This window comes from Mustela nivalis, assembly GCF_964662115.1.
Source record: "Mustela nivalis genome assembly, chromosome: 17".
In the NCBI taxonomy this organism is placed as follows: domain Eukaryota; kingdom Metazoa; phylum Chordata; class Mammalia; order Carnivora; family Mustelidae; genus Mustela; species Mustela nivalis.
The window spans coordinates 39890890-39992570 of record NC_139036.1 but is presented as its reverse complement, the minus strand read 5'-3'; the positions used below and the strand labels follow the sequence as shown (position 1 = coordinate 39992570).

At 53.9% G+C, this 101681-nt stretch overlaps 5 protein-coding genes and 2 long non-coding RNA genes across 14 annotated transcripts; 4 read left to right on the top strand and 3 right to left on the bottom strand.

Moving 5' to 3' along the window:
* Positions 1-438: 438 nt before the first annotated feature.
* PSMB3 (proteasome 20S subunit beta 3) lies at positions 439-15654 on the bottom strand. The gene is made up of 7 exons (XM_082704994.1): positions 15424-15654; positions 10478-11520; positions 9977-10161; positions 6826-6933; positions 3134-3311; positions 1462-1556; positions 439-529 (listed from the first exon to the last, which is right to left on the bottom strand). The coding sequence occupies exons 2-7, from the start codon at positions 10478-10480 to the stop codon at positions 481-483; spliced, it is 618 nt and encodes a 205-aa protein (XP_082561120.1). The 5' UTR covers positions 10481-11520; positions 15424-15654; the 3' UTR covers positions 439-480.
* PCGF2 (polycomb group ring finger 2) lies at positions 13981-26745 on the top strand. 3 transcript variants are annotated; one of them, XM_082704971.1, is made up of 11 exons: positions 13981-14538; positions 15003-15115; positions 21484-21633; positions 22162-22258; positions 22551-22606; positions 22691-22741; positions 22959-23067; positions 23212-23266; positions 23363-23458; positions 24465-24545; positions 25067-26745. In XM_082704971.1, exons 3-11 carry the CDS (start codon positions 21522-21524, stop codon positions 25442-25444), a joined length of 1035 nt encoding a protein of 344 aa, XP_082561097.1. In that variant the 5' UTR covers positions 13981-14538; positions 15003-15115; positions 21484-21521; the 3' UTR covers positions 25445-26745. The 3 variants fall into 3 exon arrangements, with proteins under 3 accessions (XP_082561097.1, XP_082561096.1, XP_082561098.1); XM_082704970.1 differs by lacking the exon at positions 13981-14538 and having other exon boundaries at positions 14863-15115; XM_082704972.1 differs by lacking the exons at positions 13981-14538; positions 15003-15115 and adding an exon at positions 15776-15853.
* A 223-nt stretch (positions 26746-26968) lies between these two features.
* On the bottom strand, positions 26969-29973 carry CISD3 (CDGSH iron sulfur domain 3). Of its 2 annotated transcripts, none has more exons than XM_082705008.1 (4): positions 29826-29973; positions 29471-29527; positions 28830-28949; positions 26969-27361 (listed from the first exon to the last, which is right to left on the bottom strand). In XM_082705008.1, the coding sequence occupies exons 1-4, from the start codon at positions 29865-29867 to the stop codon at positions 27182-27184; spliced, it is 399 nt and encodes a 132-aa protein (XP_082561134.1). In that variant the 5' UTR covers positions 29868-29973; the 3' UTR covers positions 26969-27181. The 2 variants fall into 2 exon arrangements, with proteins under 2 accessions (XP_082561134.1, XP_082561135.1); XM_082705009.1 differs by having other exon boundaries at positions 29471-29506; positions 29826-29940.
* Positions 29974-30501: 528 nt separating this feature from the next.
* MLLT6 (MLLT6, PHD finger containing) lies at positions 30502-53325 on the bottom strand. 5 transcript variants are annotated; one of them, XM_082704906.1, is made up of 20 exons: positions 52859-53322; positions 51580-51659; positions 51063-51117; positions 50723-50832; positions 49661-49764; positions 49347-49440; positions 46728-46889; positions 45654-45752; positions 43170-43308; positions 41953-42567; positions 41323-41510; positions 40979-41087; positions 39716-39782; positions 39372-39517; positions 38662-38859; positions 38468-38556; positions 37005-37354; positions 36476-36566; positions 34941-35288; positions 30502-34397 (listed from the first exon to the last, which is right to left on the bottom strand). In XM_082704906.1, the coding sequence occupies exons 1-20, from the start codon at positions 52965-52967 to the stop codon at positions 34356-34358; spliced, it is 3195 nt and encodes a 1064-aa protein (XP_082561032.1). In that variant the 5' UTR covers positions 52968-53322; the 3' UTR covers positions 30502-34355. The 5 variants fall into 5 exon arrangements, with proteins under 5 accessions (XP_082561032.1, XP_082561031.1, XP_082561030.1 ...); XM_082704905.1 differs by having other exon boundaries at positions 43086-43308; positions 46728-46886; XM_082704904.1 differs by having other exon boundaries at positions 43086-43308; positions 52859-53321.
* Positions 51674-55692, top strand: LOC309850722. Its single transcript, XR_014304421.1, has 2 exons — positions 51674-52547; positions 53660-55692. It is a non-coding gene; the product is annotated as an uncharacterized lncRNA (long non-coding RNA).
* Positions 55693-58265: 2573 nt separating this feature from the next.
* On the top strand, positions 58266-67126 carry LOC309850716. Its single transcript, XR_014304414.1, has 3 exons — positions 58266-59197; positions 61630-64422; positions 66301-67126. It is a non-coding gene; the product is annotated as an uncharacterized lncRNA (long non-coding RNA).
* A 7891-nt stretch (positions 67127-75017) lies between these two features.
* Positions 75018-78286, top strand: EPOP (elongin BC and polycomb repressive complex 2 associated protein). Its single transcript, XM_082704965.1, has 2 exons — positions 75018-76586; positions 76726-78286. Exons 1-2 carry the CDS (start codon positions 75485-75487, stop codon positions 76785-76787), a joined length of 1164 nt encoding a protein of 387 aa, XP_082561091.1. The 5' UTR covers positions 75018-75484; the 3' UTR covers positions 76788-78286.
* The last annotated feature ends 23395 nt before the right edge of the window (positions 78287-101681 follow it).

Sequence of the window (101681 nt, the reverse complement as noted above, 5' to 3'; positions counted from 1 at the left end):
TAGGTCAGAATCTTGAGGGAAGGAATCAAAGTATCTGTGACTAACATGCAGCCAAGGTTAAGAAACGCTTAACCACAAGGGTATTACTTGTGGCTACTTGGCCCAGTTTTTTCCTGAAACAATGAAAGATTTAAGTTTTCGAGCAGAGTACAGTGGAAAGGATTCTAGGCTTTGGGGTCAAATGGAATATGGGTTTCCATCGTTGCTCCTAAAGTGGCCTTGAGCAAATTAACTGCCTTAAGTCCCCACCATGATTAAATTCTAGGATGTGTGAAGCACTGCCAGGGCTATCACCCAGCAGGCTAGGTCTACCAGCAGAGGGCACTGCAAGTCCGTGAGAAAACCCAAGGGCTGTGCGGGGGCCCTGAGGAGCTCTTTGTAACTCCCCAGCTGGGGACAAAGATCTCTGGTAGGAGACCCAAACACAAAGAACAGAAGTGAAAGAAAAACTATTTATTAAAAAAAAAAAAAAAAAGAGGGTTAGTCCATGCGGGCCTTCAGTGTCCTGGTGGTGATTTTGTCCTTCTCACTGCAGGGGGAGAAAGTCACAAAACATCTACATGACTCTAGAATGCAGAACAAAGACCTGTGCTGCCAACTCTAGGTTTAACTGTTTTGCTCCTGTTACATTAATAGCCTGTCTGCTAAGCCTGGGATGAGAAAGGGGAGGAAAGAGAGGAAGGGGAAACAGGGAGTCGAGTGAAGGACCCCCACAGCGGGACCCAACCAGAGCCTAGGTGACTCAGGGCTTGACTGCACAGCCCTCCAGGGAAGGGCAGGAGCCCCTGCCCCCCAAGCTCAGAGAACAAGTCACAGGAAGGAGGTGTGCTGCGTTTCATCCCAAGGAATACAAAGGAGCCCAGTGGTCAATTCTCCGTATCAGCCGCAGTCTGTTCGTCATAATTAAGCAAGCTCTCCCACGACAAAAGGGTCCAAAAGCTTATTTTGGGATGTGCCCCAGAAGAGCTGTTGGGAGGACTTCCACTTCATTGGATCAGGTTCCTGGAGGCAGCTCCAGACAAGTGAGGGGCTATGGGGCATGGCAGGGAGGGAACTGGCTGGGGTTGGAAACTCTGTTGCGGAAGCTCAGAGTATCACCCTGTTGGGACTCAGGATGTCACCCAGAAACAGGAGCTGGGAGGGGAGGGAGTCGCCTGGAGCTCCCAACAATGCAGTCGCTCTGCTGTGGCTCACCCCCACACAGGCCCCTGAGATTTCGGGGATACTTAAGAAAGCAGTGTCCACTGTGAGCAGGTTGGGGGGAGGACGGAGGACTCAGGGTCATAAAGCCTCGCCTGACTGAGGCCAAGGGAACCAGGGTGGATTTCTGCTATCCCAAGCCTGCCACAAGTGCCCTCCCTCCCTCACACCTGCTCAGGGGGATGGAAGGAAGAGGTATTTGTCTGGGAAGGGAAAGGCAGGGGTCTGCAAAGCTTCTCTGGTCTTTCCAACTCTACTCACATGATGTGGACGATGACGCCCATGCCCGACACTGCGTCCCGGTCCACGGCATTCAGCATGGCTTGCGAGATGGTTTCAAACAGGTGTTCCGGATCCTGCCCACAAAACAGAAGCCTTGGCCCCAGAGCCTTGGACCCTAACTTGGCTTGACCCCTTAACTCTTTCTGGGCTCAAGGTCCCCAACTCTGATTATACCCATGCCTGAAGTGAGGGGTGGTTCCCAGGATGTGGGAAGCCCCCTCGGCTCCCCCAGAGGAAGCAGGGTGTGTAAGGCAAAGGGAAGAAGAACATAAGCCCTGAGCTTCCTTCACTAACCAGCAGTGACCTTGGGCAAGTTACACATGCCTTTACTAAGCTCAATCCCTTCTGTAAAATGAGGCAAATCCCTGTTCGACTTCCACATGCTTTACGAGCTGTCTACGGGCTCTCCTCCCGGGGCTCACCAGGTACATCAAAACTTACCTGTCCAACCATGGGCCCACTCCTTCCAAACCTGTTCCTCCTACATCCTCCATCTTAGCTGGCTTGGCCAGAAAACTCACATCCACGTTGTCTCCACCTCCCTCACTTCTGTTTGAAGCAACCCAATCCTCCAGACCAGCTACCCCGCAACCATCTTCGCTCAGGCCTCACTCAGTGCCTCCTACAAGTGACCACAATCAGCCTGCGGCATCTACCTGCGGCTCTGCATCCTGACTGCCTTTGACTTTGGGTACCAGGGAGAAGTTCAAGCTCCTTGGCACAGCATTCAAGGCCTTTGAAATCTCAGCCCACTCGTGCTCTCCACCATGATCTCACCCACACTCGGCGACGTTCCAGCAGCCACGCAAACGCTCTCTCACCACTGAACACACCTGACTCCTCACACACCTTCGCAGAGGCTATTGCTTCTGCCAGCCAGGCCTTCCGCTTCCTCGCTTCCTGACAAACTGCATTCTAACACGCATCAGGAGTCTGTCCTGCTTTGTGAGACTGCACTAAGCCAGTGACGACAGATTGCCTGGTCTCCCAGGACCCAGCGGAGCTGGCAGAACGGCCAGTCCCCACTGTGGGGCACCGATCGGTCTTCACGCGTTTTCCTCCCACTGCCCCTCCCGAGCTGGGTCACATTATTATCCCCCACTTCCAGCTGGACCAGTTGGGGCACAAAAAGGTGAAATGTCTGACCTAAGAACAGAACTAGGTGACAGGTGGATCCAGGTTTCCGACCCAGACAGCCGGCGCCAGAGCCCATTCTGTGGAGCTGCCTCTAACCCTACCTACGCCTTGTTCAATGTTCGCTCCCTGAACGGAGGCGAGAACCCCGTAAAGCCAAGGGGAGAGCTCTCTGTCGTTAGCCAAGTATCTGGTGGGGTCTCCTAACAGAAGGTGAAGTGAGGGGTGGTTCCCTGGATGTGGGAAGCCCCCTCAGCTCCTCCGAAGGAAGCGGGGTGTGTAAGGGGAAGTAAAGAAGTCAAGCTCTGAACTTCCTCCACTAAACCAGCAGCGACACCGAGGCCCGCACCAAGGCGTGGCAGGCGGTTTCTGCACACCCTCCCGGGCCCAGCAGCTGTGGCTTTCCCTCCTACCTGAGTCCTCACTCTCCTTACACACCACGGAAACACTTTTCTCCCTGATAGCCAAGGCGGGGGGACACCTCAGAGCCCAGTCCTGCTCCGGGCTGCCGACTCACCATGTTGGGCTCCCAGAGGGACTCGCACATGCCGTACATTTGTTCGGAGCAGGTGCCGCTGACCACAAAGTCATCAGTCACCATGGGGCAGCCGATGAGGTCTAGAGAGCAAATGAAGGGCTTAAAGGTCTTCGGGTCCAACCCGGCGATGACAGGCTCCGTGTAGTAGGGGCCAAACCTGTGCAGACCAGGAGCAGAAAGAAACCACAACTCAAGAAAGTCCACTTTCCTGCTCAGGCCTACTCAGACAAGGCCCTGGCTCAGAGCCGGGGAGGAGCACAGAGGGCCTGTTTGGGAAGACCCGCTTCCCCAAGGCCAGCTATTCTGAAGCCCTATGCCCTAGGGCTCGACCTCAATGGCCCTAATATTAGGAGTCACGTGCTCTACAGACCAAGCCAGCTTTGATTCACCCTTCCCCACCTCCTGGCATCTGACAATACTGAAGACTTCTTTTCTCTGTCACTTGCCTTCCTATGCCCCTCACCCTGACCCTCTCTTCCACTTCCTTTTTATTGGGAATTCTGATTTCTTCTAATCTTCCCTATCCTAACCAAAGTCCTACCACCATTCCATTCTCTATTCATATACCTAGCTATACTTCCACTCCTTTTGATAACCGCTTTGAAGGAGTTTATAAGAAAAATACTGAAAAATAAAACGAAACCATTAAAACAGAACACAAGACACTCAGACTGAACACAAAGTTTTGTTGTGAGTCTCCCAGCAGTCAAGGCAGAAAAAGATACTCAGTGACGCGGCTATTCTCATGTCTGCCTCCAAGAAACAGGAGATTCTCCAACCTATTTTAGACCCTGAGCTTGAGGGTCTAGCTTAAGAATTAAGAATAATTAATCTCTTGGGGCGCCTGGGTAGCTCAGTCGGTTAATAATTAATCTCAGGAATCTCTATATATTAAATACTCAAAAACTAACGACCACTATTCTCAACAGAAACAATAAGTAAGATGTGGGGCGCCTGGGTGGTTCAGTTGGTTAAGCATCTGCCTTCAGTTCACGTCATGATCCCGGGGTCCTGCGAACAAGTCCCCCATCAGGCTCTGTGCTCAGCAGGGGTCTGCTTCCCCCTCTCTTTCTGCCACAATTGTGCATGCGCAGGCTCTCTCTCTCTCTCAAATAAATAAAAAAACCCAGAATCTTGAAAAAACAAACAACGAGTAAGATGTCTTGCCTTTACTTATCCATGTCTTATACTGGCTCTCAATAACTAGGAATAAAAATAAGAATATTCTAGATTATCTGGGTAACAACCTTAAAACTAAATACAACAACACAGTTCAAGATCTGCATTTATGGGGCGCCTGGGTGGCTCAGTGGGTTAAGCCTCTGCCTTCGGCTCAGGTCATGATCCCAGGATCCTGGGATCTGTCAAATATATAAATAATACCATTAAAAAAAAAAAAAAAAAAAAAAAGATCTGCATTTGTGTCTCCAGCCACACTGATGCCAAGATCCCACATGAAGGCTTACTAGCAGTGTTTCACAAAGAAAGGCACCTGGATGGATTCTCTGGAATTCAATAGAAGCTTTTTCTTTTAAAAAGGTTCCTACGGGGGCACCTGAGTGGCTCAGTTGGTTAAGCGTCTGCCTTCAGCTCGGGTCATGATCCCAGGGTCCTGGGACTGAGTCCCATGTCCGACTCTCTGCTCAGGGGGAACCTGCTCCTGCCTCTTTCTCTGTCCCTCTCTGCACTGGTTCTCTCTCAAATAATAAATAAATAAAATCTTTTTTAAAAGATTATTTATTTATTTATTTATTTATCTGACAGAGAGAGAGAGAGAGAGAGATCACAAGTAGACAAAGAGGCAGGCAGAGAGAGGGAGGGAAGCAGGCTCCCTGCTGAACAGAGAGCCCAATGCAGAATTCGATCCCAGGACCATGAGATCACGACTTGAGCCAAAGACAGCGGCTTAACCCACTGAGCCACCCAGGCGCCCTAAATAAAATCTTAAAAAAATAAAATAAAAAGGTTTTGTACATTGCTCAAGTTTGAAATCATAGCATTAGCCCATGATATCCTACTGGAAAATCACTGAATTCATTTGGTCTTGTAGAGAAAGCTCCTGCCCAGGTAAGAACTTAGAATTTTCCAAATCAGCCTCAGTGTTCTCTATTCTTCTTTTAATATTTTATTTATTTATTTAAGAGAGACAGAGATAGTGAGAGAGAGCACGATCGGGAAGGAGGAGGAGAAACAGACTCCCAGTTGAGCAGGGAGCCTGATGCCAGGCTTGATTCCAGGACCCCGGGATCATGACCTGAGCCAAAGGCAGACTCACTGAGCCACATAGGCACCCCATTCTGTATTTCTTTATTTTTAGTAGACATGACGGAGTGCTGGCTGAGTCGTAGAACATGCAACTCTGTCTGAAGTTTGTTTACTGAATCTCTGCACCGACTTGTAAGCTCAAGCCACACACTGGGTTTGAAGTTTACTTAAAACAAAAACAAAAACAGAAATAGGAACCATTACACATATATCTAAATATGAGTTAATTTTTACAAGTGTGTAAGACATTTCTCCCCTTCTATAAATCGGTTAAAAAAATCACTTAAGCCTTTCTCAATTCAGGATTTTCATAAACATGGTTACCACACATGACAGACAGTTCACAGCTGAGGATATTAACATACACCTAGAAAAAGGCAACCCTTTTATGGTTTTTAGATTATAATACTAAAAAGGTAACAGTATTGCTCCAGACATGGAAATGTCAAAAGATTTTTAGTTTTGAGAACTAAAAAGTATGTAACTTTTCCACAAGGTTTGAAATGATTTCAAAATAAAAAGTTTAAGAAGAGGGGGTGCCTGGGTGGCTCAGGTTAAGCCTGTGCCTTTGGCTCAGGTCATGATCTCAGGGTCCTGGGATCGAGCCTCTCTGTCTGCCCCTCTGCCTACTTGTGATCTCTGTCTCTGTCAAATAAATAAATAAAATCTTAAAAAAAAAAAAGTTTAAAAAGAAAAAGAGGAAACCAAGAACTCCACTTGTCTTTCTGGCACCCAGGTTAGCCCAGAGCTGAGCGGAAGTTCCCGTGGGGCTCTCCTTCAATCCCAGCTTCTGCAATGGATTCTGCAACTGGGCATCTACCTTCCTCGTCATGAAGTCTTCAAGTAAAACAGACAAAAATTCACACACCCAATTCCTAGGTCCCGAGAATTTAGTGCCAGCAGAATTTGCTCTGACTACGGATGGCTCCTGGTTGTGAGACTCCAGGCACCTTTGGAGGGGTTAATTCTTTTTTTTTTTAAGATGTTATTCATTTATTTGACAGACAGAGATTACAAGTAGGCACAGAGGCAGGCAGAGAGAGAGGAGGAAGCAGGCTCCCCGCTGAGCAGAGAGCCCGATGCAGGCCTCGTTCCCAGGACCCTGAGATCATGACCTGAGCTGAAGGCAGAGGCTTAACCCACTGAGCCACCCAGGTGCCCCTGGAGGGGTTAATTCTGTTGCTCGGAAGCACATCTGTCTGCTATTTGCTTTCCCTGAATCCTGAAGCAGCCCTTTCTGTCCTATTTGGTTGTCAGACAGGCCCACAGAAAACAGATGCAAAGAGGTTATCATCCTGCAAATAAGCAATGGCAGAAGGAGGAGGAATGGGCATCCCTCCATACTTAGACGCTTCTGCCCGTCCCAAGGTCCCAAGTCGCTAGTCCCAGGCTACACTGCCACTCACCGCTTCTCATACAGGAGGTTGGCCACCATGCTCATGAGCGTGTAGGGCTTGATCTGCCGGCCTTCCTTCAGCTCATACAGGTTCAGCCGGAACTTGAGGCGCTGGGCCCTGTGACAGAAGAAAAATGCAGGAGTGAATGTCCCCTGGTGTCCACTCTGCAGAGGTCAGGAGGTGTGGAGGGAGACACATAATCCCCACCCCTGCCAAGACTCCTGTCTTCCCCTCCTAGTGATTTTCTTGCCGGAAGTCCGGACTCACATTCACGTTTCAGACTTGTCCAACACCGACCACCTATAAACATGCCGCTCTGTGAACACTGCTTTTCTCATACTCCTCTTGAGGTTGAAAAAAGGGGAACTAAGAAATTTGTTTTTGTTTTTGTTTTTTTTTAAGATTTTATTTATTTATTTGACAGAGATCAGAAGTAAGCAGAGAGGCAGACAAAGAGAGAGGAGGAAGCAGGCTCCCGGCTAAGCAGAGAGCCCGATGCGGGGCTTGATCCCAGGACTCTGGGATCATGACCTGAGCCGAAGGCAGAGGCTTTAACCGACTGAGCCACCCAGGCGCCCTGGATTTTGCCTCTCTTTCTTGAGGAACAATTTATGTACCATAAAATGCACAGCTCCTTGGCACTCCCCGTGGGAGTCCACTTGCACACACAATGACAGGAGTGGACAGCAGAAAGAGCAGTGGGGGGAAAAAAAAGAAAAAGAATGAAAGAAAAAAAGAAAAAATAAAAAGGAAGGAAAGAAAGGAAGGAAGGAAGGAAGGAAGGAAAGAAAAAAAAAGAAAAGAAAGAGCAATGGACTGCGAGGGCTGACCTAAGCCTTCATCCTCCCAATTAATTTTTCCACCCATACGATGAGGGACACAACAAATCACCAGGCAGTAAGACAACGTATTAGACAACTAGGTGCTTGGAAAACTACAAAGTCTTCTTCAAGTTAAGAAGCAGCAGCTGCTGTACTAATGGCCTGGAAGGTGCCTAAGCAAAAAGGCCACACCTCCCCCAGCGCCACAACTCAGAGCCCAGGACAGGGCCCTGCAGGGGGCAGACCAATGCCACAGCTGCCAGAAGCAAAGCAGTGACTCAAAGGACACAGAACAAAGCCTCAGACTGAGCTTCCTCTTACAGGTGAAGAAACTGAAGCCTAACAAAATTAGCTATCACTACCCCCCAACATACATACTTGGTGAGAAACGCTCCTGCAGAAAAGGAAAATGGTGTGAGGGGACCAGCTTGGACTGGAGAGAGGATGGCTGATGGGGACCTTTGCAGGGAAGGGGACTCAAGGCTGTCACCTTGATTCCACCAGGATGTGGCTGGGTTAGACCTAGGAAGAATTTCCAAGTTATGTGCTCTTGAGACTGAGGGAGCTTCGAGGGAAATGAGAGAGAAAATTCTCTGACAAGCTTTTCACCCTCAACAGTGAACTACTCTCTTGATCTTCTAAGAACTAAGTTTAGGAACTGTTGTTCGTTGGGCCACCAGCTTCCTGCAGGACCTGCCACCTGTGACCACAGCATCCCTCTTTTTTTTTTTTTTTTAAGATTTTATTTATTTATTTGACAGAGAGAAAGATCACAAGTAGGCAGAGAGGCAGGCAGAGAGAGGGGGAAGCAGGCTCGATCCCAGGATCCTGAGATCATGACCTGAGCCGAAGGCAGCGGCCCAACCCACTGAGCCACCCAGGTGCCCCACAGCATCCCTCTTAAAACCCTATCCTAATTCTTTCCCTCTGGCCTCTCTTCTTCCCCCCACCGCTAAATACACAGTTCGGCTGTTGACAGCAGCTAATTTTTCTCCTCTACATATTCTGTCTCTCCAAAATCTGTTCCCATAGGTTTAAAAGATCACCAGTGCTTCGTCAGCCCTGAGATATGTAATTTCAAGATCCCAACTGCTTGAAAGATGTTTCTTTTTAAAAATTTTTTTAAAAAGATTTTATTTGACAGAGATCTCAAGTAGGTGGAGTGGCAGGCAGAGAGAGAGGAGGAAGTAGGCTCCCTGCTGAGCAGAGAGCCCGATGTGGGGCTCGATCCCAAGGACCCTGGGATCATGACCTGAGCCGAAGGCAGAGTCTTTAACCCACTGAGCCACCCAGGCACCCCTTGAAAGACGTTTTTACTTGGCTTGCCCCGTCCCTTTAAAATTAGGCCATCACCTTTCCCCTAAAACTAGCCCCCCCAATTTCTGTATTTCAGTCAACATGCTCAAAACAGAAATCATCTTTAAAACATTTCTGGAGAGCGCCTGGGTGGCTCAGTGGGTTAAGCCTCTGCCTTCGGCTCAGGTCATGATCGTAGGGTCCTGGGATCAAGCCCCACATCGGGCTCTCTGCTCAGCGGGGAGCCTGCTTCCTCCTCTCTCTGCCTGCCTCTCTGCCTACTTGTGATCTCTGTCAAGTAAATAAATAAAATCCTTAAAACATTTCTGGATTACCCACATGCCATCTACCGATCTAGATCCTAGTAGCAGATTAAAAAAGACACAGATTCAGCCTCAATGCATGACTAATTTTAGTCTGGCAATATCCAAGTAGCCACTAAAGCAGGTCAGCAACAACTCCCAGAAATGCCTTCCTTTCCTTTCCCACCACTACCACCCCATCAGGACAATAACCCTCATACCTGGACCAAAACAAGAGCAACCTATTTCATTTCCCAGATTCCCCCTCCTCTCAAATTACAAAGCCTCTGTCCACTAGATGACAAATCTAGCAGCTACTATGCACCAGCTCCTCATGGGTTAGTTATCTTTCTGAATGCCTTTCCCAACTAAACCTGGAGTTATTTAGGAACTGAGCACAAGCCTGAGAGAGACCAGCACTGAGATCCTGGATGACATTCGTAAGTTGCACACTGAGCAAGAAACTCTTATGACTCTCCGTATCCTGGTCTGCAAAACGGGACAGCAACTTGGTAATGTAGCTAAGAGGATTAAAGGAGGCTGCGCATGTAAGGTACTTTACGAGTCTGACACTGGGTAAATGCCGGTGTAAGTTGGTTAGGATACAGTTCTGTATGGCTTACGGTGTCCGGTCTCTGATTCACTGGGGCTGCTTGGTAGATGACTGATATCTGGGCCACTCAAGACGCCAGGCTAGCCCAAGAAGAGGCCTGCGCGTGGGCGGGGACTCACGACACTTACACAGTCTGCACATCGGTGGCGAGCCCAGCCAGGCCTATGTACAGCCGATCGCCCATGGGAAAGATCTTCTGGAAGTCCGTGGTCACCATCTGGGCCTGGATCCCGAAGCGCCTGTCGGCAGCGATGGCCACACAGTTCTTCCCCTTCATGGCCATGACGGCCCCTCCGTTATAGGACATAATAGACTGCGGTAGACAGAGCGGAGGGGCTCAGCGCCAGGGGCCAAATGCGGCCAGAGCCCCCGGCGCGGCCCCCGATTCCCGAGGCTCCTGCCCTCACCGTCCTCCACTCCCGAGGCGCCTGCATACTCCGAACTCCAGCTCTGACATTAGCGCAGTGTAGCTGCGGGGAGCCGCCTACAACCCCTTGGGCCCCACGGTAGTCAGCTTCCCTTCAAACTTCGAACGACCACCAGGCCCTCTCCGCTTCCCAAGCGTCCCATGCCGCCCTCCCCCTACCTCAATCCCCACCCCGTGCCCCTCTCCCTTCTCCCCATCTCACCATGACTGCGGTGTTTTGAGACCTCCGACCACCACAACCCCACTCAACCGGCTACAGCCCGCACCGCGCAGCCACTCCAGCTGCTTCCTCTGCGTGCGCCGAAAGGCCGACCCTTCCGGGACACTTTGACTTCCTATTGGCTGTGCCTCTCTGTCAGTCATCAGCCCCGGAGTTTGGTTGAGAAGCCAAAACCGAGGCTGGGAAAGCGGAAAGTGAAAAGTCACTGTGAGTGCGGAAGGGCCTGGCGCCGCGGTGCAAACTGGGATCGCGGCGGACCCGGACTCCCGGACGCCAAATCCCGGGGCCAGGACCTGTGTGCACGTGGGCGGGTGAAGCCCGAAATAGGGGCCGCGATCCCTGCTGAAGGGCTGTGGTGTAGCTTATGAACGTGTGCATGGGGCGTATGACTCATGCTAGCTTCTTTCACGTATTCACACCAGAAATCCCTACATCTCTTACGTGCCAGGTACTAGGCTAGGCTCTGGACATTCACTGGCCTAGAACGGTGCCTGGTATTTGGGAGGTGCGCATTCAACACTTATTTAATGTTTTGAGGAGGAGGAGCAGGAGAAGGGCGTCGCGGTTGTACTGCAGGGCTGCAGGGCCTCGGCTATAAATGGGGAGGTTTGGAGACCAAAGGTAGTTACGCTTTTTGGGACTCTCAGGAGGTCGACTTCGTGTATCCCCAAGACTCAGGTCACCCTAAAAAGGACGTTTCGGGCGTCCCCATCTTATCTTCTTCTAAGAGAGATCCAGAGGAAGCCGGCGACTACCCCTCCCAAAACCAGTGGAGGAGAGACGTGAAGGTCCCCCCTCCTTCCCTCCCTCGATCGGGACCCTTCCCTTTCTCCCCGGGTCCTGACTTCTTTCGTCTGATTGCAGGCTTTCGGTTGCGTTCTTGCGCCGTCGTAGGCTCTCTCCCATTGACTCAGCTCGCCGCCACGCTGGCGGCTGTCGTAGTCTCTGTGGCGCAATCGGTTAGCGCGTTCGGCTGTTAACCGAAAGGTTGGTGGTTCGAGCCCACCCAGGGACGCGATTCTTTTCTGTAAAAAGAAAAACCTAAACGTTATTCTCCCAACCTGCAAAGTGCTAAATTTCGCTTTGAAATGGCAGAGATTCCTTTTCTATAGCAAATCAGCGGATCATTGTAATTGAAAATTCGTTTTTGTTCGGTCAATGATGGGATAATTTCTCCAGCACTTTCCTCCATCGCCTACTTCCCACCCCGCCCCCAGGCTGGATTTCAGGAAAGGCGAAGACAGAGGGTTTTGTCTCACCGTGTGTACGTTTCAGGTTGCATTTTTCGTAGGATTAAGAATGAATTTACAGTAGAGGTTGGACAGTTTTTCCATTGTCTGCCTCAATCGATGTTACAGTGTCGAAATACTGCGTTTGGAAGGGAAGAAAGTAGCGAGAGAGACAAAGGCAGGGAGAAACTGGGGGATGAAGCGAAAAGGTGAAAAAGGGAGAACACAGCTGTGATATACAGAGACGGAAAAGGGACACGATAGAAAAGTAGGCGGGGTGAGCTGAAGGAAGAAAATGGAGGGAAAGGAGATGCAGTTAATATGAGAAGCTTCCAAAAAAAGGAAAACAACAACAAAACTATTTTTTTCTAGATGTACAGGCGGAGAAGTAGGGCAGAGGATGGAGAAGTACAAACAGAAACTGACAAAGGACATCATCTTGGGGAGAGAGGAGCCAAGGACAGCGGGAAAGATGGCCAAAGAATCACTAGAGAGACTGCCCTCTCCTACCATCGTCACTATCTTCAAGGACATCTTATCTTCACAGTAGCTCTTGGCATGTGCCAGAAATCACTGATTAGATTTACCAAGTTCCTACCCTCTGGAGGCTTCCAGTCTGTGACAGACACGGTGATTCTTCAGCTAGAGGACTATGTGAGACACTACAACTAGCGCAGAATGCAGGGGAAGCATTGGTGTCTAATGCAGTCAGGGCACATCCCAGCACCAGGGGCTAAGCAAAGAACTCTCAGGCTACCTGGCTTCTCCTCAAGATTGGGTTCAGAAGACACCTGTTCTGAAAACCTTTCCCAGGGCTCGCCACTCCCACCCACTTACCAGGCACTCACAGGGCTAGTGGGGACAAACCAGGGGGATACACAGTGCCATGGGAGCTAATGAGACATGCTAGATAGCCCCCACTGGCCTGTGAGCTCCTTGTAGCCAAAAACCCAGCTCATCAGCTTTAGGTCCCTGGTGCTAGTGCAGTATTCCACATTGGTACAGGACAGGTGCTTTTTTTTTTTTTTTTTTTGCAGGGAAACCAAAGAACTTCTGATGTGTGAAAGGTTGAGTCTTAGAAGTTCTCCTGACAAGGCAGAAAGGCCAGGGATGTGGAGACCTGCGGCCCAGGATGGAAATGATTAAATGAAGCTTTAGTGGGTAATGGGGTCTTCATCCCTCTGTCTTGTGGTTTGCTAGTGACTAGCGCTAGTAATTGAGAAATGAGTGAATGGATGCCTGGGCAGCACTGTGGGCCCCCTTGCTGCAACACTCCAGGATAAAGGACCAAAGTGGGGACTCATCAACCCTCTTCCAAGTAGCTGATATGCACCCCCCACACACACACCCTGGGTGCCCATATGGATTGTGCGTCAGAGATCTTCAGGAAGCCCCTACAGGTTTGCCTTGCCCCAGGATCATCTAGTTGGACAGGGGCGACAGACCAGGAGTCCCTGTGCGCTGCCTCTCCGCAGGGCAATTGGGGGACAGTAGAGGATGCACAAGTCTTCCCTGGAAGAGTTGGGGATGCTGGCAACAGGCTTGCCCTAGGGACAGTTGGTGTGTCCACCCCAAGAGCCCTCTTTCCAGGAGGGGCGGCAAAATCCTAGTCTTCGCGTGCAAGGACAGAGGTGTAGGTAACCAGGTTCCACCCCGGACCTTCTCCCGCGCGTTCTCAGAGACACCCACCCCCGGAGGGTATCTCTCCCGCCCATCCTCTTCCTCCCTGCCCCCATTCACCCGGTGTGGGCTGAAGGCTGCAGCTGGGGTCACTTGGCGGCCAGTGTCCTCAGGTCTCCTGGTCGCTGGCCAAAGGGTAAAAGCATTCAGTCTGGGGGGCCCAGCTTCGGGTCTGCCTGAGCTGCGAGTGCGGAGGGAAGAGGAAGAGGCAGGCACTCCGAAGCTTGCAGATTTGTCTCCTAATTTCCTCTCGAGCCACCCACCGTCAGTGCGCTTAATGGCCCGTCTGGCCGGATAATCGAGCTCTCTGGAGGGACAGAGCCAGTGACCATCTCTAATAAATCTTGAATAACGAATAAGCGAATCGACCGTCCTAATGAGGCAGGGCCCGGTCGTCGCCGTAACGTAGTATCGATTGGCTCCCCCGGCGCCAGCCTCGGCCGCTCCTCCCCGCCTTCCCAAGCCTCCCTCCCCGTTTTCCCCTCCCGGCGGGAGCCACTAGGGACGGGAGCCCGAGCGCTGGGAGGAGTCGCGAGCGACTGTCGGAGGCGGACTGGCACCAGCCGCCTCTGCGCTCGCCCGGCTCCTCCCGCCGCCGGGGCGAGGGAGGCGCACCAACCGCGCAGAGCTCCCAGCGCACCGGCGCGGCCGAGAAAAATGCGGGAACCAGCGCAAGGCAGGAGGAAAAGCGCGGGCCCACTTCCGAGTCCTGGCGCCTGATTTACTAGTCCAGCCGGACCTCTCGCGTTCGACCGGGTTATTGTGTCCCGGACCCGGAACCTGAGTCCCCGTCTTCAGCTTGTCCCCCGGCCCGGGTTGCATTGCATTCTTCTCTGCGCGAGCACGCGAGGGGCGCCAGCCTCCGCCCCAGCAAACCGACATCCCCCCACGCCTCCCGGAGGCGTGGGACCTCTCGCCTCTACCGACTGGGTCCCAGGGGACTGCCTTTTAGAGCCGGTGATCTGGCCGCTGAGCGGGGCCGAGGGGAGTGGGGAGGACACGATTTCTCCCACGGTTGCAGTTATTAATTTTAAGGGAGTGTCATTTAGAGTGAATGAAAATACCCTGAACGCGTGGCCGGAGGCGTCGTGTCCCCCACCCAAGCCCATCGTCGTTCGGTCCAGGCCGCGGCGGGTAGGACTGCAGAACGAACCACATTTCAGCCTAGTCCTCATTTCACCATTTTCCAGACGCCCCAGCTTAGGGGCGGGGATCGCAGGGTCAGGGGGTGGGGGGCGCGCACATTTTTTTGTGGGGCGGTAGGGTTCATTGCGGAGGTTAACCGAGAAGAGGATACATCTTCCAGGGTCAGGGGCTGTTTGGGAAGAGTGAGGTCGCGTCCCAGTTTAGGGGGCCCGGCACCCGGTGTGGGGGTAGCCGAGTTAGCCTCTCCCCCCCCTCCTCTTCCCGGCTCCGCAAACACCCTGAAGGAATGAGGTCACGTGGGTGAGTAGTGGGCGGGACCTACTCTTGTCTGGAGGAAAAAAGCCATTTTGTACCCCCCCAGCCCCGGTCCCTCCCCTCCCCCCGTCGTCCCCTCCCCTCCCCTCTCTCCCTCCCACCCCAAGCCGCTTTCACAAACTCCTTTCTTACCGTAGGTTTCTCCCCTCCCGCCGCCGGAGCGAGCGACACGGCTGCGGCCCCCCTCCCCTCCCTTCCCTCCCTCCCTCCCATCCCCCCCTCCCCGAGACCCACCGGACCCCGAACCCAGGTAAGTGGAGGCAGACTCCCTGTCCTTTCCCTCTCCTACCCCGCCACCAGAATGGGGTGGGGGGGCCGGTCCATCCCTCTTTACACACCCCTGTGGGAGGGGGAGACTCTGAGCCGGGCCTGCAGCTCGCGTCCCCGCCCCACCCCGCCAACCCCTGTCCTAGCTCGCCCCGTCCGCCTTTTCTTTCTCCCTTTTCTCTCCCCTTTTCCCTTTCCTCCCTTCCAAGATGGCCGAAACGGATTCCCCCTTTTAGAGATTTGGCGTCTCCCTCGACCACCACCTCTTTGTGCTGCAGCCCCCTCGCAGACCTGCTCCCGAGGTAGCGAGGGGGAGGGTCCGAGGCAGCCACGGGGGCTGTGGGCTGCGCGCTGGGCCGTATCTCTGCCCCCTTCGTCCACCCCACGGGCCAGAGCGGCCCCTGGACCTGCCCCACTACCCCCTTCGGTTTGGGGAGGGGTCGCTCTCCGCTTCTTCCGTGGGCTCCGGGGCGTCGTGGACGCGCAGGGACTTGAGGCCGGGAGCAAGGCGACGTGCCTTTCTGATTGCTCCGGGGCCGGGGGAGGGCGCTCCTCCTCGCCCGGGTCCCGGGCCTCCCGGGCACCTCCCCCCAGCGGGTCCCCCCACCCCACCCCCGGCCCAGGACCGGGCGCCCCGCCCCCTCCCCGAACCACCTCGGCAGAGCCTCTTTCTCTGGAACACCCCTCCTTGGGCCCCGCCGAAAGTTTGACTCTAGGGAAGGTAGGAGCGGCCACCGGGTAACTGGGGTCCCTGATCCTTTGACCCAGGTTCCGGGGGAAGCCCGGGAGGAGGGAGTAGAATGGAGATTGTCGGGGCTGGGGGGGAGAGTTATCGCGATATTTTCCATCGCCGGCAGAGGCCGGAGGGGTCTGACCGATTGGCCCCTTCTTCTGCTGGATAGCCGGGCCGCCCCCTCGGTGCCTGGCTCTCCTGTCTCTGGCTCTGAGAGGGTGGGACCTCTCGTCCGGCAGACACCCCTGCCGCTCCAGTCACCACAGTGGGCCCAGGCATGCGTCTCCCCCTCCCCCACTGCCCCCATCTGCCCAGAGTTGCTCCGGATGGCTTGAGGTGGGGAAGGAAGAGGCCTGGGGGTGGTGAATTTGCCTGTAAATATTGTGGAAGTGTTACTCCGCGCTTCTCCCTGGTCTTTGTCTCTTAGAGTAACCCCTCTCCCCGTATATACACATGCCTCAGTCTCTCCTGGGCTCCCTGCCGCTTGGGGAGGGGAAGGAGGGGGTTGGTCTCCGGGTTGTCTCCCGCTCTGTTCTGATGCCTCCTTCTCTGGGCCTCTTGCAGTTTGTATCTGTTCCTGAAACTCTAATTTCTCTTCCTCCCGTCTCCACTCTGTTCCAAGGTGTTAGTACTTGGAGAAGGAGCATAAAGCCAGTTCTGTTGCAGCTTTTGGGTAGGGGGGGTTTTCCCAGGGGTTCCCTGTTTGGGAGTTGGGGGTTGAGGTCTTTCAGTTGTCTTTGGAAGGAGGCCAGAAACAGACCCCAGGTGACCCCTGGGACCCAGGATCAAGACCCTGTGTAGCTATTCTCTTTTCTGGTGTCTGGGTCAAGGGTGGGGTTCAAGTTGAAGTCTTTTTGGGGGTGGGCAGGAAGGGGGGCGGTGCTCTCTGCTGCCCCTGGCCTTGCCAGAGAGATCTTGGTTGATGGAGCTGTTGCCATGGGAATGGAGAGAGCCTGAGCTGGAAGAGGCTACATCTTCGTTCAGGGCAGATGCCCACCCTGCGCCTTCAGCCTCTGGCCCCCAGAGTGGAGGTTGGAGCTGCACTGCCTTTGTTGCTGGAGGACTTATGTTATCATTTACCCTGGGTGGACTAGGGATGCACAGAAGGTTAGTGTGGATTTGCAGCTCTGGTTTCAGGCAGGCATGTCAGACTGTGTGGTTCTGGGGTGGGTGGGGATGGCTTGTGCATCTGGCCAGTGTGGGCCTGGCTCTGGTCTGGCTGTGTGTGTGTGAGCCTGGTGTGTATATGGGTGTGTGTGTGTCTGTCCAAGTGTCTGTCTGGCCTTGTGTGTTGTGTGAGAGATGGAGGGGGTGTGTCTGGCTTTGTGTGCATCTGTGTGTATTCGGCAGTGTGTAGCTCTGTGTGTATATTTTGGGGTTTTGTCTTTGTTTGGTCTTAGGAAGCTGAGTGGGGAAAGACAGAGAGGGGACAATAAGCCCAGTTTCAGGAGACTAGAGGATGTGTCGATGCTGCTGGCAGGAGGGGCAGGTCCCAGGTTCAAGGATCAGGGAACACGGAGAAGTTGTCCCTGGGCAGACCCCTCTACTCCCCCTTCCACACACAAATGTGCGTTGCTCATGCAGTTGGATACATGCAGCTAAGAGAGGAATGGACCCAGTATATTCCACAGAGCCTCAGTTTTCCTACCTGTTCCATGGAAATGGGGTAAGGTGATTAGTTTCTGCCTCTCTCTCTCTACTTCAAAGTGAGAATGTGTGCTGAAGGTCATGTTTGGGCCAGACTCTGACCACTCCCAGAAGGCTCACTGAGTGGTCTTCTAGGGTACCCTGGAGTCCTTCTGCCTTCTACCTGCCTGGATAGAGTCAGGCCAGGCTTACTAATTTCTTAAGTGAGTGGGAAGTCTGGCCTGGGTGCCAGTGTGTAGAGTACTGGAATGGGAGAAAGGCAGTTTCTGCCACTGTGTTACTGGGTGACCTTAGCCAAGTCACTTCTTTCTGAATTTCTTCATCTGGAAAGTGAAAAGACTGGACAAGATGCATGCTTGCTTTTTGTTCTTTCTTGCTTTGTTCAGATTTTTTTTTTTATTTATATGAGTGAGAGACAGAGCAAGTAGGGAAAGGGGCAGAGGGAGAGAGACAAGCATGCTTGTCCCCGCTGAGCAGGGAGCTCTATGCGGGTTTGAGCCCAGGAACCTGAGATTGTGATCTGAGCCAAAGGCAGATGCTTAAGTCATGAAGTCAACTGAGCTACCCAGGTACCCTCCTTTTTCTTTTTCTTTTTTTTGTTAAATTTATGTATTTATTATTTTAGAGAGAGCAGGGATGAGGGTAGGGGGAGGAGCAGAGGGAAAGGAAGGGAGAATCTCAAGCAGACTCCAAGCTGAGCATGGAGCCCAATGTGGGTCTCGATCTCACTACCCCAAGATTATGTCCTGAGCTGAAATCAAGATTTGGACGACTAACCCACTGAGCCACCCAGGCACCCCAGATAAGGGGCTTTCTAAGAACCCTTCTACTTCAGTTCTAGGTGTCCAGAGGTGACCCTGAGTGACTTTTCCCAAGACCTGGTGATTTTCTAATGGGGGAGTAGGGCTAATTTCATGTGGAGGGAAGCAGAGCAGAGAACCCTGCCTTAGAGCATCTGAAGGAGCAAAGACCTCTGGGTTATCAGAGACAGACTATTTCTACAGAGGAAAATGAAAAAAAAAAGAGAAAAAAAAAAACTGACAGTGGGAGAGGCCTAAATTGTGGGGAACTTCCAGAAAAAGACTAGCTAGAACAGAGAGATGGGTGGTGGTTTCTAATTAGTAGGGGCTTTGAGGCAGGGCAAAGAAAAATGCCAGGCTTGACAGGCCAGCAGGAGCTGGGATGGGTGCTGACCCAAGGTCCCTTGCTGCCACTGTCGCCGAGACCTGGATGCCCGGACACCAGAAACACGGGCTGCCCAGCAATCATGCTCTTGCCAAGATAGTGGTTTGGGGACAAAAGGTGTTAAAGGACTTGGCTGCCAGCAGTGCTCAGGTCCCTGTGGTGATATCCTTGGGAGTGACCCGGTAAACCCCCCCAGAGCTCCACGGAAGTCACTTCAGAATGGCCCATGTCCTCTTCGAGGATTTTGTCTCTTTCTCCCTGGCTGTTTCCCATCTCCCAACCTCTTCCCTAAAGTGATGACAGCTGGAGGTCCAGCCTTCTCCCCTCTTCACTGTCTTTCCCACAATACACCTGGCCAGTTGCAGCTGGGGAGGACCTGGGTGTCAGGTGTAGGGCCCTGAGGCCTGGGGTGGGGGGTGCGCAGTGGGGGAACTGAGCTCCTGTTTACCCTTCTTCTTGGCACCTGCTGGCAGGGCCCTGCAGGTAACCATGGCAATCAGGTAAAGAACCAATCAGGGCTTCTCCCCACCCCCAGCCTCAGAGGTAGCAGTCTGAGGCCCCTGGGGATAGGGTGTGGGGAGAGGGAGCACAGCCAGGGTGCCTGTTCCTGTACCAGAGGAGGAGGAAGATTTCACTCCCTAAGCACCACAGCTCCTTCCGTTACCCCTGCATCTAGAAAGGAACCCAAGGGATAATGTTGGTCTGAGTTCTCCCACTTGCTAAGGGAAGTGAGAGGGTAAAGGTCACGGCCACTTGCCTGGGAACTACTGTGAGTGGAGGTCACAGTCTGCCTGGTGGGAGCTGGATAGGAGTTCTTCAGAGGAAGTGTCTTGTTTTGAAAATGCACCCAGTGTGTGAATGAGGTGACGAGGTGACGGAGGCAGGGGAAGCACCTGTGTGTGTGTGTGTGTGTGTGTGTGTGTGTGTGTGTAGGTACTTGTGCGCACATGTGAGAGGGAGAGATGGGGGTGTGAGATGCACCGGTGGCAGTGTGGACACCCAGCGTCAACCAAAATGTTGGCTGTGTGTGAGCACGTAGATTCCGTGGAACCTAGACACGCACGGGAAGCCAGTAGCACACAGGACCTTTGTGCGCCCAGATGTCACGGCCACGGCCGATGGATATTGCACACACGCTGCTACACACTTGAAGTTTGCTCTCTCTTCTGGATGCTTGTAATAATTTTGGGGCATCTTGCCAAGGACGGGGTTACTATGGAAACGACCAAACAGTGGAGTAGCCAGCAAGCCTGCAGGATTGTGAAGGGGGAACCCTTGGGCGGGGGGCAGGGGCCACCCTCCATGGAACAGGCACCGCTTTCCTTCCTTAGGGCAGGTCTCCACTTCCTGGCCGCAGTGTCTGCCCTGGCTCTGTGGGCTCGCTCATTTCCTTCTGTCCGCCCTGCAGACTTGCTGTCTCTCCCACGTGTGGCCTTTGTGTCTCTCCATCTCTTTCGGTCTCTGGCCAGACTCTGTTGGCTGTTTGGGTCCTGGCCAAACTCATCCTGGGGTCTCTATAGAAACTGTTGATCCTGGCTGTGAATTTCTGGTCCTAGAAAACCCAGTGTGGTGGCTTTAGAAATCTTTCTGGAAAGGAGAGAAGGGTGTGTGTTGTGAAGGAGTCCTTGGGGCTTGGCCACCCTCCCGAGCCCCACCTCTTGGGCTTTTCCTCTGGGAAAGAGGGGCTGGTGGGGGGGGGGCTTCCTTTCTAGGTGCAGGTTAGATTTCTATACCAAGAACTTAAGCATGTCACCCAGTTCCGAGTTGGGCCTTAACTGACCTCCCTGGACCCTGCCAAGGCCTGGCTGCGTGCTCAGGGCTGCCATGGAGAGAGCTTTCTGCCCAGTCTTGGCAGGCATCTCAGAGTCTGAGGTCTGAGAACCTGAGGTCTGTCACTGGACAGCCTGTGGACAGGCTGCAGCCCGTGGAGACGGTGCCGGTGCCCATGTGGGTCCCTGCGTGTGTGTGGGACGGAGGTCCTGGAATGTGTGTGGGATCCGGGGGACGTGTGCAGGGGGCTGTCAGGCTGGGAAAGGTGGTAGTCCTTTTAGCCCAGGCTCTTGGCCATGACCTGCCAGGGCCGGACTCTGGGGTCCAGCTGGGGCTGTGTGTTCCCCACTGTGGGCATGGCAAGACCATCCTCGGTACTTCCTGCCTGAGCACCAGGCCTAGAACCTGCACAGCCAGCGTGCGGTGGATTCCCTGGGGAGCTGCTCCAGGGCCAGCCTGGATGCCAAGCTAGGAGGACAGGCACTGGGGTGCTCCCTCTAAACTTAAGGGCAGCCCATGCCTGCCGTGTTTCCAGGGCTGCTTTCCTGCGGGGAGAGTGATGAGCTGGCAGGGGGTGGGCTGGAGTAGAGGCGACAGGCCCACAGGCTGGGGTTGGCATCTGGGTAGAGGGGAACCTGATTTCCTCAGCTCCGTGCACTCACTTGGGAGAATATGGACGGGGACCAGAGATGTTTTTAAAAACCATTCTCTCTCACTTTCACGCTCCCTATATTTTCTGGAGACTTGGTCTAACTTTAGTCTTTGCTCCTGCCCTTGAGATGGAGGAGCCTGACCTTGTTGTTCAAGGTCGCCTAACTCTCCACAGCCCCCCTCTCCCTCCGCTCCCAGTGAGCTCCCAGTGAACACTCTGGGGCCAGGAGGAGTCAGCCCCCATGCGTGTCACCAGGCAGACAGAGCAAGCGCCTTGGGCTCAGGGACAGATGTTGGTGGCGTGGGGGGAATGTAGGAGGCGCTGTTGGGTCTCTGGGTTTCTGATTCTATTCTCCTTTCTCAAGGTGACGCCCCCCAGGCCCCTGCCCCCCGCCCCGTCATCATGCATCGGGCCACACGGATCAAAATCACGGAGCTGAACCCTCACCTCATGTGTGCCCTCTGCGGGGGGTATTTCATCGATGCCACCACCATCGTGGAGTGCCTGCATTCCTGTAAGTGGTGGGGGCACAGCCCCAAAGAGCCCCTCTGTTCGCTGGCAGCGGTCCAAGGTCGCAGAAAGACTCCCTGGGGTGGGGAGACTTGGAGGGCGCAGCCTAAAGGTCCATTTCCGTTTTCACCTGTGGGCTCAGGGGTCCCCTGGAGCCCCTGGCCACCCCAGAAGGTGCAGTGCCCCTGACGTGCACTCTGGACTTGGTGGCGAGGGGGGTCAAGGGCCCTGGGAGGTGTCCTGCATGCTGGCTCTGTGCTGTGCTCCCTCAGACTCGGGACTCACTTTCTGCTGGGTGCAGGACACCAGCCTGACACAGACATGCACGTGCTCCCCCGGGGATGGAGACGGGGCGGTTGCTGTCTGTGCAAAGCAGGACCACGCTGAGCCTCAGAAGGGGCTGAGCAGTGGGGACAAGGTGGAGAGGAGGGGCGACTTGAATGTGAGCAGAGGCCATTGGGGTGCGGGGAGCTGGTTCTGGATTACTAAGGGGGCTCTGACTCTGCTTTCTCTCTCTGTATCACCCCCCAAGTCTGCAAAACCTGCATCGTGCGCTACCTGGAGACCAACAAGTACTGTCCCATGTGCGACGTGCAGGTCCATAAAACCAGGCCGCTGCTGAGCATCAGGTGGGCCGGGCACTGTCCCTCCTGCCACACTGGTCCTCTGTCCCTCGGCCCTCCTTGCATCCTGTAGCCATGGTGGCAGGTTGAGGAAAAGCACAGGGTGTCAGCCAAGGCCCTTCCCCTCCCTCTGTCTTGTCTAGGCTGAGAAATACCAGAAGGGTAAAGACCACGCCCATGGGGACCCCGATACCTGAGCCCTGCATCAAGGAAGGGAGGCGGTAGTAGGGGTTCCTGGCTGGGGAGATTAGGGTGAAGTAGTCGTGGATAGGACTTTATATGTGGTTTTTTTTTCCAGATCTGACAAAACCCTTCAAGACATCGTCTATAAACTGGTCCCTGGGCTTTTTAAAGGTATCCATGCAGCCTTTTTCCTGCTCCCTGCGCCCCCCACTCCCCTGCCTGGCGCTCCGTCCTCACACTTCCTCCCTCTTCCAGATGAGATGAAACGGCGGCGGGATTTCTATGCAGCATATCCCCTGACTGAAGGTGAGTGTGTTCACTTGTCCGTTCACGGGAGTACACGGGGCCGCCACAGGCACGCGGGCTGGGCGTACTGGGCTTTTTGTCCTGTATGTCCCAGCTCTCTGCGCCCCAGCCCACGGGTAGGCTGGGATCACCCCACTGAGCTCCGAGATCCTGGGGTCCTTGCTGGGCCTCCTTTCCCGGTCCTAGGCCAACCCCTCAGAGCCCTCTCCTTCCACAGTCCCCAACGGTTCCAATGAGGACCGCGGTGAGGTCCTGGAGCAGGAGAAGGGGGCTCTGAGTGACAATGAGATTGTCAGCCTCTCCATCGAGTTCTACGAAGGTGTCAGGCAAGTCAGACCCATGCCTGGTCTTTTGGGGGTCCTAGGTTGGGTCGCCCCTTCTCTCCCACCCTGGCCCCCTTCTGGATGTGTGTGCTAGGGGATCCTGCCTGTTCCAGGGTCTCCCTAGCGTCATTCTTCATTCTCCCCCAGGGACCGGGAGGAGAAGAAGGGTCCTCTGGAGAATGGGGATGGGGACAAGGAGAAGGTGAGTGCTGGGGACCTGCTTAGGAGTGGGCTGTGGGCTGGGAGAGAGTGAGTGCCTGGTGTGGACCCCAGCCCTTGGGTGCCTCTCCTCCGGCAGACAGGGGTGCGATTCCTGCAATGCCCAGCGGCCATGACTGTCATGCATCTCGCCAAGTTTCTTCGCAACAAGATGGATGTGCCCAGCAAGTACAAGGTGAGTCCCCAGGACCTTTCAGAAACTCAGTGTCCGTGTGTGGCCGTGTCTGACAGTCTGGGCATCCCAGCCGTTTCTCTGAGCCGGCTGGGTGTCGTCAAGGGCCTGCGTGGTTGTGTGACTGAGTTCGAGTAGAAGAGGAGTCGAAACCAAGATTAGGGTGGGGCCATCTTCCTCGTTGAAGCCCGTGTGCAGAGGCATATGGGACCAAGATGGGGGGTGCGTGCACGCACGTGTGCACACTGCGTGCTTACACGCTCAGAACTGTGGCAGAGGTATGTGTGCAAAAATACGGGCTCTTACCTGGGGCGAACTGGCTGAAAGAGGCCAGTCTGAGATTCTAACGGTGCTCAGACGTTGCTTCTCAAATTGGAATTTGTCAGTGATTCTCTAAAGATCTTATTCAAATGTAGATTCTGATCGGTAGGTTCTGCAGGTCTAGCCAGCTCCCTAGTGCTGCCAGTACTACTGGTCTGTGAACCACACTTCGGGGGTCAAGGCCCTAGGACAGTAGATCCCAAACTTTGCCTCAGATCAGAATCACACAGGGAGCTTTAAAACCCAACTTATGTCCTGCTGTTTTTGAATCAGAATCTCTGGTGAGATCCAAGCATTGGTATTTCTTTTAAAACTGCCTGAGTGAGAGCCAGTGCTCGGCGAGATCTCTCTCACTGGGGCTTTTTTTTTTTTGCGCCCATGATCTCTGGAGGACCTGCCGGAGATGTAAGGGGCCTCAGACAGCTGTGTGGCTGGACTGTTGGCCAGGGCTGTTAATGACCTGGGTGCTTTCTCTGGATCCTTTCCCGTCTGGTGGGCAGGAGTTCTATTGGGACAAGTCCGGGAAGGAAGCCAAACCCACCATGAAACCCCAGGGAAATAAGGGAACACCTGCTAGTCCCTCCTTCCCAGTGTCCTACCTCCCACCCCTAGCTTTGAGCCTCATTGCCAAATGGATGGAGCCTTGAACCTGACCGGGATTCATGGTGTCCTCTGTCTCCTCGTCCAGGTAGAGGTTCTCTACGAGGATGAACCACTGAAGGAATACTACACCCTCATGGATATTGCCTACATCTATCCATGGCGGCGGGTGAGCTGAGCGGGTCGGGGCTGGGTGGGGACAGGGCGGGAGGGGAGCTGTGAGGGGTCTGGTGTCTTGTCCATCTGTAGGGGCTGCACAGTGACCAGTAATCCTCATTTGGGCCTCTTCCCGTGAGCTGGGCGTGTCCGGGATGGCCTGCCACAGCCAACCAGCCTCCAGGCCATATTTCGTGATGACCTACCACTCTCTGAAAAAGAGGGTCGTTTGGCAGATTACGTGCCCTAATTTGGGTCAGGAAGGAGGGTCGGGTGGCTGTGGAGGGGGAAATGTCACCCCTCAATTTTTCGGCTTCCCTCTCTCCTGTCCAGCCTCTGGCCTTACGCATTTTTTCTGTGTCTGTGGGTCTCTGGGCTGCTGTACCTCTGGCCTCACTCGGTCAGTCTGTCCCCTTCTCTCCAAGGCCTGGACCCCTTTCTTCCTATCTGGGCACCGCAGGGTGAGGGGTGGTTAGCCCTTTTCTCCTGACACCCTCCCCTTCCCCTGCCTCTCTCTGCCCCCTCTCCCTGCAGAACGGCCCTCTCCCCCTCAAGTATCGGGTCCAGCCGGCCTGCAAGCGGCTCACCTTGCCTACAGCGCCCACCCCCTCGGAGGGCACCAATACCAGCGGGGCATCTGAGTGTGAGTCAGTCAGCGACAAGGCTCCCAGCCCTGCCACCCTGCCGGCCACCTCCTCCTCCCTGCCCAGCCCAGCCACCCCCTGCCATGGCTCTCCCAGCTCCCACGGGCCCCCTGCCACCCACCCTACCTCCCCCACACCCCCTGCGTCAGCCAGTGGGGCCACCACAGCTGCCAACGGGGGGACCTCGAACTGCCTGCAGACACCATCTTCCACCAGCAGGGGGCGCAAGATGACTGTCAACGGAGCTCCTGTGCCCCCCTTAACTTGAGGAAAGGGACCCTCTCCCTCCTTTTCCAGCCATGCCTCTCCACCCCTCCACTTTTTCTGGGCCCCTTTTCCACCTCTTCTACTTTCCCCAGCTCCTCCCGCCTTAGGGGTGGGGGGCAGGTTTTATAAATAAATCTATATATATATGTACATAGGAAAAGCCAAATATACATACTTATTTTCTATGGGCCAGCCAGATTAATTTAAATGCCACAGGAAACAAACTTTATGTGTGTGTGTATGTGTGTGGGGGGGTGGAGTGTTCATTTTTTTAGGGGGTCTTGTGTAATTTGCCCTGCTCTCATTTTGGGGGTGCCTGGAGGTGGACTCAAGGGGCAGTCAAGCTCTGCTCCATCCTCCTTTCGTTTCCCAAGGCAGGTGGGGTGTTCCGGGAGCCCTACTGGCCCCCAAAGTTTTAGGCACAACTCCAGCTGGCTGTGTATGGGGTCTAGCCTCTCTCTCCCCATCTTGGCTGCTGTCCTGCCCCTGCCAGTGCCCCCCACCCCCACTGTTGAATGTCCAGAGAATCGCTAAGACAGTGCCTTTTACAAATACAGTTTATCCCCTGGTTCTGAGGAGCGAGTCATGGTAGAGATGTCATCTCCATTATCTCCTCCTCTTGCAGTGGAAACTTTGTGCAAAGAGTAGATAGTTCTGCCTCCCCCCCCCCCTCAACGTGCGTGTGGCCTTTGCATCATTTATCTTGTGGAAGAGAAGCTTTGGGCCACGGGAGGCCTCAGCTCTTGAAATCCCACTGTGGCTCCCACTGTGGCTTTAGCCAGGTGAATGCTTGGCCCAGTTCTGCCCCTGTCTGCACCCCGGAGCCCCCGACCGGCCAGGCTGGTTTATGTCCAAGTCCCACCTAGGAGCCTGGAGTGCAGTGGAGCATCTCCCACAAGCACAGACCCCAGATCGTGCCGAACGCCGGCAGCCCTCCAGTCCCCTCCCCGCTCCCAGCTGAGGCCGAGTCAGGACGCAGCCATGGAGGCAGCGAAAAGCACAAGAAGATGGAGACCTGTAAGCTCTGACCTTGGCTCCGAGAGGTCCGTGGACTGTCCCCTGCGAAGGGTGGACCCCAGCAGATCCCTGGCCACCTGTTTTTCCTCCAATGTACATAGATCCGATCGGGGAGGAGGCAAGACTCCCTTGCAACCTAGGTGTTCGGGGTCGGGACCCCCCCTCCCCATCAGGTTTGTCTGTGTTTGCACCTTGTCCTGTGTCTGAGGTGCTGTGACTGTACCCTCCTCCCGCCCTGGGACATTTGTATCTCCCGGCTTTGTAATAAATGCTGCATACTCTCCAGAAGCTGTAATTCTTTGAGGGATGGGGGACAGGGAGGGGGAGGGCGCAGCCTTCACCCTCCACCTCATGTCTCTGGTCTTTGAGCTCGACCTGCCTCAAGAAGCCCCATACGGGATAAATGTGAACTGCCCCCTCACTGCGGCCAGTCGGATGTCTCACCCCAGGTTAGGGCCCTAAGCAGGGGTAGACCGTGTGCCCCCCACCAGTGACCACAAGAGCACTGTGCCGGGCGGGTACAGAGTTTAATGCCACTTTCACCAGCAGATAATAAGCCAGGGGTGGGGTCCCCAGCTACCTGAGAGACCTCAGGTCTTGGGAGCAAGCCCTTCACAACCAGCAGATGGGACTGGGGTCCCTGGGTGGTCCCTTTTTGGCCTCAGCACTCCGTTTCCTTCCCCACAAAAGGGGTGCCCACCAGAGGCCTGGGGCTGGTCCCTCAGAGTGGGGAACCCACTTCTGCCTTCTGCACCCGCTCACTCCGGTGGGTGCCATCACAGTACGGGGCCTTCTGGGTAGCCTTACAGGTGCAGAGGGCCACTGCGCGGGTCTCCTGGGCCTTGAACTTGAGTGGGGATAGACCAGTGCGTTGGAAGAAGTGAGAGCCGTCACAGAAGGGCTGGTGAGGGAAAGAGATGTTAGAGACCCAGCCCCACCTGCTGGGGTGGGGCAGGTCTGGAAGGAAGGCCACTGGGTCTAGGGACTGGGCTCCCAAGTGAGACTGCCTGGGTCCCTAGTTGACCACTCTCATCTGTGAGAGTGTGTGAGAATGAGAGGAATTTATGAAATAAAGTGTGGTTCTTACACACTTTGCCCGCAGATAGTGTTCAGTAAGTAGGAGTCCTTACAATATTTGTCCCTGGGGACCCCAGAAGACCGGGATAAAATTTTCAAGGTGAAGTGGGACTTTTGGTATCAGCTGTGTTTACACTGATAGTTTTTGTTTTTGTTTTTGTCCTTAATGTCTCTGAGTCTCTACTGGCTCATGCAATTCATTTCCTTCCACATACTCTCAGGGTAAAAACCTCTGCGTGGGAGAGAACCTACATGCCTCACAGTGCTTTGCAAATTGGGGTATCAATTTTGTTTGGCTCCGGGGAAACAAGTGGGCTTGTTACAGGGAGTGGATATTGCAGGGAGGAAGGGTGAATCAGTGCTGGAGAACATTCCCCCATCCTCACTGGAAGCTGTTCCAGCAGAGACTGGATCATGGAAACTGAGGCCTGCCTTGACTTGCTAGTTAGCGGCAGAGCTGGAGTGGAGACCTCTTGCCTTTGAGGTCAGGGTAGGGGGGAGGAGGAGAGATGAGAGAAGTCGACAAATAAAACCCAGCAGCCTGCCCCAGAGGGCAAGAGGCAGGAAGGCAGAGTGCCAGCCCGAGCTAAGGCCGCAGGGTGGCTGGCACTCCCCGAGCGCCGCTCCACCCCCAGGACTGTTCCCAGCCAAGTCAGTGGCAAAGTAGGACTTGGGACCTGGGCTGTTGACACCACACTGCGCTGCTCAGAGGCACACAGTTCAGCCCAGCTCAGGAAGGAAAGGGACCCTGGAGGCTGGGAATACGGGTCAGGTTCCAGCTGAAAGGAAGGCTCCTGGGGCAGAAGGGAGGAGGAAGCCCGCAGCCCAGAGAGGGAGGGTCTGCAAGAGACAGTGGCAAGGGGCACTTGGGAGCAGGAGAGCCTGCGGTCTCCCCAGTGTTGGGGTCCAAGACCTGGGAACTTCCTGCTCAGGTGCTTCCTGGAAAGAGGGAGAGAAGAGGGGAGAGAAACAATTTGGTCTCTTTGGGCTTCCAGCAGAGGGCTCCAAGGAGGGCGCACCTGAAGGAGCGCAGAACCCCGGGACTCCAGCGGCCTGGCTGTGAGACTGAGTTTGTCTCCCTGGCCTCATCTCAGAGGGTGGATGCTGAGAACAGGGAGCTCAGGGCTGTGGATGGCGCTGGCCTGAGTGTTCATTCACCCCCAGCCTCCCTTTGTAGTCCTTCAGGTACTTGTGGGAAAAGAGGAGGGTCTTGGCCAGGAGCTCTCAGGAAAGACCTACTGTCCCAGCCAGGGGTGTCCCATGTCAACGAGAGGTGGGTAGGGGTCTCTCACCTGCTTCTTGCTGCGGCCACACACACACCATCTGTAGGTTTTTCCAGCTACCAACTCCACCTTGATGGGCGTTTTCTGGGCCACCACGGACTTGGCTGGGGTCTTGGGGAACCATCCGGTCTGCGGCAAGGAAGACGAAGGGCTTGGGGTCAGCTCGTGCCCTGGAAGCACTTTCCTGCCTATGGCCTTGTTCCCAGGTTCCTATGGCAGGCGTCCTCTGCAGGAGGCTGGTCTGATGCCACCCCACAAGGACATGTCCCCAGGACTCTGAGCTCTAGACAAGGGAAAAGATTTCAAGCCCACACAGGCACTCCGGTTTCTGGGCCCAGCGGCCTTCCTTTCACACCTGGACTCCCACCCCCGGGGCTAGAAAGGGGAGGGCCGGGATCGTGGCACCCTAAGTCACCTGCACCTGGGGCTGTGTTTATCAGGCACTACTATTCCCAGCAGAGATGCCTGGCTCCCTGCCCTGTGCCCTCTGTTTACCCCCACCTTCCCTGAGCCACCAGGAAGGGGGCTACAGGCAGGGGCCTTCTGACGTTAGAGTCTGGGAAGTGGGGCTGACCCTTCTGGTTCATTCTGTGGTTTCTACCTTTGGCATCTCTGGGCCTGGCAGAGGGAAGTGGAAATGGGGTACTCACCAGCCAGGAGGAGATGTACCGGCTCTGGTTGAGCTTCTGAAAGGTATGCAGGCATGACTAGACGGTGGTTTGGAAGCAGAGGGGACAAAAAAAAAAGTCAGTGGAAAGCTTTGGATTTCCAGAGGGAATCCCTCTGGAAGGGACGAGACGCCAGGGATTCAGGGGGGTGTAGGAGAAACAGGAGGGTAAGAAAAAGGGGTCACAAGATAGGAAATGGAGGTGCTGGGAGGCGCTGGCTGCCCATAGCCGGCGCTCAACGAGGGAGAGCCGCCAGGCGGCAGGCGAAGCGGGAGTTGGGGACGCTCAGCCGCGGTGGGCAGCGGGGACGGACACGCCGCGGGGTCGGGGTACTCACCCAGGCCGCAGGCCGCAAGGGCGCCCCCACGCTGCCGCCCATGCCGGTCCCCGCAGTTGCGCCGCGCCGGCTCCGCCCCGCGCCCGGGTCACCTCCCGCTCCCGCCCAACCGGCCGGCCCAACCCGCGGCCGCCCGGAAGACGCGGAGGGGCTCGGCGCGGGTGGGGGCGGGGACCTGCGCGGCCCGGGTCCTCTCCCTGCCACACCCGGCCGCCGCCGCCGCCGGCGGAAGCCCGACCAGGACACCCCCCCCCCCCCCCACTGCAGCCGGCTCGGAGACCCTCCGGGGGATGGGTGCGGAGGGGGCCGTCCGGCGTCCGCTCCGGTACATGGCCTCGGCGTTCCTGGCCCGCGCCAGGGGACCTCCCGGGAGCCCTCGGCTCAGGCCGAGGTTACCGGGGAGCGATGCGGCTCCAGCTCCTCGCCCAGGGAGGTTGCTTTTTTAACGGCTTGCCGCCCGACCGGGCACCCACATCACCTCCTTGCGGGTGGGCACAGGTATATGAGTTTTCAACAGGAGGAACCTGGGTGCCTTGGGCTTACTGGTATGTGAACTACTATTCTAAGTGCTTAAGGAAATGTAACAGACCCCCTCCCCATTCCCTCCCAGGCTTCCACAGTTGGCACCCCCCTCCCTTTCCCTTCAGTAAAGCCAGACAAAGCAGGGCACTTTGGATTTTTTTTTTTTTTTTTTGTAAAACATTCTTTTATTAAAAGAACAAGTGCTGTTTACGAACTGCCCTTCGTACAAATAACATCCGTTATACAAAGATACAAGATCAGGGTTATGCACAATTCCAGGCTTGGAAGTGAAAGGAGGGGGGCATTGCCTTTTGGGCTGAGGATATAAAGGAGGTTCTAGAAAGAATGTAAAAGGAGCCCCTGGGTTTGCAAACTCTGGCTTCCCCTCCCTGCTCCCCTAAGGAAGGGTCTGCTACATTGAGACAGGCTGGGATGGATAGGGGGGAGACTGGGGCTGGGAGTCCGGGTTTGGGTCTCCAGTCCTGCCACCTGAGTCCCAAGTTGGGCTGAAGGAAGTGAACAGAGGGCAATGAAGGCACCCCTCAGTCCCCAACTTTTCAGTAGATCAAGTCAAAGCGGTCAGGAGCTAGACACACTTTGAATCTGGATTGACGTGACCAGAAGGAGCCAGGGAATTGCATCCCACTGCCTCCACATTCCCCACTGAAGTGACCTTAATCCCTCTGGGCATCTCTCCCCAAGAAAAAGAAATTAAGATAAGGGAGAATTGGGAGCAAGCTGCCTACTCCTAACTTTGGCCCACCACACCCCAAGGAAGATGCTGGACGTGGGCAAGGGGAGCCTGTGCCTTTGAAAAGCTTGTCTGCATTTCCAGTTCAGGGAAAGGGAAATGTGGAGGTTTCCCTTTCTCAGAGCTGGTCCCTGGCTCTGGCTCCCCTCACTTGCCGAGGTCCTTCCCTGGAGCGCTTCCCTAAAACTCACTAAAAGAATGGGTGGGGACCTCTCAGCCTCAAGGTTAGGGCAGCGGTAGACCCAGGAGCCTGAGGGGAAAGACACACAAACAAAAAGGAAAAACTAAAAAAAAAAAAAGAAAAAAAAAAAGCAATCTTTAAAGTGTCATTGTCTATGGAGAGGATCCATCAGCTCTGAGCTAAGACAATCAGTGCTACATAGATGCCCTCCCACCCCGGGGCCCAGCCCAGCACTCACACACACAGGGACAGACAGACAGCCACATGGAGGTGCCGCAGTGGGGGGCGAGAGAGCCCAGGACCAGGAGGCCAGGGTCCTGAGGGCTGGTCCTGGCTCTGCCCCGAGCCCCTGCCCCTCCTAGGCTTGGAGCTATCACCTGTGAAGCAAGCAACTGGCTCCAACCATCCCTAAAGATAGGTCCCTTCCAGCTCTGACACTCATGCACCAGTTGTGACCTTAAAGCTGGACAGGGGTTCTGCACACACAGCCCTCACACCTCCACGCTGAGTGTGATGACACACGAAGCTCCTCTCATGCATTTTCAGACTCCATTTCCGCCCTGTAAACCACATCCCTTCTCTCTGCTAGGCAAAGAGAGATCTACGAATCTGTGTCTCTTCCCACTCCTCATCCAAATTCATCCTGGAAAAAGGGACAGAGGCTGGGAAAGGAGGGTGAGGTTGGTAATGCCATTCCCCCTGCACTGGGATCCTGAAGATCTCTAGAACTTTCCTATTATAAAGCTCTCTCTGAGGAAGGAAATGCACAGCCTCACTCATGCCCCAACCCCGCCCCAATTGAGGGACAGCAGCAACCCATAGCCAGCCTGGGTCCCTTCTTTGAACCTCACCTGCCTGCACCCCAGCCTGGGGAAAGCTGGAAAAACATAGGCTCTTGGAGATGAGAACCCCAGGCTCTGGGATGCTGGGAGCGAAGGAGGGGGGAGGTCTTGGTTCCAGTGCACTAAATCCTAGGGACCTCTCTCTCTCTCTCTCTGCCACAGCAGCCTCGGAGCAGACCGGCTTCTCTCAGCATCCAAAACAGAAGTTGATTTAGGCTCTTAATGGGACAGCCTTGGGCAAGGGTGTGAGTGTGAATGAGCGGCTCTTCTAAGAACCTCTGAAGGTAATTTTTTTCAGTGGTTTGGGGGCAGGGAATTAGCTTAATAGATGAAGATGAGTAAGATGCTGAGTCCTACCATTTCTAATTGATATTTAGCATTAATAAAAAGTGAGTATTTCTGAGGTCATCACAACTGCCTTCCCCCCACCCCCAAGCCCTTGCAAGTGCCTAAGAAATTGCCTCGGAAAGATTCCCGCCCACCCCCTCCTTTATCAGCTCCCTAACATCTTACAAAGTATTATCAACAGGAATATTAATATTATTTTCAGTATCAGAAAAAAACCAGTTGAGCAGCACAGGCAAAAATATATCTGCACTACGTTTCTGTCGTTGCCAAAAATATACACATCTTCTTTTCTTTATTTAAAAAAAAAAAAAAAAACCAACAATAACAAAAACCCAAACAGAAACACACACAAAAAATCCACACATGCAAAGACTGACGAGACATGAGCATCAGGGAAAGCTGGCAACGCCTTCTCCCGGCTCCAACCCCAGTGCAACTGAAACAGGCTTCATCCTCGCCCCTCTCCTGGCTGCCCTGCCCGCCCTTCTGCCTTTGCCATCAAAGGCTCTGGGCAGGTGGGGGCTCTTTAAGGTGAGAATTGCCCCCTCCACCCCGGGGGGGGGGGAATAGCTGGTGGGTGGGGACAGTTGTCAGGTCAGCTGAAGGCTCCCCTGGTTGGTGGGGGGGTAGGGGGTGGGGTGCGGGGAAGCAAGCTGGCTAATTCTGGGAGGGAGGTTTTCACCAAAGAAGTGGCACTTTACACCCCCCCTTTGCCCCATGCCCCCCAGATCCCTGGGACTCCCCCTGGGCCAGGGAAGCAGGGCCAACTCTCAGTGGGAGAAAGGGAGCTCTGAGGGGGCAGTGAAACCATGTGGAGGTCTGGGGGAGGAAAGGCAGGACATTACCCTGATTCAAAGCCCCCAGCCCCCAGTTACTCTCCAATCCTGGAGTACTGTTCTGGTTTTTGCTAACCATTCACAGCCCAGAAAGGGACCAAAGTTGGTGAGGTGGGGAGGGTGCAAACAAAAGCTGGGAACCCCCCTTCTGGTGCTGCCTCATCTGAGCACTGCTCCTATCCCTGCCCTCGGCTGCCCCAGGTCCAGGGGGAGTCAGACAGACAGACAGACACACACACACACAGACACACATGCACACACGCACAGGCACACACGCTCTCTGAGTCAGGCAGCTCCATCTTCCCACCCTCCGCACTCCTAAATCCAATAGTGCAAACAAGGGGCAGGGCACCAAGGGGGCTGGGCCGTGCCCCCCTGCCCTCCCCCATCCCGTCGGAGGGGGGGGCAGGGGGGGGGCTCCCGAGAGGTGGGGAAGCATGGGCTGAGTTTGGTGCCATCCTGCCCCTTCCTCAGCTCCCTCATCTGCGGGGCATTCACAAGCTCAGCCTGTAACCCTCGCTGGGGGGCAGGGGCAGGGGAGCGGGGAGATACAGTCCAAGAGATCTCTTCCGCCCTCTGCCCAAGTTGGGGAGAAACTGCAGGTAAAGCAGGGCCGCCCTTTCTTTTGTAAGGGATTTCCGCGGGTGGGCAGGCCCAGGGCCTGTCCCCCCACCTCTCCCCACTCAAGTGCTGATCCATTTTATGTGGGGGGGGTCCAACCAAACCCCCACTTATGCCATGGCCCATGTGGTTCTTGGAGGACCTCAAAACATTGCTGAGAGTGGGGGCTCCTAGGTGGACTTGGAGCCTGTCCTCCCTCTGAGCCCCTCACAAAGGGGTTGGGGGGAGGGAGAGGGGGCCAGTGGTGGGGGCATCCCTCTCCAGCTCAGTCCTTGGCACCAGGAGCACCCCACACTCCCCAGGCCTCAGCACGATCTCAGAGCTGGGGCTCTCCAGTGTCTGGGTGCAGGTGCCCGCTCCAGGCTAGGTAGGACCCCTCAGGCCAAGATCTGCCCCCTCCATTTGGGGGTCAGGAGGGGCTGGGTGGATTTAGCCTTTTTCCTGGTTGGCTGAGGTTCCTTTGTCAGCGGTCTGGAAAGAGAGGAAGGGAGGCTGGGGCTTTAGGAGGTGTCTGGTTCTAACACCCGGTTGGGATCAGCCGCCAGGGGCAAGGCCACTGCTGAAGGGTATAGCGAGGGAGCCCCGCTGAAGCCCCTGCCCTGGGGTCTTGGGCTAGGGGTGTTTGTGTGTGTGTGTGTTTGAGGGGGGCGGTGAAGGCAAGGTGCCCTGTGCAAGCTGAGCAAGGCTGGCTCCCTGGGCAACGACTTTATGCCCTCAGAGGAAGTGGGGGTGGGGCTTTCCCCCAAAGGCCCACCCAGAGCATCAGCTTCTTCTAACTGGTCCACTCAGAGAGGAAACAGACTTCTCTAACTGGTCTTCCCAGAGGAGCCCTTTTGCTGTTAGCCCACACTGGGAGTTTATCTCTGGCAGAGCAAGCAGAGGCCCCGGGGCCTGGGGTAGGGTGCCTGGCTGACGTCGGGGTTGCTTCCTTCCTCCTTAGGATGCTTCCCTCCCTGCCCAACCTGGAAGAGAAGGCAGACAGGACAGCCCGGGGTGGGGGTGGGGGCTACTCACCCCTCCTTTGGGGCCACTGCCATCCGCCCCCGCCAGGCTGAGGAAGGGGTTGGTCTGGGCCGTGAGGACTGGAGGTCCGCCTGCTGCTGCTACTGCTGCAGCAGCCGCCGCTGCGGCCATGAGACTCGTATTGCCCAGTGAGGGAGCCACCAGGGCCCCGGCAGGCAGCAGCGGGGGGGCGGATGCTGCGGGCAGCAGGCCAGGGGTACCCGCGGACAACAGCGGGGTGGAGCTTCCTGCCAGCAGGCTGGCCATGGGCAGCTGGGAGCCCCCGGCCATCTGCAGCCTCTGCAGCTCCCGCTTCTGCTGGATCTGCTGGATCATCTGGTAGACAACGGTCTGGTGTTCCTGCAAGGGGGCCAGACGGCTCAGGGGCCAGTGGTCCCCACAGCCAGCATGCCCTGCTCGGCCCGGGGCCCCAGCCCATCTCACTGGAGCCCTAAAGGAAGAGGCCTGGGGGACAGTCACGGTCCTGTCTCCAATTCCCCACTCGGGGCCTCAGTCTCCCCATGTGGATAAGAAAGGGGTACTTGGGTGGCTCGGGGTTAAGCCTCTGCCTTTGGCTTAGGTCATGATCTCAGGGTCCTGGGATCAATCCCCCATCAGGCTCTCTGCTCAGCAGGGAGCCTGCTTCCCCCTCTCTCTCTGCCTGCCTCTCTGCCTACTTGTGATCTTTCTCTCTGTGTCAAATAAATAAATAAAATCTTAAAAAAAAAAAGAAAGAAAGAAAGAAAGAAAGCGGTTGTGGCCCTTAGTGTCAGTCAACCCTGGTTGACAGGGCACTCCTGGCCCAATTGCAGGGAGGACCTCTGCCAGCTCTGGCCCCACCCCCTGGCTGCATCAGTTCCTCCGTTGCTATGACAACCACAAATGCCCCCAGGGGTGGTATGACCCCAAGTTGAGAGACAACTCCACTGGGTCAATAGTATTCAATTCCCCCTCTTTCTGTTTTGTTGCTTTTAAGATTCATTTATTTTTGCTTTGAACAGGCAAGGCATTGTCAGTGTTCCAAACACCAACAAAATGATTTCAAGCTTTACCTTAAGAAATCTTGCTCCTACCCCTGTTCCCATCTGGCCCCTGTAGGTAACCAACTGAATTGGTTTCTTGTGTTTCTTTTTAGGGAGACGATGATGTTTTCTGTGTTTTCCAATTCCCTCCTTTCAAAAAGGTAGAACTCCTTTTCTCCAAGAGGAAATCTTCATAGAACCCAACATACAGCACAGACCCAAAAGGGGCTGCTCTGGGTGAGGGGGTGTCCACTTGCTCGGCCACAGACCCTGCAGCTCCCCTTGAAAATCCTTGGGGCTGGGACTGAAAACGCCCGGAACTGGGGACTCACCACCCTCCAGACCATCTCACTAGGCGGTGAGCATCCCTTCTGCAATGCCTGGGCCTGAGAGCAACCCTGATCCCCTCCACGCCCCCGGCTCCAACAAGTCCCGCGGGGGTCCAGCCTCAGGTGGCCCTCCCTCCCTTCTGAGCTGGGCCCTGGCCCCCCAGGAGCTGGAGCTGCCAGGAAGGGAGGGCATTACCGGAGTCAGCTGCGGGGAGGCCAGGAGCTGCTGGAGCTGCTGGAGCTGCTGCTCTTGCTGCTGCAGGAGATGCCTCTGCTGCTCCGTGAGGCTGAGGCAGGGCGACAAGACACAGACCATGGGAAGAGGCAGGGAAACATTCCTCCCCCCACCCTGGCCCCTCCCAAGTTCCCAGACTCCCTGGTCCCAGGAGGAGAAAGAGGGCTATGCGGTTTTAGGGCAGGACTATGGAGAAACAGAGCAAGCTCAGAGACCACCCGAAAGGAGACAAGTTCGATGGAAGAACTTTCCCAGAAGGGAAATCAAGACTGGGGGTGCAAGAAAGAAACAGGATTTTGTCCCAGGAGAGCACACCCAGAGGGCACTCACATCTCACATGTAGGGAGTACCTGGGGCCAAGAGGTGACTAGATTCTACACCCTGTAAGACTGGAGAACATTCTTCCTTTTGGGGGGACTGCGGGTGTTGGGGGGAACCCCTCCCAGAGCCAGCCTCCCCATCCCCTTCCCCAGGCTGAGCTCTCCCTCACCTGTTCAGACAACCCGGCAGCTGCAGTGCGGGGGCCCCGCCAGCCTGGCTCAAGCCTGCAGGGTTGGGGGCGGCAGCCCCATTCAACCCCCCCAGGAGCCCATTGAGGGGCAGGGCCCCGCTGCCCGCCAGCCCCCCCAACAGCCCCTCAGCCATAGGCATGGCCCCCAGCCCCGCCGCCCCCGGTGCCCGGCCCAGCCCGTTCTGTGGCTGGGGCGGGAGCGGGGCAGGGGCCCCAGGCAGGGCCAGGGGCAGAGTGGCAGGGCTCTGCTGGAGCAGGGGCAGCGGTGGGGGCGTGCTGTGGAAGGACAGCGACGAGCTGCTGCGGCTGGGGCAGCCTGAGTGTGGGTCCTGGGGAGGGAGGGGGAAGGGAGGGGTCAGAGGGGCAGGGGGCCAGCGTGACCTTTCTGGCCCCCGGCCCAGCACCCACCAGCATCTCTACAGAGCCCGGCCACCCCCACCTCACTCAGGCAGAGCTACCCAGGAGGGAGAAGTAAGGCCCAGGGATAAAGGCTAAGAATCCAAATGGTCTTCATAAATCACATTTACAGATCACTTCCTGGGGGCCCAGCACCCCTCGCACTCCTTGTTAATCACCAACAGGAATGGTGGTGGTGGCCAGCTAGTGGACTAGATCCAGCCTGTACCGCTTGCCCCGAACTATCTAGTCCCAAATTTGAGTAAAGACACTGATTCTTAAACAGGCTAAGTAACTCTGCAGGCAGGAGAAGAGCAAGCAGCTGGAGGGGAAAGCTCAGGTTCAGATTCTGTGTCCACAGTTCACTGGCTTCTGGGTCTTACTTTACTCACTCATAACATGGGGGGAATAGTGGTACCTATTCCATAAGCTCATTGGAGGACTAAACAAACCGATGCTTTGAAAGTGTCAGTGCAGGACACAATCTTGAAGGGCAAGTGTGCAATTAATGCTCATCAGTGCAACGATTATTTTTGCTCAAGTATAAGCCACGTTGTTTGTTTGATTTCAACAGTAACCACGACCTAACAACAGACTGCTCCCTACTAACACCGCCAATCACAGTGCAGTTACTAGGTGCCGTTTGGTGTAATAAACCCTTCCCAAACACTTCTCAAAGTGGCCTTCTCTAACCATCCCCTAACTCCAGAAGAATCCCACCCCCATCCTGCCTCACAAATTATCCTGACCTCAAATTATTTCCATTTCCACACTTTCCCTGATTTGTAACGATTATTTTCTCGGATGGCTAGTCTAGCTTCAGGAGCAGGCCGTTTTGCTCACTGATTGCTTGGCCAATGCCCGGCATTAAGTAGACACCTATAATTATCATTTAATAAAAGAAGGAATGAACCGGTCAACCAATTGCTCAGCCAATCACTTCACTGCCCAGCCTCCACTCGCTGCAGGGTGGAAATGAGACCTGGAGGCCCTGGCGCTTCCCTTCCTGCCCCTCCCTTGTCCACCCTCCCCACCGCGGCGCCCACCTCGGAAGACGTGGACAGAGAGTTGTCCAGGCCAAGACTGTTCTTCCCCGGGGGGCTCTTGCTGGTGCTTAAGGAATCGCTGCTGCCGGCTGCGGAGGGGATCAGGGAAGGAGGTCAAGGGCTGGAGTCGGGGCCCTGTCGTGGCACCGCCCGGCAGAGGCTCCCACTCCCTGACTGGGCGGCAGTCCCCTTACCTTGGGGAGGCAGGCCATAGGGCCCAGGGACTGGGCCGTTGGCTGCAGGCAGGGCGGCAGGGAGGGCGGGGAAGGGCACAGAAAGCTGCACGTTGAGAATCTGCAGCCGCTCCTTCTTGGCTGTCAGGCTCAGGATCTGTTCCTGAAGCCGCTGGTTTTCCTTCTGCAGCGCGTGCAGGGCCTTCAGCATCTCCACGACTGCGGAGATAGAGTGAGAGCGCCTGAGCCCCGCAGGCCTGGAGAGGCGGGGCGAGGGCAGTGGGCGGGGCGAGAGAGCCGGAGGCGGGGCCTGGAGGGCGGGGCCTGGCGGAGGAAATCAGACTCTGACCTAAAAGAGAAGGCGCCTGCTAGCCAGACTCAGGTGAGCTGGGAGAGGCGGGACCCCGGGGAGGCAGAGGTGTGAGGACTAGGGGCGGGGCCTGAGGCTGGGGGGTGGAGGCTCTGACTGGAAGCGCCGAGGCGGGAGGAAGTTGGAGCTCAATAATGTAAGGGCCAGGAGGCCGCGGAGGCCGAAGGCGGGGTGCACAAGTGGCGGGTCCAAGAGCCCGGCCTAGCAGAGGTTAGAGGTAAGGCTTGGGGTAGCCAAGAGTTGAGGCTGGGGCGAGGCCAAGGGACGGAACCTTAAAGAAGTTTGGGGACCTCGGAGAGAAAGGTGACCGAGTCTGGGGGTCCTGGGGCACATCTCCCAGCCCAGCCCCACCCCTCCTCACTGTTGACACCGGCCTCGCCGTCGCCCTGCTTCTCCAACAGCTGCTCCATATTAGTCGTTCCGGGGGCCGCTGGGTCTAACTGGCCACCCCCACAGGGTGCAGAAGCTGTCTGGTCAAAGAGTGCGGGGAGGCTGCTGATGGGGGACCTGGAGTCGGGAGAAAAAATCGGGCTCAGGCTTACCTCCCGTCCCCATTCCTGTGTCCCTCCTCCCCCCTTAGGGGTTCCAGTCGTCCCCTCTTGGACCCCACCCTCTCCTGGCGCCCGACTCTCCGTCCCCTCCTCCCCTAAAGTCCCTCCAGCCCCGCTCCCTGCCCCTCCCCCAAGCCGCTGCCCCCTCCCTCACATGGAAGACAGACTCTCCTGGGGGGAGGTCCCCCGACACCGGAAGCTGCAGTCCTCCAGGTCTGGCTCTTGGAAGGAGAAGGGGAGCAGGGATCAGCGGGGAAGGGGTGCCGTCGGCCTCACGGTCCCCGCCTGGGAAGTGGGTGCAGGATCTGGGACCTCATCGCAGACCCCTTTCCCTCAGGAACTCCCCCAACCCCAGACTGGCAGTTCTAGCTTGGAAGGCGCTGGGAGCCCGGGCTTGGAAACCTGGCCCCTTGGGAGGCACAGCCATGGATGGGATCTGGTCTCTTTCCATTTCTCTAGTCAGAAGGGCGGCCGCTGCCTGGCTTCTTTCAGAACCACCTCCCAATCTCTTTCCTGGACGATTCAGGGTTATAGAGATTCAGGGTCTAGACAGTTCTCGGTTGAATGTGGATCTGATACTTGCTATGTGACCTTGGACTGGAAACTAAATCTCACTAAAATGAATGTTAGGAGGATTACAAACAAGGTAATAAATGTGGACTGTCAGCTGTCCTGCAACCTGCCCTTATTGACTGCAGCTTTTGTAATTAGTCCTGTGCAATTTCTCATACTCATAAACTCACGAGTTAGACTGCAAAACCTTGTTGGGCCACAGAATTCCAATTTGGGTTTTGGAAAAGATAGTCACCCTGAGCTGTCAGGTCATTAACTCTGGAGTCGGATTCCGCCCCTTTAAGGAGGTTTACCTGAACTGGCGGCCAGGGCGTGAGCCCCGCCCCCTAACCGGCCAGGTGGTGTCTCTGCACCAATCAGCTCTCTGGGGCTGGGTTGGCTCTCTAGGGAGGGGGAGGGGCGCCTGTGATCCTCCCCCTTAACTCCGAAATACCCGAAATACCCGGAGCGCAGGTGTCCTAGCTGGTGCACCGAAAGGCCCCATTCTGAGGACTAAGAGGCCAGCCGGGAACTATGCAAGTGACCAGAGAACTGGGCTTGGAGTGAGGACCAGAATTTGAGCCGTGGTTCTCAACTGCTTTGAGCAGATCATTAAGCCTTTTTCTTCTGTGAGATGGAGCCGTAGTAATTCTGTGCTTCCTGTCCTGTCCTCTCCACGATTTTTTTTTTAACGTGAAAGTGTACCCTGCCTTGTTATGCGTGGATTTTTTTTTACCCCAGGGCGGGAAATGGGCAGAGGGAGGGGGCAGCCAGAAAACCCTCCCATCTTTCTGGGGTGACATGCAGGTGATGGGTGCCCCTCAGGTCTTTGGGAAGAAAGGGAAATGGGGTCAGAGACACGTACCTGTGTGGCTGCTCTCGGCCTGGGTGAGGAGGGGGTTAACGGCACCCATGGGGGTTCCAAAGATGTGGGTAGAAGGGAGGCTAAAGGTAGAGCCAGCCAGAGAAAACACCTGAGGGAAAGGAGGGATAGTCCAGCCTGGTGGTTATTCTGGGATCTAGGGCACAACCATGTGTACACAGAGGGGGAGGGGATCAGATGTGCTGGGGAGGACAGGGCCATAGAGAGGGTGATATTCTGGTGGCCACCAAGCCTAATCTCTCAGTCTCTCCCATGGATAGCTGGCATCCCCAGCAGTCTGTCCCCCACCTGCCCAGGGATGGAGGAGCCCAAGGGTAAGGCCTCACCTGAGTGGTGGAGATAGAAGCAGAGGAGGAGGGGAGGGTGCTGGTGAATGGGGAACGGCTGAGACGGGGCAGGGCCGAGGTCCCTGGGGGCCCCAGCAGGCTGGAGGAGAGGGGGGTGCTGCAGACAGCACGCAGCATTCCACTACTGCCACCATGGGAGATGGGGTCCTTATTACTGGTGTAGATGCCTACAGGCACAAGAAGGACACACAGGGATGCTTAGTTACCATTTCCCCCAGAACGCTCCCTCAGTCAGGTGGCTGGGGCAGCCCCTCCCCAGAGAGAATGCTCCCCTGGATCAGTCTAACCCTCTTAGCTGCAAAGATGTCACCTCTTGCCTGTGTGTGACATCTGTTTGACATGCCTGTTTATTAGACTGCCCTGCCCAGGCCAGGAGGATTCCAGGCTTTTCTAATAGGTGAGTCCTCCTATTGGCAGTCTACTCCAATCTCTCCCACTACAACCCTGCAGAAGATGGGTATCATGGAGTGTATTAGAGGGGACTGGTTCTTCCATCCTTTATCTCTGTCCTTTGGAGCAGTTTCTATCACATTTCCTTTGGATTGCATGCTTATGCCTCTGTTCCCTCACTAGACTGGCTGGGGCCTGAGATGCCCAAGGGTCACTAACCTGCCCCTAGCAGGGGGGACTCCAGGCTCAGGCTGGGAAGGCTTCCTGAAGGCCCAAAGGTGCGGGAGGCCAGACCGCCCAGGCCAGAGCTGACCAGGGAACCTCCAGAGAAGGGTGAGGCAGCAGTGGCCGTAAAGCCAGCCAGCTGGGTATTGGGCAGGGAGGGGGCAGCTGGGCCCCCAGTCCCCTCCTTGTTCCGGCTGCCCTTGGGACGACCTGGTCCATGTCGGCTCCTCTTGCTAGCCTTGTGCTTCTTCTCCTTCAGGCCTGTCTCAGGGGTGTCCTCAGCAGGCACGGGGGCGGCACTCAGTGTGGGCATCCGCTTGTGGGTGCCTGCTGAGGCCCCGGACCCAGAGACATGGGGAGACTTGTAGTCTCCGGGGGATGGGGCCCGGGCGCGGCCTGAGCTGGAGGTGGTGGTGGAGAAGCGCATGATGGGCCCGAAGCCAGAGAAGACCACCTTCTGCTCAAAGAGATCAGCCTTGGGGGGCTCGGGGGCTGAGGGAGAGGGGGGTGCTGAAGGGGTAGGGGCTGCAGACTTGGAGTACTTGTCCTCCTCTGGCTGCTCCAGCTTGGGGAACGTCGAGAAGTCAGGGGAGCTCTGCAGGGACGAGACTGCGCAGAGGGGGAAATGGAATTACAGCTGGGCCCCAGATCTGCGCCCCCCCACCCCCCCACCTCCCCGCCCTCGCAATTGCAGTAGCTGGAGAGAGCTCTGGTCGGGGGCTGGGGAAGACTGGGTTCCTGTCCCAGCTCTGCCACTGCCTCTATGTCTTAGGATGAACGTCTCCCCCGCCCACACAGCTTTCCCATGTGTGATAAAGGGGAAAGAGAACTCCTGCCCAGCTGACCTCACCGGACTGTAGAGATTACAGGAGCTATCATTAGCGTTAGTACTTTAACAATGGCCTCTCAAGGCCCAAGTGCAGGGGACAGGCCAATACTGTCAGGGCAGTGGAGGGGTGGGGCCTGAGAGGGAGGGGCTGGAGAGGCATCGCTTGGTGGGGAGCCCCCATCTTTAACCAATTTAAGAAGCAAATGAGATGCAAAGCAGTGTGCAGAGGCCCTGGCTGGAGAAGCTCTGGGCCAAAGGCTGTCCCGCCCCCAGTTTCCTCCAGGATGCCCACACTCACCTGCAGGCTGGAAGGGCCCCCCAGAGGAGGAGGAAGAGGAGGAGGAGGAGGAGGAGGAGGAGGCCGAGGTGAAACTGCTCACACCTTTCCCACTGCTCAGTTTCTTCCCCTTGTGACTCAGGCTATGGCTGGAAGACTTTTTCCCCTTTGAGTCCCTGCTGCTCTCAGAGGTCTCCTGAGTGCTGGCCTCATGGTGGGAGGACGAGGAAGCTGAGGAGGGGACCTGAGGGAAGGAGGAGAGGGGAAGGCTCAAGGCCAGCTGTCTGGGCTCACTCTGACCTGGCCGTGTGGCAGATGCAAACGGGGCCATCTCTGCTACAAACAGAGTCCAAGTTTGCTTAGGGAAGGACCTGTGGGTGGGGACCCCAGATCAGGGAGGTGGGTGTGAGGAGAGGGGAGTCTGTCTGTCCTTCACCTGAGGCAGAGGGGAGTGAAAACAGTCCCTGAGCCCGTACACGTGTGCCCATCTGTTCAGTCATCCACCTAAGAAACGCTCAGTGGGCCCCAGAAGCCCAGATGTGCTGACCATGACATGCGCAGGGGAGAGGCACCACTGCCTGGCCCCATCCTCGAGCCCCCCAGTCACCACTCCTTCACCTGAAACCCCCTCCCCTGGCCACTCTGGGCTCTTCAGCAGTGCCAAGCCTCTGTCAGGACAGTCTCTCCTTACTCTTCCTGGGAAACTTCTCGTCATTCCAAATCCAGCTTGGAAGTCTGTGAGGCCTTAACCCACGAGGCCACCTAAATCCCTGGGACGAACCTGGTCGCTCTGTCCTCTTAGATCCAGAGCACCATGTCCCACAGAGGCCATGTCCACAGTTGCCACACTGCCTTGAAATACCAGTCCCCACATCTGAGGCCTCCAGGGAGCCCCAGAGGGCAGCATGGGCTCTGGGGTCAGGCAGAGCAGGCAGGCAGCCTGGGGGGCTCTACCATCCACGGCTGTGCTATGCTGTGTGGCCTCTCAGCCTTGCTGAGCTTCCGGGTCCTTAGAGGACCAACAAGGCCTCTTTGGAATGGCACGAGAAGCACAGGGCCAGATACAGAGTAAGGGGTCAACCAGTCAGGTGTTGGCAGCCGCTGTGAATATACTGCCGAGACCGTGGCCTGTGTGAAAGTATGGACCTTCAGGCCCGACTGCCCGTGTTCAAATCTCCGCTCCCCCACCTACCTACGAGCTGTGTACTTCTAAGGTAGGTTACTTAACCTCTCTGTGCCTGGGCTTCTGCGTTTACTAGACTAGGTTAATATAATACCTAATTCAATGGATTATTTTAAGGATGAAATGAGCTAATCCCCACAGACCCCTTCCATCTTCCTGTTCGAGAAGGGACCTGGCATGTGGTGAGGGAGAGAGTGAGGGCTTTGTGGTACCACCAGGGACAGCGCCCTTCCTCTCAGAGAAGACCAGGTACTCTGTAACCGGATAAAAGCTAGAGGAAGGTTGGATCAGGGGACAAGAATCACCCTGCGCTGCCCTTCCCTGGGCAAAGTCCTGGTCTCTGTCTTCCTCTTTGTTCTTGTCAACAGCTGGAGTTCTGAAGGGAGCCAGATGTGGTTCTGAGAGCAAGGGAGGAAAGGGCCAAGGGGGAGGGGTAGCTGAAATGCAGGGGTGGGTGGAGGGGGATGGGTAGAAGTCTCCTACATGTCCAAGGGGACACCTGGCCGCTAGGAACTCCCATATCTCCAGCCCTATTTCCACCTGCCTGCAGGCCCCAGGGAAAGGTCAGAGGGCATGAATGACAAGCTTTTCCAGGTGAGCCCTGGGAAGCAGGCCTGAAGAGGGTTACTGGGATGGTTGCCCCAACATCACCCTGGAAACCCAATACCCGAGCCTCCTGCGAAGATGATGCCCAGAGCTCTGCCTGCCTCCGAAGGCAGTGGAGGTGAGTGGGGTGGCAACAGGAAGAAGCAGTTTTTCCAGGCCCCCATGCTCCTTCTGTAAGGGGGTGGGGAGGCAGGCTGACAGGAGGGGAAGGCAGGGGCCCACTCTGGCTTGGATTAGCAGCTCCCTGGCCTCGGGGAGGGCCTGCCGGTTTCTCCTCCAGATGTTGCCCATTTCTGGAGACAGGCCTGACATAGCAGGCCTGGGAAGGATGGGATGAGTGGGGGTTTCAGGGTGCTGTTTGTGGGCCTGCCCCATGCCACCACGGCATTTGCTTGGAAAACAGGGTCGTTTCCCAAGGGGCAGATGTGGGGGGCAGAGGTGGGAAGCTAATCTCTGGGGCAATGCGCCCCAGAACTTGGAGAACCAGCCTGAGTGCTATACCCGTGGACAAGAGCCTGGTGCCGGGGCTCTCTGTCTGGACAGAGGCAGATGGAAACATCTGGCAGCCAGCAGGCAGGGCAGCAGCACCTCCCCACCCTAACCCTCCTGGTTGGTCAGTGATTGGTGGGTCTGAGGAGCACAGGGTAGAAGCAGGGAGTCGAGGGCGGGGTAGGGAACACAGGCACAGTGACCTGAAGCTGCTGGGGGGCACCCAGAGTTCCTGGCTCACTCCGACCCCTCAGGATTTGCCTCCCTCCCCTGCCTTACCCGCCCCCGTCCCAAGGTGTAGGCAGCAGTACCTTGTCAGCAGTGGGGACCACAGGCGGGGCAAGGATGCTGGGGGGTGACTCAGGCCGCTTCTTGTGCTTCTGTTTAAGGCGTTCTTTGTCCTTTCGACTCTGGGGAGGAAGAAGTGACCAGGTCTGGATAGTGAGGGACAGTCTGGGTGAGGCTACACATGCTGCAAGCATGCAGGGGGTAGGCCCCTCTCAGGGAGGGGCTTTGTGGGCATCCCCCCCAACTCCCGTGAAGAGACTGGGGGACTTAGGCTGGACAAGAATGGTTTGGGCAGGGCGCTCTGGGAACCAACAGCCCCTCCCCCTCCTCCACATGGCTCACTAAAAATAGCCTGTCCCATTAGCACTCCAGGGACACAGAGTACCACACGCAGGAGCCCACACCTGCGAGGGTGTCCACCTGGGACGTGGAGCTGTGTGTGGAGCTGGGCTGAGAACCAGGCACACAGGGGTGTATGGCATGAGGGATGCAGACAATTAGGTTGCTGCGTGGCTAGACGGTGGGGGTGTCTCCAAATGTGCAGGGCCCTGTGTCGAGGGCTTGGGAGACGTCATGTCATGAGGAGGACTCAGAGGAACCTATCTCCAAGAGCTCCAGGGAAGCCAGACCCTCATCTTACCCTCCCTGATCCTCATGTGTCACTTCCTCAATCCCCTGCTGGCCCTTAATGGCCTCAGAGGAAGGACGGGGCAGGCCCCAAGGCCTCAGGGGCACCTTGTGGTGGTTTCTTGAGTTATGTGTTGGGGTGTCTGGGTGGCTCAGTCAGTTGAATGTCTGCCTTTGGCTCCGGTCATGATCCCAGGATCCTGGGATGGAGCCCCGCATCCCCAGCTCCCTGCTCAGTGGGGGGCCTGCTTCTCCCTCTCCCTGCTGCTTGTGCTCTCTCTCAATCTCTCTCTCAAATAAATAAGTAAAATCTTAAGGAAGGAAGAAAAAGAGAAAGAAAGAAAGAAATGAAGGAAAGAAGGAAGGAAGAAAGGAAGGAAGGAATGGAAGGAAGAAAGAAAGAAAGAAAGAGAGAAAGAGTTCTGTGTTTGTGGGTGTGGGCAGGAGAAGGAAAGGGAGAAGGCACTTACCTTCTTCTGGCCCCTTTCATGGTGGGAAGGGTGCTTTTCCTGCTGAGTGGATGGAGAGGCTGACCGGCTTCTCCGGCCAGCAATAAAGCCACTGCCACCGCCCCCTGTGCCCCCTCCTCCTCCTGTTCCTCCGCCTCCCCCGCCGGTATGCCGGGATGTCTTCTGGGGAAAGAAGAGAGAAGAACTGCCAAACCATCCTTTCGCTAGGTTCAGAAAGAATTCCTGAGGGGTGCCTGGGTGGCTCAGTGGGTTAAAGCCTCTGCCTTCGGCTCAGGCCATGATCCCAGGGTCCTGGGATCAAGCCCCACATCGGGCTCTCTGCTCAGCGGAGAGCCTGCTTCCCCTGTCTCTTTCTGCTTGCCTCTCTGCCTACTTGTGATCTCTGTCTGTCAAATAAATGAATAAAATCTTAAAAAAAAAAAAAAAAAAAGAAAGGATTCCTGAAAGTCAAATGATCCTGGGGGGCCAGGCCCTCCCACCCTGCTTGTCACTAAAAGGACCTCGTGTCTTCAGTGATGCTCTGCCTGGCAGAAGCCATCCTCTAGTCTTAAATCCTGGAGTTTCCCCAGTTGGCTTATCCAATGCACAGATTCAGCAACTGAGGCCCAGAAAAGCTAGAGGCATCTTGGCCCTAGCAAGGAACCACTGAAGGTAGGACAAAGGCCTCCTGGTCCATCTCAGGCAGCCTGAGCCACAGCCCAGTTCCACCTTTCAGTGGGGTAGAGGCTACATGAGGGACCCCTGAGCAGGCCCTGCTCCCCTGTACTCCACCTCATTCTCCCCTCCAGATACTTCCTTCCAGCCATTCTCTCTTGATCCTGGCCCTCCCCCTCTATCAAACCCACAGTGGGTCCTTCTGTCCCAAAGGACCTGATGCCCTTAAGTGGAGGAAGTAAACATGCATGGCAGCAAAACCACAAATGATCCTTGTTCTGCCTCTTCTCCCAGCTAGGGCCTTCCCCCTCCTTCCCTTCACTGCTGAGGACTGCTCCCTGCCTGATAGCTTCACCTGTCCCAGACTTGCAGGTATCCCCTCTGAGGTCACCCACTGCCTCCCAGTTGCCACATCCAAGGACTAATTTCAAGCCCCATCCAAGCCAGTTGCTCCCCAGTGGTGGGTACTGCTCCTACCTTGCCAAGCACAAGACTCTCCCCTTCATGGTCCCCCTCACACCTTGCCCCACCGAATCCTGGTGGGCATCTGAGGATTCCAGCCCATCCTTCTCTCCTTAGGGCTGCCACCACCACCCCGCCTGGGGAGCTGACAGCCGCCAAACCTGAACATCCCCACGAGGCCCCTCCCGTTAGCCCCACAGAGCTCCCTACCTTGTCCTAAATTGTCATCAAACCCTGAAACCAAGGTGACCATATAATTTATGATCCAAACCAGGACACGTTTGAAAACAAAAGGGGGAACTATTAATAATTACACCAGGGTGACAGGTTCGAACTGGAACTATCCAGGGCAGAACAGGACATAGGCCACCCCTACAGAAGCCCACTGTACCCGCCTGTTCATAGCAGGCCGAGGTGCCCGAGCACTGAGAGCCCGGATGCTCTGTCCCACCCTTAAATCCTCCTTCTCAGCCACCCCCACATGCAGGCCTGTCTACCTAGAAACCGTTCAAGAGTCCAACCTTATCCCTCCAGCAACCCCCCGCCCCCTCGCAGCTGTCTCCCAGCCGCCAGCCTCGGCCCTTCGGATCTAGCCTCACAGTGCCTACCAGGGTAATCTTCCTAAAAAACAAATCTGATCAGGTTACCCTCTTGCTTACAAGCCTGTGGCCTGGCGGGGTGAGGTCCAAGCTGCATTCCCAGTCAGGCTGCAGCCTCCCTCTCAAGGATAGCCCAGAGTTTCCAGAGCAGGTGGGTCTCCCCACAACCATGGAGTAGAACCCCTCCTCCAGCCTCTCCTGGGGCCCCAGAAGCCTAGGCCAGAAGCTGGCCCTGCTTTGGCCCTGCCTGAGTATTATGGTCATCTCCTGCCTCATTCTCCCTGAGCACCCTGTTCTGTTCCCAAGTTCTTTTTCACCTCAGGACTTGGCCCATGCCAGTCCCTCTACCTAGGACTTATTTCTGTCTTTGCTTGGCACGTCCCCAAGGAGCTTTCAGATCAAATTGTGTGTTCTGAATCCCACCACCAGCTGTGGGATAAGTTACAGGACCTCGTACAAGACCTCGGGAGGTCTTCGTTTACTATCTGTAACATGGAAAATACAGTATACCCAGTTCTTAGGGTTGCGGGGAGGACACCATAAACCGACACACGTAAAGAGCTTCCTACAGAGGCCAGAGCACAGTCATCCCCACAAATGTTGGCTCTTAAGGCTTCCACTTCTACTCCACTTAAATGCTGCCTCTTCCTTGAAGCCTCCCAGACTCTGACAGGCAGGGTCTGAGCTCTGTCTTCTGGAATGGACCGCCTGACTCAGCCCTCATTCACCTCCCATGGGCTCTACTTCAATCCATTCCTTAACCAGTAGCAAAGCTCCTCACGGCAGGGCCTGGGCTCCGTCCATCTCTGTCCTCCCAGCACCCGGCTCCAGCCTGGCCCAGAGCCTGTGCCCTCTCGAAAGCAGGACTGACTGACCCCCTCACGGCCTGGTGGACAAGACTCACCATTTTGCTGAAATGGTATTTGCAATAGCCACAGTACTTGACGTTGTCCACCTCCAGCACTTCCTCCTCACACAGCAGGCCTGCCATTTGGGCGCTAAGTGAAAGAGTCAGCCTGAGAAGCGTGTGGCCGCAGACCAGAGCGGGCCACCTTCTTCCCACCCTCCCGGACTGCGGCTAGCGGGAGGCCAAGACCGTCCAAGGGAATCGCTGCCATCACCACCAACGAGACAGCTGTCCATGGCAGAACTCCGAGGGCCAACTGGCGGGGGATCCCAGGGAACCCTGGAGGGAGCGGGGACAGGCAGGGGTCTCACCAGGTGACATGGAAAGCTTGCCGACATCCGTGGCGGTTACAGGTCATGCAGGCTCCCGAGGCCGCCTTGCTCTCTCGGCCCTGCTCCTCACAGATGTAGCATGTCTGCGGGACACGGTACAGTCGTCCCCTCCTCCCTCATACCCGAGGGATCTTTGGCCTTCTCAGCTCTGTCCTCTCCCCAGGATCCTAGGCCAGTGCTATCCAATCAAAGCTTCTGCGGTGATGGAAATTTTCCATACTGCGCTGTCCAGTACAGTAGCCATAAACCACACGGGCTACTGAACACCTGAAATGTGGCTCTTGTGACCGAGGAACTAAACTTTAAGTCGTATTTCATTGTAATTAATGCACGCAGCTGCGTGGAGCTGGTAGCTACAAGGCAGGACAACAGTCTTTGGAAGGTGAGCCCTATAATGCTGAGGACTCTGTCTGCCTTACTCACAGTCAGCTTCTTCCCACCACTGGGCCTTTGCTCATGCTGTTCCTTCTCCCTGGATCCAGAAGCCCCCCACCAAGGCTGGCTTCAGCCTACATGTCTCTTTACTTGACCACTTTATCTAACGTCAGGGCCCCAGGAGGTAGTCTATATTTTTGTACCTTGTTTCTTTTCTTCACAGCACTGACCACAAACTGCATTTATTTTATTTGCCTGTTTACTGGTATTTACAGTCTTCCCACACAAAAGTATGCATTCCACGGAGCAGGGAGCACATCTGTTTTGATAAGTGACCCCATGTGCCTGGTACCTCAGCCCAGGCCTGGCACACAGTAGGCATTCCATACAACACGTTCAGTGAATGAGTAGGTGACAGGCTTGCTCAGGTCCATGACCTGGCATTACTACTGCCATGGGGCACGCTCAACCACACAAGTTCCAGAGCACAGGCGCGTGTCTGGCAGTGGAAAGCACTGACCCACCTCTTGAGTCCCCCTTTGGCTGGACAGACTCCAATTACACTAGTGGAGAGAGAGCTGGAGGGACCCCAGGACTGCTGGCTGGGGGTGGGGTGGGGCGGGGGCTGGGGCGGGGGCTGGTACAGGCCAGGCTGGGCCCACTGACCTTGTTGAAGCGGTCATGAGGCACGTACTGCAGCACGATGGGCTCCATGGTGAGCACATTGGCGAACTGCACCTCCGGGATGTAGAGGGCACACACCACGTGGGCCCAGCCTGGGGCAGTGGGGGGCCGGCCTGAGACCCTGGCACCTCACCGCCCCACACAGCACACAGCCCCCCCCCCACAGCCTTCCCATCAGATTCTAGTGCCAGCAAGGGAAGGAAAACCCAACCTCCAGCCCCACCCTGGCCACCCCATAATAGTCCACTCCTCCTTCCCAGATCTCACTCAGGGGCCCTGCTGACCTCGACCAATGAGCTCTTGGGCTCAGGGCCCCCCTCACCTCCATTATCAGTCCTCTTCAATGCCCCGTCTTTGTGTGGGCACAACTCACACCTCTGCCAAAGCAAGGAGGCACAGGGATTTTGGGGGGGCTTTCCAAGAGGGGATGGGGGATCTGCTGAGCTGGGCCCCTCCTGAACACATTCACAGGGCCCCAGGATGAAGTGAGCAGTTATGGGGGATGTGTGGGGGCATCACTCACGGGTTGGCCCTGAGTGATAATTGTCAGAGATGAGTGATGGGGACACTAGGTTCATTATAGTATTCCCTCTACTTCTGTACATTTTGAAAACTCTCCATAATAAAAAGTTCAAACAACAAACAAAATAAAAGGCCCAGTGCTGGGGGTTGGGGAGGAGTAAAGGATCAGCTGAGGGAGAGAGGGGTTGGTGAGAGATGTACAGGAAACAGGAAGTCCTGTGTGACAGTCCCACCCTAGCCTCCGCCTCTCTGAGTCCCCGAGTTCAACTGGGAGGAGACGCTCAGGTGTACAGGACCAGGGAGGGAGTCAGACTCACCACCCTGGCTGCTCGCTCCTGAGATTCACATTTCCGGCAGAACCAGGGTCCCGTTGGCACCTGGACGATGCCATAGCAAGCTGGGGGTGGAAAAATCATCAAGGAAATCTGTCAGCAGCGGCTCCTCTCAGAGCAAGCGGGGGAGGGGGTGACTCCAAAGGAGAGGGGAGCTGTTCCCGTCTGGAGTTGCTCACTAGACAGCAAGATCACAAGGAATGCCTAACAGCACATGGCCAGCCTTTGACCACACAACCAAGTAGTCCAAACCGGGATAAGAAGTCTGAGTACTTGACCTTAAACTTCTAGAAGACCCCCGCCCCCACCCCATGCTCTTTCTGGACCTGTTCCCCAAAGCCTGCCTGGAAACTGTTCTCATCATCAGGGATAGAGGAAACCAGAGGGACAACATTTACTATAATCAAACACGTTTTGTTGTTATGGGGGGGGGCATTTCTTAAAGGGCCAGTCAGGGAAGAGGTGGGGAAGAAGGGGGTCCAGGGACCATATCTCAAGCCTCTGACTATAATAGGTACAGGTCAAAAGTCAAGGCTGGAGGGCAGGTGCAGTGCAGGTAACCAATAGGAGAAGGGTGGGAAGCCCGGACAGCCATAGCATTAAGGGTTGTCCCAGGAAGGGGTTAGGGGGAAGCTGGCTGAGCCAGACAGGCGGGAGATGCCAGCCTGCGCCCTCGGCAAGACTCCTCAAGGAGTTAACTCCCGAACCATGTGCTGTTGGGGGAAACTCCAAACCTCCCTCTTCTCTATTCCCGGCCCCCTGCACAACCTCTCTCCTATCCGCAGCTCTTCCCGGAGGATTTTAGGAGTCCCCTCTCCCCTGGGACCCTTCTCCTCCCTTCCCAATTCCGCTCCTCCCAGTATCCGGAAGCGGGAGGGGGGGATGACCCCCCCTTGACCTCTCCCTCCGGGAGCTGGGACCAAAATAACCGAGCGGGAGGGGACACCTCGCAGGTAAACATTCCCCCAGCAGCCCCGACACCGGCCGTGTGGGGCGCGAAGAGTGCACTCACTGCCCCCTAGTCTGTCCCCAAACTCCCTCAACTTGGGGTGGGGGGCGCGGGACTGGAACAATAGGCAAGAAAACAATGCCTGACCCGGTCCTCCAGGACCGGGCGGGGGGAGCCCCCCGACGCCTCCCTTCCCTTCAGGTGGGGTGGGGGAGGGGCGCCCGAGCCCCGGGAGGTCTCCGGAGGGCGCGGCCCGGGGCTCCCCGCGCGCGCCGTCCCCGGGGTCCCGCCGCCCCCCCGCGGGCCACCCCGTACCTTGGTGGACAGCCACGCTGCACGCGTGCCCATCACAGTAGACCAGCGGGTTCTCGGCCCAGCCCCTCTCGTCCGAACATACGCAGCAGCCTCCTACCATCTCCTTCATACTCCCATGAGCTCCCTCCGGGGCTGGGGCGGGGGGCCGGCCGGCGGGGGTCGGGGGTCAGGGGGGGAGGGAGGGAGCGGGGGGCCGCGCGCCTCCTCGCTCCCTCCTCCTCCTCCTCCTCCGCCGCCGCCGCTTCTTTTCTTTGCCTCCTCCTTCCTCCTCCTCGGCGTCCTCCTCCTCCTCCTCCTCGCTCGCTCTGTCTGGCCGCCCCCCCCGCCGTGCTCTCGCCCTCATGCCCCGACGGGCCCCCCCCCCCCCGCCAACAATGAGACCCGTGCGCCGGGCTCGCCCCCTCCGCGCCGCGCGCCCAGCTACCAGGGCCGCCCGGCCGCCTCACAGCCCGGGCCCGGCGGGGGAGGCGCCGAGTGGCACATCGCGGGCGCCCGCCCGCCCCGCGCCCGCCCCGCGCCGCCCGCTCACGCGCCGCCCCCCCGGCCCCCCTGCCCGGCCGCGGCAGCCATGGCCGCGCGCCTCCGCTCGCTCCCGGCCCGCCCGCCGCCAGCCGCCGGGTAAAGTCTTAGGTTCAGGGAACAAAGCCTGGCTTGGTAGGGAGCTTTTCGCTCTCTCGCTCCGCGCGTATTTTCCCTCTTTCTTTTTCTTTCGGTGGCCCTCGGTTGTTACTCCTGAGCTCTCCTTCCGCTTGCCCTTCCGTCTCGGCCCCGGTTCTCCAATTCTCCATCCCCTCTGCCCAGGTCTTCTCTACTCTTCAACTCCGAAGAAACTCCCAAGAGGTGGAGATCAGAGGAAGGGGCGCTAGAACGATCGAGAACTACGTGGGCCGCTCGCCCTTCCGTGTCTGGGGGGTGCTGTTTGGGTGGTCGCTCGTGGGCTCTGTCTTCAGAGGCCCCTCTGGACGGTAGACACTCTCACATGCAGACATTTGTTCATTACGCAAATATTTATTGAATGCTTACTATGCGCAGCTGCTGGGATAGAGCAGTGAACAAAACAGGTATTGATTCCTTCCCTCAGGGAGCTTCCGATCCAGCTTATAGACTCAGGAGGGCGTGCAAAGGGACTGGGACCCTTTAAAGGCACACGGAAGCACCCACAGACACAAAATGACCCCCAGCCTCATCCAGCCACACCACCTGACTCTCCCAGAGAGACATAAACCCCAGGTCCGGCCCCCCGCAGGCACGCTTAGAGACCCACGCCAGTTAGAGACCCACGTTTACGGAAGTGCCCGCAAACAACCCAGTTACACTTGACCTCTAGGCACGTACATAACCACAGAACATACACTCACACACAGCTCCCCGAAAGGACTAAAGCCCCTGAAATTGGGTCTGGGAAGAAGTGAGGGGCGTCAGCCCGATGGCTTTATCCCAAGACCTGAGTGGGCCAGGGGGACGCAATCTGACCCCTCCTTCCTGAAGGGGGGCGGACGCCCTCAAGGACCAAAGGTCACACTCCCTCTGCGGGAGGTGAGGTGGCGGAGGGGAGAAGACAGCCCTGAGGGCTTCAGCGACACTTCAAAGACCTCGCGCCCGGGAACGCTTCCTGCGGGGGAGGGGCCCAGGGAGAGGAGAGGGGAAGACCGGCAGGGGGACTTGAGGGTGGGAGGAGGCTGCCCCCCCTTCTGCGCGCTGCCCCCCTGGCCGACTCTTCCGCCGGGACCGCCTCCTTTTCACCAGCACCTGTTCAACCGGAACATCAAGGGGCCGGGACCCGCCGCCACCCCTCCCTTCGCGTCTATTTAGTACCTTTCATCCGGGAAGGAGGGGGGTGAATCCCCGCCCAGGAGTGGGGGGGAGTTGGACTGGGGAGAACTTGTCCTTGACCTGGTCTTTGGCGTCAGGGATTTACTCCCTAATCCCAGCGACACTGGCTTTGGGGAGGTCGGGGAAGCTAAACTCCGGACTGCAGCCCTCCACCTCCCCTCGCTCCTGCAAGGGACCAGAGAATCCCGGAGGGCTGCCAGGACGTAGAAGCTCTGTCTAAACGGGCGCGGCGGGGAGGAGGCCTGTCTCCGCGGCTTCCGTGACGGGGGGAGGGGTCCGAGAGCTAGAGATTTGTCGGAGCGGGCCAGAGGACCGCGATCCTTGCGAGGACTGCCAAGTGCCGGTATCTTGGTCGGCTTTGTGAACTTCGCTCATACGAAAAGTTAAGAAACAGAAGAGAAGTGTCACTTAGGAGTTTTTAACGAATTATTTTTCCTGACAAGAATAAAACTTCAAGAAAATCAAACGCAAAAAATGTCAGCCCTAACCATGCACCAGTTTCGGAATATTTGAATATTTGCTTTCGGGACCGACCGCGGCCGAAGTGGCCGAAGTTTCGGGTTTCGCAAGATGAGGGTCACTCGAAGGCCCATCGGTCCCTGCATCCAGGGGTGGGCAACGTGGGGCGGCTGAGGCTTTGTCTCCGGTTCTCATCCCATGCGGGTGACCGCCCGAAGACTGTGAGGTGAACGCGCGATGATACTTGTGCGTTTAGTAAGTGTATTAGGAACTGTTTCGTTTAATCCTTCCCATAACCCTTTGGGATGGGTGTTAATATTCCGTTTTATAAACAAATTAGGTGAGGTTCTGGCGGATGAAGTGACTTGCCCGAAGTCACACAGCCTTGAAAACGGCAGAGCAGGGACTTGAACCCACTCTGTCCTCCGCTAAGGCTCGGGTTCCGCCACCACGCATTGGTCAAATGCCTGTGTTGAAGTCCGCCCATCACAAACGCTCCCTACTGAGGTCTGGAGAAACCCGGTTTCGCGCGGGTTGGGCTGGATTCGCGGCGGGCACTCCGAGGGCTGAACTGTAAAGCTTATTCCCGGTCTTCCAATATTTCCCTGAGAACCTACTATGTGCTTATGTACTCCCCCGCCCCCCCAAAAAAAGCAAGAGCGGGACTCAGCCAACAAGTGGTTCAAGTCCGTCTTGCTCTCCTTGGAGTAACTGTGCACTGATTTGGGGGTGTCAGGCTGATCTGGGCTGTGCAGTTTTCAGCGACTGTCTTCACCTCTCAGGCTCAGCTTGTCCTTCCTATATGGGACGTTAACTCCCTCTGGCAAGTGTCATAGTGAAAATCTAACGAAAATCCTTTTGGAAAGCGCTAAGGCACACAGTAGGCACTCAGTCCCTGCTCTCTCGCTCTCCGCCCACCCCTCTCTGCGTGCCAGGGCAGCGCGTTCCCGCTCCCGCTTCCCGCCTCCAGCATCCTCGCCCGACTCGCGCGTCCCGCGGCTAAGGGACTGGGGCAGAGAGGACCAAACAGAAAATTATTTCCGCCCGCTCGGCCCGCCCCGCCCCGCCCCGCCCCGCCCGTCCCCGGAGCCAGAAGGGGATTGTGGGGCCGCCGCGGCCGCCGCCGGAGCCGAGCGGGGCGGAAGCGCGCGTCGCGCTGCTGCTCGGGCCCGACCGCGCCGGCCCCCGCACCTCCCGGCCGGGGACCGCGGGCTGTGGTCGGGGCGGTCCCGGGGCCCGAGGCGGCTGCCGCCGCGCGCGTTTCCACGAAGCCTGGCTCTCTGGTTCCCAGAACCGAGCGGGGGAGGCTGAAGAGTGTTGAGGTTTCGCTTCTGCTAGCCGGCCGGGCGCTTGGTTTCGCGGGTCCCGGGGGCTGGGGGCGCGCCCTCCGGATTAGAAAGCCCCGGGCTCCGGGAAGGAACTGCGCCGGCGCTCGCGGGTTTGCATTGGGTTTGCGTCTCGCTTTCCCTCCCGAAAGCAAAGCTTCTGACCTTGGGGCGTTCAGAGAGGTTAAGTTACTTTCTCGAGGTAACCCAGTCTGTAAGAGGCTTCAGGTGGTTTCCTGCCGGGTAGGAGAGCCTGGCGAGGCCGAATAGAAGGAGAAAGGCTGGGCCCAGAGAGACGTGGGTTCAAGACTCCGCCTAGCCACTTACTGGCTTTGACCATCGGTTAGTAATTACTACTCCGCGACCCTCAATACCCCCATCTCAGAATGTGATCGCTACTTCCAACCTTATGGCTGATGTCAACAGTGACACTGTCAAGTGTGGGGCATAGGGAAGGGTGTTTTCCCCGTCAAAGGTTATGTCCCTGCGGTGGTCTCTCCAGCAGGCCTGCCTGGGGTGCGAGGGCGGGTGTACAGGTTCTTTCCTAAGTCAGACATCCTGTGCAAGAGGGAAAGAAGCTCGATTTAAAGGGGAACTGGTGGGAGTTAGGGGATTCCCCAGGCATTAGGCGGCCAGCCGTCACGATTATTGTAAATAGTGATTCTGCGTGGTGGGATTTTTGGCTTTTCAAATCTTTCTACGGGAACAGCACAGTACTTAGTGTCAAATCCCGCCTCTGCCATTAGCTGGCAGTGTGACACACAGTCTGGCTACCTCAGTTTGCCAATCTGGAACATGGGGATAGTTGAATGCCCTCTTCCAATCGTGGGGGCTTTGGCAGCTCCAGCCAGCTAAGATCCCGAAGGATGCTTTAAGAGCTGTGAGTGAAGTGGTCCCTTTGATTACATTAGGTTGTAAAGGAACTTCTGTTAGGGAGCTAAGATGGATAGGAAAGGAAGAGGTTCGTAGGATGAAGTAGCCATCTACTCTGTCTTTTCTCAGAGCTACCTGGAATCTAGTCCCAGCCCTGCCCCTCGCCAGCTGTGTGACCTTGGGCAAAGCACTTGTCCTCTCTGGCATTTGGTTGGGTGACCGGATCTTGAAAATCTCACTGCAGTTAACATTTTGTGGTTGATGACTTTGCTCCTGGGAAGTTTCCAGGCTGAGAGAGGACAGATGAATAGCATATTTGCCCTGCTATGTTCCCCTTTTCCTCCAGTTCCTCCTGAAGTCTAATCTCCATTCCTCCTGTTATAATTGCTGTCATAACAGAAGTTGAAAACGTTGTATTCTTCAGTCTTTTAGCAAACACTTCATTGAGTCTTCATGGATGGGCCACAGGAGAGACACAGATAACACCAAGGATGGTGGGAGTGACAGGCATATAGAGAAATAACTTAAGGGATAAAAGAGCCGTGCTGGTGCTCAGAATAGTGCTAACATGGGTAGGAAAGAAGTAATTGTGTTTAGGGAGTCAGAGAAGGTCTCAGCTGGGACCAAGTGGGTACAGGCAGATAAAAGACAGAAGAATATTCCAGGCGGGGTGGACAGCATGTTCAAAGGCACAGAGGTAAGAACCAGCAAAGTGTGTACTGAAGTTGTGTCTTGTGCCAGCCACGGGGTGGTAGGTGTGGCAGGAAAACAGTAGGGAGGGTTAGAGGGATAGCCTTAAGGCAAACGCTAGATTAAGGGGACCTTGCATATTTGCTAAGGACTTTGGACTTAATCCCAAGGGCAGTGGGGAGTCACTAAGGGCTTTTAAGAGGTGCAAACATGGCGTGTCAAGTCTGGAGTTGGTTAGGGTTGAGGGGAGGCTGGAGGGTGGGAGATTGGTTAGGATAGCAATCCTTAACCTTTAAAATGCATGGAATCCCTGGGGGGTCTTGTTAAAATGCAGATTCTGATTCAGCAAGTCTGAGATCCATCATTTTTAACAAGCTCCCAGGTGATGTTGTATTGTTGATCCAAAGAGCACACTTGAACAGCAAGTGGTAGCAGACTTGTAAGGGCCCTGCGGAGAGAAGATGGTCTGACTCCAGCAGAGCGGAGGGGATGAGTGGAGCACTGGGGATGAGGATGTCAAGAAGGTGGGATCTTAAGACCAGGACTGGGACTGCCGAGTAGGGCAAGACCCGGGAAATAACTCTCAGAGGGGCAGCTTGGGGATTTGGTTGATGGGGCTTTTCTGTCCACTCGCTGATAGACCCTAGGAGTGAGGGCGGGGGGTGGAGCTGGTTAAGGAGCCACTTTGGACCCCCTGGCATCGCGTGTTTGTGGCACACACGAGATGCTCAGTAGGCAGTGGATGGTTTCTGTCTGTATCAGCAGAGTCTGGGCTGGAGGGACTCGGAGTGAGAGGGTCAGAAGGCTGTCCAGAGAAGCTGGAGCGTTCATGGAATTCGGAGAGGGACTTTTAAGAAGGAGGAAGTGATGCCAGGGTCACATGCCATTGAGAGGTCCAGAGAGGAAAGGGTTCTGCAAGGAGGAGGTCCCTGGTGACCTCAGCCTGGAAAATTCCAGGCACTGGGGGGTGTGGGTTAAGCATGGATTGGAAGGCGAGAAGGGAGGGGTTAGTGGAGAATGTGCTAGGGGGACGGGAGGGTCAGGAGACAAGGATAGACACCTATGGTGAGTATGATGATAATGACGGCTTGCTTTTGATGGAGCTGGTGTGCCAGGCACTGTGCCAAATTTCCAATGTGCTCCTTGCAACACCACTGAGGTAGGTTCTGTTCTCGTTCCTGTTTTATGGGGAAGGGAATGAGCTTAGAGCTCAGAGAGCACACAGCCAGCAGGCGCAGAAGCAGGACTTGAACCCCGCTTTTAACCGTGGGGTGGGTCAAAATGATCAGTAAGAGGACTGTTCTGGAGCTAGTTCAGGTCTTATATCCCCTTCTCCCCAAATCTCTCCCTATCTGTGACACTAATTCACTGTCATTTATTTAACCCGCCAGCATTTGTTGACGGCTGCAACTGATGTGTGAGATAATGGGCCAGACTTCCGTGATGCAGAAAGGATTGAAACAGGTTGCAGCCCTGCAGGCATTCAAGGTGGAGAGGAAGGGCTGGCTGGTGGGCAGCAAACTACACCATACAGTGTGACGTGTTATCGGAGGTGCGGGGGCCAGACTGCTCTGCAGAGAGCCCTGGAGAAGGAGCTCCAGTGTCTGCTCGGGGAAGTCGGGCAAGGCTCTTTGGAAGAGACAGGGTCAGAGCTATGACTTGAAGGTGACCAGAAGTTTGCTGGGTCACCAGGTGAGAGAAGCACTTAAGGCAAGGCAAGGACTAGCAGGTGTCCATGCTAGCATGAGAGCACTGCTGTGTTGGGGGGGGGGCAATGTGTTCAGTGAAGGAGGAGTGGAAAGTGGAGGTGGTGGTGGGCGGAAAGGGGACATGAGGGCGGATGGGATCGGTGAGACAGAAGGCACCTCACCTGGCCCCTCCCCAGAGCAAGAGATCCCGTGGAAGATGCCGAGCACATGAAGGTGTTGCGAAGTCCAATGGCGGTAGCGAGTCGGAGGTCTGAGGGTAAAGGCAGAAGACGGAGTGACTTCTGAAATGATCACAAGTGCTGGAGTGTCAGCTCCACGGAACAGTGATTTTTATGTGTTGTGTTTGCTGATGTATCCCCAGCCCGTGGATCAGCGTCTGACACATAATGGGTGCTCAGTTAATATTTGCTGAATGAATGAATGAATGAATGAATGAATGAGTGAATGGATGAACGGTTGACCATCTCTGGGAGTGAGGAAGAGGCTGTGTACTGGAGTGTGGGGACTGAGAAACAGGATTGTAGAGGGTGAAGTAGAGAGAAGGGGGTGAGGGACAGGTGGTAGTCAGGGACCGGGAGGGTGACTCCCAGCTTTCTGTCTTAAACAGCAGAGCTCCTGAGGAAAGGAGGAGGAGGAGCAGAATTGGGAGAGTTGAAGAAATCAGATGGGGGCTTCTTGAACTGGGGGTCTGGTCGTCTGTCCCAGAGGAAGGTTGGATATGTATGTCACTTTAGAGAATATAAAGTGCTTTGGAAGCCTGCGTAATATTCTGTCAGCCTCTTCTGCCATATCCTTGATACTCTGAAAAAATATCACAGACATCTTTGAGCATTGTCAGCAATAGACGGTAACCGAAGCCCTGGTGTGCGTGAGATCACCGCGGGAGGCTGTGCAGGTCCAGAGAGCAGAAGGCCAAGGCCAGAGGCATTTAAGAAGGGGCAGAGCGAGAGAAGCCAGGCAAAGAGCATGCAAAGTGACCAGAGATGGAGGAGGACCCCACAGAAAATGGGGTCATGGAAAGGGGGGAAGAGGGATGGTAAGAGGGGCCTGTGCGGTGTAGGTGTCTCAGAGTGGGGCAGCTGGCCCAGCGGGGTGGAGGGGGTGGCAGTGGCTTGCATGAGAAGGGGGCATAGTGTGAATTTAGACAACCTTCCTAGGGGCTGGGCTGTGAGCTGACAGGAGACATGACAGCAGGGGAGGAGAATTCAAGGTCAGGGACGTGTGGCCCACAGTTTTCCGGGACAGTCTCCCACACAAGGCTTGGGTGGACCAGAGGGCACCCTGCTTCCCCATTCTTGGGGGGAGGAAGTGAAGGAGGAGACTGGTGAATGCCTGTATAAGACACTTCTGCTTGTTAGCCTCTACTCTCTGTAGAACATTTTTTAGTTCTCGGTTTGTCCCCAGTTTTATCAAGATATAATTGCTCACATTGTATTACTTTCAGGTGTACAACATGATTTGACATCTGTAGATATTGTGAAATGATCACCGTCATAAGCTTAGCTAACATCCACCATGCTCTGTTTCCTGAAATCAACTTTTTATGGAATAATTCCCATGTAATAAAATGCACACATCTTAACTGTGTAAGTGATGACTTTTGGCAAAGTAGCCACCATGCTGATAAAGATAGAGAACGTTTCTATTTCCCCAGAAAGTTCCTCCCTATCCAGTTCCTTCATATTCTCTGGCCACAGGCAAACACTGATGTGATCTCTGTCACAGTGGGTCATGGTGGATTCATTTTGCTGGTTCTAGAACTTCCTCAGAGTGGAATCTTACCATACGTACTCTTTTGTTTTTGGCTTCTCTTACCCGGCACTATGTTTTGTTTTGTTTTGTTTTTGTTTTTGTTTTTGTTTTTGTTTTTTCTCTGAAACAGGACATGAAGCCATTGCTGGCGAGGGGGCTCAGATGGAGAACAGGAGAGGGAGCCCCTTACCTCCAGTGAGCAGTGTTCCCCAAGTGTGGCCTTCCGCAGAAGCAGAGAAAGCAGCCATGTGGGTGTGGGTTCAGGTTTGAGTGTGTGCTGGGAGTGGAAGCATTTCAGGTACAATTTACCTCCCTCATGGCAGGGGCAGGGTGAGGCCCTGGGGCTCACTGGCATGACTGAGGCCTGGAATCAGAAGCAGACACTGAAGGCCTTCAAGCTGGATGGTGGAGTTGGGACTGAAAATCCTGCGGTCACGCCTGACTTCCCACTCTCCACCACTGGCCTGGCCACTTCTTCTGTTGAAATGTCTCTGGAATCCTTCTCTTTGTTCCTTGACCCTCAGCGCCTTGAGCTTAAGCCTCTGCTTGCCTGGGCTAAGCCTCTCTTGGGACCTGCCTGTCCTCCCTCTCGAGGGGGGGGTCTCTTTATCTTGACCTACCTCTCCCATATTTGCCCACCATATGTCACAGGTGTTTTCTGGAGGTTGTCATCTGTTCCGTGCCCCCATCCTGTTTCAGGGGAACGTCCCACTGGGTGATCTACCCTAGAACTCTCTACTACCTTAATCTCCCCACCCCCCAACAGCACCAACTGCTTCACCCACGGCCTTCTCCATCTCCAGTGCTCGCAGCTCGATCTTTCTAGCTGTTCGGGCCCCAAACCTGAATTTCTGATTTTGCTCCCGCCTCTGCTCTGTCAGCAGATCCTGCCAGCTCCACCTTCATGACACACACAGAGTCTGATGACTTCCCACCATCTGCACCATCGTCCTCTCCCGTGGGTGACTGTGGTGGTCTCCTAATTGCTCCTCCGCCTCCCCTCTCCCCCCTGACATCGCTTCCCTACACAGTGGCCAGAGTGGTCCAATGAAGCTGTAAGATGATCACGTGGCCCCTGAGCTCCAGAGAGCTCCCACTATACTCTGGGGGAAGCCCAGCTCCTAACAGGGGCGTGTAAGTCTTACAGAGCCCGCTGCCCTAATCGCTCTGGCTTCATCTGCGCTGTTCCCCTCGTTTCTGTTCTGTGGCCACACTGGCTTCCTTGTTGTTCCCCCGTGCGCCGTGGGCATGCCCCTGCTTTCTCAGTTAGGCTCTCATGGGCCCCCTTCCTTATACCCACCACCTGTGCCCTTTCTGCCCCGCCCCAACCTTCCTTACCCTTTTCCTTTGTCCTTGACCGTCTCATTCCTATGTTTCTATCTGTTGGTGGTGGTCAGTGTTTCCCCTCCGATGGAAGTGCCATGAAGACAAGGACCTTTTTCGGATTTGGCTGCTGTTCTCAAGGAACTAGAACTGTGCCCGGCACACCCTTGCTGTTTGATGAATATTTACTGAAAGAACAGAAGGAAGGAATTCTGAGCATCTGTCTTTGTGCCCTGGACACTAGATGCAGGCCCAGGAACCAAGCCTCGCCCATCTGATGCCTTCGTGATCTGCTCTGAGGATCCAAGTGACCAGAACAGAGGCTGGTGGGGTTCCTTCTTGATGGCTTTGCCCAGAGTGCCCTGGGGGCAGGGGGACTGTGTCCGGGGCCCATTTCTGCTGAGAGACGGCTGTACTTTTCCCTTCTTGGCCCCCAGGGCTCCAACTCTAGGTGATCCTTTCTATTCCTCTGTTTTTCCTAAGAAGCCAGAATCAGTTTTCCAGACCCCTGGCTGGTTCATCTCAGGATCACTAAAGCCAGCAGCTCCTCAATCATGGTCCAGCTTGACCTCTCCCAGGAAGAGCATAGCTATGCCTGTGGTTTCTACCCTGACCCGGGCGCCCATGACTTAGTCCTGATACTTTCCAGTCCCAGGCCTTCCCCCTGGCTCCTCAGGCCATGCCCACTTTTATTTGTGTCTGGGAACCGAGACCAAAACTGAACTGACAGCTTGTCCCTGGACCCGCCCCTCCTCTTGTCCTACTTTGGTTAATAGCCTCCCTCTCCTGAGAAAGAAACGTGAGGGTCCTTCTTAATTCTTTCTCTCTCTCTCTCCCTCCTCCTCTGAATCAGCCAGCCAGTCTCATAAAACCAGCCTTGTCAACACCTCTTAAATCACACTTTCCCGAAACATGACCCTCTTTCAGTCCTAAACATCTCTGTGGCCAATGTCAGCAGGTGCCTCCCAGCTGACTTCTCCTAACCATCATCCTCCTCACCACACCCTCCATGTGGCTCTTGGAACCAGTCTCTGGGCTATGCTTCTGCTGGGCACTGAATGTTCAGGTTCCAGAATATCACCCTCAGACAGCTCCCTATCCCGGGGGGTGCCCACACCCCTAAGCTCCCGAGACAGAGGGCACTAGCCAAGAGAAAAGACAGCCCATGCACCAACTTCAGTCTCTGACCCAGCTGAGCCAAGAGAGAGACTGGATGGCTCTGGGCTCACACCACTGTACCGCTCACAGAAAACAGGTCTCATCAGAATGAATGGAAGAGTGTCCTTGCTTTGAATGAAATGCCAATGAAGGATAACTTAAGCTAATTATCGAGTCATGCCGGAAGCCAAATTATAGGCATTGTCATGTTATAAACACCATTTCTCAAGAGAGCAGCTTGGAGACATCTGGGCAGCTGGAAGCCTGAGCTCATTATCTTCCCCTCCAACCTGCTCTGTCTCCTCCTGCATCCCACCCATGATATGCGGGAAGCCTCAGCCTTCCCTCCGCCCCATGGCCAGTCGCTCATTCTCCCTCAAATAACCATGCTTGTGGTCTCCGACTCCCATCCGGTCTTCACCATCTCTTGCAGGAACTGTGGGTGAGTGACAGAGAGTGATGCCTCTGCTTTCCTCATCTACAAAAAAGGATTTTTGTTTTAAACACAGTGAAGGTTTCACTTTAATCAAGTATGCCAGATGCAGGGCATGGAGTTGAGTTCAAGCTGAACATTTGGGAAATGCTAGTTCTCTATTCCCTTCATGCTTCCGCACCCTTCTCCTTGCCAAGTCGGACCACATGATTTCTTTCGCTTAAAAGTGGTCCTTGGGATGCCTGGGTGGCTCAGTGGGTGAAGCCTCCGCCCTCCGGCTCAGGTCATGATCTCAGGGTTCTGGGATCAAGCCCTGAGTCCGGGCTCTCTGCTCAGTGGGAGCCTTCTTCCCCCAGTCTCTCTGCCTGCCTCTCTGCCTACTTGTGATCTCTCTCTCTCTCTCTATCAAATTTTTAAAAAATGTCCTTAATTTCCCAACCTATAGGATAAAATCCAAATCTGTTTTATTTTTTAAAGATTTTATTTATTTAGGGACGCATGGGTGGCTGAGTTGTTTAAGCAGCTGCCTTCCGCTCAGGTCACAATCCCAGCATCCTGAGATCGAGTCCCACATCGGGCTCCTTGCTCAGCAGGGAAGGGAACCTGCTTCTCCCTCTGCCTCTGCCTGCCACTCTGTCTGCCCCTGCTCACTCTCTCACTCTCTCTCTCTGACAAATAAATAAATTAAATCTTTTAAAAAAGGATTTTATTTACTTATTTAGAGACAGTGTGAACGTCAGGGAGAGGGAGAGTTCAAATCTCAAACCGACTCCACGCTTAGCACAGAGAGCTCCATGCTGGGCTTGATCTCGAGACCGTAAGATCACAACCTGAGGTGAAGTCAAGAGTCAGTCACCCAACTGATTGAGCCACCCAGGCACCCCTAAAATCCGAATTTCTTATCAAGGCATTCAGCCCTTTGAGTTCCTGCCTGCGGTCCTTACCACTGTTCAGCCACACTGACCTACTTCATTCACTTATTAAAAACACAGTCATTCATGATGTGCCCGGCTGACTCAATTGGTACAGCATGCAACTCTTGATCTTGGGGTCATGAATTTGAGTTCCATGTTGGGTACAGAGCTTACTTTTTTTAAAAAAAGATTTTATTTATTTACTTGACACAGAGAGAGATCACAAGTAGGCAGAGAGGCAGGCAGAGAGAGGGGGAAGCAGGCTCCCTGCTGAGCAGAGAGCCCGATTCAGGGCTCGATCCCAGGACCCTGAGACCATGACCTGAGCTGAAGGCAGAGGCTCAACCCACTGAGCCACCCAGGCACCCCCAGAGCTTACTTTTTTAAAAAATAAATAAAAATAAATAAAACCGCAGTCATTCCAAAATATCATCCCACAGATTACTTGCTGGCCCTAAAGGAAGAAAACGCAACTTCTCAATAAAGAAATCTGCTCTCACCAATGCAGACCTGCTAGTCAGTGGTCCATCACTGAGGCTGGAACTCAGACACTGAGGATACCAGACATAGTGTGATATGAGGGAAGGATTCTTCATGAGGTGTTTTTGCTAGTCTAGTCAACCAAAATCTAATCAAGCCTGTAGATCTAATTTCCAGTTTGCAGGAAATACAGGATAAACAACACCACAAGGAAGCAATCAGAGAAATCTAGAAGGTGGGACATGATGTCTGTAATTTACTTAAAATACTTCAGCAATTCAACAACTCAATGGCATGGGGGAAAAAGTTATTCTAGATTTAAATGGGACTTAAGAGACATAGCCAATTGCAATGTGTGGACCTGATTTAGATCTTTGATGGAACAAACCAAATGTAAAACATTTTTGGGGGGACAGGGAAATATGAATATGGGCTGGGTATTGGACAATATTAAGGAATTATTATTTTTTAAAAGATTTTATTTATTTGACAGAAACAGAGTGGAACAGCGAAAGGGAGTAGCAGGGAGAGGGAGAAGCAGACTCCCCTCGAGCAGGGAGCCTGATGTGGCAGTTGATCCCAGGACCCTGGGATCATGACCTGAACTGAAGGCAGATGCGTAACCTACTGAGCCACCCAGACACCCCTCAAGGAATTATTGTTAATTTTGTAAGGTGTGATCATAATATTGTATTTTTTAAGAGATTTAATTTATATATTTGAGAGAGAGAGAGAGCAGGGGAGGAGCGAACGGGGAGGGAGAGGGAGAGACTCTCAAGCAGACCCTAAGCTGAGTGTGGAGCCTGATGAAGGACTCCATCTCAGACTCTGACCTGAGCAGACACCAATAGTCAGATGCTTAACCAACTGAGCCACCCAGGTGCCCCAGTCATAACGTATATTTAAAAAATTTCCTATTTAGGGGTGAACAGTCATGCAAACTCTAAGTCCCTTGAAAATATTTAAGCAAAAATGATAAATATGCAAAAAATGTTAATAATTATTAACATAGGGGCGCCTTGGTGGCTCAGTGGGTTAAGCCACTGCCTTCAGCTCAGGTCATGGTCTCGGGGTCCTGGAATCAAGCCCCGCATCAGGCTCTCTGCTCAGCAGGGAAACTGCTTCCTCTTCTCTCTCTGCCTGCCTCTCTGCCAACTTGTGATCTCACTCTCTCTCTGTCAAATAAATAAATAAAATCTTTAAAAAAAATTATTAACATAATTACCCATCTAGGTAATGGGTATGTAGGGTTTATTTTACTATTCTCTGCTTCTCTCTAGGTTACAGATGTGCCTGATAGAAAAGACTTTTAAAATGTATTTGCAGGGCACCTGGGTGGCTCAGTGGGTTAAGCCGCTGCCTTCGGCTCAGGTCATGATCTCAGGGTCCTGGGATGGAGTCCCGCATCGGGCTCTCTGCTCAGCAGGGAGCCTGCTTCCCTGTCTTTCTCTCTGCCTGCCTCTCCATCTACTTGTGATTTCTCTCTGTCAAATAGATAAATAAAATCTTTAAAAATAAATAAATAAAATGTATTTGCATGCCAACAATGTGTTAAGCACTGGGCTAAGGCAAAATCTAACATACTTCTTGTCTACATGAACTAGAGTGTGGCGGGGAGAGGTGAATAATCAGTTCATCACACTAATGATTAAATAGTGACAAACAGATGAAAATGCTTTGAAGGAAGATACGTAGGTTTTGGGGGGGGTGGAATAAAGATGGAAGATGACCTGGTTAGTATCTGGAGGAGTGGGAGAGGTGTCCTCTGAGGAAGGAATGATTCAGTGGGGCTCTGAAGAGGAGTGAGCATTGGCCTGGTACAGGTGAAGGGAGGTGGGGGGAAGTGTGCAGTTGGAAGGAACAGTATATGCTAAGGGAGGGAGAGGGGGGATCTTGTTGCTTTAGGCACTAAGGGAGTCCTGGATAGCTGAAGGGAGAGACAATGGCACAGGGGACATGGGGGTGGAAGGTGAGGGAACTCATCCCCTCTCCCCAGGAGGACCTGTGGGTAGGGCTGTCAGACCCAGGTAACCCTGCTTGTGAGCCAAATGAATGATTTCACTCTGCATCCGGAAAGCAGTGGGAAGCCGTTAAAAGGTTTGGAGCAAAGAGTAACCCAATCCAGTTTGTGGCTTAGAAGGATAGCTGGTGGCAATACAGAGGGCACAGTGGGGTGTGGGGGGACCGCCGGGGTGGGCAGAAATAGACATGGCCACGTGACTTGCCGAAACGTTGCCTTGGAGGTGCCAGGATGAGCCCTGGGTTTCGGGCTGTTAATATGGGTGGCGAGTGGAGCCCTCCACCGGGCTACGATTCCCTGGAAGTGGGACGTGTGGCAGAGGAGGTGAGCTGCTAATGGCCTGGGACAGGTTGATTTTGCTGAACTTCTGGAACTCCCGAGCTAGAGGCTGGGAGGGCAGTGGAGTGTCTTGGTCAGAGCTGAGAGGAGCAGTGTCTTCTGAGCTCCCCCCTGCCCCAGTGGATGGATGCTAATCGTGGAGTGGGCACAGAAGAAGAGCGTCTATAGAAAGAGGAGAGAAATTCTTGCCAGAGCCTTGAGGACCCCATGACGTCTGGGCTGAGGCAGGGAGAACGAGCCTGCACCCATACCACCAGGGAGAAGTCAGGGAGGAGGGAGGGCACCGGGAAAGCGGTGCCCAGGAGGTGAAGAACTATAGACGGTTCCTAGAAAGAGGAAGTGGCCAATCATGTGGGATGCTGTTGAGAGGTCAAGACGAGAGGACTGACAAGAGCCTGCCAGTTTCGATGAGATGGACGCCCCGGGACTTCAGCAACAGCTATTTCGGTGGCGGGTGGGGGTGGAAGCAGATGGAAGTGGGTTGAGGAGCAAGTGGGAAGTGAGAAACGGAAGACAGTGTGTAGACAGCTCTTGGGGGAAGTTTGGCTGTGAAGGGGAGGAGAGAGGGATGGGGGCTAGAGCCTATGGGGTCAAGGGAAGATGAGGCTTTTAAATGGGAGGGACACACTGATGGAGTGGGCTGCCTGAGACAGATAAGGGATGACTCAGAGGGCGGATGCGTCGGGACCAACGCCAGGATGCCCCCTCTACTTAACAGGGAGAAAGAGATGTTGATGGCTGCTAGTTGGCAGCACATGGGACAGGCACTTGCTTGCTTCTGTTCCTTGCCCATACTGTTTCCTCAGTTGGAATTCTTCTCTCATGCTTCCTTTGGTATTCCTGCTCATCCTTTAGAAACTAAGTGGGAGATCACCTTCTCTGAGAAGACTTCCTTTCCGTATGGTTACCCTGACTTTAATGTTCCAAGGACCATGGTCATTCCTCTGTTGCTTCTTCTCAAATTAGCCTAGAATGTCCATCTCCCCCATCAGCTATGTCCCCATCAACTCTGAGTACCCAGGGCCTGGTCTGGGGCTTGCTTCAAGGGTGGCGGGGGGACGGTGCCCAGTGACTGTGGGGTGAAGAGAGGAATGAACTAACATTAGATACGTGGAGGAAGTAGAGCAGGAGGAGGGCAAGCCTGGAATAGTTCCCAGGGGGATGTGGAGCAGGGGTGGGAAAAGGGAAGAAACAGACGGGGGAAAGGCTAGACTGTTGCCAAGAACACTCACATTTATCAAGGGCTTCCAGTGGACCAGGCAGGAAAGTTAAGTGTTTCTCATTTAACCCTCACAGAATCTCCAGGAGAAGTACTGTCTCCTCATTTGTTCCCTGGCTTCCCCTGGTTTATTAGAATGTAAACTCTCTGAGGGCAGAGGGTTGTCTCCCTTGCTCACCGCTGTACCTCCAACCCTGGACAGGCACACAGATAACAGACACACAGATGTCCAGTTAAATTAGAATTATTGAGAAGCAATAATTTTTCTAGTCTTAAGTATGTTCTGTATTTTTTGGTGCTATATTTGGCAATCCTGTACGTAGCAGATGCTTAGTAAATATTCCTGAATAAGCGTTGCTTGATTGAATGACAGAATGGGGATGCAATCAGTAAATTCCAGATCGTGGGAATTCTGGACGAAAAGCTAGTATCTCAATGAATAAATTATAAAGAGAAAATAAAAAGAGTTAAAAGACAGGCGGGGACACTGACAACTATACTGATGAGGACAAGCATTAGTTAAAGGAGGAATTTCTAGATTAAAAGAGACGTAAGAGACATATCACCCCCTCAACATCCATCTTTGGATCCTAATTCAAATAAGCCAAATTATAAAGGAACAAATAGTATAAGATAATCAGAAATTTGAACGCTGGCTGGCTATTTGAGGATGTTAAAGAGTGAGCATTAATTCTTTTTAAGTCACTATTATCAAATAGCACTGGGGTTATGTTTATTTCTAAAAAGTCCGGGGGTGTCTGTGTGGCTCAGTTGGTTTAGCATCTGCCTTTGGCTGGCATCATGATACCAGGGTCCTGGGATTGAGTCCCATGTGGGGTTCCTTGTTCCGTGGGGAGCCTGCTTCTCCCTCTCCCTCTTTCTTTCTTTCTTTTTTTTTTTTAAGATTTTATTTACTTATTTGACAGAGATCACAAGTAGGCAGAGAGGCAGGCGGTGGGGGTGGGGGGAAGCGGGCTCGCCGCTGAGCAGAGAGCCCGATGTGGTGTTGATCCCAGGACCCTGGGATCATGGCCGGAGCCGAAGGCAGAGGCTTTAACCCACTGAGCCACCCAAGCACCCCTCCCTCTCCCTCTTTCATTCCCCCTGCTTGTACTCTCTCTCTCTCTTCTAAATAAATAAAACATTAAAAAAAATTAAAGAGTCCTTATGTTGTAGAAATATGTATTGAAATACTTAGGAAAGAAACTGTATGATGTCCGGGATTCGCTCCAGGATAATAGAGTATGTTCTCTACCTTAATTGTTCATGGTTACATTCATTCATGAAAGCTCTTTGAAGTATGTACTTAAAATGTGCATTAATTTATATAAATCATACCTCAGTAAAGTTGATTTTTTAAAAATGGGAGTAGGGGAGGAAGCGGGTAGGGGTAAGGATGAAACAAGATGGGCTATGGGTTCATAAGTGTTGAAGCTGGATGCTGGGTACATGGAGGTTTATTGTACCCTTCTGTTTATTTGGTAGGGGTTTGAAAATTTCCATAATAAAAGCATTTTTAAAGAATTGCACGAAGGAAGATGCTATTTCTATTTTACAGATGAAGAAACGAAAGCAGAGGTTAAGTAACTTGCCCCCCAAACTACACAGCTGGTAAGATGATGAGTCAGGAATACGAACAGACCATCTGAATCCAGAATTTCAGCTATTAATCATGGGTACACATTTCCAGAGGGGGTAGAGTAAAGTGTGCTTGTGGCTACGGGGGGGATGCGGCACCACTGGGTGGGAACAGAGCTTGACTTGGGGAATTCTGGAAGTAAGATGGGCATAAATGGTGGTGGCCACATTGCAGTGGGCCAAGAAATGGGTCCCCTTTTAGGTTCGTTGTCCTGGGAGTAGACTTGTGGTTAAGAGTGTGGTCTTGGGACCTCTCTGCCTGGCTTTGAGTCATGGCTCTGACACCTGCTAGCAGTGTGATCTTGGGAAAGTCACTTAAAATCTCTGTCCCTTACTTTCCTTACTTTAACATGGATATTAACAGTAGTGTAAAATGGTGTGGCCAGTGGGGAAAACAGTTTGGCAGTTTCTTAAAAAGTTAGTATAGGGGTGCCTGGATGGCTCAGTGGGTTAAGCCTCTGCCTTCGGCTCAGGTCATGGTCTTAGGGTTCTGGGATTGAGCCCCGCATCAGGCGCTCTGCTCAGCAGGGAGCCTGCTCCCCCCCTCCACCCACACTGCCTGCCTCTCTCCCTACTTGTGATCTCTCTCTCTGTGAAATAAATAAATAAAAATCTTAAAAAAAAAAAGTGTAAGTTTACCATATGACCTGGCAATTCCACTCTGAACATGAAAACCTATGTCCACACAAAGACTTGTGTGTCGGGGTCTGTAACAGTACTATTCATGAAAACGGAAAGGTGGAAACCCAAATGTGATTGGCTACACAAAATACGTTTTGTCCATACCGGGATACTACTTGGTGTGAAAAAGGAAACAGACTCACTAGTACAAGGGACAGCATGGACGAATCTCCAAAACATTATGCTTTTGTGAAGCAGTCAGATGCAAAGACCACATATGCTATGATTCTGTGAAATGTCCAGAAAAGGCAGATCTATACGGACAGAAAGCAGATTAGTCACCCAGGCCCGGGGGTGGGAATGGGGAGTTACCAGCAATTGGAGATGAGGGATTTCTTAGGAAATGTTCTAAAATTGGCTTCTGGTGATGGTTGTGTAACCCTGTAAATTTAATAACAATCATTGACTTGGATACTTAAAATGGGTTATGTATGGTATGTAAAATTAAAAAAAAAATAGAGCCTATCTCCTAGAATTGTTATGGGGATTACGTAACATAAAGTTCCTAGACAGAGACTGGAATGCAGTCAGTGCTCTAGAAGTTACGGTACTGGGCTGGAACTCTGGGGCCACTTCCCGGCAGTGCCTCTTTCCAGGGAAAAGGACAACTGAGCAGGAGCTGCTCCCAAATCCTTGAACAGGGGCCTTTGGGTGAGACCCAGATGGACCACAGAGCAGGGAGGGCTGGATTCCAGGTCTCTCTAGGCCCTTCCTATCCCTTATTGCGGAGGTGTCAGATAGGACCCGCATCCAGCCTGGTCCCTCCTTTTCTCCTTATGGAGAAGAGGGGTTCCAGAGAACGGTGTCGCCTCCTCATCTCGCCAGCTGAGGACGGGGTCGAGTGTCCTCTACCGTAGGCAGTGGGTATTGCAACAGCTGGGCAAGCCGCTCACATCGCGTTTCCACCCTCCTGTTGTGAGGAAGCAACTGTTGTTCCCTTTACACCGGGAGGGACACTGAGATTCAGAGTACCTCAGAGACCTGCCTGGGATGCACAGCAGGAACCCCCAGTCCCAGCCCTCTGAAAATGGAGGCTTGATGACTACAGGTCCTTTCAGCTGGAGATAGTCACACTAACCCCTACTGTTGGTAAAGTATTCCCATGCCCACAACAGAGGCGTTCCCATCTGGGCTGTATTCTGGGGTGTCTGATTCAAGGAATGGGGAGAAGGGAAAGTGGAGGTGGAGGGAATTCCTTCTCCAGGGAAGGACTCCCAACGGTAATGATCCCCAGTAAAGCCCCTAAACTCAGATCTGAAGGACTGAAGTCTTTTGGAGTGGGAGAAGGAAGAGGCCATTGAACTGCACAGCTGGGTAAGATTTGGTCATGTAGTCATACTGAAGAGGACTTGAGTGTTCTCTCCTTATGTCAACACTGTGCTAGGCACAGGAATGCAAATATGAATGAGACCATGGGAGATAAGAGGAGTTTCCCATTTCAGGTTCCCATACGTGGGGCCCAAGCTCCCTCCCCAGGCATCTAAGTGGCAAAGAGGCTGGAGTACAATGGGGTTGAAGCAAAAGCCCTCTGTCCCTCAAGCCAAAGAAATCTATCACTGCTATCTCAGTCTGAGAGTTCTCAGCATTGACTCCCAGAAGAGACAGCTGCGCGGATCATGATCCTTCCAGAACTTTCCTCTTGTAGGTGTTTTGTGGCATTGTGGGGGGAGGTGGTTGCAGAAGGTGCAACCTTCCAGAACTTTCCTCCTGTGTATGGCAGGGGAAGGAGGTTGCAGAAGGTGAGGAGGGGAGCTGAGGCTTTTGGAGCACTCAGGAACCCTGGGGTGTAGACCTGGCAGGACCCCAGGATCTCCCCTCATGACAACTGCCCTGAAGACTTCTACAGAAGATGCTAAGGCGTGAGTATTTGGAGCAATAGAACACCATGCCCTCTAGTTCCTCAAATCCTGGCTCCACCCCAGGGCCTTTGTCTGGGGCCTCTGCAGGAGGGAGATGGGGAGGTAGACCTTCCTAAATCCCTTTCCTCCCAAATGAGATTTGATGATGAGGAGAAAAACAATTCATCTGTTATCACTGCCAGGAGGGCAGGGATGCAAGCTACATCATTTGCCCCCTTCCAGAAACCCTGTCTTACCCCAGCTCCAGAAAGAGATATTCTCTCTCTGACACTCTTCCCCAACTTCCACATTCTTACTCAAAGCTATCATACCAATCTCTTTATATCTCTGGGGATGGGAAGCAGCCATATTCCAATAACCTGATTTTTATCAAGAGAAAAATATTCCGGGGATTCATTCATTCACTCACAAATATTTATGGAGCACCTATTATGTCTGGGTACTGTTTTAGGCCGTGGGGATGCAGCTGTGATTAAACAAAGTTCTCATGGGCTCATTTCCAGACTAATCAGAAACAGACAATAAAGAATAACTACATTCACAGACTTTCATATAGCAGTAAGCTATGCAGAAACTAAAGAAAGTTAAGGCGGACAGCATGTGCTGTGGGGAGGTGGTCTTTCATTATCAGGATTTTTTTGGGGTGGGGGGTGTCAATATTTCTTTGCTTTACTCTCCTTGGGAGAGATAAGAGGGTCTGGGGGTCCCCTCCTCTGGATTCCTCAGCCCATTTTGGTCGCTCAGCTTCAGAGGGCGGCGTCTTGGTATTTAAGAAGGGCCGAAAAGCCAGCCCCTCGGTATTTGGTCAAGGGGTAATTAGAAGCTCATTAGAGAAATGGAAACAATCGTCTTCCGTGGGTGTAATAATACCACCCCTCCACCGCCCCGAATTTATTTTTTCCTTTGTTCATCTCGCACACACTGAATTCCTAACTACTTTTCAACATTTTTTTGAGCCCCGTGTGTGCCAAGCACACTGTTCTAGGGCAACAGAACGGAGAGGTAGGAAACATTCTCCGCCCGCAGAAGTCCCTGCCGTGCCAAGCTTGCAACAACCATTGCCTCAAGTCATCTTTTCCCTCCACACCGTTTTTGTGATTCATGTGTTTATTCGCGCAACCCCAAGAGGGTAGATAGGAACATTCCCATTTTACAGATGTGAAAACCGTGACTGCGAAGGGAAAAACGAATTGTTTTGCGACAACTGCATAGCCAGACGCCACCAGACCACGTGCAGCGGCGCGTTTTGCCCCCTCGCGATCCCACCCGCACATGCTCCTTCTTTTCCTCCCTCCCAGCCGCCGCCGCGCCGGGTCCACGTGTGTGTGTCTGTGTGCGGAATGGGGACGGGGGCGGTGCCGCCGGAGGGGTGGGGTCCGGGCCAACGTCACAGGTAGTGCCGCCCAATCAGCGGCGGGCTCGCGGCCCCGGCGCTGGTATTGGGGCAGCGAGGGGGCAGTTCTCTATAACGCGGTCTCCGGGAGCCAGCGGGGAAGAAAGAAGCCGAGCGGGCGGAAGGCGCCCTCCCCGCCGCCTGGGCCCGGGCACCGGGTGCCGGGCCCGGGGTCCTTCCCGCCTCCCGCGGCCGCCGGCCGCTTTGTTTCCCCAGCCTCTTCGCCCTGGGCTACTCGAGAGGGGCTCCCGCCGGGGCTGCGCAGGGAACGCGGCGGCAGGAAAGGCGGCCGACCGCGCCGGGACTCGCAGGGACCCAGGAGTCCGGCCGCCGGGAGGGCCGCGTGACGAGATCGAGGAGAGAGCCAGAGCTCCGCGGCCCGGGGTTGCGGGTCGGGGGCGCCCGTGAGCAGAGACCTCCCCGTCGAGGGGGGGCGATGTTCCCCTCGCCCGTGGGCTCTTCGGGCAGCCAGGGCACACCGCCGCTGGGACCAGGGCCCCCGCAGTGGGCACCCCCCCGGACGGTTCCATGGAAACTCTGTGCCCCGCTCCCCGCCTCGCAGTGCCGGCGTCCCCGCGAGGGTCTCCCTGCTCCCCGACACCCCGGAAGCCGCGTCGGGGGACCCAGGAGTTCTCTCCGCTGTGCCTGCGTGCCCTTGCCTTCTGCGCCCTTGCCAAACCTCGGGCGTCCTCTTTGGGCCTGGGGCCTGGGGAGCTGGCGCCGCGGCCCCCGGTGCTGCTGGGCCCTCGCGCCCCCCTGTGCACCGGCGGCTGGGCCGCGGATGGCCTGAAGCACCTCACGGGCCCAGCCGGGCGGTCCAGCGATCCGAACTCCCTCGCCGGTCAGGATGCCGACGCCGCAGTGTGCCGGGGCCGCGGCGAGGAGGAAGAGGGAGGAGGCAGTTTCCCGCACTTCGGCTCTCGCTCCGGCTTACCTCCCGGCCGCTGCCCGGCGCCCCTGCGCCCTCGGGAATCTCCGACCAGCTCCGCCTCGGCTCCGCCTCGGCCCGCCTCGGGTCTCGACTTCCAGCTTGGCCCCGCCGCCAGCCCCCATCAGGAGCGCGGTTCCCGGCCTCCGCCGCCACCTGCGGGCCTCTCCACCGAGCCCGCGGGTCCCAAGGCCGCGCCCGAGCCGCCCGCGCCGGGCCAGACGGCCGCAGGCGATGGAAGCCCCCCGCAGGCCGCCCCCGAGGCACCAGCCGCTAGCCCCTCGACGGCCAGCGGACCTCCGGCCGTGCCCGGCGATCTCCGCCAGGAACATTTCGATCGTCTGATCCGCCGGTCGAAACTTTGGTGTTATGCGAAGGGCTTCGCTCTCGACACTCCGAGTTTGCGCCGGGGGCCAGAGCGGCCGCCTGCCAAAGCGCCCGCCCGGGGAACCGCCAAGAAACGCCGGCGGCCGCCGCCCCCCCATCGCAGCGCACAGCCCCGCCGCCCGGCACCGACGCTCCCTACCACGAGCACCTTCAGCCTGCTCGACTCCTTCCCCTGCCCCCCGGCCCTGGTGGTGGGGGAGGACGGAGACTTAGGGCCGGCATCCTCGCTTCGCCTGCAGGGAGACTCTAAGCCCCCGCCCGCCCACCCGCTGTGGAGGTGGCAGATAGGAGGTCCTGCTGTCCCTGAGCCCCCAGGTCTCAAATTCTGGGGGATCAACTTGGAGGAACTTTGAGCCTGAGACCTCTTCTGCCAAAGGGGAAAGGTTAGGGCCGCGGCCAAACTTTGGGCTCGAGGACGGGGCCTCGTTTCTCACATTTGCCTATTCCCTTTTAGGGGCTGCGGTCAGAGGGACCTCAAATGACAGTGATCTTCAAGCACCTAACCGGTTGGGGTGACACCCCCTCCCCCTCATCCTTTGGAGACGAACCAAGGGCTGGAGTCAGGAGAAGGCTTAACGGAAAAAGGCTTAATGACATAGATTCCAATCCCTCCCTTCTTCCATCTCGGATCTCTGGGGGCAGGGCCTTCACCCCAGGGGGAGCAAAGGAGGTTACCGCTCAAAGACAAGGAAAAAAAAAAAAAGAGGGAGAGAGACCTTGGTGATGGACAAACCGGTTGTTTCTGTGGGCGAGCCTGGGGATGAGGGGGCTGTGGTGGGGGTGGGGAGGTGATTGGCAGCTCCCTGGGGGCATCCCCCACCCCCACCATCCAGGCCTTTAACCCTTCATTCCCCTCAGGCCTTCCCCAGCACTCCAAGCCCCAAGGGAGCCTTCGTGGGGAAGAGGGCAGCTTGGGCCAGGGGGAGATCACCCCCTCCCCATTCTTTTCCTAAGCCCTCTCCTCTGACCAAGGCAGGTGACCCCTAATTGGCCAGATCTTCAGCCTCAGCCACTAGCCTTTCCCTTTTGTCCAGTTTTGGAGTTTCTTTCTTCAATTTTTCCTGTTTGCTTTCAGTTTATAAGGTCTGACGGGTGAAAGAGGACCTCCCCCCTGGATCCATCAGCCCCCCTCCCCAGCTTGCTTCTCCTATAGGAGGGGCAAGCCTGAAGGACCTCCTCGCCTCCCAAAGCGCAGCCTTTGCCTGGGGAAAGGGCCAGAGACTGTCCCAGGGAAAGTAATGGAAGGTGGAAGAAATCAATAAAATCAGACCAAACAAGTTGCCTTTCGAGGTCCTCTCCACCGATTTATGGATGGGAGGGGGTGGAGGTAGAGGGCAGGCCTGGGTCCATTCTTTGGATACCCAAACAGCCCCCTCAAAGGCTAGAGAGGAGGCTAGCTGCTCCTTATAGAGGGGGTCAATGAAAGGTTTCTTGCCCCAACCTCCAGGGCCTGGTGGGGCTTGAAGGGGCAACGTTTGGGTTTGAATGGAAGCTGGGCTGTAGCATCTTCAGCTTCCTCCCCTAACTTCAGGCATTTCGGGAGTTGTCAGGGACCTGATGGATCCGATGGGGGCAGGGCCAGGGGATTAGTTTTGAGGTCAGAGGTTCTGTTTTTGGGGGGGGGAGGGGAGAGGTAGGCCTGGACCACAACTGGCAGCTGGGAGGATCCCCTAGAGTCCGAGACGGGTAGAATTGCTTTCCCCTCCACCCAGGTGAGGTCAGGGGAGGTTAGGGCTGAGAGAGACTCCAAGCTGAGGTGTGAGGGGAACCTGGGAGGTGGTAGGTCTGCCCGACAAATGAGGGACCCAGCGAGCCCCTCTGCCCACACTAGTGAATAGCACCCCCATCCCCCCCCCCAAACGGGGTGAGGGAGGAACAGTTCCCACGTACGATACTGGGGAAGGACTTGTCTCCTTTTCTGTGAAAATGCTTTGTAAAAAGTTGTTATTGTTTGCATAGAGCAGATTCTTGAGAAAAACTGTTTTGCGCCACAAAAGTTTTGTTTGTTTTAAAAACCGTCTCTTTTAATTTTTTTTCTGCGTGGGGGGCGAGGGTGGGGGCGGGGTGGGCCGGCGTGGGTTGGGCTTTGCTCTCTTTCTCCTCAACATCTGGCCTTTATGAACCCTGCTGACCTCCCCTCCCCCCTCCAGCTGTGTTGCAGGAAGGAGGGGGGAGGGGGGGGAGAGTGCCTCCCAATCCCGTGCTTCAGGGGTATCTATCTTATTTTGCCCCCCTCCGCCCCGCAAGAATGGGGAAGGCAGAGGAAGAAGGCAGACGTGAGGGGTGGGAAGAGACTCGCCGTGAAGAGGGGGTCTTGTTTGCAAGGAAAAATTCGGAAAGGCAGGCTCCTGTTTTTAAAAAGCCCCCTGCTTGTCGTAATGTGGTGCGGGTCAGCTTTGGCCCTTTGCACCAGCCTGGGCGGGATGGTGCGAGCTCTGGAAGGAGGAGGAAGGTGGGTCGCAGAACACCCTCGGCAGACTCTACTTCTGGGAGCGGTGGGATGTGATGCTGTTCGCTCGCCCTCCCTCCTTCCTCCTTGAAAGGAAAGCATGAAGCATTAAACCTGAGTCTGGAAGGAGTCTGGGAGGTGAGTTAAAAAATACACCTTTTGGCCAGACCTGCAACTGCCCTTGCTTGCTGAATGGTTTAAATTTGGAGAAACTCAAGGCTGGAAGCTTCTCTAGAAGCTTTCCAGTCATTCTGCACAACAGGGGACTGTATTAGTTGTCTTGCGGCTGCCCTAACAATTTGCCACACACTTGGCGCCAGAAAACAACAAAAATCTTTCCTCTCACCCTCCTGGAGGCCAGAAGTCCAAAACTAAGGTGTCAGGAGGGCCAGGCTCTCTCAGAAGGCTCTAGGGGAGACTCCCTTCCCTGCCTCTGCCCCCCTTGGGTGTGGTCGCATCACTCCCATCTGCTTGTCTACATGTGGCCCTCCCCTCTTCTGTTTCTTATAAGGACGCTTACAGGATTTAGGGCCCACTCAGATAATCCGGCAAGATTTCCTCTTGACAACCTTAGTGTAGTGTAGTTACACCTGCAAAGACCCTTGTTCCAAAGAAGGTCACATTCACAGGTTCCAGAGGGAGGGGAGTTAGGACACAGACAGATCTTCTTGGGTGCCACCATTCAGCCCCCTACCGGGAAGGCTCTTCCTTCCTCCCTGTCCTGTTTCCTCACCCTTCGGGCCTGCCCTTCAGCCTCCTCAGGTGTCTCCAGCCTCTGCTCTCAGATTGTCCCTTGTGTTTTCCCTTGTACCTTTCCCTACACAGACTTTGCGTCCTCTGAGGCTCTCCCAGTGGTCACCCTCTGGCAACATGGGGAGTTTTCTTAGCTTCTGCCTGGGTCTCTTTTACTGGGTTTTCTCTTTTCCTTTGGTCTCTGTGGGCCCCTACCTCCCGACAGCTCTGGGGCTGGTCGTCTGCCCTTCCTCATCAGGACCGCCTGCAGGACCCTGAGAGAGAGGGCCTCCTTAAATTTTGTTCCCCAGATGCCTGCCTCACCCAAGGCCAGCCCTGCTCACCATCACCTCTTTCCTCCTGGGAGCCACCCCCATACCCTCTGCTTCTTGCCTCTTAAATCTTTGCAGCTTGACTTCTGCTCCCTGAAGTGGCTTTTTCCAGGGTCACTCATGGTGACCCCCAACCACAAATCCAGTGGTTGCCTCCTGGCCATCCTGACCTCTGGATCCTCCATGACCTCGGCTGCATGTTTGCCAGAGTCTCCCAGTTCCCTCCCGTTACAAGTGCCTGCTCTGTCTTCTGTGCCTTCTCTTCTTTCCCTGACCTCAGGAAGCTTTGAGATACAGGGAGCCCCGTGATGTCCGGGTGGTGTCCACCCTCCGCCCCCGCATCTCCCCATGTGATTCCCTTCATCTCTCCCTCTCAAGGCTTCATTTGGCATTTGCACATCTAAGTGAGTCGAAATTACTGTCCCAGCCTCCTCTCCCTCCAACTCAGCCCCATTTCCTGAACTGATCTCAGAGTGCTTGCTGGCAACTCATACTTTCCTTATTGAAAACCCAGCTCAGTGCCTCCACCCCCGGCCCACATCAGCCCCCCCTGGTCAAGCCCACGTTCTGGATACAGCTTTGCCTTTCTCCCCAAGCTTCAGCCCCTTGAATCCTCACCGGGTCCTCTCATTTGACTCACTGCTGTCTATTTCTGAACCTCCACCTCCCACTGGCTTCTGCAGTACCTCTTTTCTCCTCTCCATCAGGGTGCAGTGGGCACCATGTCAAGTCTGGTTGTTGCGGTAGCCACCTAACTAGTTTCTGTATCTCCAATTTTCCTCTGATCCCCTTACATCCAATTACCTCCTTATTCAGCAGGTCCCCAGATTTTATTAAATGCAGCCTCCTTGACTTATCATTTGGGGCCTTCTAGGATTTGACCCTAACTCTCATGGCCCTGTTTCTTCACTTTATACACTATGTGGCCCATCATATTGGATTGCCTTCCATCCCCAGCCACCCACCTCTTTCTCTGCCTTCCTTCTCCAAAGCCCATTTGAAATGGTGTCTTCCCCACAAAGCCTTTTTTTAAAAAAAATACTTTATTTATTTATTTGACAGACAGAGATCACAAATAGGCAGAGAGGCAGGCAGAGAGAGAGAGCAAGGGAAACAGGCTATCTGCTGAGCAGAGAGCCTGAGGTGGGCCTCGATCCCAGGACCCTGGGATCATGACCAGAGCTGAAAGCAGAGGCTTTAACCCACTGAGCCACCCAGGTGCCCCACAAAGCCTTTTTTGATCCCTCCCGCTGGATGTCATCCATGTCACCTTTAGACCCTTGTTACTCTTTTACGTCTGGGACAGGGATAGTGGAGTGTGGCGGAAGAATAGGGGCTTCTTCGGAGCCAAACACTCCTGCTCCCCTTCTCCACAGAGAGGCTGGGAAGCTACCAGGGGGGAGGGGGGAATCACCTTTCCGACTTAAGCTTTCATTTTGTTGCTTTGACCTTGAGTTATTAACACAAAACGGACACTTCAAAATCACTCCTGTAGTCATAGAAACTTCCCAAGAAGACACCCTCCAGTGTGCCAAGGAATTTCTTTAATTAAGGATAAAAAATTAAGGTTGTTGATGATAAGGTTGTAGTTGTGATTTTTTTCCTTCATCTTGCTAGCATCATCTTGTATCTTTCGCTTCATTTTCTTTAGGTCCTGGATCTGTGTCCTGTATTCCAGGCACCTAATGAGTTATTGCCTAAGCAGAGTGTGTATTTTAAAGGGCTTATTTAAAGGATTGTCCAGCAGCGTGGGAGTGGCACTTGGCAAGGATGCAGTTCTAGAGCCGTCCACTAGATGCTGCTGTCTGCTCGCGCCAGAGGGTGATGCCAGGCTGGAGAAAGGTGGGTGGGGGAAGGAAATAAGTTTTCCATGCAACTGAGCGCATCCCAGGGCTGGGGCCTGGGGAGAGGGATGTGCGTACATGGGACTAAGTCAGGTGCTTTGCATACATTATCTTGTTTTCATAACAATAGATGGGTATTATTTTCTCTGTTTAGTGGGTGAGGAAATGGAGGCTCAGAGAGGTTAATTAATTTTCCTGTGATCACACAGCCGGTGGAGGAACCATTTAATTCTCGTCTGACTGGGTTTTCCCCTAATGGCAATTGTCATAGCAAACACTTATATGGCACTTGCTTGGAGCCAGGCACTGTTCTAAGTGCCTTATGCCTAGTCACTCCTCTAATCTGCAGAACAACACTAACAGGTACGTACTATTATTATAACCATTTTGCAGCTGGGGAAACTGAGGTATAGAGCATTTCAGCTGACACAGAATTGTGCCATTAGAATTTGTGCTCTTTTTAAAAAAAATTTAATTAATTAATTAATTAATTTTAAAAAGGTTTTTATTCATTTATTAATGAGAGACAAAGAGAGAAAGACAGGCAGAGGGAGAAGCAGGTTCCCCGTGGAGCAGGGAATCCAATGAGGGGCTTTGATCCCATGACTCTGGAATCACAACCTGAGCCAAAGGCAGACATTTAACTGACTGAGCCACCCAGACACGCCTGTGCTCTTTTCTTTTTTTTTTTTTTTAAGATTTTATTTATTTATTCAACAGAGAGAGATCACAAGTAGGCAGAGAGGTAGACAGAGAGAGGAGGAAGCAGGCTCCCCACCAAGGAGAGAGCCTGACGTGGGGCTCGATCCCAGGACCCCGGGATCATGACCTGAGCCGAAGGCAGAGGCTTTAACCCTCTGAGCCACCCAGGCGCCCCTCTTTTTTTTTTTTTTTAAGATTTTATTTATTTTTATTTAGAGAGAGAGAGTATACACGTGAGTGAGGGGAGGGGCATAAGAAAGGTGAGAGAGAGAATCTCAAGCAGACTCCACCCTGAGCTGGGAGCCCAGTGCAGGGCCTGATCTTACTACCCCAAGACCATGACCTGAGCCGAAAACAAGAGCTGGACGCTTAACTGACTGAGCCACCCAGGCACCCCCGAGTTTGTGCTCTTAAAGACCACACTGCTGCCAGGTTTCACCGCCTCCACTGCAACCAGCTTCAGACCAGCAGTAGCCTCCCACCAACATCTGGAAGTCACAGAGCTCCGTGCCAAAGACACAAAGACACAGAACTTGACCCTGAGGAGCCTAAAGCTGCATGGAGAAAGGAGGACATGCAGCTTCCTCCTTGGGGTGTGGGCTTTCCACACACATGCTGTCTACTCCAGCTGAGGGTTTACCCTTTCTGGGCTGCAGGAGCGGGGTGTGTCATATCACCACCTAAAACTGGGGACTCTGCAGTGAGAAGTGACTCAGACACGGGAGGCTTGTTAGCCATCATGATTGATTACAAAATTATAGCACTTTTAAAAAAGGAGAGGGACCGTTATCTCCTTTAAAATGCATGAAAATCCGGCCTGATGAACATTTATATGGTCACCAGCCATTTCTAGTCTTGCCCTTTGGGACACTCTGTTAGGCTCACTCCCAGTGACTCCCCTGACCTGGACATGACCCCCTTGGTGGCCTCTATCAGATTCACTGGGAATGGTTTTAACCTTCATCAAAGTGAAAGGTTTGGGTCCTAACTTCTTTTATATAACGTTTGGGATTCATCGTGCTGTTTCATGTGGCAGTCATTTATTCTTTTCATTGCCATGTAGGATTTCTAGTGTGTGAAGAGTCTACCATTTCTGTATTCTGTTCATGGGTCTTTGAGTCATGTCCAGTTTTCAGCTTTGTGTATAAAGCTGTGTGGCCAATTTTAAAGGAATTTTGACGCAGGGCGTCAAAGAAGCAAAGGGCACTAACGCCACTCGAGCCTTAACTGGACAATGGGCCAAGGGTTAGAGATAAGATAAGAAATATCTAAAACCCTGTACTTCTTTCCCCAAAGCTCGTAGCTTAGTAAGGGAGAGAGCCAAGGGAGCAAAGGGCCACAGTGTGGCAGGACAAGATAGAGATTAGTGAGGCTGGAGGAACAATGGAGCTTGTAGGAGCCCTGGGGGATCAGGGAGGACTTCCCGGAGGAGGAGAAATCTGAGTTGTGTCTCAAAGGTAGATAGGAATTCTCGAAATGAGGAAGGCCAGGGAAGTGCTGAGGTCAGAGCACAGACTGGGCAGCCTGAGTGAATGGGACTCTAAAAATAGATCATATTACCCGCAGAATGGGATGCAAGTTGACAGGAGATGAAGTAGACAGAGGTCAGATCACAAAGGGTCCTGTGTCTCAGGGTGAGGAGTTTATTCTGAAGGCAACAAAGAGCCCCTAAAGGATGTCCCAATCAGACTGTGGTGGCCATAAACTCTCCTTTATTTACTGTTTTGTTCCACAAATAGTAATCAAGCTCCTACTATGTGTGGGGCATTGTGCCGGGCATTGAGAGACAGTGTGAACAAAACAGGCCGGGTCCTGGGTTTCTGGAGCTTGGCAAGTGGCAGACAGACAGACCGTAGTCAACAATCACACAGCTGAGACAATTGCTGGGAAAGATATGTGCGTGGGTTCTGCGGGCTGTGTCCTTGTCAGGGAGAGCAGAGACATCTCTGGGGAAGCAGTGCTCCTGATGAACTTGGAAAGATGACTAGGAGTTCATGGCAGGGAGAGGGGAGGGAGGTGTTCCAGGTGGCTGGGACAGCTGGATCAAGGTCTAGGTGAGCTAAGTGAATCCAAGAACGGAGTGTGGCCAGGGCCTAGAGTAGGGGGAGAGGCTGCACTGAGGCCTCTCTGTGCAGGGGAAGGGCCAGATCTTGCAGGGCCTTGTGGGCCAAGGTAAGGATTTTGGCTTGTTCTCGGAGCACTGGGGAGCCAGAGATGGGTCTAAGCAGGGCTTTGGCAATCAACTTTGTGTTTGGAGAGGATCACCACGTCCTCAGAGCGGACGATGGCAACAGAGGTAAATGTGGCAGGTTGATGAGGATACTGCTATCTCAGTCCAGGCAAGAGCGGGGGGGCGGGGTAGTAGGGGTGGGGACGCAGGCAGAGAGCGGAGCAGATGAACAGACCATTGACCACATGTGGGGCGGGTCAGGTGGGGGGGTCGGGGAGACGGCAGTGACAATAGCAAGTCTCAGGACTCCGGCCTTAGACACTGGGTTGACAATGAGACAGGGGACACGGTGCTGGAGTGGGGGCTGGGGACACATCCTGAGCTGAGGTTTGAACACGTGGAGTCCAAGATGCCTTTGAGACATCCAAGCGGGTGTTTGGGTCTGATGCTCAGGGAAGAGGGGAGGGCTAGAGATACACTTGTGTGTGTCCGTGGGAATGGAAGCTGGGAGGCTGGATGTGGGGCTCAGGGAAGGAGCGAAAAGGGAGAAGAAAAGAGGGCTTAGGGCCTTGACAAATGCCCACGTTTCACTGGAGGATGGTGCGAAGTATGGGGGGAGCGGGTGGAGGCAGGGAGACCAGCTTGGAAGCTGTGAGAAATGCTGGAGGAGGAGAGCAGAGTCCTCGTGGAGAGGCCTTTATCGAGTAGAATTGCCAGCACTGAGTGTGCGGTGAGGGAGAGGGAGGAGTGTGGGAGTCTGGGTTGGGTCCCAGATTTTGGCCTTGGTGCCTAGGGGGTTCTGCTGCTTAAGAGGGAAACATGGACCGGAGATGGAAATATCTGGAGTTGTCTGCGTATTGATTGGGAATCAAGAAGGACCAGGCACTGTGTGTCAAGAGAAGAGAACCCTGAGGGACATGAATGAAGGTGAGAAGGATGGTGGGGAGGTAGGACAGAGGCCAAGGAGGCTCTGTGATCATGCTTGGTTGGCCACCAGAATCTGTGCTCAATGGCCGCCCAGCTGACTCGCCTCCCAGCTTCCCTCAAGGTCTGCCATGTGGACCTTGGCCATGTGATTTCATTCCCTCCAGTGGGGTTTCAGGGGGAGGTGGCGTGGGCGCTTCTCCACCTGGGCTTGAAGACCCTGGATATAGCTTTTCTACACTCCCTTCCCCTTCCTGCCGGGAGCCCAGCATGGTGGCCACCCCGCTCCAGTCTTGTGTCACCGAGGATGACAATGACACCCTAGGGGGCAGTGCAGCAACACCACAGAAGGAGCCTGGGTTTCAGAATGCCCGCCCAGCGGTTCCCCACTGCCCTGGGATGTTCCCTCTGAACATGAGAAGGTAGAAACTTTACACTTTTAAGCCACTGTTTTTTATTTTTTAAGATTTTTTTTATTTGACAGAAACACAGCAAGAGAGGCAACACAAGCAGAGGGAACAGGAGAAGGAGAAGCAGGCTTCTCGCCGAGCAGGGAACCTGATGTGGGACTCGAACCCAGGACCCTCAGATCATGACCTGAATGGAAGGCAGAGCCTTAACTGAGCCACCCAGGTGCCCCTAAGCCACTGTTCTCTTTGTTATAGGAGTTTAGCCTATAATATGACTTAGCCTAACCAAGCTAATATAATTTAGCATAACCCAACTAATACCATTAATTAGCTTAATAAAAAATTAGCTAGGCTACTGTTTTATTATATTTCAATTTATTTTATTTTTTTTAAGATTTTATTTATTTATTTGACAGACAGAGATCACAAGTAGGCAGAGAGGCAGGCAGAGAGAGAGAGGAAGCAGGTTCCCCGCAGAGCAGAGAGCCCAATGGGGGGCTCGATCCCAGGACACTGAGATCATGACCTGAGCTGAAGGCAGCAGCTTAATCCACTGAGCCACCCAGGTGTCCCTTATTTTATTTTTTAAAAGATTTTATTTATTTGCCAGAGAGAGAGAACTTGAGAGCACAAGCAGGGGGAGCAAAGGCAGGCAGAGGGAGAAGCAGGCTCCCCACTGAGCAAGGAGCCTGATGCCAGACGTGATCCCAGGACCCTGGGATCATGATCTGAGCCAAAGGCAGACGCTTAACCAACTGAACCACCCAGGCATCCCATATTTTATTTCATTTTAATTTTATATTGTGTTAGGCTATTAATACATTGTAACTTATCCTAATACAAGAACCAAGGGAGGACAGTGCATCAAGAAAAAGAGGGGAACGGTGTTGAATGTTGCACAAAGATCAGATAATAAGGAATGAGGAAGGTCCACTGGCCTTGGCAATGAGGAGGTCACTGATGACTAGTGAGCCCTTTCAGGGGCATGCTGGGGTGAAATGGAAGGTAAAGGAGTAGATACAGCAAGTGCAGCCATTTCCTTGAGGAACTTGGATGTGAAGGCTAGAGATGGAGAAGATTCTAGAAGGGGACTCATATCAAGCATGGTTACGGAGGAGCCGGGGGAGTTTGGGGGGTTGAAGACTCTGGAAAAAGAATGAGCTCACTCAGGAGTGAGGCCTCTCTGGAAGGGCAGGGGCTGAGACCATGAGCTCAGGTGGATGGGAGGGAAATGTGTGCTCCCAGACGAGTTCTGACTCATGCACATATGCACACAGACACACGCGCACACGCAAGAGACAGAAGAGCAGATGAGCGTGAAAACTGGCAAGTTGACAGCTGTGGGAGCAGGGAGGCAAAAGAACTTTCTAGAGAGCTTCCATTTTCTCTGAGAAGTAGGAGATTAGGTTGAGGGGTGCTGTGAGGGAGGGGAGAGACTTGGACAGAGCTCAGTTGAGAGAAGGAATCTGCTAACAAGGCAGAGACAGTTGGAAACCCAGAGCTGGTAAAGTCACCGAATTTTGGGGGGCTGGGGGTTGTTTCCAGCTGACCTTAGCCTCTGGTGTCTAGGGGGTGCAGCAGGCAGGGAGATAGGCTCAGGATGGGAATTTTTCCCATTATAGGCATGGGAATGAGAGACTGAAGGGATGGATCCAGGGGCTGGACAGGAAAGGAAGTGGAGCCAGGGGAGGGGGTAAAGAATTCAGCAGAAAATGGAGAAGCATGGAAGGTGGCGGGGAGGACGCAGACCACTGCGTGGAGGGAGGGGGGCTTGGAACCGGGGTAAGGGGGTTGGCTAGTAGAGGCTGCTTACTTTTCCAGCTTTGCAGAGGACCCCCAAGGCCACGCTGGATGACAGCAGGACTTGGGCTGGAGAGGCATGCTGGGAGTTAAGAGCCAGAGTGGGGTGTGGGCGGGGCAGATGGTGGCAGGAGCCTTCCCTCCGCACCTAGCCTGTCTTCCCTGGGCCTCAGTCCCCATTTCCTCCTGGGCTGAGTGACTTCCTGTAGCACAGGACAGGGCTGTTGGGAGGCTGATGAGGGAGATCCCTTGTGCCCCCAAACAAACACTGACAGGCAGAATAAATAATGATCTCTCACGTTTGTATGGCAAAGCTTCGCCATTTACAAAGGCTCTCACTTCCCCTATCTGTGTAATCTAGTTTTTGTTTTAGCAGAGGAACAAATGAGGGATTCAGATGCTCAAGGATCTATCTTCATGGGGGGGGGGGGGGTTTGCTTTGTCCCACATCGCATCCTGTGATGTCTGTAGACCACGTCTCTCTTGACCTTGATTTTGTTGCCATAGAAAAGGAAGGAAGTATCCCTGACCCTTGACCCCTTTCATGGAGATACAGGGACTTGTCATGGGGAAGTAAGGGACCTGCAGGGAAGAGGGGATCCTGGGGATCCACTCCTGGGTTTGGGGTGATTCCCGATCCGGTGGCTGAGACAGCAGAGCAACAGGACCAGCGTGGGGAGCCATGTGCCTCCTTTGGTGTTTTACTGGCCTAGAGGAAGAGGTTCTACAAGCTGGAGCTGGAGAGGGAGCGGGGGAGGCCCTGTGGGGAGTTGTGTCTGTGGCTTGTGAGGGCCTGTAAGTCTGTTCACTTGTGTCCCTTGATCCTGTGGCCAAGGGAGCCTTGTGAATGTGTCCGTGAAGTGGTCCCTGACATGTTCCTGAATCGGAGAGGTGTTTCCCGCCCTGCACACACGTGTGCATGAGCCCGAGTGTGTCTGGGGAGGCACGCCTGCATCTGTTGGTCCCAAGCGCGCTGAGTGTGCATCTGTCCCTTGGCTGTGCAGGGCTCTGTGTCGAGGAGCGTGTGAGGACGTGTCCCCTCCGCATGGAGGCAGAAACTAGGTCAGCGTGTGGGCGGGAGGGAAGTTAGGGATCGATTCTCCAGCAGTAACAGGCGGAATGGGGAAAGATGGCAGGCAGGGAGGAGGGAGAGGACACAGGGAAAGCTATCCTTGGGATCCTGGGAGCCTGCAGCCTTTTCCTGACAGCTGCACTGGGCAGAGGCGGGGGGGGGGGGGATGCGAAGGAAGAAGTGGAAGTAAGGGAGAGCCTTACCACACAGGGACTGGGAATGGGTGGAGAAAGGCAGAAGCCGACATGTTGCAGGTGTCCTGGCCTGGGGCTTGTGGGATGGGAGAGCCAGACATCTGGGTCTTTGGTCAAGAAAAATATCTCTTTATCCCTTGGAGAAAAGGCTGGTGTCCCTCTTGCCTGATACCACCAGACCTTCCACAGCAAGACTCCTTGGCGACAGCCCTCCCTTCTCTTCCTTCACCTGGGGGCGAAAAGAAGCTGCAAGTAGGCCCTGAATAGCGTCTTGCCTGGGTGGGGAAGAGGTTGGGGGGCTGTCTGGTCAGATGGGGGGAGTGAGGGCTAGATTTAACTAAGAAAAAGATGGAGAGCGTCTGTGTCCAGATACTGATGGGGGGGGGGGTCTTTGCTAGGGATCTAGGGAGGGGAAACCTCTATTATTTTTTTTTTTCTTGTCCCTGGGGGAGGGTACAACCTCCCTCAGGAGGGTCAGGGCCTTCTGCCCAGGAACCCTGATGCAGGGGGAGTGTCTCCTATCCCATCGAGAGAGAATCCTTGCTCCTCTGGGCTCTAAGTCCCCCAACCAGGGAGACAGGGAGTTTGTTTCTCCCCCTCAGTGCTGGACACCCTTCAACCCACGTCTCTAAGCCCTCACTCCACAACCCTGCATGTCCCCGTGTGTACTGGGAGTGGGGAATCAGAATGACAGGGGCCCCGGATAGAGCAGGGGGCCCTCCCCAATGCCCGAGTCTTTCTGGGTAGGACATGTTCTCCCCTTCCCAGGGCCCCCTGCCGCCGCCTGGGCCCTGCCTCCACCTTCCTGCTTCTTCCTGCTTCCTCCTCCATCTGAGCTGTTGGGGCGGCAGCAGCACCTTCTCTCTCAACACCTTCCCCCTGGGGCCCAGCCAAGTACCACTCAGCCCGAGGCCAGCAGGCTCACAGCAGCACCAGAGCTGGCTCCTTGGCTCCTCCCCCCTCCTCTCCCCTCCCCTTCCCTCCCTCTCCCTCCCCTCCTCTCCACAGCATCCCTCCAGTTCCCTTTCTGGCTTCTGCATCCCAGGAGTCCACCAAGAGCCCCTGCCCTGTCTGTGGCCCACGCTGAGGCCCTTTAAGTCAGGGGCTCTGTTTCAGGCACCCCATCAGTCCAAACACTTAGGCGCTCCGGGTTACCCTGCACCCATGCGGGTGTCAGCTTCATCCTTTGTGGGCTCTAAGTAGGTTCAGACCCGGGTAGCCATGGGGGGCTGCACCTCAGTCTAGTTCCTCATGGGGCTCTGGGATACTCCAAAGCCATGTGGGCTCTGTATTCATTAGTTCAAGCGCCTGTAGATGCCGTGTCCCCCTTGGCCCGGTGGAGTCCTTCTTAGTGTGGCCTGCCGTGGGCAACCTGACACTCTGGGCTGGGAGACCCATGTCAGCTTAGGTCCAGGTCAGCCCTGTATGGTTGCAATTCCGTGTATACGGCTGGACACCGTGGATAGACACCATCTCCATCAGCAGCCTGGACCCCTAGGGACCCCTGCAGGTTCTGTGTCCTTCTCAGCCAAGTGACCTTATGGTATTCCTTGCAGACCCTTGCTGCTCAATGGAAGTTTGAGGGCCAGCAGGCTTGGCATCACCTGGAACTTGCTGGAAATGCAGCATTTTAGGTCCCATCCAGACCTTCTGACGGGGAAGCTTTGGGCATCACCGGACCACTAGGATTTGCAGAGCCAGTGCTGACTGGCAGCATGTCAGCCTCTGGCTGGTTTAGATCAAGGCAGAATCACACTGACCCAATGTCATGGGAGCTCTGAGACGCCCAAACCAATATGGCTGCCATATTAAAGAGCCCCCAGGGGCTCCCAGAGGATTGAAGTGCTCTTCCTGGGACTCCAGAAACTTCTGCCTCCTGTGTCTCCCACCTTTCTCTTCTTCCTTCCCGAGGCCTCGCCTCTAACCAGTTCCCTTCTCCAAAATGAAATGCCTGCATCACTGCCCTGCATGCATCTCTGGTCCCCTCAGCACCAGGGGAGCCCAAGCACAAAGGGCTTTTGTCATCCCCACTCTGAGCTTGGCTTTGGGTCCCCTCCCGACCCTCCCTCCCCACCAGCCGCCTGCCGACCTCAGGCCACCCCAGCTGGAGGCTGCTGTGGTAGTTTTCCATGCCTGCTGTTCTCTGCCTCATACACACGTTGCACAGATAGATCTAAAGTCTCTATCTATATATACTTCTCACTCCCCCACCCCCGGACGGCATGCGTCTCGTTTGCCAGGCTGTGGTCGTGCAGTCTGTCGCTCGTTAAGGCACTGTCTCAGATTTGCATGTTTAATATTTTATCCAGGAAGCGCTCCTGGCTGGGGCCCTGGGAGGTGGTGTGAAGCCGACAGAATGTCAGGCCCCGGAACGATGGCTCACGGGTGGTGGCGGTGGGACGAGTGTCTGGGGGACTAGAGAATGGTGACGCCAGTTCCTGGCTGCTTGTCTGGCTTTGGCATGGGGGTGGGGGTGGGGAGAACATCTCAGAGATCAGCGCCCCCTCTCCACCTGCACCAGGAGCCTTCCTTCCTTGGGGCACTCAGCCGGCCATTGGAAGGGTGAACTCCGATGTGAACCTGCTGTTTTAGGTTCCACAGCTCATCCAGGTCATTTCAGCGTCTGGGGATTTTCCAGTGGGAAGAAGTCGTTTGGTTCCATGAAGAAGTGGCGAGTCAGCCCAGAGCCAGGGCGAACTGCAGAGGTGGACAGAGTGGATGGGAGGAGACAGGCAGGACACCAGTGAGTCCGGCCAGTGCTGTGCGACCTTCTGGCGTCATTGAGTGACAGGGGAGGCCCATCAGCATCTTCACTCACTCTCGGGCATGTCAGAGACCTGAGTTAGTGGAAAGCAGTAGAGGGTATTGAGGGCAATCTTTTCTGTTCCCAGATATTTGTAAAGAATTTAGAGGGCAGGAAGGGGGAGAGGCAGGGAAAGATGAGGCTGTGCCCCAGGGGCAGATGGAAAAATCTGAAGATGGAAGGCAGGGGGAGGGGAGCACAGACAGACACAGGCCTTTCATTCTGACCCTTGAGAGGCATGAAATGCCTGATTGTGCCTGTGTCCAGAAGTTCTGTGGGGCCTGGAGGTCGGGAGGAGAAGGGAGAACCTGCTCCATCCCCCAACTCTTGGGAACAAGATCCCCACACATTCTGCTGTAGTCTGGCAAGGCTCCTACAGAAAGGCCTTCTTAGAGAGGGCAGGATGGGGTCTGGCCCTGGCTCTGCTCCCCATCCCCCTCCTCTAAAGCCCTGGAGGTTTATCAGTGCAGGAAGGACTTAGCCCTGGTAGGGGCCAGGAAGGGGTGGGAGGGGGAGGGTGTGTGTGTGTGATGAGCTCTCAGCCTACCCCTGGGCCAACCTCCTGCCCTAGAGCTGCCTGCCCCACACTGTTGCCGTTACTCTGCCCCCAGGTACCAAATTGGGAAGTTCTTCTGGGTGTCTTGCCTCAGTTCCTTCTGTTGCCGCTTCAGTGCAAAGACTCTCTGTTCTGCCACCTTGGGAAATGAGGGCCCCTTGTGTCCTGGGGTTTGCTGCGTCCACCACCCAAGAAAAGGCATCATGGTTTGATATGGAAGCCTGGAAGCCTGGTCTGCTTCTCTGGTCCATTGCTCTGCCCACACAAACACATAGAGGGCTTGGCCTCTCTGTCAAGTGATACCCCACCATCTGCCTGAGAGGAAGGAGCTGGAGACGAAGCTTTCAGGGCCTCCAAACAGCCACAACGGACTCTACGAAGCCATGCATCAAAGCGCAGACATAGTACATGCTGGGGGGCGCTCTGCTCCTCACAGTGCCCCCAATCCAGGTCAGTGGTTTGCAAAAGCCCTTTATACCTGGGGACTTTTTGTCCAAAGCATATCATGCAGAAGCAGAGAGAAACAAAACCAGGGAGAGTCCGACTGCTGTGATGGAACCACCCATGGGGAGCTGGGGAGGCCTATCTGCTCTGCACCTCCTACCTCTTGGAAGCTTCTCCTGCCCCTCCCGCCGCCCCCTAGGGGCTTCTGAAAGGCCCCATAGGATTCCCAGTGCTTGGCAAAGCACAGCTAGAAAAACACTCATCTGCAAAATCTCAGTTGCTTAACTCTTGGAAGCTGCCAATCAAAAGGCATGGGGGCCGGCAGAGATAGGAGTGTGACAGTCCCACAGGTGACAACTTGATGACAAGGGGAGAAGAGGCAGAATGATGCTAAAAAGCAGACATGCAAACCTGAAGGGCTCAAGGCCAGGGCCATTTAGTTTGGGGGTGACCTTGAATGCTCCTCAAGAATCTCAGGGAGCTGGACTGAGTAACAGCACTGGCTCAGCGTGGGGGCTTGGGGTGTCAAGGGAGGGTCCTATTTGGTGGAAAGGAATGAGATGCAAAATTGGAGAAAGACTGCCCTCTATGATGGTTCAAGTACAAAAACATGGAACAAGCTGGGGCCTGGAAGGTGAACTCTAAGCTCCCTTGAATGCGTAAACTCACCCAAGGGGTGCAAGACCTCAGGGTTTTGAGCAGTGGTTCTCAGCTGTTGGGGTGATTTTGGTCACCCCCACCCACCCCAGGGGACATTTGGCAATGTCTGGAGACACTTTTGATTGTCAACTGGGGGTAGGGGTGGTTCTGGCTTCTAACAGATTGAGAGTGACCAGGAATGCTGCTGAACATCTTGGGAGGCACAGGAAAATCCCCTTCAACAAGGAAGTCCAGCTCCAAATGTCCAGATGCTGCATTGAGAAGTCTTGGTCTAGATGTTAGTTGATGCCGAGGTCTTTGCTGGGTCTATTCATTTCCCCACTAGAATATGTTCCCGTAAGTTAGAAATAATGAGTCTTCTACATGCCTACAGTATCTGCCTCTGCACCCAGTAGGTACTTTACAGGTGTTTGTCAGATGAATGCATGAATGAACAGCTCACCTGGACGGGGTGGGCAGCCCTATCCTTTGAGTCCAGAGCCCAGTTTGTCCTGCAGAAGGTGCCTGCTACTTCTTCAGTTTAGTTCATAGACCCTGCAAGGGATCCTGACCCTGGGCAACTCTGGGAGAAAGCTGGGGAGGGCTCACCCAAAAGTGCTTGAGCTGTTGACTCAAAAAGAACAGATGCTCATTCGAAAATGAAATTTGCATATCATTTGCATATCACTTTGAATATCATTTGCATGTTGCTCCTTTAAAGTCAAAAAGGCACAGATCTCCCGCCCTGTCCTGCCTTTCCAGCTTCGCAGAGGCCTCTGTCTGCCCCGCCTCACTTTCTTTGCACACTCTCTGGGGAACAGCTACCTGTTGGGCGCACATTGGCTTAGGTTCCCTCTGGGGCCCAGCACAAAAAAACTTAGGAAATTTGCAATGTGAGATGCAAAAAAAAAAAAAAAAAAAAAAAAAAAAAAAGGTCAGGCCCCTTGCATTCTGCCCCAACCTTATGGTCAAGGTTGTGGCCTTTGGTGTTCCCCGTGCTTGGATTTCAACCTGGCTGCTGCCATTTCACAAACTGTGTGATCTTGAGCAAGATTATTTAATCTCTCTGCCCCTCCATTCCTCCATCTGTGAAATGGGGCCAATAATATTCACCTCATAGATTCATGGTAACGATTCAACAGGAAAACCCATCAAAGTGCCAGGCATTTGGTAGACACTCAGATCTGGCAACGTCTGGTTTCTTTGAAGTCGCTGTCATCAAGGAGGAGTTTCTCCTCTGAACTTCTGGCTCTGCAGCCAGTCCCCTCTCTGATCTCTTGCCTTCTTGCAACTCTCTCTTCTCTTGGCTTTGAGTTGCCACTGGCTTCCAGATTTCTACCCTGCTGGCCTCTCCTTTGTCTGATTCCTTCTCTTCCGTCCTACCTTTAAAGTTCAGAGGATCCCAGAGCCTGGTCCAGGACCCCTCATCTTTTCTCCCTGAGTGTCCCTGGTTTTACCTATAAGCCCCACGCCAGGGACCCTCAGTGATCTCTTTAGCCTGGAGACTAATAGTCAACATCTACCTGATACCTCCCAATGTGTAAAAGGCATTTCAAGATCCACATCGTGATTTCTCGTCCTTCTCCTCTCCCAGGCTTCCCTACATCCAGTCAATGGTATTGTCTTCTACCGAATTGCTCAAGCCCCAAACCCAGAATAAGCCTTTGATTTCTCCCTCCCTCAACCCCTGTGTTAGTTAGTTATGTACTGCTGTGTAACAGATGACTTCCCAAAATGTAGAGGCTTAAAATAATAAGCATTTAATTATCTCACACAATATATGCTTTTTTGGGGCCAGGGATCCGGAAGTGACTTAGCAGGGCTTCCGAGTTTCTCATGAGGCTGCCGTCAAGATGCCAGTGGGGGTGTAGACATTTAGAAGGCTTGCCTGAGTTGGAAGATCTGCTTCCAGAGGGGCTCATTCACAAGGCTGTGGAGTTAGGGCTAATGGTTGGCAGGAAGCCAACGTTCCTTGTCATGTGGACGTTATAGAGCTGCTGAGTGTCCTTATAACATGGCGGCTGGCTTCCTCTGGAGTGAGTGATCTGAGAGAGAGAGAGCAAAGAGGAAGCCACAATGTCTTTTCTGATCTTGTGTCCAAAGTCACACACTGTTAATTCTGCTGTAGTCTCTTTGTTAGAATGAGTCACTAAGGCCAGCCTAAGAATTTATGGGTGTCTTTTAAAACCACCATCGAAATATGTCTTGAATTATCTACTTCTTTTCATCTCCACAGGACCCCATCCCAGACCTACTCACACTCATCGCCCGCCTCCGCTGTGGCAATGGCCTCCTGACTGACGCTCTTGCTCCCGGCCCATCCACAGTCCCTTCTCCGCAAAGCAGCCAGGTGGGCAGTGGGACAGTGTAAGTCAGATGTGGGGGTCCCTTGTTAATGGGGACGAATTGTATCCCCTTTCCCTTTTCAGGGCTCACTCAAACGGTAGTGAAGAAGGAGGGAAGGCATAAATCCACAAGGACAGGGTAAAGGATATCTTAGCCGACAGAGAATTTCAGCAAAATCATGGTTGCTTTGAAAAGGGTTGAGGAAGAGTCACAGATGTAGCGACCAGGACAGAAGGAGACAGAAGATGAGAGGGGAAAGGGAATCCGGAGGCCCCAGGTTGCACAGAAGGGCAGAGGTGGAAGAACCGTTGGCTCCCTCCACCTCTGCCCTGCACAGAAAGGCAGAAACAAGGTTCCCACATCCAGACAGAACACCAGAAGTTTCTTATCTGGAGAAACACTAGGCTTCAAAGAAAAATTCCCTATACTAACATTTGGAGTGTTCCCGGGGAAACAGCTGGTTCTTTGCCCAATCGCTAAAAAGCAAAATAACCAGTTTTTGTTTTTTTTTTTTTAAAAGGGTCTCACTCGTGCCGATGCAATTTCCAGTTTGTTTTTTAGTGCTCTTGGCCTTAAATATATATGGCTGAGCAAGGGTCATCTGGCAAATGAAGAAAACTCCTCCGGGAAGCAGACACCAAGTGTTTAGAAAGTGCATGAGATTTCCCCAGATTTTCTGGACACAGTGTCTGTGGAGAACACACGGAAGAGGGAGCAGGAGTCAACAGGGAAAGTTCTCAGACGGTCATGTGGGACTGGCATGCAGAAAGAAGAGAGGGAAGGAAGGAGGACTGGGGAGAGGGGGTTTCAGCACGTGGTATGGAGGCGTCCCAGCCAGAGCTTCAGAACGGAGACTGCCCACTGGAGGAGCCTGCTGGGCAGAGCCTCCTCGGGGCTCATCCCTCCATCGTGCTCAGTAATTGGCTGGAGTTGCCTGAGGAAAGTGGGTCCTCACTTCAGTTCAACGCTACATTTCATCCTGAAGTCTTTGCAGCCAAAGTTCGTCAGTTGACAGCACTCCTTGTGGCAGATGCTCCCTTGGAGTGAGAGCAGTGGGGTGCGTTTCCATGGTGCTCCTCTCCGCCATGAAAGAGAAAGACAAAGTGAAAAAGAAAAAGGAAAGCTGAAGAAAGAAAAAAATGAAACCAACCAACCAACCAACCAATCAACCAAGGGGCTCCTGGCTGGCTCAGTGAGAAGAGCATGTGACTCTTGATCTTAGGGTTGTGAGTTCAAGCCCCACATTGGGTATAGAGATTACTTAAGTAAGTTTAAAAAAACATTTAAAAGAAAACCCAAACCAGTTTAAACATACCCCCCAATAATTAATATCTTCTAGTAGTTATTAAAAAAAAGAATAGGAGGGGCGCCTGGGTGACTCAGTGGGTTAAGCCGCTGCCTTCGGCTCAGGTCATGATCTCAGGGTCCTGGAATTGAGCCCCGCATCGGGCTCTCTGCTCAGTGGGGAGCCTGCTTCCCTCTCTCTCTCTCTCTCTGCCTGCCTCTCTGCCTACTTGTGATCTCTGTCTGTCAAATAAATAAATAAAATCTTAAAAAAAAAAAAAAAGAATAGGAGATGCCAGGGTGGCTCAGTCATTAAGTGTCTGCCTTTGGCTCTAGTCATGATTCCAGGGTCCTGGGATTAAGCCCCACATCGGGCTCCCTGCTCGGCAGGGAAGCCTGCTTCTCCCTCTCCCACTCCCTCTGCTTGTGTTCCCTCTCTTGCAGTTTCTGTCTCTGTGTCAAATAAATAAATAAAAGAAAAGAAAAGAAAAGAAAAGGAAAGAAAAGAATAGAATGCAGTTAAAAAAAAAAGCCATAGAAAATAAGAAAGTCTTCTTGGAAATTAAATATATAGTAGAGCGTGGGAAAGGTAAAACAAAAATAGTCATTCAGAGAGTAGCACAAAAAGACAAAAAGATGAAATTTGTTGAGCACTGATTATACATTGTTCTAATTCTGATGAAAAGCTTCAGACAAAATTGACAAAGCCCTCGCTCTTAAGGGTTTCCCAAGAAGAGAAATATGTGGGTGGACCAGTCTGGGAGGCACAACATTTGACTAAAAGGAGCTCCAGAAAGACAAGACAGCAACGAAAAGAACAGAAAATTGACAAAAAATTAATACAAGAAATTTTACTGGGTTGAGGAGCACGTATCTCCAAAATAAATTATCTGAACTTCGGCCCAAGATGGAGTAATGGGGAATGGATTTACCCTCCTACCTGAGACAACTCACAAACCAAACAGGCAGCAGTGAGGTTTGGACTTCGGCAATCAGGCTGCCAAGGACTCCGATCCCTGAGAAAAGAGAAACACAGCTGAAAATTCTACAGTTGTCCCCGCCTACTGCCTGGAAAGAGTTTCCAGGCCATTGAACAAGGAGCTATAATTCAGCAGAGTCTGGTGTTTCAACTGGAGTTTTAGGGAATTTATACAGTTGTACAACCAAGATGGTAGACTTAAACCCAACACCATCAATAATCACAATCCATCTACATGGTCTAGACAACTCAATTAAAAGGTAGATAAAGGGGCGCCTGGGTGGCCTGATCAGTGGATTAAGCCTCTGCCTTCGGCTCAGGTTATGATCTCAGGATCGTGGGATCGAGCCCCACATTGGGCTCTCTGCTCAGCAGGAAGCCTGCTTCCTCCTCTCTCTCTGCCTGCCTCTCTGCCTACTTGTGATCTCTCTTTGTCAAATAAATAAATAAATAATCTTAAAAAAAAAAAAAGGCCGATAAAAAAGGATGACCCAACTATATACTGTTTACAGGAAGCCCACTTTATTATTTACTTATTTATTTAATTTAAACGCAATTAGCCAATGTATAGTGCATGCTTAGTTTCAGATGTAGTGTTCAATAATTTATCAGTTGCCCATAACATCCAGTGCTCACCATATCATGTGCCCTCCTTGATGCCCATCCCCCGCCCACCTGGGAACCCACTGCAAGAACAAAGATACAAGTAGGTGAAAGTAAAAAATACACTGTGCTAACACTAATCAAAAGGAAGCTGGAGTGGCTACATTAACACAAGATATGCCCCACGGACGCTAATAGAAAAGTCTATGTTGGGGCGCGCCAGGGTGGCTCAGTGGGTTAAGTGTCTGCCTTCAGCTCAGGTCATGATCTCGGAGTTCTGGGCTCTGTGCTCAGTAGGGAGCCTGCTCCTCCCTCCCCTTCTCCCTCTGCCCCTCCCTCCCACTCGTGCTGTCTCCCTTGAATAAATAAAATCTTTGAAAAACAGTAAGTAAAATCTATGATAATATTCGACAAAATTGGTGATAGAGCGAAGATTGCAACCAAAGGATGAAGAGGGCCATTTCATTATAAGAGGGTCATTTCCACAAGAGGCCATAATTCTAAAGGTTTATTCATCTAGCAACAAAGCTTCAAACTACGTAAAACTGATAAAACTGTAAGGAGAAATAGACATTTTCTCAAGTATAGTCAGAGATTTTAATGCTCCCCCCAATAACTGATAAAATAAGCAGACAGAAAATCAGTAAGAATATAGAAGATTTCACCAATACTATTAACTGATTTAGAATATTTTTAAAAAATATTTTATTTATTTATTTGACAGATAGAGATCACAAGTAGGCAGAGAAGCAGGCAGAGAGAGAGGAAGGGAAACAGGCCCCATGCTGAGCAGAGAGCCTAATGTGGGACTCGATCCCAGGACCCTGAGATCATGACCTGAGCCGAAGGCAGCGGCTTAACCCACTGAGCCACCCAGGTGCCCTGATTTAGAATTCATATTTGTATTATATGTATTTTTCCACATACATTGGTATATTGTGTGAATAGCAGTGATTATACCTTCCTTTTTAATTCTTGTAGAATTTTCTAGTACAGTGTTACAAAAGGGGGATAGAGACATCCTTGTCTTGTTTCCTAACTCAGAGGAATGCTTCTGATATTTTGGCATTTATCAGATTAAGGAAATTTTCTTCTCTTCTTACTTTGCTAAGAGTTTTCTTTTTTAAAAAAAATCATGACTGGGTGTTGAATTTTTTCAAATTCTTCTTCTGCCTCTGTTGAGATAATCATATGGGTTTTGCATGTTATTCTGGTAAGGAGATGAACAACATTGGTTTCTAATAATAAATCAATCTTGCATTCCTAGAATAAACCCAACTGGTAGTTACGTATTATTCTTTTTATATTTTACTGTATTAGATGTGCTAATATTTTGTTTAGATTTTTTCCCATTTCTGCTCATGAGAAAGACGGACCTAGAATTTTCTTTTCTTTGTAATATCTCTATGACATTTCCTTTTTTTTTTTTTTAAGTATTTTATTTATTTATTTGACAGAGAGAGACTCAGCAAGAGAAGGAACACAAGCAGAGGGCGTGGGAGAGGGAGAAGCAGGCTTTCCACTGAGCAGGGAGCCTGATGCAGGGCTTGATCCCAGGACCCTGGGATCATGACCTGAGCTGAAGGCAGACGCTTAACGACTGAGCCACCAGGTACCCCTCCCTATGACATGTCAAAGTCAAGGTCACAGGGGCACCTGGGTGGCTCAGTCGTTAGGTGTCTGCCTTTGGCTCAGGTCATGGTCCTGGGGTCCTGGGATCGAACCCCACATTGGGCTCCCTTGCTCAACGGGGAGTCTGCTTCTCCCTCTCCCTCTGCCTGCTTCTCCCTCTGCTTGTGCTGTCAAATAAATAAAATATTAAAAAAAAAACCAACAAAGAAAACAAAGTCAAGGTTACACTGCCCTTGTAGGTGAATTGAGAAGTTCTTCTTCTCTTTCTAATCGTGGAAGAGTTTGTAGTTGTAAGTTTTATTTCGCTTCCTTAAACATTTAGAAGAATTCGCTGGCGAAGCCATCTGGGCCTGGAGCTTAATTTGTGACTAGGCTTTCAATTACTGATTAAATTTTCTTAATGGCTATGGGACTAGTCGGATTTTTTATTTGTTCTTGTTTCAGTTTTCATAAGCTGTGCTTTTTAAAAAAGTTACCCACTTCTAAATTTTCAAAATTAGTAGCATATAGTAATTAATAACATTTTACTATTACTTTATTTTTTTATTTTTATTTTTTTTAAAGATTTTATTTATTTATTTGTCCGAGAGAGAGAGAGTGAGAGCAAGCACAGGCAGACAGAGTGGCAGGCAGAGTCAGAGGGAGAAGCAGGCTCCCTGCAGAGCAAGGAGCCCGATGTGGGACTCGATCCCATGACGCTGGGATGATGACCTGAGCTGAAGGCAGCTGCCTAACCAACTGAGCCACCCAGGCGTCCTACTATTCCTTTTTTAAAAATATTTTATTTATTGATTTAAGAGAGAGACAGCCCTTACTATTATCTTTCAGAAACTTTTATTTAGGGATGCTTGGGTGGCTTAGTTGCTTGGGCTTTTCTGCCTTTGGCTCAGGTCATGATCCTGGGGTCCTGGGATCAAGCCCTCATTGAGCTCTCTGCTCAGCTGGAAGCCTGCTTCTTCCTCTCCCACTCCCCCTGCTTGTGTTCCCTTTCTTGCCATGTCTCTCTGTCAAATAAATAAATAAAATCTTTTAAAAAATAAAAATAAATAAAAACTTCTTTTTTAATTAATTAATTAATTAATTAGTTTTTAAAAGCATTTATTTATTTATTTGACAGACAGAGATCACAAGTAGGCAGAGAAGCAGACAGAGAGAGGAGGAAGCAGGCTCCCTCTGAGTAGAGAGCCCGATGAGGGGCTCGATCCCAGGACCCTGGGATCATGACCTGAGCCGAAGGCAGAGGCTTTAACCCACCGAGCCACCCAGGCACCCCTAAATAAAAACTTCTATTTAAAAATTCTTTTTAGGGGCGCCTGGGTGGCTCGGTGGGTTAAAGCCTCTGCCTTCGGCTCGGGTCATGATCCCAGGGTCCTGGGATCGAGCCCCATATCCGGCTCTCTGCTTGGCAGGGAGCCTGCTTCCTCCCCCCTCTCTCTCTGCCTGCCTCTCTGCCTACTTGTGATCTCTGTCAAATAAATAAATAAAATCTTAAAAA

What these genes read in the sequence shown, in the direction of transcription:
- PSMB3 (XM_082704994.1), bottom strand. An exon ending in AACCTCCTGTATGAGAAGCG is followed by an intron (nt 3,312 to 6,825) that starts GTGAGTGGCAGT and finishes TGGTCTGCACAG; the next exon opens with GTTTGGCCCCTACTACACGG. An exon ending in GGCGTCATCGTCCACATCAT is followed by an intron (nt 530 to 1,461) that starts GTGAGTAGAGTT and finishes CTCCCCCTGCAG; the next exon opens with TGAGAAGGACAAAATCACCA.
- PCGF2 (XM_082704971.1), top strand. Translation starts at nt 21,522, where the DNA reads ATGCATCGGGCCACACGGATCAAAATCACGGAGCTGAACCCTCACCTC. An exon ending in ATGTGCCCAGCAAGTACAAG is followed by an intron (nt 23,459 to 24,464) that starts GTGAGTCCCCAG and finishes CTCCTCGTCCAG; the next exon opens with GTAGAGGTTCTCTACGAGGA. An exon ending in ACATCTATCCATGGCGGCGG is followed by an intron (nt 24,546 to 25,066) that starts GTGAGCTGAGCG and finishes CTCTCCCTGCAG; the next exon opens with AACGGCCCTCTCCCCCTCAA.
- CISD3 (XM_082705008.1), bottom strand. Translation starts at nt 29,867, where the DNA reads ATGGGCGGCAGCGTGGGGGCGCCCTTGCGGCCTGCGGCCTGG. An exon ending in CCTTGCGGCCTGCGGCCTGG is followed by an intron (nt 29,528 to 29,825) that starts GTGAGTACCCCG and finishes ACCACCGTCTAG; the next exon opens with TCATGCCTGCATACCTTTCA. An exon ending in GTGGCCGCAGCAAGAAGCAG is followed by an intron (nt 27,362 to 28,829) that starts GTGAGAGACCCC and finishes TTCCCTCACCAG; the next exon opens with CCCTTCTGTGACGGCTCTCA.
- MLLT6 (XM_082704904.1), bottom strand. Translation starts at nt 52,967, where the DNA reads ATGAAGGAGATGGTAGGAGGCTGCTGCGTATGTTCGGACGAGAGGGGC. An exon ending in CTCATGACCGCTTCAACAAG is followed by an intron (nt 49,765 to 50,722) that starts GTCAGTGGGCCC and finishes CGTGTCCCGCAG; the next exon opens with ACATGCTACATCTGTGAGGA. An exon ending in GTCCCCCCTGCTAGGGGCAG is followed by an intron (nt 41,511 to 41,952) that starts GTTAGTGACCCT and finishes TTGTGCCTGTAG; the next exon opens with GCATCTACACCAGTAATAAG.
- EPOP (XM_082704965.1), top strand. Translation starts at nt 75,485, where the DNA reads ATGGAAACTCTGTGCCCCGCTCCCCGCCTCGCAGTGCCGGCGTCCCCG. An exon ending in TGCTGTCCCTGAGCCCCCAG is followed by an intron (nt 76,587 to 76,725) that starts GTCTCAAATTCT and finishes ATTCCCTTTTAG; the next exon opens with GGGCTGCGGTCAGAGGGACC.